Genomic DNA, 127,139 nt, shown 5'->3' on the forward strand with positions numbered 1-127,139 from the left:
AGGTGTATCCAACGAGCAGAAAATATGCTTTCTGCACAAAACCATTTGGCACAGTCAGAAAAATGTACCAAGTTTTAGCACTGCCCCACAAAATCTCAATAAATTTCAAAAAACGAAATCCATGTAGGCCACATTCTGTGATTAAAATTCAATAAATTAGAAATCCGTTAACAAAATCCAATGTGAAAATTTTTAAACTTCCTTTTAAATAATTCATGTTAAAAATAGAGTGATCATGCTTTCTGGTTCACCCAAAACAGTCCTAGCTTACACTTACTGTCTGGACATAATATGTATATTTCACTGTGAAAGTATCCCAATTTGGATGGTGAATCATATAATAATTGCAGTTTATGAATTATCCTTAACTGAATTTGGAATCTATTTAGAAAGCAATAACAAAAAGAAATGACAAAATACCTTGAGGGGTATAGCTCAGGGTTCTTAGAAGAAATTTAAGAAAGATTAAAAGTACACTAAGTATATAACTCCAGGATGAAAAACAAATAAAAGCAAAGAAAGCAGAAAGATGGAAGGTGTGAAAGCAAGAGTTAATGAAATGAAAAACAAATCAAACAGTAGATTTGATCAGTAAAAAAAAAAAATTGATTCTTAGGAAAAAGTCAATCAGTGAAGAGATACACAAAAAATAGGCATTTCACAAGAAAAGAGAAATAATTACAGTATGGATTTTTAAAAATATAGATGAAATAGATTTTTCCAGAAAAAAATCTGAATTTCTAAAACCGATTTGAGAAGGGGGAAAACATCAGAATAGCTGAATATTTTTTTTAGAAAACTAGATGAGTATTTGTAGGAGAAATTAAAAACGTGGCCCAGTGTTTTCTGGGCTGGATAAAGCACAGTCTGGAATCAGGATTGCCAGGAGAAATATCAATAACCTCAAATGTGCAGATGACACCACCCTTAGGACAGAAGGTGAAGAATAACTAAAGAGCCTCTTGATTAAAGTGAAAGAGGAGAGTGAAAAAGTTGGCTTAAAGCTCAACATTCAGAAAAGTAAGATCATGGCATCTGGTCCCATCACTTCATGGCAAATAGATGGGGAAACAGTGGAAACAGTGGCTGACTTTATTTTGGGGGCTTCAAAATCACTGCAGATGGTGACTGCAGCCATGAAATTAAAAGACGCTTACTCCTTGGAAGGAAAGTTATGACCAACCTAGACAGCACATTGAAAAGCAGAGACGTTACTTTGCCAACAAAGGTCCGTCTAGTCAAAGCTATGGTTTTTTCAATAGTCTTGTATGCATGTGAGAGTTGGACCATAAAGAAAGCTGAGCCCCAAAGAACTGATGCCTTTAAACTGTGGTGTTGGAGAAGACTCCTGTGAGTCCCTTGGACTGCAAGGAGATCCAACCAGTCCATCCTAAAGGAAATCAGTCCTGAATGTTCATTGGAAGGACTGATACTGAAGCTGAAACTCCAATACTTTGGCCACCTGGTGCAAAGAACTGACTCATTTGAAAAGATCCTGATGCTGGGAAAGACTGAAGACGGGAGGAGAAGGGGACGACAGAGGATGAGACGGTTGGATGACATTACTGACTCCACGGACATGAGTTTGAGTAAACTGCGGGAGTTGTTGATGGACAGGGAGGCCTGGCGTACTGCAGTCCATGGGGTCACAAAGAGTTGGACACAACCGAGCAACTGAACTGAACTGAATGTCTTCTTCTAAAAAAGATATCTACCCAGGTGATTTCATGAGTGAGTTCTAACAAATTTTCAGGGAGCCAACAGTTGCCGTATAATCCAAAAGTTTCCAGGGCATGGGAAAAAGGCAATTTCATTACCCCTTCTAGGAAGCTAGAATAACTATGACCTCAGAGCCAGACATTGCTGCTTTCACACAAAAGATGACTATAAGCCAGATAAAAAATCCACATTAAATACTAGAAAATTAAGACCAGCAGTGCATTAAAAGTAATATTACAGTTCTGGAAATGGATGGTGGTGATAGGTCTACAACATGGTGACGTACTTAATGCCTCCGAATTATACACTTAAAAATTGTTACATTTCCTGTATATCTTACCAAAATTTAACAAAATAGGATTACAAGTGTTGGAGACAATTCTCTATAGAGCTGTCATTTCTGCATGTCTTTTTTCACTGAGTCACAGACAGCTTTTGTTCTGAACAGTCTTTCCAAGGATGCTTGTATAGGTTGAATGGTAGAAACGGTGTCACCCCAGAGCACAGGGCAGCTTTGTTCTCCATCCAATATGAGGAAGACTGGGCTGCCTGGGGACTCAGTGGTAAAGAATCTGTCTGCCCATGCAGGAGACATGTTTGATCCTCAGATCAGGAAGATCCCCTGGAGAAGGGAATGGCAACCCACTCCAGTATTCTTGTCTGGGAAATCCTACGGACAGAGGAGCCAGGTGGAAACAGTCCATGGGGTTGCAAAAGACTGAGCAACTAAACAACTATGTAAGGAAGATAACATCTTCTTCCAGGACAAAGGTTGACAGGTTTGCTTGAAGCCCCCTAATAGAAGAGGTTTCCTAAATTCCCACTTCTCCGCTGGGATATATTGTCCACTGCATGTGCAATAGCCATCTAGGTCTGCCTGCATGCTTCCTGGGGGTTTTGGGAACACGACGGTTTGGTATAAACCTCATGCTGCTTTCTGTGCACGAATAAAGACCTTTGTTCCTGACCCAGGAGTCTCATGCCGTCTGCTGACACTCAGAGAACTTGTGATAGGCCACGTAGCAGGCTGTGAGCAAGACAGTCTCTGACCACTCACAGTTCTCCAGTTTGGGCAACAGATGGAAGGGAGCTGGGATTTCCCCGGGGACCCATTGGAAGAATCCGCCATCCAATGCAGGGGATGCGGGTTTGTTGGGGAACACAGATCCCACATGCTGGCAGTGCAGCCAAAAGAGAAAAAATTTTAAAAAAAGGAGAGCTGACAGACTTGGCTCTCTGAAGAGACAGGGTGAAGTCAGGGGACAGGAGAGATGGTGCAGGAACTGATGAAGGGGAATGCTCTCACCCAAGTGTTGGGTGAGTGAGTGAGTGAAAGTCGCTCAGTCGTGTCCAGCTCCTTGTGACCCCATGGACTGTACAGGCTTTGGAATTCTCTAGGCTACAATGCTGGAGTGGGTAGCCTTTCCCTTCTCCAGGGGATCTTCCCAACCCGGGGATCGAACCCAGGTCTCCTGCACTGCAGGTGGATTCTTTACCAGCTGAGCCACAAGGGAAGCCCCAAGTGCTGGGTGAAGGGGAGGAAATAGGAGTCCTGGATTGCCCTACCTCTTAATACTTAGAAGCTGCACAATGATTAGTGGGATTGAAACAAGATGTGGGACGGTATTCTCATCCTCAGTTGGGACAAGAAAGAGATGTCTTTGTGACAATGGGTCGGCAAGCCCTGGGGCCCAGTCCAAAGCCAGTACATTGTAGCTGCTGGAATAGATGCTGTTGGTGGTAAGAACACAGAGCTTTGGTTCAGCCACATGAAGTCAGAAGTCAGGGCAAAGCTTCACCTACTGGGGATGTCGACGGAAAAAAAAAGTACAGCCTAAAAATTGGGAATTATGTTTTATTTGATGGACAAAACTGAGGGCTTACACCCAGAAGACAGACTCTTAACTTGTAGGGATTGCTCCACAGAGGTAAGAGAAGTGCCACGATATATAAGTTTTTGCAACAAAAAGCAGGTAGTTGGAACATCAAAAGGTTCCTATTCATTAAGGAAAACCTGACGGAAGTGAATGAGTTGAGTGCTTTTCTGTGTATGGAGAGATGCAGGAGACTGGGCTCACTGGAATTATTCCTCTGACGTACATCTCAGCTCTCTAGGGCCAGCATCGTGCTTTTGTCCATGCTGAATCCCCTGAGGATGCTCCATCCGGGGCGACTGCAGTGGCGGATGGCTCGATGGCCATGACATCCTTTGCTTACTGTCACGTGGCACGTGACACTCCTCGTCTACAGGGAGGAGCTGCTCTCTCCCTCTGTGCCCTCTGACCCCCCTGCCCCCACCCTGCCCTTTTTCCTGACCTCAGGGAGGTCCTGATACTCTAAGAAACCAAATTATTGCGTCACGGTCTCATGGTCCCCAAGAAGGACTGAAGGCCATACACACTCTGCACAAATATACCCGGGAACTTCAGGGAGTGAAGGGACTCACATTTCTCTAGCTTCTTTGAATATAGGCACCCAAGTCACCATCCCATCTGGTCCAGTGATGCTCAGGTTTAACTGATGGGATTTGGGCCGGGATCTCAATGGGGAAGAGAAGCTAATTTGACCTTATGGGTGGAACTAATTCAGTGTGCTGCTGTTGCTTGTACATCTGAATGACTAGTAGGAACTGAGATGCTCTATGCTTATACTGCCAACCTATAAGTGTCAAGGGCTTCCCTGGTGGCTCAGATGGTAAAGAATCTGCCTGCAATGCGGGACACCTGGGTTCTATCCCTGGGTTGGGAAGATCTCCTGGAGAAGGGAATGGCTACCCACTCCAGTATTCTGGCCTGGAGAATCCCATGGACAGAGGAGCCTGGCAGGCTATAGCCCAAGGGGTCTCAAAGAGTTGGACATGACTGAGTGACTAACACTTTCACTTGTAAGGGTCCTTGGAGATTATCCCAATCATAAAAGTGCAGAAAATAAAGACATGCTTATGATATGAGTTCCCTATCATCTGTCACAAGTGGGTGAACCAGGATTTAGCATGGGTGCCTTTACCCTCTGATTTCAAAGTTTTCACAAGTCAGAAGCCTCTGTTTTAAGGTCCCTGACTATCATACACACCAGTAGGTGGCTGATAAATTCAGAGGCTTGCTGTCTAAGTGAAGTTTCTTGGACTTAAATGCGCAGATTCACAACCCTCTATTTCTCTGGCCCCCCAGGAAAAAGTGCTGTGTGTCTGCTCTACTTCCCCACTCCCTGCAGCCAAAAAGGAGATTTCGCTTCTTGGACTGTGGGGGAACTAGAGACAGTATGTGCTTCACTTGGGCATTCTATTTGGCCCTTTATATCAACTAACCCACAAATCAGCATTTTTTGAGTGAGGCCCAAACCAATAACAATGAATGCTCTCTTTGTCCCCTACAAAGAGGCTACATTGCAGCCTGGCAACAAAAATCATATGGTCTGCCTGCATCAAGAAACTGCAGTGGCTGGCAATCTGGCCTGCTGCTGTGCCTGTCACCCCTGTCCACGTGCTGTGAAAACAGGAAAACTCGCCCGCTCCTGAAGCAGTTATTTTGCTATGCCTAATGGCGTTGATGGCAGCTCCCAGGCATGAACTCTGCCTTGTACACGTATGAACACACAGACGAGCACAAGCCTTTAAAACTGAGATTGATACAAATTCATATGCTTCTCCTGACAGGTGAGCGGCCTTGGGTTATGCCATGTACAACTCTCAAGTCTACCACAACCCAGGGACAGAGGCCACGGTTCTCAACCAAACAAATGTGATCCAAATCAAGGTTGATAACAATCCCCAGATGGGAGTGGCTTGTGGTCTTTGGGCTGTTTGTATGTAGCGAAGAGAGAGCCATGGCCTCTCCACTGGGGATGAGGGTTGGTTTTTTGCTCCTCTATTGCTCCAGTGGCAATGACACAAGAGATTAGCCAGTCAAAATTGCATGATTCATAATGGATAACAGAATGACTTTAGACTACATCCTCCGGGTCTTAAGTAACACCCTCTGCTCCCTATAATAGTTAACAGTTAGTTCTGTCTGGGATCCTGGGAGGCATGATTGAGGTCAGTACTGCTGGTTAGCCTCTTTCTTCTGCTTTTGGAATCTTCTTGATATTAGCCTTAATTAATGCTGAGGCACATTGAGCAGGTTTGGTCCCAGGGTATGTTGGGCAGTTTAAGCAGGTGGTCAATGGAGTGGCATACTCAAGTTTGGCCAAGAATATATAGGGTCAAGGGATAGAATACCCTGGGAGAGGAAATTTGCCATGGACCCGTGTGTCCCTCTGCATTCTTATTGAGGGTGGCCTTGATTAATCTTGACCCAGGCCATTTCTCAGCACTGTGTTTACAGCAACCTTGGGGGCTGAAGTGATGTATCTTTCTAAAGAACAAAGAACAGGCTTACCAATTGCTTGCTATAAAAGAGACGGGATAACTAAGTTCAGCGTGTTCCTAAGTGTTCCTTGGTATCCTGCTCCTATAAAAGAGAGAGGTTAAGTTCAGTGTTCCCAAATTGCCTGTTTAGCATTCATCTGAGCCCCTCCATGTTTACCTCATGTGACTTGGGCAAGTAAGGAGAAACTGTGGAAACATGATGCTTTTGCTGCTTGCTGCCATGAGTAATGAGGGCCTTTGTTTCTATCCAAGAGCCTCCTATTTTATTTCTGTGTCTCAGTTCAGTTCAGTCACTCAGTCGGGTCCGACTCTTTGCGACCCCATGGACTGCAGCACGCGAGGCCTCCCTGTCCATCACCAAGTCCCAGAGTTTGCTCAAACCCATGTCTATCGAGTCAGTGATGCCATCCAAACATATCATCCTCTGTTGTCCCCTTCTCCTCCTGCCCCCAATCCCTCCCAGCATCAGGGTCTTTTCAAGTGAGTCAGCTCTTCCCATGAGGTGGCCAAAGTATTGGAGTTTCAGCTTCAACATCAGTCCTTACAATGAACACCCAGGACTGATCTCCTTTAGGATGGACTGGTTGGATCTCCTTGAGGTCCAAAGGACTCTCAAGAGTCTTCTCCAACACCACACTCCAAAAGCATCAATTCTTCAGTGCTCAACTTTCTTTATAGCCCAACTCTCATATCCATACATGACTATTGGAAACACCATAGCCTTGACTAGACGGACCTTTGTTGACAAAGTAATGTCTCTGCTTTTTAATATGCTATCTAGGTTGGTCATAACTTTCCTTCCAAAGAGTAAGCATCTTTTAATTTCATGGCTGCAATCACCATCTTCAGTGATTTTGGGAGCCCCCAAAAATAAAGTCTGTCATTGTTTCCACTGTTTCCCCAATTATTTGCCATGAAGTGATGGGACCGGATGCCATGATCTTAGTTTTCTGAATGTTGAGCTTTAAGCCAACTTTTTTTTTTTTTTATTTTTATTATTATTATTTTTTTTTTCCAGTGGGTTTTGTCATACATTGATATGAATCAGCCATGGATTTACATGTATTCCCAATCCCGATCCCCCCTCCCACCTCCCTCTCCACCCGATTCCTCTGGGTCTTCCCAGTGCACCAGGCCGGAGCACTTGTCTCGTGCATCCCACCTGGGCTGGTGATCTGTTTCACCATAGATAGTATACATGCTGTTCTTTTGAAATATCCCACCCTCACATTCTCCCACAAAGTTCAAAAGTCTGTTCTGTATTTCTGTGTCTCTTTTTCTGTTCTGCATATAGGGTTATCGTTATCACCTTTCTAAATTCCATATACATGTGTCAGTATGCTGTAATGTTCTTTATCTTTGTGGCTTACTTCACTCTGTATAATGGGCTCCAGCTTCATCCATCTCATTAGGACTGGTTCAAATGAATTCTTTTTAATGGCTGAGTAATATTCCATGGTGTATATGTACCACAGCTTCCTTATCCATTCATCTGCTGATGGGCATCTAGGTTGCTTCCATGTCCTGGCTATTATAAACAGTGCTGCAATGAACATTGGGGTGCACGTGTCTCTTTCAGATCTGGTTTCCTCAGTGTGTATGCCCAGAAGTGGGATTGCTGGGTCATATGGCAGTTCTATGTCCAGTTTTTTAAGAAATCTCCACACTGTTTTCCATAGCGGCTGTACTAGTTTGCATTCCCACCAACAGTGTAAGAGGGTTCCCTTTTCTCCACACCCTCTCCAGCATTTATTGCTTGTAGACTTTTGGATAGCAGCCATCCTGACTGGCGTGTAATGGTACCTCATTGTGGTTTTGATTTGCATTTCTCTAATAATGAGTGATGTTGAGCATCTTTTCATGTGTTTGTTAGCCATCTGTATGTCTTCTTTGGAGAAATGTCTGTTTAGTTCTTTGGCCCATTTTTTGATTGGGTCATTTATTTTTCTGGAATTGAGCTTCAGGAGTTGCTTGTATATTTTTGAGATTAATCCTTTGTCTGTTTCTTCATTTGCTATTATTTTCTCCCAATCTGAGGGCTGTCTTTTCACCTTACTTATAGTTTCCTTTGTAGTGCAAAAGCTTTTAAGTTTCATTAGGTCCCATTTGTTTAGTTTTGCTTTTATTTCCAATATTCTGGGAGGTGGGTCATAGAGGATCTTGCTTTGATTTATGTCGGAGAGTGTTTTGCCTATGTTCTCCTCTAGGAGTTTTATAGTTTCTGGTCTTACATTTAGATCTTTAATCCATTTTGAGTTTATTTTTGTGTATGGTGTTAGAAAGTGTTCTAGTTTCATTCTTTTACAAGTGGTTGACCAGTTTTCCCAGCACCACTTTTTAAAGAGGTTGTCTTTTTTCCATTGTATATCCTTGCCTCCTTTGTCAAAGATAAGGTGTCCATAGGTTCGTGGATTTATCTCTGGGCTTTCTATTCTGTTCCATTGATCTATATTTCTGTCTTTGTGCCAGTACCATACTGTCTTGATGACTGTGGCTTTGTAGTAGAGTCTGAAGTCAGGCAGGTTGATTCCTCCAGTTCCATTCTTCTTTCTCAAGATTACTTTGGCTATTCGAGGTTTTTTGTATTTCCATACAAATTGTGAAATTCTTTGGTCTAGTTCTGTGAAAAATACCGTTGGTAGCTTGATAGGGATTGCATTGAATCTATAGACTGCTTTGGGTAGAATAGCCATTTTGACAATATTAATTCTTCCAATCCATGAACACGGTATGTTTCTCCATCTGTTTGTGTCCTCTTTGATTTCTTTCATCAGTGTTTTATAGTTTTCTATGTATAGGTCCTTTGTTTCTTTAGGTAGATATACTCCTAAGTATTTTATTCTTTTTGTTGCAATGGTGAATGGTATTGTTTCCTTAATTTCTCTGTCTGTTTTTAATACCCCACTCACAACTATGGATAGATCAACTAAACAGAAAATTAACAAGGAAACACAAACCTTAAATGACACAATGGACCAGCTAGACCTAATTGATATCTATAGGACATTTCACCCCAAAACAATCAACTTCACCTTTTTCTCAAGTGCACACGGAACATTCTCCAGAATAGATCACATCCTGGGCCATAAATCTGGTCTTGGAAAATTCAAAAAAATTGAAATCATTCCAGTCATCTTTTCTGACCACAGTGCAGTAAGATTAGATCTCAATTACAGGGAAAAAATTGTTAAAACTTCAAACATATGGAGGCTAAATAACACGCTTCTGAATAACCAACAAATCATAGAAGAAATCAAAAAAGAAATCAAAATATGTATAGAAATGAATGAAAATGAAAACACAACAACCCAAAACCTATGGGACACTGTAAAAGCAGTGCTAAGGGGAAGGTTCATAGCATTACAGGCTTACATCAAGAAACAGGAAAAAAACCAATTAAATAACCTAACTCTACACCTAAAGCAATTAGAGAAGGAAGAAATGAAGAACCCCAGAGTTAGCAGAAGGAAAGAAATCTTAAAAATCAGGGCAGAAATAAATGCAAAAGAAACTAAAGAGACCATAGCAAAAATCAACAAAGCTAAAAGCTGGTTTTTTGAAAAAATAAACAAAATTGACAAACCATTAGCAAGACTCATTAAGAAACAAAGAGAGAAAAACCAAATTAACAAAATTAGAAATGAAAATGGAGAGATCACAACAGACAACACTGAAATACAAAGGATCATAAGAGACTACTACCAGCAGCTCTATGCCAATAAAATGGACAACTTGGATGAAATGGACAAATTCTTAGAAAAGTATAACTTTCCAAAACTGAACCAGGAAGAAATAGAAGATCTTAACAGACCCATCACAAGCAAGGAAATCGAAACTGTCATCAAAAATCTTCCAGCAAACAAAAGCCCAGGACCAGATGGCTTCACAGCTGAATTCTACCAAAAATTTAGAGAAGAGCTAACACCTATCTTACTCAAACTCTTCCAGAAAATTGCAGAAGAAGGTAAGCTTCCAAACTCATTCTATGAGGCCACCATCACCCTAATTCCAAAACCAGACAAAGATGCCACAAAAAAAGAAAACTACAGGCCAATATCACTGATGAACATAGATGCAAAAATCCTTAACAAAATTCTAGCAAACAGAATCCAACAACATATTAAAAAAATCATACACCATGACCAAGTGGGCTTTATCCCAGGAATGCAAGGATTCTTTAATATCCGCAAATCAATCAATGTAATACACCACATTAACAAATTGAAAGATAAAAACCATATGATTATCTCAATAGATGCAGAGAAAGCCTTTGACAAAATTCAACACTCATTTATGATTAAAACTCTCCAAAAAGCAGGAATAGAAGGAACATACCTCAACATAATAAAAGCTATATATGACAAACCCACAGCAAGCATCACCCTCAATGGTGAAAAATTGAAGGCATTTCCCCTGAAATCAGGAACAAGACAAGGGTGCCCACTCTCACCACTACTATTCAACATAGTGTTGGAAGTGCTGGCCACAGCAATCAGAGCAGAAAAAGAAGTAAAAGGAATCCAGATAGGAAAAGAAGAAGTAAAACTCTCACTGTTTGCAGATGACATGATCCTCTACATAGAAAACCCTAAAGATTCTACCAGAAAATTACTAGAGCTAATCAATGAATATAGTAAAGTTGCAGGATATAAAATTAACACACAGAAATCCCTTGCATTCCTATATACTAACAATAAGCCAACTTTTTCACTCTCCTCTTTCACTTTCATCAAGAGGCTCTTTAGTTCTTCTTCACTTTCTGCCTTGGGTGGTGTCATCTGCATATCTGAGGTTATTGATATTTCTCCTGGCAACCTTGATTCCAGCTTGTGCTTCATCCAGCCCAGCATTTCTCATAATGTACTCTGCATATAAATTAAATAAGCAGGTGAAAATATACAGCCTTGACGTACTCCTTTTCCTATTTGGAACCAGTCTGTTGTTCCATGTCCAGTTCTAACTGTTGTTTCCTGACCTGCATACAGGTTTCTCAAGAGACAGGTCAGGTGGTCTGGTATTCTCATCTCTTGAAGAATTTTCCACAGCTTATTGTGATTCACACAGTCAATGGCTTTGGTATAGTCAATAAAGCAAAAATAGATGATTTCCTGGACTCTCTTGCTTTTTTGATGATCCAGTGGATGTTGGCAATTTGATCTCTGGTTCCTCTGCCCTTTCTAAAACCAGCTTGAACATCAAGAAGTTCACGGTTCACATATCGTTGAACCCTGGCTTGGAGAATTTTGAGCATTCCTTTGCTAGCGTGTGAGATGAGTGCAAATGTGCGGTAGTTTGAGCATTCTTTGGCAATTTCTGCATCTAGGAAACACTAATAGGTTAATTTATTAGCTTGCAACTGAGGCTTCCCTGATGGCTCAGATGATAAAGAATCTGCCTGCAACGCAGGAGACCTGGGTTTGTTCCCTGGGTTGGGAAGATCCCCTAGAGAAAGGAATGGCTACCCACTCCAGCATTCTTGCTTGGAAACTCCATGAACAGAGGAGTCTGACAGGCTACAGTTCATCGGGTCACAAAGAGTTGGACATGACTGATGACTCACACACACACATGCACACACACATTCACTTGAAACTAAGGTAGAATAAAATACCAACCTTTACATAGTATTTGACTGTCCATCAATATCTTTAACACATGTTGTTCTCATTGAGTTCTATATTCTTGTACCAAATTTCAGCATTTTAAATTTTCTTGAGTTAAATGCTTGCTTATTTGAGAACAGTTTTATTTTGTGATTAACATAATTAAAATAACAGGTTTTCCTCTAATTACTCATACTTTGGGATTGGAATGAAAACTGACCTTTTCCAGTCCTGTGGCCACTGCTGAGTTTTCCAAATTTGCTGGCATATTGAGTGCAGCACTTTCACAGCATCATCTTTCAGGATTTGAAATAGCTCAACTGGAATTCCATCACCTCCAATAGCTTTGTTCATAGTGATGCTTCCTAAGGCCCACTTGACTTCACATTCCAGGATGTCTGGCTCTAGGTGAGTGATCACACCATCATGATTATCTGGGTCATGAAGATCTTTTTTGTACAGTTCTTCTGTGTATTCTTGCCACATCTTCTTAATATCTTCTGCTTCTGTTAGGTCCATACCATTTTTGTCCTTTATCAAACCCATCTTTGCATGAAATGTTCCCTTGGTATCTCTAATTTTCTTGAAGAGGTCTCTGGTCTTTCCCATTCTGTTGTTTTCCTCTATTGCTTTGCGTTGATCACTGAGGAAGGCTTTCTTATCTCTCCTTGCTATTCTTTGGAACTGTGCATTCAAATGGGAATATCTTTCCTTTTCTCCTTTGCTTTTCAGTTCTCTTCTTTTCACAGCTATTTGTAAGGCCTTCTCAGACAGCCACTTTGCTTTTTTGCATTTCTTTTTCTTGGGGATGGTCTTGATTCCTGTCTCCTGTACAACGTCATGAACCTCCATCCATAGTTAATCAGGCACTCTATCAGATCTAGTCCCTTAAATCTATTTCTCACTTCTACTGTATAATCATAGGGATTTGATTTAGGTCATACCTGAATCGTCTATTGGTTTTCCCCACTTTCTTACATTTCAGTCTGAATTTGGCAATAAGGAGTTCATGATCTGAGACACAGTGAGCTCCCAGTCTTGTTTTTGCTGACTGTATAGAGCTTCTCCATTTTTGGCTGCAAAGAATATAATCAATCTGATTTCGGTGTCGACCATCTGGTGATGTCCATGTGGAGTCTTCTCTTGTGTTGTTGGAAGAGGGTGTTTGCTATGACCAGTGTGTTCTCTTGGCAGAATTCTATTAGCCTTTGCCCTGCTTCATTCCGTACTCCAAGGCCAAATTTGCCTGTTACTCTAGGTGTTTCTTGACTTCCTACTTTTGCATTCCAATCCCCTATAATGAAAATGACATCTTTTTTGGGTGTTAGTTCTAGAAGGTCTTGTAGGTCTTCATAGAACTGCTCACCTTCAGCTTCTTCAGCATCACTGGTCGGGGCACAGACTTGGATTACCATGATATTGAATGGTTTACCTTGGAAATGAACAGAGATCATTCTGTCGTTTTTGAGACTGTATCCAAGTACTGCATTTCGGACTCTTTTGTTGACTAAGATGGCTACTCCATTTCTTCTAAGGGATTCCTGCCCACAGTAGTAGATATAATGGTCATCTGAGTTAAATTCACCCATTCCAGTCCATTTTAGTTCTCTGATTCCTAGAATGTTGATGTTCACTCTTGTTATCTCCTGTTTGACCACTTCCAATTTGCCTTGATTCATGGACCTAACATTCCAGGTTCCTATGCTGCTGCTGTTGCTAAGTCACTTCAGTCGTGTTCGACTCCATGTGATCCCACAGACGGCAGCCCACCAGGCTCCGCCATCCCTGGGATTCTCCAGGCAAGAATACTGGAGTGGGGTGCCATTGCCTTCTCCGCCAGGTTCCTATACTTTACACTGGTAAAGTAATGCTTAAAATTCTCCAAGCCAGGCTTCAGCAATTCATGAACCATGAACTTCCAGATGTTAAAGCTGGGTTTAGAAAAGGCAGAGGAACCAGAGATCAAATTGCCAACATCTGCTGGATCATCGAGAAAGCAAGAGAGTTCCAGAAAAACATCTATTTCTGCTTTATTGACTATGCCAAAGCCTTTGACTGTGTGGATCACAATAAACTATGGAAAATCCTGAAAGAGATGGGAATACCAGACCACTTAACCTGCCTCTTGAGAAACCTGTATGCAGGTCAGGAAGCAACAGTTAGAACTGGACATGGAACAACAGACTGGTTCCAAATAGGAAAAGGAGTACGTCAAGGCTGTATATTGTCACGCTGCTTATTTAACTTATATGCAGAGTACATCATGAGAAACGCTGGGCTGCACAAGCTGGAGTCAAGATTGCCCGGAGAAACATCAATAACCTCAGATATGCAGATGACACCACCCTTATGGCAGAAAGTGAAGAAGAACCAAAGAGCCTCTTGATGAAAGTGAAAGAGGAGAGTGAAGAAGTTGGCTTAAAGCTCAACATTCAGAAAACTAAGATCATGGCATCCAGTTCCATCACTTCATGGCAAATAGATGGGGAAACAGTGGAAACAGTGGCTGACTTCATTTTTCTAGGCTCCAAAATCACTGCAGATGGTGATTGCAGCCATGAAATTAAAAGATGCTTACTCTTTGGAAGGCAAGTTATGACCAACCTAGACAGCGTATTAAAAAGCAGAGACATTACTTTGCCAACAAAGGTCTGCCTAGTCAAGGCTATAGTTTTTCCAGTGGTCATGTATGGATATGAGAGTTGGACTATAAAGAAAGCTGAGCACCAAAGAACTGATGTTTTTGAACTGTGGTGTTGGAGAAGACTCTTGATAGTCCCTTGGACAGAAAGAAGATCCAACCAGTCCATCCTAAAGGAGATCAGTCCTGGGTGTTCATTGGAAGGACTGATGTTGAAGCTGAAACTCCAATACTTTGGCCACCTCATGGGAAGAGCTGACTCATTTGAAAAGACCCTAATGCTGGGAAAGATTGAGGGTTGGAGGAGAAGGGGACGACAGAGGATGAGATGTTTGGATGGCATCACCGACTCGATAGACATGGGTTTGAGCGAACTCTGGGAGTTGGTGATGGACAGGGAGGTCTGGCGTGCCTCGGTTCACGGGTTCGCAAAGAGTCGGACACGGCTGAGCGACTGAACTGAACTGAACTGAACTCATACTTTAGCTGTGTCCCACATTTTTTAGTGGTTTATTACATGATTATCAGTCTAAATTATTTTAGCACAGGCAAGACTTGCCCATGGATACTTAAATTATAGTGAGAATAAAAGAATAAAATGAGAATAAAAGGCATATATGGTGGTTGTGGGAATTAAATGATTTAATATATGTAAAACTCTCTTAAGAAAGTGTCTGGTAAAACTAAAGTTCTTTGTAAGTATGTATTGTCAATCATTTTGATAGTTGCTTTTTAAAATTTATTTTTATTGAAGGATAATTGCTTTACAGAATTTTGTTGTTTTCTGTCAAACCTCAACATGATTCAGCCATAGGTATACATATATTCCCTCCCTTGAGAACCTCCCTCCCATCTCCCTCCCCATCCCACCCCTCTAGGTTGATACAGGGCCCCTGTTTGAGTTTCCCGAGCCAGACAGCAAATTCCCGCTGGCTGTCTATTTTACATATGGTCATGTAAGTTTCCATATTACTCCTTCCATACTTCTTACCCTCTCCTCCCCTCTCCCCATGTCCTTAAGCCTATTCTCTATGTCTGTTTCTCCACTGCTGCCCTGTAAATAAGTTCTTCAGTACCTGTTTCTAGATTTTGAATATATGTGTTAGAACATGATATTTATCTTTCTCTTTCTGACTCATTTCACTATGTAATAGGTTCTAGCTTCATCCACCTCATCAGAACTGACTCAAATGCTTTCCTTTTTATGGCTGAGTAATATTCCATTGTGTATATGTCCCACAGCTTTATCCATTCATCTGTTGATGGACATCTAGGTTGCTTCCATGTTCTAGCTATTATAAACACTGCTGTAATGAACAATTGGATACATGTGGTTTTTTCAGTTTTGGTTTCCTCAGAGTATATGCCTAGGCGTGGGATTACTGGGTCATATGGTGATTTTATTCCTAGTTTTTTAAAGGAATCTCCATACCGTCTTCCATAGTGGCTGTATCAATTTACATTCCCACCAACAGTGCAAGGGCATTCCGTTTTCTACACATCCTCTCCAGCATTAATTGTTTGTAGGCTTTTTGATGATAGCCATTCTGACCTGTGTGAGGTGATATCTCATTGTGGTTTTGATTTGCATTTCTCTAATAATGAGCGATGTTGAGCATCTTTTCATGTGTTTGTTAGTCACCTGTATGTCTTCTTTGGAGAAATGTCTGTTTAGGTCTTTTTCCCACTTTTTGATTGGGTTGTTTGTTTTTCTGGCATTGAGTTGCATGAGTTGCTTGTATATTTTGGAAATTAATCCTTTGTCAATTGTTTCATTTGCTATTATTTTCTCCCACTTTGAAGACTGTCTTTTCACCTTGCATATAGTTTCCTTTGCTGTGAAGAAACTTTTAAGTTTAATCAGGTCTCACTTTACTTTTGTCTTTATTTCCGTTACTCTAGGAGATGGGTCATAGAGGATCTTTGATTTATCTCATTGAGTGTTCTGCCTATGTTTTCCTCTAAGAGTTTTATAGTTTCTGGTCTTACATTTAGGTCTTTAATCCATTTTATCTTTGTGTATGGTGTTAGGAAGCATTCTAATTTCATTCTTTTCCATGTAGCTATCCCGTTTTCCCAGCACCATTTGTTGAAGAGGCTGTCTTTGCCCCATTGTATATTCTTGACTTCTTTGTTAAAAATAAGATACCCATAGGTGCACAGGTTTATTTCTGGGCTTTCTATCTTGTTCCATTGGTCTGTATTTCTGTTTTTGTGGATAGTTGCTCTTAAGACACATATTTGTGTTATCCTTTCTCGCTGATTTCTGAAATATTGAGATTTGCATTTTCTCCTACCAAGTATTTTGCCTCTTATGTTCCTTTCTTCTCTTTCTCTCTTATCCAGAACATTGGTGTTGTACACATTCTAAAATTTTTAGCCTTCATTTTTATATATTTTCTTTTCTTGTCCCTCTTCCTTTTATTAGTAAAATAAGACTTTACCAAGTTATGATTATCTTTAATTCTCACATCTCTTGCAGCATATTCTGTGTGTACTTTTCTAATTCATTACTTCCTCCAAAAGTTTTCCAATGTTGATCTTCACTCAACAAACCTTCTGAGACTTTATATGACTAAGAACATCTTTATTACACCTTCAGATTTGAATGGTAGCAGTTAGCTAGCCATAAAAGGTTCAAAAAAAAATAATAGGTTCACAATTCATTTCTTTATATATTCTAAAAATACTATGTTGCTTGTTTCCAGGGTAGTTATTGAGAAGTTTGATGTTATCTCAGCCTGTTTGAATTGCTAAAATAATTTACCAATAATTTATCATTGGTAAACAATAGAAATTTCTCAAGAAGTCCAACATAAGGGTGCCAGCATGGTTAGATTCTGGTGAGAGCTCTTTTCTGGTTATAGATTACTGACTGACATATTGTATCCTCATGTGGCATGGAGGCAAGAGAGCTTTTCGGAGTTCCTTTTACAAGGGCACTAATCCCATTCGTGAAGGCCCTATCCTCATGACCTAATTACCTCCCAAAGGTCCCCCCCCCCCCCCCACTCTCATCCCATTAAGGAATAGGGTTTCCACATAGGAATCCCAGGGGATATGTTCAGTTCCCAACAGATGTAAATCTGATCTTAATCCTTTTTAGGTGACTTGTGGTTTTCTCTGAAACTTTCAAAATTCTTCTGTCTTCAGTACTGTATCTAAATGTGGGTTTTCCCTTCTCTACTTGGCTTTCTCTGAGCTCTTTGAAGACCTCAAACTGTGTCCCTAATTTGGGGACGTTTATTTCCATTATTTCTTAGGGGTTCAAAATAATGTAAAATAATTTAACTATTTTCTACATTTCTATCTACTATTTTTCATTTATAAGGCTCATTATTACCTGTATGTTGGCACTCCTGTACATACCCTCCATAATGGTCTTTTTACATTTTTTATCTCTTTTTCTGATACCTTCTGGAAGAATCCTCAATCTTACCTTCAAGTGCACTATTTTAAAGCTTTATTTATGCCCAATCCTTCCTCAAAGAAAAATAGTAGTATCAGATAACAAAATGTAACAAAAAAGCACTAATGGAAATATTAGGTATGAGAAAGTTCATAGTGAAATAAAGAACACATGGGGATTGTTGGTGCCTTGACAAGAATGGTTTGACTGGAGCAATGGGAATAAAGTGATTAGAATAGGTCAAGAAGGAAAAGTGGGATGGAATTATTACAGAAGACTCTTTTCAAGGAATTTTTGCTATAAAGAGTACAAAAAATGGAATGGTAGGGTTCCCAAGGGATTTAAAATGATAGATTAAAAATGAGAGGTATGTATACAAGTGGGAACAAGCCAATAGAGCAAAAATGACTAGGAATGTGGGCTTTATTGCAGGAGTCTTTCGAGTAGTAGAAGGAATGAACACTGGTCACGACTAGATGGAATAGCTGGAGGATTGAGATGGTTCATGGACATAACACGAGAGAAGGAAGTTATATGGACACAGTGAAAAAAGAAACAAGCTGAGAGTGAGATGGAAGGAGGATAGAAGGTCTGAGCAAAGAGGAGAAGGTGTGAAATACTTGTTGGGGAAAAAAAGGTGCGAATTGGTCAGGAAAATGTTTTAAGTATTCTTACAGGGTGTTGTGGGCCCTTGATTTTCAGGGCCATATTTCAAGTGAAAAGAGTCAGCATCATTGTTTTTTTCTCCAGGCATTTTCGGCAACTTAGGTACAGGTGCAGAGTAGTTGAAGTAATTTCATATACACAAGATTTGAGTTTTCAGTTCACAGGGACAAGGGAATTGAGAATATATGCAAGGAAAATAATGCCTATGCTATATAAAGAGGAAAGTGAGCGATGGACTTGTGGATGAGGGATAGGTGACAGAATCAACTGTCACAAGATTCTGTTAAGTGTCAAAGAATTGTCAGGATAGACATAATAAACAGAGTTACCTAGGAAGAGGAGGAAGTTGGATGCTAATAGTTAACAAGAGTTATGGAGGTAATGACAAGATCTAGAGCTGTTTTCAAACTATGGGTTGAGTCCCATTAATGAGTCATGAAGTCAATATGGTGGGTCAGTTTCTCAATTAACATTTTTAAATCCTGGCCACACATGAGAGTCATCTAGAGAAACTAAAGCTTAAAAAAGGAGCTCAACACCTCACTCACAGAGATTCTGACTTACTTGGGCTGATGCAAGATTCAGAAATTAGTTTTTTATTAGAAAATTTCAGGTAACTCCAATATGCAAGCCTGGTTAATAACCACTGTTCCAAGAAGATATTGACATAAAGACCGAGGGTAGAAGTAATGGAGTTAAGACCATAAGCCAGGAAGTAAAATTTTCTAAGATGAAAAAAGAGAGGGGTATGAGATCAGATGTCTGACAGGTTGTAATTAGGTGAGGTAGCAGGTGGCATATTCAATGATAATTAATGTAGTCAATAAACAGTATATACAAGAGAAAACTGTATACATACACACAAAGCATGTTAACCATTTTGTAGATGGATTTTAAACAGAAACTTTGACTTCATTTCTTATATTTTGAACTAAGTGGAAAGAAATGTAACTCAGCTAAAAAAAAAGGGCCTGCAAATCTGAGTTCAGAAATTTCTCCAAATCCCAACATGATAAAATTTGATTTGAATAAATAAATTGTACTTAACTTTAGAATTAGGAATATTGCTATCATTATAAAAAATTATTTGTAAGAAAGAGAAAATAAATTGACGGGAAAGTTTATTGGAAAATCTATGTCAATCTCCATAATTTAAAAATTTTTAAGACAAATTAAAAACATCTATAAAATACATTCAGTATTTTAAGATAAAACTACTTAAAAAACTGTAATATCATGGTTACGAAAATAACAATTATGACAAGCTATACATTTTTAATTATAGAAAACATTAAAAATAAAATAGTCAATAAAATATGTCTTGCTGTTGTTTTGGGGAAAATGGGGACAAATATTTAAATATTATTTACATATATTTATTTAAAAATTTTTCATATGACATTGTAAATAGTCCCATTTCTATTGTAGTTTGGTGTAATACATGAATTCACACAGAGGAGATGGAATATATAAAACTACATAGATGGCAGAAAAGCCACATCACTCTCCAACACATATTGAATTATTGCAAAGGGCATAATCCAAACATATAAGGAATATTAATTTCATAAAAAGAGCACTGCTCACCCCTAGGTACACACAAACATTTACAAACTTCACTTTATTAAACCAGAGGAAGAAATAAAATGTATCATAAATAATTGGTCTTCCATTTTTTTGTTAGTTTTTAAGTTCTTTTTTAATCATAATGAAATCTATTAAGAACAGGATTTTCTTCAAATGTGTATGGTTCAAACACGATTCGCTTTTGTATGACAATCTCTTTTTTACTTATGTTCTTATATTAGTACCTGTATATATATAAATTCTTAAAGTTACAACTTTGAAATTGATTGTAAAAAGTTGCTTTCTATTTAATATGCCACAATAGGTCAGTGTTTACATGCTATTCTGGAAGACTGATAATTACAACACACAGATTTAGAAGCAGAAAACTGAGGATTATTGAATGTATATTGGAATCTTAACAAAATGTTTTACTGTATTTACCCCATATCCTTTCGCACTCAAAGTTTTAGATTAGTACAGTGAGGAATTTTATTTACTGAAAAATATCCCAAATTTCTGTTCTATTGTTATATAAAATTCTAAATATAGCATTTAGTTTAATTTTGATAGCATTTGTATTACATGAAGAGTCCATCTGATAGCCAAAATAGTATAATATGTATGTAATATATGAATGTATCTTTGCCATCATAGTTCTTCTAGTTGGTAATAGCAAATTATATATGATAACCATTATTTTATCAAGACCTCTGCTATTATAAGAATAGACCTGAATATAATTCCCTCAATGACAGACAGCAAATTGGCAAACAATTAATATTATATTTAGAAGAAAAAAGTTAAAAATGACAGCCTAGCATCAAAGCAGGCTTTGTGAATTCATCCTTTGTGAATGCATTAAAAATATGGTTATAAACACAGACACAGAAACCAAATACACTTTAAAAACAAGTACTGTAAGAATATTTACACACACATATTATGGCTCACAAAGAAAAAGATTATTAAAACATAATGTGAACAATAAATTAATTCACAGTATAAACACACTTTGAGGAGTAATTTAAGTCAGGAATAATAAAAATACAGATATAACATCAGTTAGCACTATGAATATATATTCTGTTCTGTCATACATATAAAAATTTACACATAGTACAGCTCTTTTAAACCAAATTTTTTACAAAAATATTCAGTGATTTAAATAAAAGTTGACAGAGGTAGGATCTGTGTCAATGTTCATGATTTTCAGGAACAAGTAATTCAAATATTTCATTACTGTTTGTCCTTTCCAACTCACGGAAAGCCATCATTCTGAAAAAGAGGGGAGAGGAAAGATGGGGTAAGAAAAAAATGATAAAATTAGTACACTCATGAAAAACTGAAATTCAGTAATGTTTTAACTGAAATTACAGTCTCTAATAAAAACTTGCCCACAATCAAGTTATATTTAATAGTTAAGAAGTACTGTTCTCTATTTTAAAAGATATTCTTCTTAAATTACGAAAGCATGTCAGAGTATGAGTACTGAAAGAATGATCCGCAGATCACAGAGAATGATAATTGAGAAAAATCACTCAAAACAAGAGCTAATATGATGTCTAGGTTTAAAATTACAAACAAGTACTGTAAATTATGTTGTCTGAGTCTTAAAATAGCATGTTTTAGGGAGAGTCAAATATTTTTACAATTATCTTAGAATTTCCCCCCAGAACAAAACAAAAAACTGATAAAAACTTATTGTGAAGATAATTTCTATTAGAATTATATACGTATGTCTATGCATGTGTGCATATTTATTACAAATCAAATATAAGAGAGAAGTATATACAAAAATGCTAATTGCTTATTTTCTCTGAGTTATAGTATTAAACATGTATATCTGGGTTCACAGCAGCATTTTCACAACAGCTAGAAGGCAGAAGCAGCCCAAGTGATGAGCAGATAAACAAAGTGTGTTATATATGTAGAATGGAATACTATTCAGCCTCAAAAAGGAAGGGAATTCTAAAACATACTCCCAACTTGGATTAAATTTGAAAACACTATAATAAATGAAATAAGTCAGTCACAAAAAGAAAAATACATAAGGTACAAACAGTAGTCACATTCAGAGACAGAAACTGTAACAGTGGTTGCCAAAGGCTAGGGGAAGGGAAGACTGGGAAGTCATTTAATGAGTACAGTTTCACTTGGGAAAGATAAAAAAAGTTCTGGAGATTGATGGTGGAGTCGATTTTTGCACAAGAGTGTCAATGTACTAACTGCCAGAGAAATGTATACTTAAAAATGGTCAAAATGATAAATTTGATCTTATGTACATTTTCTTCAATAAAAAAATGTAAAAAAAAAGTGATTTTGGTTTTCTTTATACTTTTATATTTTCTCAGTGAGCATTTTTTTAGACATAATAATCAAAACAGTAAAAGCAAAACTGGATTATATAATTAAGGAAATTATAAACATGGCTTAATATGAATATTTCTATTCATTTATGTGTATTATGGGGAAACCCCTTAAAATTAGCTTTGGTGACAACATTAGAAAATATGAATGAAAATGTGTTAGCAATTAACAACATCACTAGGATACTTTGGGAATTTGTTAATGGTTGCAGATGTTTTCTGAACTACATCTACTAAAACAAAAAATGGAAAAAGTTTGGCAGGTATTCAAAAAGTTAAACATAGAATTACCTTATGACCCAGCAAATCCAGGTACTCCCAAAGATATGAAAACAGACTAAAACACTCTTGGTACACAAATGCTCACAGTAGCATTATTCAGAATAGCTAAGAGGTAAAAACAACCTATGTGTCCATCAACTGATGAATGGAAAACAAAATGTAGAATAAACACAAATGAATATTATTTAGGGATGAAAGGAATGAAGTTCTGATACAGGCTACAACACAGATGAACCTTGAAGACATTACCCTAAATGAAATAAGACCGATGCAAAAGATAAATACTGTATAAATTCACTTAGATGAAAATATGGAATAGGCTAATTTTTAGATATAGAAAGTAGATTAATCCGGGGCAGGGGAAGTGAAAACGGGATTGGAGAGTTACTGCTTAATCAATAAAGAGTTTCTATTTGGGGTGATAAAAATTTTTTTTTTATCTGATGATTGTATAACATTGTGAATTTACTGCCACTGAGTTGCACACTTTACAAAATAGTTAAGAAGGCGAAGTTCATGTTATTTATATTTTATCATAAGCTAAAAAAAGTTTTCTAATTCATCCCAGCTTTAGAGATTGCTGGTATCCACTATGTTCTAGATCAGTGGTTCTAAGTCTAGTGTGGAGACCCCTGGAGTGAAGCCTCTTTTCTTAAAACTAGGGAATTACTTGCTTTTTCACTCTTATAATCTCATGAGTGTACAGATAAGTTTTCCAGAGGCTACATGATGTGGAAGGCCAGTTAGTAAGAATTATTTCAGATCTCTGGGCCCCAGGGTCTCTGTCACAATACTCAATTCTGCCACTCCGGAACAGCAATCTTAGACAATATGCAAACAATTGGGTATGGCTCTGGTCCAATAAAGCTTAATTTACAAGAATAGCCAGTGGGGTGGATTTGGCCCCTAGGCCCTAGTTTACCAACCCTTGATATAAAATGCAGCTGTGACTCAAGCACAAAAAAATGTTTGTGACACAACTGCCAAGAGGCTTTATAATAAAAAGCTGAAGCTCCATCTAATCACATTCCAATTAATGCAGCGGCTTAGAAGTTTTAAGGACACAGTGATTGCAGCCAGCACTGGGAAGTGGTCCTCAAAATGAAAGAAGAAAACAAACACATGTTTTAATCAAATAAATAAACGCAGAAGCACAGTAATCTGAAGTCATTTAAACGAAGGCCTCACAAATACTGATAAATCTGGGGTATCAGTATACTAAAGAATAGAACATAACTAATGTTGTCATGAGGATCCTGAGTCACTAAGGAAACAATTATTTTCTATATATTTCTACTGAAAGAGGCCAAAAAATAAATAACTTTTAAAAGGACTGAGGATTGACTTTACTATTTCTTCAAGGTAAGACTTGACTACCTACCTTTCACCTACCTTTCAAACTCTGGATCTGACCCCTTCATTCCCATGTCCAATGTATGAGCACATCACCTTGACTCTTCCTCAAATATACTCCAGCTCTTTACAATCACTCTGGAAAACTGACTTGCCAAAACTACTCAAGCTTGAACGTATGTGTGTCCAGTGTGACCTAACAATTTCATGCCTAAGAGTATATCCCAAAGAAATGTATGGTATCTGTTCACCAACATAAGGTACTAGAATGCTCATCATGTTTCTATCTATAATAGCCCAAACTGAAAATGATCAAATGCTCATCAAAAACAGAACGAGTAAATGGACTGTGGTAAGTTCGCATAATAGAATATTATACAACAAGACTGAACCATCTACAAGTACACAGCAGTATAAATGAATCTCACAAAAGTACTGTTGAGGAAAAAAAGTCAGAAATATACTTCATTTATAAAATGTCCAGAACAGAGAAAAGGCATTTATGCTTTGAATAACCAAAACAGTTACTTTCAGAGCAGGAATCACAACCAGAAGTGAAGTGCAAGTTGCTCAGTCATGTCCGACTCTTTGTGACCCCATGGATAGTCCATGAAATTCTCCAGGCCACAATACTGGAGTGGGTAGCCATTCCCTTCCCCAGGGGATCTTCCCAACCCAGGGATCGAACCCAGGTCTCCTGCACTGCAAGCATGGGTTGTTTACTGTCTGAGCCAATTATGACCAGAAGGAAGCCCAAAAGAGAGGTTATATTTTGTTTCTTGATCTGAGTGCAGGTTGCATAGGTGTGTACAATCTGTAAAAATTCACTCAGCTGTAGATACTATGACACAGCACTTTTCTGTATGTATTTCTGTATGTATATTATAATTTACTTAAAAAAATCTGTCCTAGCTTTCAATATTAAATAATATTTTCTGTCTTTGTCTATACTTTCACTATCTGTTATTTGTACCTTGAGTCTGGGACTTTATCAAATATTACTCTGTGAGATTTCATATTGTCCTTTAATTTTTAGATTAAAGTATAATATACATACAATAAGATGCATGGATTATAAATGTTCAGTTCAATGAGACTTTATAATGGTATACACCCATGTTATACAACATTCCATTACTTCCAAAAGTTCTCGACTACCTTTCTAGGCAATCTCTTCCCCACCGACTCAGAAAACAACTCTTGCAGTTTTTATAACCAGAGATTATTAGTAGTTTTGCTAGTACTTGGTGCTATATAGGTACCTTTCTGATAATCAGTTTATATGTTCAGGAGAATGCAAAGGAGACCTCATAGTAGAACTAAGGGGTGGCGTGCGAAGACCATGCCGACGCATCTCTTGAATTGCTCGTTCTCTGTCAGTAAAGACAAAACAAGAGATTATAACAAAAAGTGGTATACAAATAAAAGGCTCTGTTACTGCTATAGGTTATGTAATTTCTATTCAATTAATCTGTATTTCTACTAAATTTAAATCATATGTCTTTATATAATTTTTAAGTTGTGGATAAAAGATTTCAATTAAAGGAATATGTACTTTAAGAGACTGTTCAAAGCTCCTCTGAATACAGAGACTGCTCCTAGTTCTTTCACTTCTTGCACATAAATCTAGTACTCTCCCTTCTTCCTGTATCAAAATGCCCAAATGTTAGAAGTAAAATCATGTTTTCTTTTATGCTTTCCTTCCCCATGTCTGGGTCTGTCCCACAAAGCATAGTGACTATGTTGCCACCTCTACTGTGGGCTGTTCAGAGTGCCTGGATTAGACTTTCTGACTTGAACTTTTCAAGATCTAGGATTTCTACCTAGATAGGTGCTTCATAAACTTTTTTTCCCTATAATCCCCTAAAATTTATTTTTAGATGTCCCCTTAGATGTCCTACCCTCTGTCAAATTTTAATACACAGATACACTGTTAATGTACTGTGGCCCTTCAGAGGGCCACAAATCATTGTAACACCTAAGGTTTTCTTGCCATTCCCTCTTCCTCCAAGAATCCATATTGTCCCCTGTGGTAATGATATTGCCTCTTTAAGAACGCATGGTCTAGCTGGATGGTAAAGAGAAGGAAAGACACAGATTCATGGGTAGATGTTTCCTTGGGGACCATGGGTAAGAAAAAGGAGAGGAATTTAGGGGGTCTCTAACCCAAGGAAATACAGAGCTTGGTTTAGGACCCTTGAATTGAAGAGAATTTCAACTGTCATTAACAAATGAAAATCATCATATACATTCAGTTTAGCACGCTCAGAAATGCCATCTTCTAAAGTACAAGAAAATAACATTGCTTTCAAAGATGCAATCTTAGGCTTCATCTCTCTTTGAAATCATAAATATTCATTTCCTAGCAAATGTCATCTATAATCTAAATTGCATATGACTTAAAAATTTTTGATGTAAATAGGTAAGAGTAAGATTAGAGAACCCAGAAAGCTGACCTAAATAAGCAATCTGACCACTATTTGAGAATGAAATCCATGTCTATGGTATTAATATGGTAGAAAAGAATAATGGAAGAAAAGTTAACTTGACAAATTGATTCACAAATTAGATTTGGATTTTAACTGTTAAACCAGGTCTCATTTCTATTTGTAACACTTGGAGATTAAATTTTTCAACATAATAAAGCTAATGAACTGAAATATAAGTGAGTGTGAAAATTACTACCCTGTAAAAATTAAGAACACAGGATTTACAGTTAGATTTTAGTCTTGGCTCTGCTATTTACTATTTGTGTGACATTAGTTTCTAATAATAATATAGGCACAATACTAGATAGTTAATAGGATACATACATAGTATATGGTATATATTTGTTAACGGCCCTTATGATCATCACTTATATGATAATTTGTATTTAGAATTTCCTGTTGGCTCATAAAGTTTTGGCTCTTGTAGAATCCTTACTACTTTGTTGATTCCCTAACTATATCCTTTGAAATAATGTCCTGATTTTGCCTTGAGGAACGCTATAGCAAATATTTATTTATACAATACTTGCTACTCTGCTGTTTTATTATGGGGATATTATCTTATACAACATGTATTGCCATTTTAGAAAAAATTACCAAAGGAATTTATCTTCCATGTTAATGCCAAGAAAAGTTTGCTATTTATAAGCCATATAAAAGGCTTTTTGGAGTAGAATAGGGAATAAATAAAAACACTGTCCGATGTTAAAAATATTTTCTTACCGTTCATATCTTTCAGTTGAAATCTGCCTTTTCAGAACATCAAGATCTGTTTGTAATTGTGCCATTTTAGCCCGGAGCATGGTGTTTTCCCGGCCTTGACTATTTCTTAAAAATAAATTTTAAAAAATCAAGTAAGTAAGTAATAGATACTCTGTTTAGAGTCAAGTACTATGGAATTTTGTTTCTGTTATTAATAAAAACAAATGGAGGTGACATATAAGGATAAAAAGAGACTTTTCAACAATAACTTCATAATCGTCAGGATTTCCATCACGAAGTTTTCTTTTCATCTCATTTATAAACAAACATTTACTGAGCTTCTAATATGGGCTAGGCACTCCAGCAACGCTGGAGATGCAAATTTGAGAAGACATGAATTGCAACACTGAAATGTAAAGTATTTTTATTGGCTCTTTCTTGACTCCTACCTCGGGAAGAGTACTATTTCTGACTCCTTTTAAAAGTTAATTATTGGGACTTCTCTGGTGCAGTGGCTACGAATCCGCCTGCCAATGCAGTAGACATGGGTTCAATCCCTGGCCCAGGAAGATCCCACACGTCACGGAGCAACGAAGCCTGTGTGCCGCAACCACTGAGCCGACGCTCTAGCGCCCACGTGCTACAACTAATGCAGCCCGCGCACCGCGAGCCTGCGCTCTCAGAGACCACTGCAGTAAGCCCCGGCACCGCAAGAGGCGCAGTCCCCGCTGGCCACAACTAGAGAAAGCCTGCACAAAGGACTGAAGACTCAGCACAGCCAAAAATAAGCAAATAAATAAAGTTAATTAATTATTCTACTTGTACTATCTATCCTGGGTTTCACTCCCTCTTCCAAAAATATGTCCAAACTTCTCCATACTAAAAGCCACCATCATCAATCTCCTAAAAAGTAATCCATGTACTTATGAGGGTCAAATTTCACGCTTTTCAAAGTTCTTTTCCTAATCCACAGCATGAAACACAGCCAACTCTCCCCATTCTGAAATGCTCTCCCTTTCTCTGATTTTCCTCTTTGTTCCTCAACTGTAGACATTTTTCTAAAGGTCACTCATTCCCTTTCATGGGTACCATTTCTGTAGTGAACATACACAAATTACAACTCCAAACATGATGTTTCTTCTGAATTTCCAACAGGAGCTGCTACATAAGCAAAATATTTTGGTTTGTTACCACTGTTCCAACTCCCATCCTCCTCTCCCCAAAAATTGAAAAACAAATTTTTCTTGTTCCTCCAGTATTTTTCTATCATTTTCTTTATGTTACAAGTCTACAAAAAACTATTCGTATTAAAAAATTATTTGTGACAGACTATTTCCCTCACATAAGCTGATTTATGACACTTACAGTTTGCTTTCTGAAAGGGTCAGCTTCTCTTTAAGTAGCTGAATTTCTGTATCCTTCTCATGGGAAGTTAAATGGGAATGAAATTCTTTATCTCTATTTGTCGCCAACAATGATTCAAGGTTTTTAATTGTATGTCTCTCACTCGACAGTTGTTTTTTTAACAGCTCTGACTCTGATTTTATATTTTCTAATTCCATTGCAACCTACAAGAACAAAGTAAGATACAATTTTAGAGTTACTCTGAAATATTATCTGGAGAGCTATACACACAGCAGTTGCTTTATTCTGGGTACTGATGAAAGATTCTAAAATACTTATTAAGTATAATAAAAACATCTTATTTTCACAATAATCTTTGTTATTTTTAGTTAGGATTTATTTTGACCATAAGACCTATCCCAACCCTCAAATAATTTTCTATGCATTATTTTGTCAAGAAAGGGTAATTAACATAAAACTCTAAAATATGACCACTTTATCAGCCAGGAGGGCCTTCTGGTTTATTAAATATATATATTCTGATTACACAGCCAAACCAGCTTTGAAGTTTCTCTGTTTCTGAAAATAAAGTTACTACTAAATGAGTGAAAACTAGAAACACTCATGTTTAAGAATACACATAGGGTTGTTTAAAGTAGTGCTTCAGTTTAGGAATGCAAATTTCCAGCTTACTCAACTTTGAAATTAGAGTAAAATTTTTATCAGGAAAAATATTCCACTTAGGGAGGAAAAAGCTGCTCAATTCTTCACATAAGTCTTAAACAGAGAAAATACACTGGGATATGTTCCTATTCTATAATTAGAAGACTCATGTTCTAAGTACCCATCTGCTTCAAAATAGCACCTAACTTCATTATCATATTTGCCAAAGAAATCTTGGCAATGAATCTAATAGTCAAATCTAGTTGTCAAACTCCTGTAGTCAGAAGTCACTGCTCAAGGGGAACAAATATATTGGGTAGTGAATTGTAAAGTAAAACAATTAGAGTAGGGCTAAATAAAATAGTATGCTACAAGACAATCTTCTTAAGTTCTCACCCTCTCAAATTCAAGATTTTTGGAATTCAATTGTTGGGTCATAATATCTTTGCCTGAATCAAGCTTAATACAAAGTTCTCTAAGAGATGACAAATCATTTAACACTGCTGCTTTCTCATCTTCTTGGTGTCTCAGCTCTTCTTCTAATCTAGAGATAGCTTTTGCCATTGATGAGATCTGAGATTCATAAGCATGATGTGCATTCATGTGCTGAAAATAGAAAAGAAGTACAAAATTAAAGTAACCCAATAATTTTAAAGGTTTGAATCTATATAGCTACAATGTCACTTTATAAAACTATAAGAGCCAATTTTTGCAATTTAAAAAACTTTGCAATTGTAAAATACACTCAGAAAGTTCTCTGCTATTTAAAGATGGCCTATATAAAGCTTAAAAAATAAATTATGCATAATCATTAATCACGGTAACTATCTCATTTATATCTAGAAGATGCAAAGATGAAAATTATTGTTTTAGGATTGTGAACATAGGGATCTCTGAAGTTAAATTTTTCCTTTATAAACTCTCTTTGTTAAAACAATGATGGAAGTAAAGAGGAGAGTCAAAGAGTTGGCTTAAAACTCAACATTCAGAAAACTAAGATCTTGGCATCTGGTCCCATCACTTCATAGCAAATAGATAGGGAAACAATAGCAACTGTGACAGACTTTATTTTTTTTAGCTGCAAATTCACTGCAGATGGTGATTGCAGCCATGAAATTAAAAGACGCTTGCTCCTTGGAAGAAAAGTTATGACCAACCTAGACAGCATGTTAAAAAGCAGAGACATTACTTTGCTAACAAAGGTCCATCTAGTCAAAGCTATGGTTTTTTCAGTAGTCATATATGGATGTGAGAGTTGGACTATAAAGAAAGCTGAGCACCAAAGAATTGATGCTTTTGAACTGTGCTGTTGGAGAAGACTCTTGAGTCCCTTGGACAGCAAGGAGATCCAACCAGTCCATCCTGAAGGAAATCAGTCCTGAATATTCATTGGAAGGACTGATGTTGAAGCTGAAACTCCAATACTTTGGCCACCTGATGCGAAGAACTGACTCATTTGAAAAGACCCTGATTCTGGGAAAGATTGAAGGTGGGAGGAGAAGGGGATGACAGAGGATGAGATGGTTGGATGGCATCACCGACTCAATGGACATGAGTTTGAGTAAACTCCAGGAGCTGGTGATCGACATGGAGGCCTGGCATGCTGCAGTCCATGGGGTCGCAAAGAGTCGGACACAACTGAGTGACTGAGCTGAAATGATCAATAACATATATACTTATCACTCCTCAATTGCCTTGAGTTAAATTTTGAGTTTCAAAAATGGAATGTGCTTTAAAATTACATACCTAAAGTCATAATTAAATTTAAACTAATAATAGTATACAATTTTATGAGTTTAATCACTGAAATATGAGCAAAATTTGAAATAAGACCCTTTTTCCTAGAATGATCCATATTTAAAATGGAGTAATAAATAAATTAGTAATTATTATAATAAATGAGTAATAAAATAAATGAGTAATAAAAATAAATATAAAGCTCTACCTCTAGAATTTAGGAAGAATTCCACATTTGAAAATTAAATTATTACACAAGATTTACTGAAATCATCAACATTAAAAATCTAATGCAGTGATGTGAAGATTTAATATATTTTGATAGTTGCAGAAAAATATTTGGATTTTCCAAATATTAATGAATTAGTCAAATTTCCCCAAATATACATAAGGCAATTTCATATACCACATAAGATAGGAACAATGACAAAGAACAAAAGAGCTAAAGAATAACTTCTGAGAATTAGGAAGTTGAGAAACACTGCTTTAGTTACATACTCATAAGAGAAAAGCATAGAAATAGTGTATTAGATTCCTAGGACTGTTGTAACAAACTGCTGCAAATTACTGGATGGCTTAAAACAACAGAAATTTATTCCCACACAATTTTGGAGGTTACAAGTCTGAAATGCAGCTGTTGGCAGAATTGGCTTCTGGAGGTTCTGAGGAACCATCTATTCCAAGCCCTTCTCCAAACTCCTATGACTGCTGGCAATCCTTGGTGTTTCTTGCCTTGCAGACACACCACTCCGATCTCTGCCTTCATCTTCAAATAGCACTCTCCCTCTCGTATTCTGTGTCCAGAGTTCTCTTGTCTCATGAGAATACCAGTCATTGGGTTATGGCCTGCCCTAGTCCAGTATGGCCTCATCTCAAATTGACTACACCTGCAAAGGCCCTATTTCCAAAAATGTCACATTCACAGCTACTGGTGGTTAGGATTTTAATATATTTTGAGGGGACATAATTCTAGCAATTCTCTGGCTTGTCCAAATTCACAAGTCCTGCCCATGTGCAAAATACATTCATTCTATACCAACATTTCTAGCATCAACTCTTAAGTCCAAAATCTTATCTAAATCAGAACAGGTAAGATTCTGGGAATGGTCCATCCTGGGGCAAAATTCCTCTCCCTCCATGATCTGTGATCCTAGAAAACAAACTGCTGCTGCTGCTGCTGAGTCACTTCAGTCGTGTCCGACTCTGTGCGACCCCATAGATGGCAGCCCACCAGGCTCCGCTGTCCCTGGGATTCTCCAGGCAAGAACACTGGAGTGGGCTGCCATTTCCTTCTCCAATAGAAAACAACCTCCCTCCCTCTAAAATAAAATGGTGGAGTAGAAATAAAATAGTCTCATTCAGAAAGGGAGAAAACAGAAGGAATTGAAGGAGTAAGTAGGTCCAGAATAAGTCTGCACCCAAGCAGGGCAAATTTCATTAGATTTGAAAGTCTAAAATGAATGATCTCTAGCTTGATGCTCTGTCCTTTGGGCCTGCGAGGGCAGCCACACCTCTTGGCCACATGGCAGTGGTGCTGCCTTACAGAGTCAAGCAGGAAGCAGTCCAGTCCCCTGGGCCTACGCCCTCTGGGCCGGTGGCAATGCAACAGCCCCACCAGCTTTTGAGCAGCCCTGCTGGTCTCCCAGTCACTCTCAGAGATATTCTTCCCTTTTCCTGAAGGAGAACATAGGTTCGTAACTCAGTTCAGTTCAGTTCACTTCAGCTGCTCAGTCGTGTCCAACTCTTTGCGACCCCATGGACTGCAGCACACCAGGCCTTCATGTCCATCATCAACTCCAAGAGTTCACCCAAACTCATGTCCATTGAGCCAGTGATGCCATTCAACCATCTCATCCTCCGTCGACCCCTTCTCCTCCCGCCTTCAATCTTTCCCAAGATCAGGGTCTTTTCAAATGAGTTAGCTCTTTGCATCAGGAGGTCAAAGTATTGGAGTTTCAGCTTCAACATCAGTCCTTACAACGAACACTCAGGACTGATCTCCTTTAGGATGGACTGGTTGGATCTCCTTGCAGCCCAAGGGACTCTCAAGAGTCTTCTCCAACACCACACTCCAAAAGCATCAATTCTTTGACGCTCAGCTTTCTTTAGAGTCCAACTCTCACATCCATACATGACCACTGGAAAAACCATAGCCTTGACAAGACAGACCTTTGTTGGCAAATGTCTCTGCTTTTAAATATGCTGTCTAGGTTGGTTATAACTTTCCTTCCAAGGAGTAAGCGTCTTTTAATTTCCTGGCTGCAGTCACCATCTGTAGTGATTTTGGAGCCCAGAAAAATAAAGTCAGCCACTGTTTCCATTGTTTTCCCATCTACTTGCCATGAAGTGATGGGACCAGATGCCATGATCTTAGTTTTCTGATTGTTGAGTTTTAAGCCAACTTTTTGACTCTCCTCTTTCACTTTCATCAAGAGGCTCTTGGTTCTTCTACCCTTCCAGCCATAAGGGTGGTGCCCTCTTCATATCCGAGGTTATTGATAGTCCTCCCAGCAATCTTGATTCCAGCTTGTGCTTCCTCCAGCCCAGCGTTTCTCATGACATATTCTGCATATAAGTTAAATAAGCACAGTGACAATATATAGCTTTGAAATACTCCTTTTCCTATTTGGAACCAGTCTGTTGTTCCATGTCCAGTTCTAGCTGCTGCTTCCTGACCTGCATACAGGTTTCTCAAGAGGCAGGTCAGGTGGTCTGGTATTCCCATCTCTTGAAGAATTTTTCACAGTTTATTGTGATCCACACAGTCAAAGGCTTTGGCATAGTCAATAAAGCAGAAATACATGTTTTTCTGGAACTCTCTTGCTTTTTCAATGATCCAGCAGATGTTGGCAATTTGATCTCTGGTTCCTCTGCCTTTTCGAAAACCAGCTTGAACATCTGGAAGTTCATGGTTCATGTATTGTTGAAGCCTCGCTTGGAGCATGTAAGATGAGTACAATTGTGCACTAGTTTGAGCATTCTTTGGCATTGCCTTTCTTTGGGAATGGAATGAAAACTGACCTTTTCCAGTCCTGTGGCCACTGCTGAGTTTTCCAAATTTGCTAGCACACTGAGTGCAGCACTTTCATAGCATCATCTTTTAGGATTTGAAATAGCTCAACTGAAATTCCATCACCTCCACTAGCTTTGTTTATAGTGATACTTCGTAAGGCCCACTTGACTTCACATTCCAGGATGTCTGGCTTTAGGTGAGTGATCACACTATGTGATTATCTGGGTCGTGAAGATCTTTTTTGTATAGTTCTTCTGTGTATTCTTGCCACCTCTTCTTAATATCTTCTGCTTCGGTTAGGTCCATACCATTTCTGTTCTTTATTGAGCCCATCTTTGCGTGAAATGTTCCCTTGGTATCTCTAATTTTTTTGAAGAGATCTCTAGTCTTTCTATGGTTTTCCTCTATTTCTTTGCACCGATTGCTGAGGAAGGTTTCTTATCTCTCCTGGCTATTCTTTGGAACTCTACTGACCTGTTTTCTCCTTGTAAGATCCAAGAAGTTCAGCGTTCCTTTTAATCATCCTATTTCTGTCCCTTTCAGCCCAAGCTGGCAGTGTTTCTGCCGAGGTGACTGGATGGATCTGTGCGTCACTCACCTAATTGCTTCACCAAGAGGTTGTCTAGCCACAGTCTCGGCCCTGCCTCCAGAACACCCTATCTGTACAGGCTAGAACTTTTCCAAATCATTGAGTCCTGGCTCCTCTCTTGCTTAGCAATTCCTTCCTCAATTTGTCTCTTTCCTTCACATCTTACTATAAACAGCAGGAAAAATCAGGCTGTACCTTTCATACTTCGCTTGGAAATTTCCTCAACTAAATATCCAAGTTCATCACTTTTAAGTTCTACTTTCCTAAGAGCAGACAGTACTTCAGCCAAGTCCTCTGCCATTTTCTAAGAATCTCCTTTCCTCCAGCATCCAAAAATGTTCCTCAACTGCATCTGAGACCGCAGTGGAAGAAACATTCTTATTTCTGGACAATTTCCATTCATAATGATTTATATATTTTGTAAATAATAGAAGTTATATCTATAGCTTTCCTGTTTTTTCTGAGTCCTCACCTTTAATGTCTACCTTTCTACAAACAATCTTTTCAAGGTAATCAAGGCTTTTCTATCAGGCACTCAAAACCCGTCCAGAATGTGTCCGTTACCCAATTCCAAAGGCCCTTCTCAGGTTTGTTAGAGCAGCACCCCACCTCCTGGCACCACAGTCTGTGTTTGTTCCCTAACGCTGCCATGACAATTACCACAGACTAGCTAGCTTAAACACAGAAACGCATGCCCTCACAGTTCCGGGGTCTCATGTCTGAAATCTAGGTGTCAGCAGGATGGGTTCCTTCTAGAGGTTCTGTGGGAGACTCTCTCCAGCTACGGTGACTGCTGGCAGTCTGTGGGTCCCTTGCGTTGGCAGACACTTCATTCAATCTCTGCCTCTGTCTGTATGTGGCATTCTCCCCTGAGCCTTCTGTGTCTGAGTCGCCCTTATTCTATAAGGACACCAGTTACCAGACGAGGGTCCACCCTACCCAGCAGGACCTCATTGTAACTTGATTATATCTGCACAGACACCATTTCCAAACACAAGTCACATTCACAGGTTCTCAGAGCTAGGACCTAAATATATTTGGTGTTTGGGGGGGTGGGGGGTGCATAATTCTACAGACTACAAGTAATCAATACTTTCTTCTAAAAAATGAAGACCAACTACAATACTCCACCAACAAAATGAAAGGAGGACCAACAACCATCAGTTCTACATCAATCTAACTTACTAAGGATTCCTATGTTTTAACTCAACTCAAAATTTTACTAAGAGATTTTTATTAGGCTCTCTTTACAGGAAAAGTTGGTGTAAATCCACATGCAAAAGAATAAAATTGGAACCTTATCTTATTTCATATATAAAAATTAACTCAAAATGGACCAAAGACCTCAACATAAGAGCTGAAACTATAAAACTCATAGGAGAAAAAAAAGGAAAAAGCTTTGTGATGTTGGATTTAGCAATGATTTCTTAGATATGACACCAAAAATACAGGCAAAAAGAAACAAATAAATTGGACTTCATCAAAATTTAAAACTTCTCTGCATTAAGGATAAGATTGAGTGACAATGTAAGCCATGATATGGAAGAAAATATTCACAAGTCATATATCTAATAAAGGAGAAATATTTAGAATATAAAAACAACTCTTAAAACTCAACAATAACAAAGAACAACTTAATTTAAAAAAAATAAACAAAGGATTTAAATAGACATTTCTTCAAAAAAATATACAAATGGCCAATTAGCACAAAAAGTATGCTCAACGTCATTAATCATTAAGAAAATACAAGTCAAAACCAAAATGAAATACTACTTCACTCCCATTGGGAAGGCTATTATTAAAAACAAACAAACCACACACAGACACACAGAGAGAAAATAACAAGCATTGGTAGAGATGTGGAGAAACCAGAATCCTAACATTGCAGGTAGAGATGTAAAATGGTACAGACCCTGTGAAAACCTGTATGGTGGTTACACAAAAAATCAAACACAAAATCATAATATGACCTAGTAATTCCATGTGCAGGTGTATCTTAAAGAACAGGAACCAAAGACCTGAATAGATATTGTATGCCCATGTTCATAGCAGCATTATTCTCAATAGCCAAAGATGGAAATAAACCAAATGTTCATTGACAAATGAATGGATAAACAAAATGTGGTATATACAAAAAATGGGATATTATTCAGCCTTAAAAGTAAATGAAATTCTGACATATGCTACAACATGGGTGAACCTTGAGATTTAAGTGAACCTTAGCGCTAAATGAAATAGGCAAAGTCACAGGAAAGTAGAATGGTGGTTGTCAGTGGCTGGGGGAAGTGAGTGGGAAGTCAGTATTCAATGGGTACAGAGTTTTAGGTGGAGAAGAGGAACACTTTCTGAAGAAGGACGGTGGTACCCTTAAAATGGTAGATTTGATGTTATGTGTATTTTACTGCAGTAGAAAAGTGACGGAGCTCTCCTAAGCAAATTATAGGAGAAGGCAATGACACCCCACTTCAGTACTCTAAGAATTAATGACAAAAGATTACCATTCAATTTGATTTTATCAACGTTTAAACTTCATTTTGATAAAGTGCCTTTGAATGTTTTCTGTTTTACTAAATTATGTCTGCACAAGAAAAGTGAACACATTACCTCCTGGATTTCCTTTTCCAGCAGCTCCACTCTCTCTCGAAGGTGTCTCCTCTCTGTGTCTATGGAAAGAAGTTCCAGTCGAACTGAGCTGCTTTCTCCCTCAGCTTGATGGGCTTTGACTTCCCAGTCTTCAGCGCGGTTATGAAGCATCTGAAATCTATCTAACAAATCTTGATTTTCTTTTTCCTGGTTTAATCACAGTTAAATTGTTTCTAAATTAGTAATGGTCACTCACTGAAAACCCACATAATAAACATAAACATACAACACATTGGGATTTTGCTTTAATTTAGGAAGCATAAGCTATCTGTGCAGATACTATACTAAATAGGACATGTAAGAAAATACACAAGGACAACAGGCAAGATCTCCACTTTCATATGTTAATATGTAATAGAGGAGACAGAACAAAGAAACATGAAAACGTTAAAACAAAGTCAGTCTTAACTTTACCCTAAGCAATGTTCCCTCACCTTGGCAGCCATTAAGCTCTCCCATCGTGATACTTCGGTTATGTAATTATGAACTCTGCTCTTCATTTCTTCTTTTTCTTGCACCGCTGATTCTAATTCCAATGAAATTTGCTACAAATCACAAAATTGAAGACAGGTATAAAATGAATGTAGCACCTAATGAGTTCTACTTATGTTTAAGCAGCTCTTTCTGAATTCGGGGACTGAGAGAGAGTAGGAAAAAAGGAAAACTGTTCTTAAGTATTATTTTCACATGTGCTTTTGACTGATCTTGACTGTTTAACCAATTATTACCATATATCTCCCACAGTATAACTGACCACATATCTGGTACTTAAACTAAGGGCTAACTATGCTCAAGGGATTAATATTTTTAAAAATTTATATATCAGCAATGTGCTCTATAATGAGTAATTTTAAAAATGTAAAATATTTAAAATAAGAAAATCACTGGTTTTCTTGGTATGATCCTTTAAAAACTAGTACAAACAAAGCCAATATCTTTCAGTATTTGCCATTCTAAAATATTCATTAATTAGCTTATAGGTAGGTAATCTCTAAGCCACTGGAAGTAAGTACAAATAATTAAAATCTATCATGGGCCTTTAAAACACAGCAACCTTGCCTTGGGAGTGATACTGAGGTCCTCGTGCAGCAGACTGACAACGGTTTCTGCCAGAGAGAACACCATGCCCCCAGCTTCAGGATTCCTCGCAACAAAGCCTACAATGGTGTTCTGATGGTTTATTACTGCTACAATATACAGCAGTATTCAAAGCCACATTTTAAAATACCTTTATAAACAATATTCTCCCTAAAGAGTTATTTCTTTCATTGCTCATATTTATATAATTAAAATTTAGAAGACAATAGTATTTAGAGCTTTAAAATTTAGCAAACATTGAATATATTGTAAGACTGTGCATTATGAAACTGTCAAAGTTTATGCACTGTGCTCACACCTGGTTTTCTCTTGCCATTGTAGCCAGATCATCCTGTAATCTTCTGTTTTCCTTAAAAGACATTTCTTTAGATCTTCCTACTTCATCAAGTTCTTTGTGAGCCGCATCAAGCTGGCGCCGGAGGCTGCTTATCTCACGGTCCCGATTAATCAATGTTTCCTTTAGATGGCTGTTACATGAGTGGGGTAGCAATAACAAAGAAAGCTTTTTGGAAAATTTAGTTCATTTAAAAGGAAACTATTTTACTCTGAATTAAATATACTAAGAATGCAAGAAATTACAACTATGCAACCTATGGATTGGGATAAAATATTTGCAAATGATACAACTGACATGGGCATAATTTCCAAAACCTACAAACAGCTCATATAACTCAATAACAACCAAAAAAAAATCAAGTAACCCAATCAAAACATGGGCAGAAAACCTAAATAGACATTTCTCCAAAGAAGTACAGCTGACCAACAGGCACACTAAAAGAGGCTCAACATTACTAATTATTAGAGAAATGCAAATCAAAACTAAAACGAGGTACCACCTCACACCAGTCAGAATCGGCCGTCATTAAAAAGTCTACAAATAATAAAAGTGGAGAGTGTGTGGAGAAAAGAGAATTCTCTCACACCGTTGTTGGGAATCTAAAGCGGTGCAACCACTATTGAAAATAGCATGGAGGTTCCTCAAAAAAACTTATCGTATGATCCAGCAATCTTACTCCTAGGCATATACCCAGACAAAACTATAATTTGAAAAGATACATGCACCTCTATGTTCAAAGCAGCACTGTTTACAATAGCCAAGACATGGGAGCAACCTAACTCTCCACAGACAGGTGAACAGACAAAAACATGTGGGGTGTGTATATATATATATACACACACACAATAGAATATTACTCAGCAATTTAAAAAATGAAATAATGCCATTTGCAGCAACATGGATGGACCCGGAGATTATGATACTAAGGGAAATAAGTCAGAAATAGACAGACAAATATCATGTGATATCACCTCCATGTGGAATCTAAAGTATGACACCAATGAACATATTTATGAAACAGAAGCAGACTTATAGGCATGGAGAACAGACTGGTAGTTGCTGAGTGGGAGGAGGTAGGAAGGGAAGGACTGGGAATTTGGGAGTAACAGTCACAGACGAATGTATAGAGAATGGATAAACAGCAAGATCCTACTGTGTAACACAGGGAACTATATTCAATATCCTACAGTAAACCATAATGGAAAAGAATATGATAAAGAACATACATATAGAACTGAATCACTTTCCTGTACAGCAGAAATTAACGCAAAACACTGTAAATCAACTATACTTCAATAAAACAGAAAAAGAAATGACAAATACTGCATTAAGACACTGATTAATTAGGTGACGAAGACATTTTAGATCTCCACCAATCATTATGTGAAAATAAAGTCTTAAAATATATTTATCATTATAAAATTAAAGTAAAAACAGAAGATTTTCAAGTGTTGGTAGAACATAAATGATTCAATTGGTAAATATTTATTTAATGTTTTAAGTCCCTCCTATTATATAATATGTTGCTGTGGCTGCGGAGTCATGTCTGACTCTCTGTGACCCTATGGACTATAGTCTGCCAGGCTCCTCTGTCCATGAGATTCTCCAGGCAAGAATACTAGAGTGGGATGCCATTCCCTTCTCCAGGGCATCTTCCCGACCCATGGATTGAACATGTGTCTCCTGCACTGCAGGCAGATTCTTTACCATTGAGCCACCACAGAGGCCCATATAATACATAAGGGTATATAAAAGAAATACAATCAGTGCCATTTTTCTTGAAGTAGAGAGACTAGATACAAAATGTAAAATCTTGCAACAGTATTTAAAAAGGTTTAGATGTGGAATAAATTCAGTACTAGCTGCTGAGGTAATCTAAGTTTTGATGATTAGGGCCTGCACAGTTTAACTGCAATAGAAATAAGGAGTAAGCAGGTATGTAAAGGAATAATTAATATGACATAATTGTTTAGACGTCGATGACAGAGGGAGAAAGTTAGAGGATAACAATTTCCATGTAAGAGATTGAGAAAATGATAACTGCCACTGACAAAAATAGGAAAAGTGAAAATAGAAATTTTCCTACTGCCAGACTTCTATCCAAATAGATAATGCTGCATTCACTGAAAATTTCTTAAAAAGCTGGATGCCATTCCATCAATTACTTACTTCAGAGAAGATTCATACTCTGAGACTGTTATCTTCATCTGAGTAATAGTTTTTTCCTATAGAAATTATAAAAATATATCAGATCCTAGACCATTCATGTAGAAGTATCTCCAGTTGATATCTAAAATTTATCACATTTATATAGTTTAAATTCAATCATATAACATGTTATAAAAGAAGCCTCTATGTAAAGATATTTCTATGTACCAATTTTATTTCACATATTGGCATATTTCTACCGACTCTAAGAATCTGAATTGTTCCTTGAGTTTGCTGTAATCATATATGATAAAATTGTATTCTAGAAATAGAATTTTTAAAAATTCAAATTATTGGGATAAAATGAAATTTAAACATATTAGAAAGATGGCTCTGGGTCTTGGGAACTCGCACATGGTTCTTATGAAATAAGAACTATATATCTTGTAAAGCAATTATCCTTCAATTTAAAAAAACTGCATTTATGAAACAGAATAAAATAAGATTTTCTGTTCAGATGGCAGATAATATGACTTAATAGTCACATACTTTACTAGCTAGGTTTTCATGTAAGTTTGCAATCTTTTCTGTCTTCTCATCCACAGTCTCCTGAAGGATATCTTTTTCTTTATCAATAACACCAATGGTCTTTTTCATCACATGAGCCTCTTCATTCTGCGAAGTCATCCTGAGGTGTAGTTTACCTATAAATGAAAAGAAATGTTTCTTAGACAAAGTAAATTAGGATCAGCAAAAACAAAATTTAAGAACACTTACCTAATTTTTCCTCCAGTATTTTAACCTGTGCTTGGGCTGATTCAAGTTCACTTCTTTTCATGTTAAGTCGGTGCTGATAATCCTCAAGTGACCGCTGTAGTTGCTCATTTACTAGCCTGAAGAGTCAGCAGACAAAAACAAACGGGATTCTTTATCTCTGGTGGAAATAACTTTTAAAAAATGAAAGATCTTAAAAAATAATTTGCTTATTTTAAAAGCTTCTTTAATTTCTTATTTTAAAGCTCTTTCAATATAATCAATGGCATTATATTATATATATTTGTCTTTTCTTCAAAATATTCCATCTTCCTAAAAAATAATACAGTATAAAAATAAAATTAATTGTATGTATTTTTCTAGAGGCTTCCTTGTAGTTTTAAAGCTTTTCTCAGTTTTCTATCATCAACTCTCTTTCTCTTAAAAGCTATTTCCAATAGTCAAGGCAAAGTCCTGTTTTTATAGAATGGCCTCATCCTTCAAGATTCTGACCATCCTGACCAGTGAGCTTTTAATTCTGCTTTCTATTCTGAATATTCCAAATACCAGACCATCTTACCTGTCTTCTGAGAAATCTGTAAGCAGGTTAAGAAGCAACAGTTAGAACCGGACATGGAACAAGAGGCTGGTTCAAAATTGGGAAAGGAGTACATCAAGACTGTATATTGTCACCCTACTTATTTAACTTAAAGGAAGAGCACCATCATGAGAAATGCTGAGCTAGATGACTCACAAGCTGGAATCAAGATTGCCAGAAGAAATATCAACAACTTCAGATATGCAGATGATACCATCCTAATGGCAGAAAGTGAAGAGGAACTAAAGAGACCCTTCATAAAGGTGAAAGAGGAGAGTGAAAAAGCTGGCTTAAAACTCAACATTCAAAAAAGAAGATCATGGCATTCAGTCCCATAAGTTCATGGCAAACAGATGAGGAAACAATGGAAACAGTGAAAGACTTTCTTTTCTTGGGCTCCAAAATCACTGCAGACGGTGACTGCAGCCATGAAATTAAAAGACACTTGATCCTTGGAAGAAAAGCTATGACAAAGCTAGACAGTGTATTAAAAAGCAGAGACATCACTTTGCTGACAAAGGCCTGTAGAGTCAAAGCTATGGTTTTTCCAGTGGTCATGTACAGATGTGAGAGTTGGACCATAAAGAGGGCTGAGTGCCAGGAATTGATGCTTTTGAACTGTGGTGTTGGAGAAGACTCTTGAGAGTCCTTTGGACAGCAAGGAGAACCAACCAGTCAGTTCTAAAAGAAAACAACCCTGAATATTCATTGGAATGACTGATGTTGAAGCTGAAGCTCCAATACTTTGGCCACCTGATGTGAAGAGCTGACTGACTAGAAAAGACCCTGATGCTGGGATAGACTGGGGGCAGGAGGAGAAGGGGATGACAGAGAATGAGATGGTTGGATGGTATCACCAAATCAATGGACATGAGTTTGAGTAAAGGACAGGGAAGCCTGGCGTGATGCAGTCCATGGGTCTGGAAAGAGTTGGACACAACTGAGCAACAACAACTTCTGAATACAGACATGAACCAGAATAAGAGAGGCCATTCCATTTAGGCTGCTTTCCATCTTAGGATGTACATAGTGCCTTGCAAGGGAACAAGAGGGGCAGAAAGAAGTTTGCACCTTGGTTCTTCCGAAATAGTATTCCTTAATTAAACAAACACAGCAAGCTCTTGGTCTTATTACATTGTTTGTTCTGATTTTGTGTAACAAGTGTTTCCTAAATCTGGCCACTGTTCTCCAAGTTCACTGCCACTGTTTGACTCCTGGTCCACTGTCTCCAGTGTTCTCCATCAGTCTCTTAAGGCTCCGAATCCACCTTCCCTATTTTTGCCATAGTTCACGTCCTAACAGGAATGTTACTCATGTCACCCCTTGGTTAAAAATTTCTGTTTATTCTCCATGTTTAAACAGTAAAATCCATTCACTCTTAGTTATCACACTTATGTTCTTTATAACCTGAGTCCAACCGGTAGATACAGTCTACCTGGGCCATACTGACCTCCTTACCATTTTTGAGACACATCACCTTTTAGACTCTGTAATAAATATTCTGATTTTAGATTTCTTTGAAAGAAGAATGAGACTAACAATGACACAGGTAGCAAAAATTTTAGCAATTCTACATTTCGGAGTACAAATACTGTGCTGACCAAAATGGTTAGGGTTTTTCATAAGACATCACAAGAAAACCCCAGGGAACTTTTTGGCCAACCCAATAATATGAAGTACAGGCATATCTTGGAGATATTGTAGATTTGGCTCCAGACCACTCCAGTAAACAGAATATGGCAATAAAGTGAGTCACGTGGATTTCTGGTTTCTCAGGGCATATAAAAGTTATGTTTAAGACTCACAAACATAGAAAATGAAACTATAGCTACCAAAGGAAAAGAGGGAGGGGTAAACTAGGAGTTTGGGATTAGCAGGTAAAAACTAGTATATTTAAAATAGGTAAACAACAAGGGCCTACAAACTAGTATGTAAAAATAGATAAACAACAAGGTCCTATAGAACAGAGAACTATATTCAATATCTTATAATAAACCATAACAGAAAGGAATATGAAACATATATGTGTGTATATATAAATATATATATATTAAATCACTTTATTGTATACTGAATCACTTTGCTGTATACCAGAAAATAACACAGCATTGTAAATCAACTATACTTCAGTAGAAAATAAAATTAAAATTCAAAGCCATTAAAAAATAAGTAAATAAAAACAAAAGCTGTGTTTAGATTATACTGTAGTCTGTTAAGTGTGCAATAGCATTACATCTGAAAAAACAATGCACATACCTTAATTAAAAAAAACTTTACTTCTAAAAAATAATAACCATGGTCTGGGCCTTCAGTGAACTGCTATAACAGTCAAAGCTCACTGAAGACAGATCATCATAACAAATATAATGAGTTGGAAATATTGAAAGAATTACCAAAACGTGACACAGAAACCCAAAGTGAGCTAATGCTGTTGGAAATACGTCACCAATACACTGGCTTGAGACAGGACTACTAAAAACCTTCAATTTGTAAAAAACACAGCATCAGTAAAGAGCAATAAATTGAAGCACAGTAAGACAAAGTATGCCTGTATCTGTTAGGGAGATGTTTGAAAGAGGCAGATGCAAAAATTTGCCTGCAACCATATCAATCTATGAGTCTTTAAACGTACAGGTGCTCAAAACCTACCCAGATTCACACAGTAAATAAAAACCTCCCGAGGTCAGCCCCTCAGTCCATACTGTACAAAGCCTCCCACAGTTATTCTGTCATAAGGGCAGCTTTGAGAACTTCTGCTTTTCAAAGACTTAGCCCCAAACACCACTGCTATGAACCATAAATAGCCACAAGCTCATTCTCAGAAGTGAAATAAAACTTCAGTAAACTTACCTAAGGGAGTTCATCTCTGTTTTCTGATGAGATGAGTCACCAGCCACATGGCTAAGTTTTTGAGCTTGGAATTTTGCTTTTTTCTCTAAAGACTCCATTGTTTCTTTCATTATAAATATTTTAGACTTTAATTCACATTTTTCGTTTTCAAGCTATAATTTTAAAAATTAATAGGGATATGTCTCAGATTCTTTTCCTTAAGCACTCTTTAATAATATTTCTGGAAGAAAACTAAGGAAATAAATTAGACTTATTTAAAAATACATTAAAAGTCATGTGTACACTTTAGGTTCTAGATGTAAGAGCAGGTAAACACATTTATCTCTCCTCTTCAATATCACTGAAACCAAAGAAAAAAGGAAAGGCAAAAAAGGAAGGAAAGAGTATGTCCACAACAGCAATGAAGCAGGAAGGGAAAACACCAGCAGGAAAAAATTTCTAAAAAAAGTAGACAGTTCTGAATTGAAGAAAAATCAGGACAGAAAATACTATCACTAAAACACAAAATGGACAAGACTTGTATAAAGAAAGTGAACATTTTCCTAAAGAGCACAAAACACAGTCTGACTTAATGTAGACACACCGTGTTTCTCAAGGGGAACACAGTATTGGAGATGAATTAAAATTTCCTAACATAATTGAAAATCCCATGAAATTTCAGTAAGAGTCCTAACAAAATCTTTTTAAACTAGATAAGTGACTTAGATTTCATTTTAAAATTTATTTAGGAGAAAAGAAAGTTAAGAAAAAAACAGTAAAAACTGGGGGGGTTGTTAAGAATGCAGCTAGACTTGCTTTATGAGATATCAAAATAAATTTAAAAGCTACTGTAATTAAAACAGTATGAATTTCACATGTGGACAAGCAAACATATCCCTGATGTAAATTTTAAAAAGGTAGCATTTTAAGAAAGTGCGAAAAGAATAAACTCTTTATAAACTAGAGTTGGGACAGCCACTCACTGGACACAAAAAATAAGCTAGATTTCTACTTCATTTTATATACAAAAATAAATTCTAGATGTAATAATGATCTATCTATAAAACTCAAAACCAAGAAATACTAGTGATAAATTTAAGTCTTCCAGTTAAGATGGCAGACTGACCACATACATTTTTATCTCCTCTTCCTCTAGAAACAGTGCTAAAATGACAGTAAAGGTTAAATATTATACTCTTAAGGACAAAGAGAACAAGAAAGAAAACAAGGGTGAACAGGTGACTTCAGTAACTTGTAGGAATATTCACTGCAGCACTGTTTACAATAGCCAAGACATGGAAGCAACCTACATTCCTACTGATAGAGGAATAAAGAAGATGTGGTACACATATACAATGGAGTATTACTCAGCCACTAAAAAGAATGAACGAATGCCATTTGCAACAACATGGATGGACCGAGAGAGTGTCATACTAAGTCAGTCAGACAGAGGAGAAATATCGTATGATTTCTCTTATATGTGGAATCTAAAAAGAAATGATACAAATGAATTTACTTACAAAACACAAAGAGACTTTCAGACTAAGAAAATAAACTTATGGTTGCCAGGGTGAAGGGACAGTTAGAGAGTTTGGGAAGGTCATGTACATGTTGCTATATTCAAAATGGCTAACCAACAAGGACCTATTGTATAGACATGCAACTCTCCTCAGTGCTCTGTGCCAGCCTGGACGGGAGGGGGATTTGGGAGAGAATGGATATGTGTATACATACGACTGAGTCCTTTCCTGTTCACTGGAACTACTACAACACTGTTAATCAGGTATACCCCAACACAAAACAAAAAGTTTAAAGTCTGAAGAAAAAAAAAAAACCTGTGAAAGACAAAGAGTAGATACAGAATAGTGGCTCAGAGTGGGGAAAAAAAGACAATCTAAAGCAGTTTCTGAACTTAGGAACTGATGATGTTGACACTAAATAATTCTGTTGCGGGGGGCTGTCCTGTGCATTGTAGGCTGTTTAGCAGTTATCTCTGCCCTCTGCTTACTAGATTCAAGTACTTTTCCCCCTTAATTGTGACAGACAAAATCCTCCAGGTATTGCCAAATATCTCTTAGGAGGCAGAAGTGACCCCAGTTGGTATCACTGACCTACAATGACCACGGTCAGGAACACCAATGAGCGGCCAGCCGACTGCACTGAAGCTGAGCACATGAGGCCATGCAGTGGTGGGGGGAGTGTCCACTACACGGGCATTCCAGGTACGCAGTGTGACGCTCTCTAGGCCCATCCATGTTGCTGCACATGGCACTGTTCATTCTTGTTAACATTTCATTGTACGTGTGTGCCACATCTTCTTTATTCCTCTATCAGTTATCTCTTTCTACAAAGTCCTCTTGGAAATCAAAAATACATAAAAAGTCAATAGAAGGGCTAAAAGATAAAGTTGGGTCAATCTCCCAGAAAGTGAGAAAAAAGTCAAAGAGAAAATAAAGAAGAAGGGGTAAGAACATCAGATCTTTTTAGGAAGTCTAAAACCAACTAATAATAGTTTCAGAGAGAGAAAATAGAATAGCAGAGTAAATTACCAAAGAAATGAAAACAGGAGATAAAGAGAGAAAACCCTAAAACTTTTCAGAAATAAAAACATGTCATGTACAAAGGACTCGGTAACAGAACACCATCAGACATCTCAAAGAAAGCTGAAAGACAAATGAAGGACAGTACTCAAAATTTTTAGTGAAAACAATTCTCCAATTGAGACTGGCATATGCCTAAGCCAGATCATAAATCTGAAAGTTGAATAAAGACATTTTCAAACAAATAGACTAGCAACAAAATTTCCTCCCATGTATTCTCTTTCAGGAAACTGCTGGAGAAGGTACTGTGCCAGAAGAAGGAACAAACCAAGAGAGAAGAAAACATGAGGTTCAGCGTAGGAGGGGCAGACAGGGAAAGTCTTATGAGGACAGCTATGGAGAGACATAGTCCGTAAGGACGCAGGAAGACGGAAAGATCAAGAAGGAAGGTCTTTAGGGGGGAAAGGACCAGAACTGATAGGTTTGAAAACAAAAAATACTGAAAGGCATGTGGCAGAAATAAAGTCCAGTGATAAAAATCAGCAATGAAAAACAGAAAAGTAACAAAACACAAAACGAAACAAAACAAAAGCCATGAATAACTCTAGGAAAGTGGTCTACAAGAAAAAAGGCAAGAGTAATATTGTTCCACTTGGCTGAGTCATAAACCATGCTAAGTCTTAGCAATATAAACAGTAACTATCAAAGAGTAAAACATCTAATTAAACTATGTTAACGTAATGGGGGAAGAAAAGGGGAGTGCTAAGCGATCAACTACCATCCTGGAGACTCACTAAATAATCTTAAATTCATAAACAGCACAAACAGGGAGGTAAACACCAGGAAAAGAAGTTAAACCGCTGTGGATGGTAATCTGTGGGATAGGGAAGTGAGAAGGGAAAAAAAATTGCACTAAAAATTCCAGATTCTTATATTACAAACAAAAGTACATGCAAGGTATGAAGATGAAAAACAGGAATCACCTGGCTTAAAAAACACTACCTGAACATCTGACACTACTGTGAGCAGTCTCCGGTCACACCCCTTCATCCCTGCCCACAGAAACAGCTATCCTGGGTCTCGAGTTTCTCATTTCTTGCTTGCCTTAGCACACCACATCTGTATGAATCTCCAAACAACATACAGTTTATGTGACCATGTTTTGAAACTCTACATAAAAAGAATCATACGGCATGTTTTCTTTCTTCTTCTTTTGAGGAATAATTTATTTCTGGCTCTACTGGGTCTTTGTTGCTGTGTGGGCTTTTCTCTAGCTGTGGAGAGTGGGGGCTGCTCTCCAGTTGGGGTGCTTGGGCTTCTCATTGCAGTGGCTTCTCTTGCTGCAGGGCATGGGCTCCAGGGCACGTCGGGCTTTAGTAGCTGCAGCACACGGGCTCAGCAATCGTCGTTCTGGGCTCTGGAGCACAGGCTCAAACACTTGCGGCACACAGGTTTAGCTGCTCCGCGGCACTGCGATCTTCCCAGATTAGGAATCAAACCTGGATCTCCTGCAATGGCCGGCAGGTTCTTTACCCCTGAGCCACCAAGGAAGCCCCTGCACGCTCTCTTCAATGTATCTGCATGATTCATGCGCGCTGATGTCTGTGCCTACTGCTGTTCATTTTTGCTGCTCTGTAACACTCCACTGTATGACTTACCACTCTTTATCTATGTTCCTCACAACTGACACCTAGATTGTTTTCTATTTTCTGTCAGTGAGCAAACATTTTAGGTTTTGTGAGCCTTACGGTCCATTGCCACTACTGTACTATAACACAAAAACAGCTGTAGACAACGTATTAACAAATGAGCATCGCTGTGTTCCAATAAAAACTTTATTGCAAAAACAGTCTGGAGGCCAGATTTAGTCTGGGGGCCATAGTTTATTGACTTTGATTCAGGGTTCAATGGATTTGTTGACTAATAAGAGTAATCTACTGGCCAACCTAGAACAATGCCAAATTCTTCTTCAAAGAGGTACCAGTTGGCACTCCCAGAAGCTTCACATACTAATAAAACTAGCTATAACTTGTTAATTTATGATGACTTGAAAGATGTGAAATGGTTTTGCTTTGGTTTTAGCTGGCATTTCCTCTATTTTCGAGGTAGAACATCTTTTTATATTTATTAACCATTCATAATTTCTTCTACCGTGAAGTGTCAGTTCACAACTTCTGTCGCTTTTTTTAGATTAAACGTACAGCAAGTTGTTCTCTTAATTCGTGGCTGTCTTTTCAACTTAGAGCTATTTGATGAAGCTACTCCTGTCAATGTGGTCCTATTTATCTATGTTTTCTTTAAAGGAATAAACTTGTTGTGTCTTGTTTAGGAGCATACACTCTGGAATGAGACACCTGCTAGCTGTGTGATCTTCGGCAAGCCTCCCCTCTGCCTCACTTTCCTCATCTGTGAAATAGGGATAATATTAGCACTTACTGCTTGTAGTTGTTGTGAGAATTAAAATTATATGTATATGAATATATATAAAATGTTGAGAAAATTACCTGACACACAGTAAATGCTATATAAATGACTGCTATTGTTATTTTGCTAAGGTAAAAAAGATTTTCTCTTGTATTTTCTTTTAAAATTTGGAGTTATTTCTTGAACACAAGGATGCAAGTAACCCTGAACTGATTTTTGGGTCTGGCATATATTTTAGGTAGGATCCAATTCCTTTTTTAAATACATATATATGAACAGTCAATTGTCCCAGAAACAAGTGAAGTGAAGTGAAAGTGGCTCAGATGTGTCCGCCTCTTTCCAGGTCCATGGAATCTTCCAGGCCAGAATACTGGACTGGGTAGCCATTCCCTTCTCCAAGGGATCTTCTGAACCCAGGGATCGAACCCAGGTCTCCCACATTGCAGGTGGATTCTTTACCAGCTGAGCCACCACGGAAGCCCATCCCAGAAACAGTGTTACTGAATAACTCTCTCTTATCCTGCTGATCTGAGTCCTCTATATATCAAATTTCTATAATTTGTGGGTTTGCTTTCTACTGGTTTTATCACTCTTAATCCCTGAGCACTACCACCCTATTTTAAATACTAACTCTAAAGCCTTCATATCTGGTAGGACAAATTCCACAGTGTATTCTTCTTTAAAATTTCTTTGACTCCTGACTCTCTGCTTCCATGTAAATTTTTAAATCTATTGTCAATTTTCACACACACACACACACACACATCATGTTCTTGGGATTTCAGATGAAACTACATCAACTCTACAGATGAATCTGGGGAGGATTTACATTTTTTTTACAAACATGATATCTGTCACCTTTTTAATAAACCTGATACATCACTCCATAAGATCTTAATGTCTTAATAAGGTTATAAAATATTTTCTATTAGGATCCTTCAAAATTATACACAGGCATCTTGTATTATTTCTTGCTATAAAAATGGTATGAATTTTCTTTCCATCTATATTGCATGGGATTTGTCATGCTACTGTAATTCACTGTGCATTCTGAATTGGAGGATTTCTGTGTTTCCCATAATACCTAGAAAAGTATCAGTTATTATGCCATGAAATAGAGCCTCTCCCATATTCTATTATAATCTCCTAGAATTCTGACTAAATAAGTGTTGGAACACTTTCACTTTATTCTCTAAGGCTTTAAACTTATTTTATATTGTCTATCTCCTACTCTCTTTTCAATGACTTCTAGTACTTCAGATATATTTTCCAGTTTATTAAGTCATGCTTTTGGATTCTGGGCAGGCTAGAGTGATAGGGACCGTTAATAACTAAAAATTTAGGCAAAATACATGGAACAATGGTCTTCAAGACACCGGGCATCAAGCAGTGATGTACAGTGGCCCCTAAGAGACATGAGATAAATGAGACGAGCCCGATCACTGCTCCAGCTTGTCGCTGGAAGAACTTCTAGGTGTGACACAGGAAAAGGAATCCAGCTGGACTCGGTGGTCCCCTGAACTCAGACTACGGGCCTGAGAGTCAAGGGAGGCCAGAGCAGTTAGAATTTGTAGGGCAGATACTAGAGGGGTAAGAGCACAGGGTGAGAGCTCCAGAGATCTACAAAGGGTGCCCCTGAGTCTCAGCTGAGCAGAAGCTCAGCCCACAAAAAGCTACCCAAAGCCAGGGAAAGAACCATCAAAGCATTAGAGGGAACTACTGAGGGCTCATGCCAAGTCAGGAAGAGTTTCTTTCCCATCAGTCATTTGAAAACCTCGTAATTCATGGGGCAACAGGCAGCGAGTATACCCAAAAAAATGTGGTCTCAGCAGTAAAACAAAACTAGTCCAAAACTAAATGCTCCTCTAGTCCCACTTAAAAGCAAAACCAAAAAGGATCAAGCTACTCCCATCTGACCTAACCATATCCTAGAACAAACTTCAAGAGTGTTTCTAGGAATATAAGCCCTCCAGCAACCAAAAAAATAAAACAGACAATGTCTGACATCGAATCTAAAATTATGGGGAATGCAAAGCAGGAAAATACAACCTAAGTGGAAGAGGAGAAAAAAATCAACTGGCCCAAGGTCGACTGAAACAGATGACAGAATTAGTAGATGAATAAAAACAGTGAAGACATGGAGAAGGAAATTAGCCAAAAGAAAACACAGTGAGAAAAAAAAAAAGACTATCAAAACACTTAGCAATTTGTTAAAAACCCTATCTTTAGTGAGAGCAAAAAGGAATGAAAAGGAATTTCACTTTTACTCTAAGGCTATATTACATGATTTTTTGTTTAAAAAAACAAAAGAGCAAACAACTATCATAGCTAACACTTAATGAAAGCTTATGATATAGCAGTGAATATTCTAGGTTCTTGATGTGTATGAATTCATTTAATTTTCACAAAAACTCTAAGAAATAAGTTTGAGTACCATTTCTATCTTACAAACAAAGAAATTTACAGATAAAAAGTTTAAGAAATTTGCCTACAGAAAACAGATGACAGATGTATTGATATGAACCCATGTAGTCAATCTTCAGAGTACACACTCCTAGTCAGTCACCAATACACAGCTTCTCTAAAATATTATTTTGTAATTTTAAAAACATACAGTACATTAAAATATAATTGAAATAGTCATTCACACAACAAAATATACCCCAAATCCAGTTTGATAAATTACCTGGTGATTAACACACGTCAAATGCTCAATAGTTTTTTCTAATTCTGATTTTCCAAAAATACTCATTTCCTGGAGATGCTGTAAGAGAATTTTATAGACGATGTTCACTCATATCAGATAATAAAACAAAATTTTCAAAAATAAGCAATGCAATTCTACAGTAATATTTTGTCTTTTTATAACATAGAAAGGCTTTAGAAAGAAAATCACTAGAAATTTTACAAAAATGCTGCTTTCGGTTGAAAACAAAAACAAGAGTTCTTCATCTTTTACATTCTACCTCCATGTGTGACTGTGACAGAAGACACAGACTGATACGGGTTCATTTATAAAAATGTACACATACAGAAAAAGCCTTTGACAAAATTCAGCATCCATTTATGATTAAAACTCTCCAGAAAGTAGGAATAGAAGGAACATACCTCAACATAATAAAAGCTATATATGACAAACCCACAGCAAGCATTACCCTCAATGGTGAAAAATTGAAAGCATTTCCCCTGAAATCAGGAACAAGACAAGGGTGCCCACTCTCACCACTACTATTCAACATAGTTTTGGAAGTGTTGGCCACAGCAACCAGAGCAGAAAAAGAAGTAAAAGGAATCCAGATAGGAAAAGAAGAAGTGAAACTCTTGCTGTTTGCAGATGACATGATCCTCTACATAGAAAACCCTAAAGACTCTACCAGAAAATTACTAGAGCTAATCAACGAATATAGTAAAGTTGCAGGATATAAAATTAACACACAGAAATCCCTTGCATTCCTATACACTAACAATGAGAAAACAGAAAGAGAAATTAAGGAAACAATACCATTCACCATTGCAACAAAAAGAATAAAATACTTAGGAGTATATCTACCTAAAGAAACAAAGGACCTATACATAGAAAACTATAAAACACTGATGAAAGAAATCAAAGAGGACACAAATAAATGGAGAAATACACCGTGTTCATGGATTGGAAGACTCAATATTGTGAAAATGAGTATACTACCCAAAGCAATCTATAGATTCAATGCAATCCCTATCAAGCTACCAATGGTATTTTTCACAGAACTAGAACAAATAATTTCACAATTTGAATGGAAATTCAAAAAACCTCGAATAGCCAAAGCAATCTTGAGAAAGAAGAATGGAACTGGAGGAATCAACCTGCCTGACTTCAGGCTCTACTACAAAGTCACAGTCATCAAGACAGTATGGTACTGGCACAAAGACAGAAATACAGATCAATGGAAAAGAATAGAAAGCCCAGAGATAAATCCACGAATCTATGGACACCTTATCTTCAACAAAGGAGGCAAGGATATACAATGGAAAAAAGACAACCTCTTTAACAAGTGGTGCTGGGAAAACTGGTCAACCACTTGTAAAAGAATGAAACTAGAACACTTTCTAACACCATACACAAAAATAAACTCAAAATGGATTAAAGATCTAAATGTAAGACCAGAAACTATAAAACTCCTAGAGGAGAGCATAGGCAAAACACTCTCTGACATGAATCACAGCAGGATCCTCTATGACCCACCTCCCAGAATATTGGAAATAAAAGCAAAAATAAACAAATGGGACCTAATTAAACTTAAAAGCTTTTGCACAACAAAGGAAATTATACGCAAGGTGAAAAGACAGCCCTCAGATTGGGAGAAAATAATAGCAAACGAAGAAACAGACAAAGGATTAATCTCAAAAATATACAAGCAACTCCTGAAGCTCAATTCCAGAAAAATAAATGACCTAATCAAAAAATGGGCTAAAGAACTAAACAGACATTTCTCCAAAGAAGACATACAGATGGCTAACAAACACATGAAAAGATGCTCAACATCACTCATTGTCAGAGAAATGCAAATCAAAACCTCAATGAGATACCACTACACGCCAGTCAGGATGGCTGCTATCCAAAAGTCTACAAGCAATAAATGCTGGAGAGGGTGTGGAGAAAAGGGAACCCTTTTGCACTGTTGGTGGGAATGCAAACTAGTACAGCCGCAATGGAAAACAGTGTGGAGATTTCTTAAAAAACTGGAAATAGAACTGCCATATGACCCAGCAATCCCACTGCTGGGCATACACACCGAGGAAACCAGATCTGAAAGAGACACGTGCACCCCAGTGTTCATCACAGCACTGTTTATAATAGCCAGGACATGGAAGCAACCTAGATGCCCATCAGCAGACGAATGGATAGGAAGCTGTGGTACATATACACCATGGAATATTACTCAGCCATTAAAAAGAATTCATCTGAATCAGTTCTAATGAGATGGATGAAACTGGAGCCCATTATACAGAGTGAAGTAAGCCAGAAAGATAAAGACCATTACAGTATACTAACACATATATATGGAATTTAGAAAGATGGTAATGATAACCCTATATGCAAAACAGAGAGAGAGACACAGATGTACAGAACAGACTTTTGGACTCTGTGGGAGAAGGCGAGGGTGGGAAGTTTCAAGAGAACAGCATCGAAACATGTATATTATCAAGGGTAAAACAGATCACCAGCCCAGGTTGGATGCATGAGACAAGTGCTCGGGCCTGGTGCACTGGGAAGACCCAGAGGGATCAGGTAGAGAGGGAGGTGGGAGGGGGGATCGGGATGGGGAATACATGTAAACCCATGGCTAATTCATGTCAATGTATGACAAAAACCACTATAATATTGTAAAGTAATTAGCCTCCAACTAATAAAAATAAATGAAAAAAAAATTTACACAGATCAATCCATTAGCGCAACCATAAAGGAAAAACCCAGCAGATTAAGTAAGCCCAGAAGTATGCCCTCATGAGAGGAGACGTAGGAGGAACAACAGACGGGCTCAGGAAGACACAGAAAACAGAATACTACAGGGTGATGCAAGAGTTCAAAGTTTCAAGAGTGAGCTGGTCAGTAATATAAACACAAGTGTTGTTATTTTTGGTTATATTAACTTATCTGACTCTTGTTACTGCTAAGTCCAGGAAAAATGATATATTGGTGCTCTGTGAGAATTTTTCATGCCAATTCTTACTTCCATCCATGTTGTTCATTAAAAATGGGCTTCCCTGGTGGCTCAAATGGTAAAGAATCTATCTGCCTACAATGCAAGAGAACCAGATCTCTGGATCGGGAAGAACCCGGGGAAGGAAATGACAATCCAATCCAGTATCTTTGCCAGGAGAATTACATGGACAGAGGAGCCTGGCGGGTTCCAGTCCATGGGATCACAAAGAGTTGGACACGGCTGATACTTTCACTACTATTCATTAAAAATAAGTTAAGACGTCTGATGTTTCGATTATATATTTCATTGAAGAAGTCACTCTACTGTAGCCTTTTATTTACTAAATCATTCGGCCAGTACTGAGTATATATCATATACCAAGCATCAAGTAAACTGTGAGGAATACAGTAAAACAGATAAAGTCACTGATGTCACAGACAGTATAGTCTAGTAAAGATAAACCTTAAACAAGATATTAAAATAAAATTCATGAATATTTTGCTAGGAAAAGGAACTTGAATGCAACATATTGGAAGGCAATCAGGGATCCAGAGTCCACTTCCTGTGTAAGGAAATGACGTTTAACCTGGCTCTAAAGGATGAATAGAAATCAGCCAGGTGAGGAGACTGAAAGGGATAAAGGAGTTTTCAATAGCCTATGTTAAAGACAGGGGCATGAGAAAGTCCATTAAGCCTGGAGTTGAGAAAATGAGGGGTGGGGAGTGGGGAGGGCTAAGCCTGACCATGATGTAGCAAGGGCCAGTCACGGAAGTCCCTGAGAATAGTCAATGGATTTTAAAACAGGAAGTGAAGTAAGCAGATTTACATCTTTGAACAATGACTCTGACTTCAGTGTAAAATACAGATTTGAGAGGCCACTGATACACTAGTGCAGTTGAGAGAATGGCCAGAATAGGATGGTAGCAGGGGAATAGAAACAAGCAAAGTGATGCAAGAGAAACCATTGTGAGCTCAGGAGCCAGAGTCTTTGTGACTTCATTAGCTGGGTAATCTTGGGCAAATCATTATTACTATTTTTTATTAAGGTATAGTTAATTCACAATATAAAATAGGTCTTAGGTATACAACATAATAGTTCACAGTTTTTAAAGATTTACTCCATTTATGATTATAAAATACCAGCTATCTTTGCTGTGCTGTACAATATATTCTTGTAGCTTGTTTATTTTATACAAACTCATTAGTACCTTAAAAAAAATTTTTTTTTAATGTTTTATTTGGCCACATCACAGCATATAGAATCCTAGATCCCAGACCAGGGATCGAATCCACACCCGCTGTTTTGAAAGTGCAGTCTTAGCCAGGCCAACCAGGGAAATCGAATTCCCTACCCCATCTTGCCCCTCCCCCCAACCCTCTCCCCACCAGCAACCACTAGTTTGTTCTCTGTATCTGTTAGTCTGGGTCTTTCAGACTAGCTTGTTTCATTTTTTAGATTCCACATGTAAGTGATAACATACAGTATTTGTTTCATTCACTAGCTTGTTTCATTTTTCTGATTGCACATGTAAGTGATAACATACAGTATTTGTTTTCCCCTGACTTATCTCACTAAGCATAAGGCCTTCCAAGTCCACCCGTGTTGTTGCAAACGGCAAAATTTAATTCTTTTTTATGGTCAAGTGGTACTCCATTGAATATACATACTACAGCTTCCTTATTCATTCACTGATGGACACTTCAGTTGCTTTTATATCTTGGGAACTATAAATAACGCTGCTATGAACACATATCTTTCAAACGACTTTTTATTTTCTTCAGGCATATACCCAGGAGTAGTATTGCTGGATCATATATTATTATAGATCTACTTTTAGGTTTTTGAGGAATCTTCAAACTGTTTTTCACAGTAGCTACATGAATTTACAATACCAATAGTGTACAAGCATTCCCTTTTCTCTACATCCTTGTCAACATTTGCTATTTGTGGTCTTTTTGACAACAGCCACTCCGACCAATATAAAGTGATACCTCATTGTGGTTTTGAGTTTCATTTCTCTGATGATTAGCGATGTTGAGCATCTTTTCATGTGTCTGTTGGTTCAGCAAATTATTTAAACTCACTGTAACCCAGATACCACATCTGTAGGCATTGCCAACTGAAAAGGCAACTGTGAAGATTTATTGACAAAGCCCTTGTAAAACGCACTAAGAACAGAGTTTCCCACATGGAAAGGGCATAACACGTGTTAACTATTATTAGAGGTAGCATCAGTAGGACTTTGTGATTAAATGAGAGATAGGAGTTTTCAGGGAGAGAGGACTCAGTGATGATGCCTGGGTTCAGAAACTGGCTGGGCAGTGAAATAACAGGAAACTAGTAGAGGAGACTTAATGAATGAGTGGATTAGGTGAGTTTTTACGTAATAAACCTGTTGTAAACTCATAAATCCTGCCTCCTGTAATCCAGAAAGAGTCTGGTAATATGAATGTCACTTTTTCTGAGTTTTTGGTACTACTGTACTTTTTTAACCTACTTTTACATTCCTTAGTCATTTCAATAGATATGGAAAAGGATAAATCAGAAGCCTGTACTAAAAGTTGCCATATTACACAGAAGTTTTCCATTTGGTAACAGTGACACTTATTTTTATTAAAAAAGCACTTTGTGGAAGGCAATTTTCCAGAAGATCCAAATTAAAAGTACTCTGTTGGGGCAAAACTTTAACTGAAAATCTATGACATAAAGACCACCTTTATAATACTTAAAAGTTCTTATTCTTAACTTTAGGTACTAATTTCTAAACATTAATTCAATAATATTTATTGGAAGTAAACTATGGACTCCATAATAGTAACAATAATAGTTGACATTGAGTACTTTTAATGTACTGAGCACTGTTAAGTGCTTTATGTATGTTAACATTTTGGAGAGATTATAAAATAAAATACTGCCCAGAGATATGACACCAAAAGCACAAACAAAAGAAAAAAATAAATTGGAATTCACCAAAAGTTTAAAATATCTGTGCTTCAAATAACAATACTAAAAAAATGAGAAGACAAGCCACAGAATGAGGGAGGGAAAATATCTACAAATGATATATCTGACAAGGGGCTTGTATTGAAAATATATAAAAGTATTCTTACAACTAAGTAAGATAATCCAATTTTAAAAAATGAGCAATGGATCTGAATAGACATTTCTCTAAAGAAGATATACAAGTGGCTAAATAAACATATGAAAATAAACACTTTAGTCATCGGGGAAATGCAAATCAAAATTAAAAAGGATACTGTTTCTACCAGCATGATGATAACAAAAAAGACAGATAGTAACAAATATTGGTAAGGATGCAGGGAAATTAGAACTCTAACCCCTGCTAGTGGGACTAAAAATGGCACAGACACTGTAGAAAAACAGCTTGGCAGTTGCTCAAATGATTAAAGTTGACTCTAGGTATACATCCAAGGCAAAAGAAAACATACCCACACAAAGAGTTGTATACAAATGTTCACAGCACCATTATTTATAACAGCCGAAGAGCAGAAACCACTCCAATGATAAAGAAAATGTCGCCTATCCATACAATGGAATGTTACCCCATAATGTAAAGTAATAAAGTACTGATACATATGACCTAGTAGATGGATCTTGAAAACATTATGCTAAGTTAGAGAAGCCAGACAAAAACAAAAAAAACACATACTGAATGGTTCAATTTATATGAAATGTCCAGAGTAGGTAAATCTAGAAATAGAATGTAGTGGTTGTCTAGGCCTGAGGAGGATGGGAGATGTTAAGAGTGACTGCTAACTGGTACAAGAGTTTCTTTTTGACATAATGAACATGCTCTAAAAGTGATTGTGGGGATGGTTGAACAAGTCTGTGGATATACTAAAAACTAATGAATTATACACTTTAAATGGGTAAATTATATGGTATGTGAATATCTCAGTGAAGCTTTTTTTTAAGGAAAAAAAAATTCTTCCTCCATATGAGGGACTGCCTATTGAGATCAGAATTGGTTCTTTTCTATAAAGAAAGAGATGATAAATGTTTTAGGCTTTGTGGACCACACAGTTTTTACTGCAATTACTCAGCTCTGCCACTGCAGCACATAAGTAAATGAGCATTCCCACTAGTATTATCAACAAGGAAATCTGAATTTCACAATTTTCATATGTCATGAAATGTTCTTCTTTCGATTTTTTTCAATGATTTTAACATGTAAAAACCATTCTTAGCAAGTTGGCCATATAAAAAGTGTTCTGGATTTGGCTCATGGGCCATGGTTTGCCAACTCCTGATCTAGATCCAAAATAGTCATATCACAGGAAAACATAAAAAAGACCTCCCTTTTTCTCAATAAATTACCTTTTAAAAGTAAGTCAATCTAATTACTTACTTTTAACTTGTCTTTTAAAGCTTCCTTTTCTGCCATAATCCTTCTTAAGTCAGATAACGCAAGGTCCTTCTCCTTTTCTATGAGACTGACAGTATTATGGGAGACTGTAGTTTGGGTAGAGTCTTGTCTGAGTGTGGATAATTCTTCCTGAGCCTTAAAGTAGGAAAAGATATAAATTAAAACACACTGGATATGCTCCCATTTAAAAAAAGGAGAACTAAACATATGCTACTTTTGTTCTCTTCCCAAATGCCACCAAAATGAGAGTAAAAGGATTCAAGTAATAATAGTAATAATTAAAACAAAAAGACAAGAAGATGGAGAGAAGTGCCAACCACAAAATTTTGAAAGACAAATAGCAGATGGACAACTACTAATTAAGTAAGCAGACCCAAGAAAGCTGAAATCTAAGCCAACTGCAGGAAAAGCCCAGAAAGTAGATCAATATGTACTGCAGAATCCCCCAAAAACTCCAAAAGTAAGAAAAGCTCCTTCAACTTGGCCTTTTAACTCATATATCTTTCTCTTCCTCTCAAAATAGCAATAGGATTTCATGGGAGATTGATATGAGAACAAATTTTGGTGATAAACACGATGCTTTGCTCAGACTCACTTTGCCTTCTGACAGCTGAGGCTTGTAACTGGTCCAACCTAGTGAATTTCCCCTCTCTATCCCTCAAAGCTAAGTCCTTAATATTCAATGTATCCAATTAGTTAGTGCTACCCACTGGAAGATACACATAGTCCAACATGATTGAATCCCAAGCAAACACTTGACTCAGAGTCAGGCTAAGACCCATTCAGTAGTTTGAGAAATAGGGAATTATCCCAAAGTGACCTGACCCATAGATAGGCTAGAAAAGAGGAAAAATAAATATGAAAAAACAATAGAAATCTCTGCTTTGGGCACAGGATGATAGTAGAAACTACTAACTATGAAGGAATATCCCTAAAATCCATATACTACAGTAATATAAAGGATATATATTGGTTCCATTATAGCTAACTGGTGTTACATAATCAATATCTTACTTCATTATATAAGACACTTAGTTTATCTCTTTCTGCTGTCAATAATTTAACATTGGACTGTATATCCACCATGTGCTTTTCAAATCTTTCTAGCATACGCTGAAGTTCGTCTCTTTCTCTTGTGACGAGATGGATATCTGAGTCGCAATCACCCTGAAACATAATTCAAGACAGAAGTTATCATTTCAAGACAATATTATTTCAAGATAATTCAAGACAGAATTACCACCACATGGTTGGCACAAGGATGCTGATGATGAGACTGACTGAAAGATGCTAACAGACAAAAAGAACACAACTTCCTTTAATGTAATTAAGGAACACAATTATTAATCTATAAGGAGAGCAGGAGAGAGAATGCTGGCAATACTGGGGCAAATTTCCAGGCCTTCGAGTTCCCAGCAAGAGACCCAGCTGCCACTGATCCTACTTGATTAGACCCCATCAGATGCTTCAAGTGTCCCTCTCCCCCAGTTGTTTATACTGCTGTTGTAACTCAAGTATATCCCCAGACCGGAAGCATGCAGTATCTGGGAACATGCAAGGCATGCAAATTTGGAGGTATATCCCAGACCTACTCAATCAGAAACTATGGGGGCAGGGCCCAGTAACTGGTTTATCAAGCCCTCCAAGTGATTCTGATTCATTTGGAGCTGGGAATCACTAGTTCATAGCCCTCTCCACAGGAGGAATCAAGCGGGTATGTGAATACCTGCTAACCTGCTCACCCAGCACAAGTAACTTAACAGCCTAGCACATTCCTCAGTGTTTTCTGAGACTAAATCCAAGATCAGTTTCCCAGGCATACCAGCCCCCAACTGTCCCAGCACCAAACCTATGTGAGCTCTATTTTTTCTGCAATCAGATAAATATAAATATTTCTACCAGACGGTGTACATTAGGATATTCACTGAATAAGCAAGTACTTCCAACATTCCTAAAACAAAATTATACCTATTATTTCAGTACAACTTAAAAAAAAAAACCATTAACTTCATAGTTATTGTAGAAAATAAATATGGTAAATGTACACTTCGGGTCTATGGCATATTAATGTTCAAGTACTATATGCAGAAGCTCCAGATAGTGACAATCTGGTATTTTGCTACATTGGAAAGCATCCTGATCTATGTTATTCAATATCTACTATGCACATACCATGTCCAAAGTACACTTGGTAAATGGTAAATATCCATGAAGTATCCTTCACCTGCCACTTGGAAATAAGTTATCCTCTTGGTTAAGCAAGAAAAGTCAAGGGAAAATGAATGAGATTAGCTATCTGGACACTTTGAAGGACAAAATGTATCTGTATTACAGGATAAAAGCAATTAGGGTGAGGACTTAATTAACATTTAAATAACGATAAAAGAAAACCTATGACCTTAACCATATTTAAATAAAAATATTTTTACAGAAAGGAGGTGGTATGCCTAGATTTTAGAAAAGGAGAGCTCAATGAATAAGGATTTGACAGTCTGTTTTCATTATTATCTAGGTCTCAGCTTAAACATCACTCTCTGTAAGGAGTCCTTCCAGATTCTCCAATCTAATTTAGATCTCCCTCTATATACTCTCATAGCATTCTGAATATTTCCTGTATTCTTTCCTCATTAATACTTACTATAAATGAGATTATAAAGTAATTTTCACAACTGGGTGTTTAATGTGTCTTTATCACTAAAACCAGAGATCAAATTGCCAACATCCACTGGGTCATAGGAAGAGCAAGAGAATTAAAAAAAAAAAAAAAAGAATCTGCTTCACTGACTGTGCTAAAGCCTTTGATTGTATGGATCATATGGATCACAACAAACTGTGGAAAATTCTTAAAGAGATGGGAGTACCAGAGCACCTTACCTGTCTACTGAGAAACCTGTATGCAGGTCAGGAAGCAATAGTTAGAACTGGACATGGAACAACGGATTGGTTCAAAATTGGGAAAGGAGTACATCAAGTTTGTGTATTGTCACCCTGCTTATTTAACTTATATGCTGAGTACATCATGCAAAATACCAGGATGGATGACTCACAAGCTGGAATCAAGACTGCCAGGAGAAATATCAACAACCTCAGATATGCAGATGTTACCATCCTAATAGCAGAAAGTGAAGAGGAACTAAAGAGCCTCTTTATGACGGTGAAAGAGGAAAGGGAAAAAGCTGGCTTAAAACTCAACATTCAATAAACTAAGATCATGGCATCTGGTCCCATCACTTTATGGCAAATAGATGCAGAGAAAGTGGAAAGAGTGACAGATTTTATTTTCTTGGGCTCCAAAATCACTGTGGATGGTGATTGCAGCCATGAAATTAAAAGATGTTTGCTCCTTGGAAGAAAAGCTATGACAAACCTAGACACAGTACTACAAAGAGAGATATCACTTCGCTGACAAAGGTCTGTATAGTCGAAGCTACAGTTTTCCAGTAGTCATGTATATATGTGACAGTTGGACCAAAAAGAGGGCTGAGAACCCAGGAATTGATGTTTTCAAATTGTGATGCTGGAGAAGACTCGAGAATCCCTTGGACAGCAAGGAGATCCAACCACTCAATTCTAAAGGAAATCAACCCTGAATAATCATTGGAAGGACTGATGCTGAAGCTGAAGCTCCAATACTTTGGCCACCTGGTGTGAAAAGCAAACTCACTGGAAAAGACCCTGATGCTGGGAAAGACAGAAGGCAGGAGGAGAAGGGGACGACAGAAGATGAGATGGCTGGATGGCATCACTGACTCAACAGACATGAGTTTGAGAAAGCTCAAGAAGATGGTGAAGGACAGGGAAGCCTGGTGTCCATGGGGCCGCAGAGAGTCAGATGTGACTTACAGACTGAACCACCACCACCACTAAAATGCAAAAGCCCTCAGAGACACAGGAGGTCCTTCTCACCACACCTTCAGTACTTAGCATGTAATTCAGTAAAATGAATGAATTCCCCACTTCGCTAAATGTGTCTTGTATGTATGTATGTATGTGTGTTAATAATTCCCTTTTATCACTCCATTTCTCCTAAACACACATGCACACATATACAAACTCATGTACACATACCCACAATGCTAGACTGAGGATAGGAAACAGGTCTTCTTTATCTTGTATCCTGGATGCCACATTCATAGCATGCTCTCAGTACATGTCTACTGAATTAAACCTAACTTTCTATCTACACCTGATGTGCTTGGGAGAAGGAAACGGCAACCCACTCCAGTATTCCTGCCTGGAGAATCCCAGGGACGGAGAAGCCTGGTGGGCTGCTGTCTATGGGGTCGCACAGAGTTGGACACGACTGAAGTGACTTAGCAGCAGCAGCAGATGTGCTTTAAACCAGCAAATAATAAAGAAATAAAACATTTACTAGGAATTAGATGTTATGTTGGACCCTTATATAATTATGTCATGTAATCTTCATAAGAGGTTGTAGATACATTCTTCACTTTGCAAATGAGGAAGCCAGGGCTCTATGAGTTAGATAACTTGTCTAAGGTCATAAAGCCAGTGTCTGGAGTTGAAGCTTCTAATAAGGTTTCCAACTCCAAAGCATTTCCCATTACACTATACCCAAAACTCACATTTGGAAATCTGTTAAGTACAATGTCAAAGAGACCAGTGCTGTCCCTACACAGACAACAGAGAACGATAACCCTATATGCAAAACAGAAAAAGAGATACGGGTGTACAGAACAGACTTTGGGACTCTGTGGGAGAAGGCGAGGGTGGGATGTTCTGAAAGAACAGCACTGAAACAAGTATCCTATCAAGGGTGAAACAGATCACACCAGCCCAGGTTGGATGCATAAGACAAGTGCTCAGGGCTGGTGCAATGGGAAGACCCAGAGGGATGGGATGGAGAGGGAGGTGGGAGGGGGGATCAGGATACGGAACACATGTAAATCCATGATTGATTCATGTCAATGTATGGCAAAAACCACTACAATAATGTAAAGTAATTAGCCTCCAACTAATAAAAATAAATGAAAAAAATTACCGATACAAAAAAATGTCAATATTTTTTCTGAGTTGCAGCAATCCCAGGAAACTCTGCCCAACAATTTGCTATAAAAAGCAGGGGTTGAAAACACAGCCTGTACCAAATCGAGCTTGAGAGAGATCTATGCTGTCTGCCAACAACTGTTTCTAAACAAGTTTAAAACACCCAGTTTTAGCCTGGAATTTACTCCTTAGTTCACAGCACTCACAACTGTCTTACACTCCACCCATTTCACTCATGTACATCACCCATTATTCCCTACCACGCCTGAAATTTACTACTGGGACTCTAAAATGCTACCAAGGTCCCAACTTTCTAAACTTTACAAAATGAATCATGTCAGGTATCATTAGAACATTTCAAGAAATTAAATAAGATGAAGGGGGGAAGGCCCCTCCTAATTTTACCAGTACCTTACCCGTATCTCAACTTGCCTTTCAACCATGAATTCACACCAAGCAAACAAATCCAATATTTAAAAGTACTGAGACACTTACACACTCAGTTCTACTTAATAAGTTGATTAAACTAATCAACATTTTTGAAAAAGACTGTCCCACACAATGAAGGTGATCAATTCAGTGATTTCTTTTTCTTGATTCCTAAGTATATACAGAGCTTCAAAAACAACTCAGGACACATAAATTAACTTAACTGTATATTCCCACCAATTCATTGGGCTCTTATCAGATAACAAAGCACAGTGGTTAAACTAACACTCTAAATCAAATTCAGCCACAAGCCAATGAGGTTAAAAAACAGTCTAATCAGAAAATGTCTCAAAACCATCTGGCAGTAGGTAGAAGATCTTCAACAAAAAGTTGACAGAGTTGGTAAATGCAGCCAAGTCTAAAATCAAATGTCCTGAGTTTTAATGACTGTACTTCCAACTTCTCTAATTTTATTCAGTATGTAGATAATGTGAGGGTCATAGAAGCCTCCAGGAATCCTCTAACTCCAACGTTTAAAAGAAAGAAGAATCTGGGCACTGTAAAAGCAGTGCTAGGGGAAGGTTCATAGCAATACAGGCTTACCTCAAGAAACAAGAAAAAAGTCAAATAAATAACCTAACTCTACACCTAAAGCAACTAGAGAAGGAAGAAATGAAGAACCCCAGGTTTAGCAGAAGGAAAGAAATCTTAAAAATTAGGGCAGAAATAAATGCAAAAGAAAATAGAGACCATAGCAAAAGTCAACAAAGCTAAAAGCTGGTTTTTTGAAAAAATAAACAAAATTGACAAACCGTTAGCCAGACTCATCAAGAAACAAAGGAAGAAGAACCAAATCAACAAAATTAGAAATGAAAATGGAGAGATCACAACAGACAACACTGAAATACAAAGGATCATAAGAGACTACTACCAGCAGCTCAATGCCAATAAAATGGACAACTTGGAAGAAACGGACAAATTCTTAGAAAAGTATAACTTTCCAAAACTGAACCAGGAAGAAATAGAAGATCTTAACAGACCCATCACAAGCACAGAAATCGAAACTGTAATCAGAAATCTCCCAGCAAACAAAAGCCCAGGACCAGATGGCTTCACAGCTGAATTCTACCAAAAATGTACAGAAGAGCTAACACCTATCTTATTCAAAGTCTTCCAGAAAATTGCAGAAGAAGGCAAACTTCCAAACTCATTCTATGAGGCCACCATCACCCTAATTCCAAAACCAGACAAAGATGTCACAAAAAAAGAAAACTACAGGCCAATATCACTGATGAACATAGATGCAAAAATCCTTAACAAAATTCTAGCAAACAGAATCCAACAGCATATTAAAAAGATCATACATCATGACCAAGTGGGCTTTATCCCAGGAATGCAAGTATTCTTTAACATCTGCAAATCAATCAATGTAATACACCACATTAACAAATTGAAAGATAAAAACCACATGATTATCTCAATAGATGCAGAAAAAGCCTTTGACAAAATTCAACATCCATTTATGATAAAAATTCTCCAAAAAGCAGGAATAGAAGGAACATACCTCAACATAATAATAAAAGCTACATATGACAAACCCACAGCAAACATTATCCTCAATGGTGAAAATTGAAAGCATTTCCCTTAAAGTCAGGAACACGACAAGGGTGCCCACTCTCACCATTACTATTCAATATAGTTTTGGAAGTGTTGGCCACAGCAATCAGAGCAGAAAAAGAAATAAAAGCAATCCAGAGAGGAAAAGAAGAAGTAAAACTCTCACTGTTTGCAGATGACATGATCCTCTACATAGAAAACCCTAAAGACTCTACCAGAAAATTATTAGAGCTAATCAATAAATGAGAGCTAATCAAATAAATAATCAATCAATAACCCTAAAGACTCTACCAGAAAATTATTAGAGCTAATCAATAAAGACTCTACCAGAAAATTATTAGAGCTAATCAATAAATGTTGCAGGATATAAAATTAACACACAGAAATCCCTTGCATTCCTATACACTACCAATGAGAAAACAGAAAGAGAAATTAAGGAAACAATACCACTCACCATTGCAACAAAAGGAATAAAATACTTAGGAGTATATCTGCCTAAAGAAACGAAAGACCTATATATAGAAAACTATAAAACACTAATGAAAGAAATCAAAGAGGACACAAATAAATGGAGAAATACACCGTGTTCATGGATTGGAAGACTCAATATTGTGAAAATGAGTATACTACCCAAAGCAATCTATAGATTCAATGCAATCCCTATCAAGCTACCAATGGTATTTTTCACAGAACTAGAACAAATAATTTCACAATTTGAATGGAAATTCAAAAAACCTCGAATAGCCAAAGCAATCTTGAGAAAGAAGAATGGAACTGGAGGAATCAACCTGCCTGACTTCAGGCTCTACTACAAAGTCACAGTCATCAAGACAGTATGGTACTGGCACAAAGACAGAAATACAGATCAATGGAAAAGAATAGAAAGCCCAGAGATAAATCCACGAATCTATGGACACCTTATCTTCGACAAAGGAGGCAAGGATATACAATGGAAAAAAGACAACCTCTTTAACAAGTGGTGCTGGGAAAACTGGTCAACCACTTGTAAAAGAATGAAACTAGAACACTTTCTAACACCATACACAAAAATAAACTCAAAATGGTTTAAAGATCTAAATGTAAGACCAGAAACTATAAAACTCCTAGAGGAGAACTAGGCAAAACACTCTCTGATATAAATCACAGCAAGATCCTTTATGACCCACCTCCCAGAATATTGGAAATAAAAGCAAAACTAAACAAATGGGACCTAATGAAACTTAAAAGCTTTTGCACTACAAAGGAAACTATAAGCAAAGTGAAAAGACACACTTCAGAATGGGAGAAAATAATAGCAAATGAAGAAACAGACAAAGGATTAATCTCAAAAATACACAAGCAACTCCTGAAGCTCAATTCCAGAAAAATAAATGACCCAATCAAAAAATGGGCCAAAGATCTAAACAGACATTTCTCCAAAGAAGACATACAGATGGCTAACAAACACATGAAAAGATGCTCAACATCACTCATTATCAGAGAAATGCAAATCAAAACTTCAATGAGGTACACACCAGTCAGAATGGCTGCTATCCAAAAGGGGTACATGCCAGTCAGAATGGCTGCTATCCAAAAGTCTACAAGCAATAAATGCTGGAGAGGGTGTGGAGAAAAGGGAACCCTTTTGCACTGTTGGTGGGAATGCAAACTAGTACAGCCGCTATGGAGAACAATGTGGAGATTCCTTAAAAAACTGGAAATAGAACTGCCATATGACCCAGCAATCCCACTCCTGGGCATACACACCAAGGAAACCAGATCTGAAAGAGACACGTGCACCCCAATGTTCATCGCAGCACTGTTTATAACAGCCAGGACATGGAAGCAACCTAGATGCCCATCAGCAGATGAATGGATAAGAAAGCTATGGTACATATATACAATGGAATATTACTCAGTCATTAAAAAGAATACATGTGAATCAGTTCTAATGAGATGGATGAAACTGGAGCCCATTATACAGAGTGAAGTAAGCCAGAAAGATACAGACCAATACAGTATACTAATGCATATATATGGAATTTACAAAGATGGTAACGATATGCAGGACAGAAAAAGAGACACCGATATATAGAACAGACTTTTGGACTCTAAGGGAGAAGGCGAGGGTGGGATGATCTGAGAGAACAGCATTGAAACATGTATATTATTAAGTGTGAAACAGATTGCAAGCCAAGGTTGGATGCATGAGACAAGTGCTCAGGGCTGGTATACTGGGATGACCCAGAGGGACGGGATGGGGAGGGAGGTGGGCGGGGGGATCAGGATGGGGAACACATGTAAATCCATGGCTGATTCATGTCAATGTATGGCAAAAACCACTACAATACTGTAAAGTAATTAGCCTCCAACTAATAAAAATAAATGAAAATAGAAAGAAAGAAAAATCTAAAGAACCCAAATGATAGTCATAAAATTTTGAAAATAATTAAGACCTAAAATGAGGACATGTTTTTATTCATCATCGTTAACCTTATACATCTTTAGACCATCAAGTTGCAAACGTGATTGTAGTGGACAAAGGGGATGATCTGTCCAGTGCTCACTGCCATTTTTTACCCCTTCCTGTTGCACAGTTATCATAGAAGATGCCTGGTCTGTACAATGTGGCCTGCCTTTCTGACTGGTCCAAGGATGGGAATGGCCTGAAGCCACGTAGCCTGCCATGGAGACAAAGCCATTCTACTTAAAGAGATAAAATGCAGATGATACCAAAAGTAAAGATTAGAAAGAGAGGAAGTGTCCAGCAACATGAGTTCCTGGATCCAGTTTCTGGAAGCTCAGATGCCCCTGCACTCTTCCCAGATATATAATGAGCTATTCAATCTCCCTTAATTTCCAGCAATCAGTACCTTACACGTTGTTCTTAAGTAGTTTTCCTAATTAACGCAGTGCTCCTAAAGTCACAGACTACAAAAAGGTCACAGAAGACTACAAAAATGAAAATTAAGAAAGACTTCTTAAAAATAAGTATGAATAACATTACATTATTACAATAATAAACCAAAAGTTTGCTCATAAAGCTCTTTTTTGCCTTATCAAACACTCTCACAAAGAGATATTACCTTTTCTAGTGTTTTAAATACTGGAATTTTTTCACATGTAGAATGACTTCTAGAGCAAGATCTTCGCTGTATTATATGTTGGAGCTTTTCTAGTTCTTTCTTATAAAAATCTCGTTCATCTTCTATACCTTTCAGAAACGTATCTAAACGAGAAGGTGACTTGTCTCGTCGTTTTATTCCGTGTTCTAGTCTCATCCTCTCAATTTCCACAGTAAGTTCTCTTTCTGCAAATTAAAGCAATAAAATCTTAAAACAATGTTGCATATAAAATGTATAATCAGCCAAATAAACTATAACAATAATTTTTACAATGAAAGCTACTAAAAATCATTAGCTGTTTTGCATATCACCTACAACTGCCAAATATCAAAGAGGTAAATGCTGAAAGGAAAAGATTAAAAAAAAAAATATTAAAAGTTTAAATAAAATCCAATAAGTCAAGTCCTGCTTTTGTCATATACAAGTCTGGGTACTATACAGTACTACACAGTGAACAATAAATTATCACATGGTACTTACTCTCTGATGACCTGAAAATGCACTAAAAGAAAATTTACCTGTTAAAACTGGTTATAATATGCATGACTTTAACATGAAGCTTAAATTTAACATAGCATACACAGAACAACTAGTCTTTCCTCACACAAGCACAATTACTAACTTTTACCATAGAAATGACATTTTCAGGAGTCAAAAGTAGCCTGTGCATGCATGCACACTAAGTCGCTTCAGTCGTGTCTGACTCTAGGCGACCCCATGGACTGTATGTAGCCCACCAGGCTCCTCTGTCCACAGGATTCTCCAGGCAAGAATCCTGGAGTGGGTAGCCATGCCCTCCTCCAGGGGATCTTACCAACCCAGGGATGGAACCCCCATCATTCATGTCTCCTGCACTGGCAGGCAGGTACTTCACCTCTAGGACCACCTGGGAAGCCAAAAGTTGCCTAATATTGGCAATTTTGTATAGTTCAATCTAATTTAACTGATGTTCTTTACAATTCAAAAGCATGAAGTGATTTTCAAGACATATTCCAATTCACTTACCATCTTCTTTCATTCATTTGACAGATAATTATTGAGCATTTACTGTAGGTCCAGCATGAGCTAAGAATACAGTATGAAAAACATGTCCAAAGTCAAATAATTATTCTAATTGTAGCAGGACAAGAGTCACGAAAGAACAGTATGCAATACAATCCAGAGGATGAACAGCAGAATTCATTCTAAGGGGTGACCAGAGAGGTTAATAAAGCAAGAGAGCTGAAGGAATGGGCAAATGCCTTAAACGGTCAAATAAACTGATGAATGAAAAGCGTTCACTGTATTTAGCACAATGGAGGTGACTGGTGACCTTAACGAGAGCAGTTGTATTGGTGAAGTAGAGGACAGAAGCAAACTGGAGTGGACTGAGGTGCTAAATGAAGAAGGAAATGGCAACCCACCCCAGTATTCTTGCCTGGAGAATTCCGTGGACAGAGGAGCCTGGTGGGCTGCCGTCTATGGGGTCACACAGAGTCAGACACGACTGAAGCAACTTAGCAGCAGCAGCAGCAGCAGCAGCAGAGGTGCTAAAGGACAGAAGGTGATCAAGCAGAAAAGCAGGGATGAATGACTTTTCAAGATGTAAAAGCTATAATGAGGAGGAAAGAGTAGCTGGATAGGGATGGGCCACAGTTTCTGCTTTAGAATGGGAAAAGGGAAAAGCATGTTTGAATACCATTGGGGAAAAAACAGTACAAAGGCTACCGTTATCAAAAAGAGATAATATGTAGCATTTTAGAGTGAGAGAGAATGGGACCTAGAGAACAGATGGAGGCAGTGGCCCATCACAAAAGCCAAATGGCCCCACTCTAACAGGGAAGATAAGGATGGACAGGTTCAAGATCTGGGGACAGGAAACGTGGGATGCCTCCCTGATGGCTTCTATTCTTTTAGGAAAACTGGAGGTAAGATCATCTACTCAGAATGGGTTTACTGAGAATGAAAAACACTTGAACATGTTCCCGCAGAATGGGAGATCAAGCAGTAAGGAATATAGAGTAAGATCTCCATACCTCACTGAAGGGGGCGCTGTGGTTCGGGGCCATGTAACTTCCAGTGCTATTGCTACTGTCTGGGGCACACGCTTGCTCCTAGGAAGAAAAGTTATGACCAACCTAGACAGCGTATTAAAAAGCAGAGACATTACTTTGCCAACAAAGGTCCACTTAGTCAAAGCTATGGCTTTTCCAGTAGTTATGTATGGGTGTGAGAGTTGGACTAAAAAGAAAGCTGAGTGCCGAAGAATTGATGCTTTTGAACTGTGGTGTTGGAGAAGACTCTTGAGAGTCCCTTGGACTGCAAGGAGATCCAACCAGTCCATCCTAAAGGCGATCAGTCCTGAATATTCATTGGAAGGACTGATGCTGAAGCTGAAACTCCTACTTTGGCCACTTGATGCAAAGAACTGACTAATTGGAAAAGACCCTGATGCTGGGAAAGACTGAAGGCAGGAGAAGAAGGGGACGACAGAGGATGAGATGGCTGGATGGCACCACTGACTCAATGGACATGAGTTTGAGTAAACTCTGGGAGGTGGAGTGGACAGGGAAGCCTGGCGTGCTGCAGTCCATGGGGTCGCAAAGAGTAGGCTACAACTGAGTGACTGAACTGAACTCAACTGGGGCACAGGCAAGCAGCGCTTAGCTGCTCTCATGTAAATGTTTTAGCTGATCTACGGCTGGATTTTGGGTAGGAGGATGCATTCAAAACACAAAGAAACAAGAGAGTTTCAGGTATCTGAAAGATTATGCTAAAATGGCAAGATAGAGATAGCATGAAAGGAAGTAAAATTGCAAACTTTCATATGTAGGCCTAAGCATTTAACAATATATGAACTCATTTAATCCTCCTAACAACCTTTTGGGTTAGGTGCCATCTTAACCACAGAGATAGGGAAGCTGAAGCAACATTAAGGAACATGCTCAAGTCAAACAGCTGGTTAAGCAGACAAGGGGTCAGATAGATTATCCCCATGGACGCTGAGGAGCCTAGGGTACAGCATCTTCTTAAAATAGCACACTGGCTTTCCTTCACTTCCTCAGACACATGGAGTTTGATGGCACCAGGATTCTGCACTTGCCATCCCCTCTGCCTGGAAGATTGCCCCAGACTGTCATATGGCTTGGTGTCCAGCACTAAGCCCTTTGATCAGATGATCTCTAGCATACCCTCCCATTTTATTTAATACCCTTACCATCTGAAATTAATTCCTTCACTTATGTGCTACCAGTTTGTCTCCCTAACTAGATTAAAGCCTCCACAAGAGCAGTCGGCCTGTGTATCTTGTTTATCTTTATACATCCCAGCACTACAGGCTCATAAACATTTGTCAAATGAATGAATGAATGAATGCTTACATGTTCCTTAAACCAATTCATTTAGGATAAGGTACCTGGAAGAAAGTTAGCCTATTTCAAGTATGTAAGTGTGTGTGTGTGTGTGTACCTGAAGGTGATAAAACTGCATTTACTTAAAAAGATTCTGTACTTCAATTTCCCACTATTTCATAATGGTCTTCCTCATAGTCTTAATTCTATTATCCTGTGTCTCAAAGAAATATAAATTTTCATTGGAAAATATTCAACTGGGGTTCCCTGTACCAACTAGTCAGAATTTAAAAGGTTCCTGTAAGGTCCTTGAGGGAGAGAGATTTTCTACTATATCTCAGTGCCTAGTCTGGTTTCTGATACACCGCAAACACTCAACAAATATTTATTGAATCAATGAATGAAAAAGAAACATCATCTACTACTCAAAACATTAAGAGGAAATCACACTTCTTAAGTTATTAACATTTTATATTTTACCTGTAACTGCAAAACTTTCAATTTTTTTGTTAAGTCTTTGCTTTTCTTGTTCAAGCTGATGAACAACAGTTTCCAGGTCTGATTTTATAAGGAGTTCATCATTCAGCCTCTCCTTTTCTTTATGACATAAGCTTAATTCCTGAAAATTTTAACACTAAAATTAAGATTTCTAGAAACTTTACAAAACATGAAAGCACACTTATTTAAGAGTAATTCACATACACACACTTTTAGTCAGTCGAATATATACCATTTCAATTAAAGTTAATTCTCAATTGAGGCTAAAAGCATCATAAAACCCAAACTCAACAGTGCTCCCTTCTAAAGTAATAGAATTATTGGATTTTATTTTCTTTTAATTTGTTTAGCATATTGTCTTTCAAAAAAGTGAATATGACTTGCTCAATAAAAAATTTTAAAGCGTTTTTATGTTTAAAGAAAAGCAAAAGTAAAGACAGTGCTCTGAGACCACAGGTATACATAAGCACAGACGGTGCTCTGAGACCACCACCGGTATATGTAAGTGAAGACAGTGCTCTGAGACCACCACGGGTATACGTTAAGTGCAGATGGTGCTCTGAGACCACCACAGGTATACGTAAGCGCAGACGGTGCTCTGAGACCACCACCGGTATATGTACATGAAGACGGTGCTCTGAGACCACTACGGGTATACGTAAGCGAAGACGGTGCTCTGAGACCACCACAGGTATACGTAAGCGAGAACGGTGCTCTGAGACCACCACGGGTATACGTAAGCGCAGACGGTGCTCTGAGACCACCACAGGTATACGTAAGCGAGGACGGTGCTCTGAGACCACCACGGGTGTACGTAAGCGAAGACGGTGCTCTGAGACCACCACCGGTACACGTAAGTGAAGACGGTGCTCTGAGACCACCACGGGTATACGTAAGCGAAGATGGTGCTGAGACCACCACGGGTATACGTAAATGCAGACAGTGCTCTGAGACCACCACGGGTATACGTAAGTGCAGACGGTGCTCTGAGACCACCACGGGTATACGTAAGTGCCGACGGTGCTCTGAGACCACCACGAGTATACATAAGTACGGGGTTATTCTCAGTTTCACCTACACAGTGGGGGTAAGACCAGCACCTGGACACCGAGGAGTCATCTATGAATGATTCATCTACAGATCCATCTATGGATGATTCTATGAGTGTGAAACACTCTGTACAGTGTCTAAGACATGGCAAGTACTTAATAAATGTTAGCTAATAATACTGTTAGCATTTATCTTAAAAATACATAACATGTAATACCAATGGAAAAAATAAGAAAGGTCAGAAAGTAACTACATCTTGCTGTCAGGCAACAATATTGAAACTTGGTCACAGTTCTGAGACAATATTATAAATCACATACAACTGCAAACAGTGTGCATTACAAACAGCAGTGAACAAACAGCAAAATTCCCTGTCCTCACGGAGCTTACCCTATAGTGAAAACATCATCAAAACATCTACTTTACGTTTCTTGACTTCATGGGACAATTTTACGTGTCTATGAAACTCAAAAGTGGACAACATCTAGCAGGTTTAGCTAATTATTCAGTGTTCCGCTGAACTGACTACCTGATAAAGTAGTTGGATAAAAGAGTCATTGTGATACGCTGTTCATAATGAACATAACAGAGTGAAAAACCAGTTAAGTATCTGAACACCTACTATGAGCCAGTGTATCACAAAAGGCTTCACTTTTTAATTTGCCTCATGACTGCCACAGAGTATTACTACTAGACTGTAAAAAGAGTGTAGTAATGAGAAAACTTGGAAGGTAGTATTAGTCTTTGTTTCCAACATTAATGGAGACTCATCCAATTTAGCAGGCTATTAAAAAAGTCTCAATAATCTATCAGGTGACTACCTAGGAATTTCTACCTGTACACAAAACATTCTTTCTGCCGGTTCTAGGCAATAAGATTATATCTAGGTTAGGCTACACCCAGGTTTATGCTGGGATGATTACTAGTTGTCTCATTTGAAGACCACCAGAATGAACAATATGACTAGTAAGACGGTTTGTACTTCCAAGCAAAATAATTAAAAGAAAACTGAGTTCTTTTTAATAAAGGTCAACAATTTTATCAAGTAATTATCAGTTTTTACTTTTAATATTAGTAAAATGACGAGTCATGAAGTCATTTAAGTAATATAAAATTCCTAACAGGCTTTCCAAATTTGAGTGTAACTTGCTACCTATGTTATATGAGATTAAAGAAGTATACAAATATACATACTGACTGAAATAAGTCAGAGAAAGACAAATATCATATGGTATCGCTTATTTATGGAATCTAAACAATGGGTACAAATGAATTTATCTACAAAACAGATATACAGTTATAGATGCAGTAAACAAACCGACGGTTAGCCGGGGGTGAGCAGGGAGAGGCATAAAGTGGAGACTAGGCGTGACATGTACATACTGCTATATGTAAAATAGGAAATTAATAAGGACCCCCTGTATATACACACTGCTATATGTAAAATAGGAAATTAATAAGGACCCCCTGTATAGCTCAAGGAACTTTACTGAATACTCTGTAATGGCCTCTATACATAAAAGAATCTGTAAAAAAGAGTGAATATATGTATATTATAACTCACTCACTTTGCTGTGTATCTAAAACTAACACAACATTGTAAATCAACTCTATTACAATAAACTTTTTTTAATTTCTAGAAATATAAATAATATAAATATAAAATATAAAAATAAATTAAAATAATATAAAAAACCAAATATATAATACAATGGGATATTACTGGCCATAAAAAAGAAGTAATGATACATGCTACAATATGCATGAATATTGAAAACAATGGGTTAAGTGTAAATCACACATAAAAGGTCTACATATTGTATAATTTCATTTACATAGAATATCTAGAATAGGCAAATTATAGACTACAGAGACAGAAAGCAGATTAGCTGCTGTCAGAGGTTGAGCAGAGGAAAATGAGGACTGACTGCTAATGGGTACGAGGTTTCTTTTTGGAGTGATTAAAATGTTCTGGAATTAGTAGTGATGGCTGTACTACTTTGTATCTAAACCAAAACCGCTGTACACTTAAAACAGTAAATATGATAGATAAATTATATTTAGCAAAAAAATGTAAAATAAAACATAAAATTTTTAATGAAAATTCTAGCAATTCAATACAAAACCTACTCACCAGTTGAAGTTTTCCCATTGTTTCTTCAAGATTCCGCATTTCAGAAAGGTTTTTTTTAATCTCTTTCTAGGAATAAAAAGCTTATTAGGTACATACCTAAAAGTCAAGAATACTTAACGCTAGGTGACAGTGAAGATGAGGCCAAGTCATTTTTGAGTAATTCATGTTCCCTGCCATCAGTGAGAGCCAAAGCTTCAGCCAGCTCTAGGCCTCAGTTTCCATGAAGAGGACACAAAGTTTAGCTTTCTCTTTAATTTCTGGTATCCTGAATGCTTATAGGGACCTATTTGTAACATGTGCAACAAGAGAGCCACTTGAAAATCTTCTGTCTGTGTACTTGTAGGACCTTTCTTGAGCCTTGATGTTTAGGATTCCTCTTATGGCCCTGTCATTTCCTGGCTTTCCGACCCTATTTGCTCTTCCAGCACCCACTACTATCAACCTGGGCTTGTGCTCAGCGCTCAGCTGTGTCCAGCTCTTGGCTACCCCAGGGACTGCAGCCCGCCATGCTCCTCTGTCCATGGAATTCTCCAGGCAAGAATACTGAAGAGGGTTGCCATGCCCTCATCCAGGAGACGATCAACCTGGACCCTCTTAATGGCAACTGAGAGTGCTGAATGCCAAGGTTAAAGTATTATGACCTAACAGGAATCTTTTACTCAGCCAAGTTGTCATTCTCAACTACTGCCCATGTGACATGTGAAACTGTTCAGTATGTTGTGCACACATGAGAGAACATGCAAAGAAAGTAGAAAAGGAGAGCAATGAGATACAGAAATACTGCAAAGAAACCAAAGTCACAAAAGCAAAATTAAAACTGCACTAATCGAGACTTCCCTGGTGGCCCAATGGCTAAGACTCCATGCTCCCAACACAGGGGGCCCAGGTTTGATCCCTGGTCAGGGAACTTGATCCCACGTACCAACTAAGACTGGTAAAATAAACAATTTTTTAAAATTGCACTAATTATGTTTTCTTCATTTTCAAGGTTGTTTTGGCTATTCTGGGTCCCTTGAGATCCATATGAATTTTTGGATTTTTTCCTATTTTTGTAAAAAAAATATCCCTGGGATTTGGAGAGGGATCACACTCAATCTGCAGATTATTTTGGGTAGTGGGGACATTCAAACAATAAAGTCTTCCAATCCATGAACATAGGATATCTTTCCATTTATTTTTGTCTCTAAATTCTTTCAGCAGTGTTTTATAGTTTTCAGTATATAAGTCTTTTGCCTCCATGATTAAGTTTATCCCTAAGATCTTTATTCTTTTTGATGCTATTGTAAACAGGATTATTTTCTTAATTTTCTTTTTGGATTTTAATATAGAAATGCACCCAGATTCCTATGCAATGATTTTGTATCCTGCAAGTTTGCTGAATTTATTAGTTGTTTTTTTTTTCATTGGCATCTTTAGGGTTTTCTGCACATGATATCATCTCATCTGGAAACAAAATTTTACTTCTTTATTTCCAATTTGAATGCCTTTTACTTCTTTTTCTCGCCTAATTCCTCTGGCCAAGACTTCTAGTACTATGTTGAACAGAAGTAGAGAGAATGGACATCCTAGTCTTGTTTCTCATCTTAGAGGAAAAGGTTTCAGTCTTTCACCACTGGGTATGATGTTAGCTGTGGGCTTTTCATATATGGCCTTTATTATGTTGACGTCGTTTCTTTCTATTCTACTAATTAATGGCGATGACACTGTATAAGATTAATTCATTTTAGTTTGATGTAAAGTAGTGACCTTAAAACTATTAATAGGTTATACTCATACTTGGGATAATATAAAGATTATCCAAGTATTATGCAAAACTATCATATACGTACAGTTTTACAGAATCAATATCTGGATTCTTAATTTGCAAATATCTTTCTTAAAAATTATCTACCTGAAAACCTGTGGTCTAGGTATCATGTGAATTCTTCTTTCCCACCTACCCTCCCACAATTGCCTTTTGCCCACTTTTCAAAAGAAAGGCAAGCTTCTAATTTCATACTATAATATCTCTACATATAAAAAACTTCTGAAGTACCAGACAACACCTGAAATGTTGGGGCTGGTCAAAGCCTTTTATTAAGATGCTATTTTCTCCCATTATATCTTACTAAAAGTTGTATTTTCAGTACAATTTTACTTCTTTATCTGATAAGTACCAACATTTGTGCTACATCTGTCACTTTGATCCATTGACTACTAATAATTATAATGATAACACTTTTTACAGGAAAATGCTAACATTCTGAACCTTACAGTCACAGGACATTTTTAAATTAAAAAAATTTCAATTCATGTATGTTTTTAATTGCACAGACATTTGATAGTTATCATAAAAAGATATTCAAGCATAAAATATGTTACAATAAGATACAATTTTGTGGGGATTTCAAGAAGGGTCATTTGGATTCTACTGGCTATATTTATAAGAACAATATGACAATTTTAAGAGCTCAATGTTTACAACTGATTAGAAATTACATCCTTTGCATCTATTTAAAGATGAAAAATGTTAGCTACCAACTTAAAAATGTGCAAGGACATACATAATTTCAAAAAATACCTTTAAAGGGTTCATGAGCACATAATGACCTAGAGGACAAACTTCAGAAGCCTGCTCATAATGCAGAGAAAGGACAGATGAAAATCTTGAGTGAAAAGAGGAAGGAATCTGGAGAATTGCCATAAGAATAGATGTGCTTCAGAAAGACATGCGAACAACTGGAGAAAGTGCAAACATGTAGAGCATGTAAATAACACTTTAAAAAAGCTTGAATTACAAAACAAACCAAAAGACCTGGATGGGATATCAAAAGAACTCAAGTTCACGGCACTCTAGGGGAATTAACGAGCGCCCCCACAGACGTACCTTTGCTTCCTCAAGTTCTTTGTCGGCAGTCTTGAGCACTTCTTCTTTATGTCTTTCCAACTGCTGTGCTAACTGGTCTATTTCAGTTAATTCCTGGCAGAGTTTTTCATTTTTGTTACTTAAATTAACAACTTCAGATGTTACTGTCTCCTTGGTTTCCATAAGCTCTTGTATATGCTTTTCCAGGTCTTTATTAGCTTGCTGAAGAAAGTCAACCTATATGGAATTTGTAATTCATAAGTCAATAAATTGGAAAATTATCAAATACTGAACTTTCAAAATACTTCAAAATACTGTGTTTTTTAAAATACTGAAACTTAAAACTCCAGCTATTTTACATTTTCAAATTTATATTGTTTTGATTTGTAAAACTGCTGATGAGTGGTTTTGTAAAAATATATATATGTCTTCAGTTTTCAAGCATGGAAGGAAAGGATAAGTAAAAAATTTGTGTGAACCTTTTCCCAATATAGAGCTCTAAATATACGACAAGATTACCACTATGATGATATCAGTCTGGAGTGCGGTACCATACAGTAGCCACTGGAGTGCGGTACGGTAGCCACTAGCATCTGCACATGGCTGCTAAGCACTTAAAATGTGGCTAGTCCAGAGGTGTACTATAAATACAAAGAGGAGTCCAAAGACTCAGTACAAAAAAATAGTACAATATGCCAATGATATTTGACAACACTGACTACATGTTGAAATGATAACATTTTGGATATATTTAAGTAGATACATTATTAAAATTAATTTCACTTGTTTTGTTTCTACTCTTTTTAATCAGACTACTAGGAAATTTTAAATGACATATGTGGCTCATACCCTATTTCTACTGAACAGCACTGCTCAAGAGCTATGCTAGTATTTGGGACTTAATCTACTCTGGCTGCAGTCCAGGCAGCAGTGATATCTAAATTTCTAAAGATCCTATGGAAACAACCTGATGTCCTTGACAGATGAATGGATAAAGATGATGTTGTGTGTGTGTGTATGTGTGTGTGTGTGTGTGTGTGTGTGTGTGTGTGTGTGCGCGCGCGCGCACAACAGAGTATTATTCAGCCATAAAAAGAAGGGAATAAAGTCACTTACAGACACATGGGCAGATCTAGAGATTATCATATTAAATGAAGTCAGAAAGAAGACAAATACCAGGTGATATCACTTATGTGTAGAATAAGAAAAATACAAATGAACTTACTTACAAAACAGAAACAGACTCGAAGACACAGAAAACAAATTTATGGGTACCAAAGGGGAGAGGGGATTGGGGAGGGATAAATTAGGAGTTTGGGATCAGCAGATACAAACTCTTGTATATAAAATAAACAAGGTCCTACCATATAGCACAGAGAACTATATTCAATAACATGTAATAAAACATAATGGAAGGACTTCCCTAGTGGTCCAGTAGTTAGGAATCCAGCTGCCAAAACAGGGGACATTAGCTCAACCCCTCATCCAGAAACTAGGATCCCACAGGCCACGGGGCAACTAAGCCTGAAAAATGCAACTCCAGAGCCCGCCCGCTGCAACTGCTAAAGACTGGGCCCTGGAGCTCAAGCTTGGCAAGAAGAGAAGCCGCCTCCGCAAGACGCCGGTGCGCTGCCTAGAGTCGCCCCGGCCTTCGGAACCAAAGCCCACATGCAGCACAGGAGACCCAGTGCAGTTAAAAACAAAGAGACACAATGGAAAAGAATATGAAAAATAACACAGATACAATACGGATAACTGAGTCACTTGCTGCATGCCAGAGAGTAACACACAGTGACTCAGCTGTGCTTTAGTTAAAAAAAAATTTCTAAAGGTCATTTGTCATGTTTCACGAAGTCTCTTGTTCTTTCACTCTTAGGTCAAATGCATGGCAAGGCAAACCACTATGTAGTTAAATAAAAACTGTATGTTTACTTTTTATATTTATTTTTAAAAATAACATTTGTAATATTATAAAAGAAATAAAAATTTTGAAAATGGAGAAAATCATAAAGAAGACTATCTCACCACACAAAGATAAACCTTTATTAGTGTATTTTGGTGTAGTTTCTTCTAGTGTTTTCTCTCTCTGAATGTATATGCACAATTTTTAAAGCAAATTGAGGATTACTTTTTACCTATAGTTTATTCTCTTCTTTTAAACACGTAATACTGTGGTATATCAATTCCTACACCTCATTAAACATAAAAACAGGATTTTTCAACAGCTGTACCCAATTTTGGATACTCTGACTCTATGAAATTTTTTCTGCTGTAGATAATACCCAAATAAAAAACCCTTCCACCTTTACAAACCCAAAGACTGTTAAAAACACTTACAACTTTATACGCTCAGTGAAATAATCATAAAAGTCGTTACCTGAATATTTAAATGAGCAATAAGCTTTTCATTGGCTTTATTTCTAGTCTCCAGAGAAAGGATATCAGAGGAGCGACCCCCATCCAATGCAATCGACAGTCGTTCTATCTCTCGTTCTCTAAGTTCAATCTGAAAACATAAAGTTGTGCTATCATTTTTAAAGATATGGTTTTGAACTGAAATGGTTAACACTGCACAAATGTTTATTTGAATATACTTCCATTTTTCTTTTCTCCCACATGTTACTGACACATAAATGGTATTATGAGATCCATTTACGCAGAGCAAAAATATACACAGAAAATCTCAACCTAAGAATTGTCAACACAGGTTTCATAAGTATTTTTATTGAAGAGATTCTTTCTAGTTTTACATTTTGTTTTTTCCCTCCTCTAAGATTAGGCAATGTTTATACAAAAAGAAACTAAGTCCTGGAACTGAGTTTGAACTACTTCAGTGCCTGGTGAAATAAATGGGAGATAAACAAACGAATATAAAACAAAAAGGAAAGTGATTTGCTACTGAAACTCATTATTAAAAAGGATATAAGGCCGGAATGAATTTGCTTTACTATCTATTACGCAGAAAAAAACAGACATACAGTCAAAAACATCACTACCAACCATGAATTCACATGCAAGAATCTAGAAAAACACACACACTTTCAAACTTTGGTTTTCTTTTAAAAAAAAAATTGAAAACAAAAACCAAGTATTCAATTTAACAAACAATTATTGAGCATAGTTCTAAATATACAAAGATGAATAAAACATGATCCCTTACTTTCAGGAACACACAGCTTTACAGGAAAAGCAATAAAGTAAACCAATAACTACTTTAATATGTTGTTCAATGATACAATAATAGAAATAGATATATAGTACCAAAGTAGTCAAGGGAACAAATAAGTCCAAAAAAGTTATAAAATATGCTAGGCAGAGAAGAAAGGAGGGATATTCCAGGCAGTGACAAAGAAGCACAGGCAACATGCTATGTTTAAATGAGCAGAAGTGACTCAGTGTGACTGAATTACAACACGCAAGGGGAATTAATAGTTGGAGATGAGGCCAAAGAATTAGGCAGGAACTAATTATGATAAGCTCTGTATACTTCACTAGGGAGAAATATTACTCAGGACTAAAGGGTGAATGTGATAAGAATAGGACCAGAAGCAAGGAGACCTAATGTAGGAACATATGAAAAATGATTAGAGCCTAAGAAACAGTGGGACAGGACAGAACAGAATACGTAAGTTTAAGAACTGATAGAACTTGGCAAGTGGTATGTGACAGGCAGAGAATGAGACATATAAAGACTACAGAACGCTGGCTTAGCTTCCAACCAAAGTTGAGAATATAGGAAGAGAAACAAATGTCAGACAGAAGCTGGAAAGTTCAGCACTAGGCATATGTGAACACACAGCATTCATCCAAATGGAAATGCCAGTGTCAAGCTGGGCATATCAGAATGGAACTCAGCAGAGAAGTGTCAGCCTGAGAGACTGGGGAGTCATCAATATTCAGGTAATAAACTAAGAGAGTAGATGAGACTATCTGAGAAAACATGGAGAGGAGAAGTCAAAGAATCTTGGGGATTGGTGATATTTTAGGGAGCAGGCAGACAAAAGAGCAAAGACGATATTATAAGAGGCTAAAAAAAAAAGGCAAGAAAAGGAAAACAAAAAGAAAATGAAGCCACAGAAGAGTTTCAAAGAGAAATGATCATTAATGTCAAATACTGCAAAGTGCGTCAGGAAAATGAAGACTTAAAAGTATCCTTCTGGACCCAGCAACTAATGTCAATGGTAACAGTGACTAGACCAACTTATGCAGTGGGGGACAGAGGCCAACAGAAGGTTAAGAAGTGAACAGGAAGTGAAGAAGTAGAGAAAGAAGAATAAGACACCCTTTAGACTGGCTCAGACAGTAAAGCATCTGTCTACAATGCAGGAGACCCGGGTTCGATCCCTCGGTTGGGAAGATCCCCTGGAGAAGGAAATGGCAGCCCACTCCAGTATTCTTGCCTGGAAAACCCCAAGGACCACGGAGCCTGGTGGGCTACCGTCCACGGGGTCGCAAAGAGTCGGACATGACTGAGCGACTTCACTTTCACTTTCAGAGAAGTATGCATGAAGGAGAAGGCCTTAGTTAGCAAGAGGGGAAAGGTAATTAAAAGATTTTTTAAGGGGTATTAGTGATGATGATAAAAGCATCTCCTCACAGTACTGAAAAAATGTATAGCCATTAAAATGGCCATATAAGTTTGTTAAAGAATAACTGATTAAAGCAATATCCTAAGGAGAAGAGAGGGAATGGGGCCAAGCACACAAAACAGGAAGAATACCATCCTACCCATTAAGTCTTAAGGAGAACCTGTGAATATTGCTCATTTGAAAGGCAGAGATAGGAAAATGAAAAAGAAGCCGATGTGCTGAGAAGGAGGGTGTTACAGGCCATGGAAAAAGCTTGAAGAGAGCTGTAAAATCTGGAATACATGCTGAGAAGAGAACAAACTCCCACCAAAAAAAAAAAAAACTGATAGAGCAGACTCAATCAAGACTGATAACCACATGAAATTGGTGATTTCAATCAGAATGGTCAGGCTATTTTCTTCAAACGCCTCAGCCACCTCATGAAGACAATAAAGACTGGTCAGTTTATGTTCATAAAGTACTTAGGAAAAAAATGTGATGAAAGAATGACTGAATATAAATTGAAAAATATCAATTAATATTCATCTCATATGCATATTTGATATGTTCAACATCTCTCCATAAAGTAAGTTTTTTGGATGACATTACTACAATTCCTTTTAACTCCATTTATCCAAGTGATCGTCAAAGTACTTTATAAACTTAACACTTATACCAATACATAGGTTACATCTATACTGGTATGTGCAGATTTCTTCACTCCAAAAAAACATAGTTATGTGCAGAATATGAAAAACATGTTACCTGATTTAAACTTCAGTAAGCATATTAAGAAAGAAAGCCTATAATTACCCAAATCAGAATTTAGCCAAGACACAAAAAGAAAGTATTAGAGAACAAAGGTTGTTCAAAGTTTTCATGTAACCCCGAATCTACTTATTCCCTTGCTTCTTTAGAAAACCATCTTATGGGGTACTGGTGCTTATAGAGAAAGTTTTCATGTAACCCTGAATCTGTTCACTCCCTTGCTTCTTTACAGAGCACCAGTGCGTACAGAGAAAACATTCAACAAGCGTGGCCACTCGGAAGAGTAACTTTCAAAGACATACTTAAAATGATAAAATCTACAGAAAGGGTAAAACAAGTTTTTAAAAATACTATTATAAAGCATAATACACTTCAATAAAATACCTCTTGAGATGGAAACAGTTAATACGGTTATAATATTTGGGGAGATAGACGATTCACCTTAAAAAAAAAACAAACTACTATTCACCTCAATGCATAGTGTAGGGAATGGACTGAAGGCTCTGAAGCCATCTAAGCCAATCCATCTATTAATTCTATTAATGAATTTACTAAAAAGAAAAGCTGTATTAAAAACTCAGATATCAGAAATATTAAACATAACCCAATTCTATTTACAGTCACAGCGCACTCACCTCAATCCCAACTAGATAAATAAAAAATCCTACCTGCTTGTTATAATCTCTCAGTCCACTTTCCATCATTGCTAACTTCTCTTGTAACTGGCAGACTTCCTGTTGAAGTTCTTGAATTCTGAAACACATTTATAAGTAATGTCAATATATTTTTGATAAGAAATACAAAATTACAAAAGTGAAATTAGATGCCTTCTTTTAAAAACCCTCAACTTTTTGTTTCTCAGTGAGGTAGGAGGTGCTGGGCCAAAGGGTTCCCAGGCCACAGCACAGAGTACATCATCTTAGAGATTTAATTTTATAAGAACAGATACAAAACTGAGTGGTAAATAATCTGAAACTCAGAATCATTATGTCTCCTACTGCATTTTGATCCTTAAGACAAATTCTTCTGGGTACTGTTGCCAATTCTTAGGTTCAGGGAACTAAGCATCAAGTCTAAAACTCACAATACTATTAAGTGAAACAAGGGACTAAATGTTTTCTGACCCCACATGACCCTGTATTTTCTAACGAACTATCTTGCAATCTTAGAGAGAAGAAAAATACTGAGAAATACCAATTTTCCAGGTAACTACAGCTAAAAAAAAACCTACTCTTTCCTGGAACTTGTTAATTCCAAGAGAATCAAGATTTGTCTAAATCATCTGAATTGTATGAATGCCTAAATGTACTGTACTACATCAAACTTTGCCAAGCATTAACAAAACAGGACATAATCACTTTCATACTGGAAAAATAAAGCCTGAAGCCAGGTTTAATTTTAAGAGAGATTTTCCATAGGATAGGCAGAATACGGCTGAACACTGCTTGTACCTGCTGTTAGTATTACTAGAACCAACACCACCCACTAGTCTAGGAGGAGGAGAGCAGTATGTATGCAACCGCACTCATATATGCATGAGTGACTCTAAATACAGTGCATGTGCAAATAAAACAAATAAGATAATCAAGAGACTAACGCTATCTATGATGGCTTGATAGAAAAGAAGAATGTTAAGGCAAAGAAAGAGACAGAAAATGATACACATGTTGTTGTCCAGTCACTAAGTTGTGTCCAACTCTTTGCGACCCCATGGACTGCAGCATCCCAGGCCTTGCTGTTCCTCACCATCTCCCAGAATTTGCCCAAGTTCATGTCCATTGAATCGAATACATACGGAGCCGTCTAAAACTCGGTAAATAATATATTAACATATTGTCTAAGTCCTAATTTATAAGTACCAGAAAAACAAAACACAAAATATTTCATGGGTAAAGTCAAGTAAGTGTATAAATACAGGTACATAACATTGTGTGAGAATAACTGAGCTAAAGACCCTAGTAAGTCCCCCAACCAATGTCTTTTTTTTTTTTTTTAATTGCTATAGAGGTTAATAATAAAGTAGAAAACGCTCTCATATTGTCTACATTATCTACAAGTAAAAAGCCAGCTGCACCAGCCATTCCCACTAGTGTATTCTGCACTTAAACTGCTTCTGCAGCCGAGACCCGAGAGGCTGTCACTAGCGCTCTCCTACTCGTCTGCACCTTCTAACATGTTCTTAATGGCATTTTGTGTATTTCCCCTTGTCTCACCTTCTTACCGGGTTGTAAGTTTCTCAAAATTGCATCTTTACACCCTTTTCCAAAGAGTTAATTGAAATTATAATTAAAATAGAATTTACATCGGATTCCAAGTTAAGGAAACACCAACATACAGAGTTAGAGAGTCATGAAGCAAGACTTTCACAGCCAGTTACAAGTCTACTCATGCTACTGGCATTTGAGAAAAATCTGAACTAACGCAGAGTCTGTAGAAGATTTACTTGGGTGATAAAGCTGAATGTCAAAGCAACTCTACTCAAATAGGCTCTAGGTGGCACTAAATTGTTTTAAAGCAAATATGGACAGAAACCTCAGATATATGATTTACTTGAAATCAAATTTCAAAACAAGTGAAAACCTTCAATATTCAGAATATATTCAGAAAGCATTTACTGAATGCTTGTGCAAAGTTCTATGCTACACACCAGAGATAGGCTAGTTAAGAAGACAAAACCCTACTATCAAGAAACTTAGGGCTAACCAAGTGATGAGGTAACTAGCGCCAACAGAGGATTCTTTAATGCACCTGTCATCAGCCACGTGCAGGAGGTCTGCGATGTAAGGGTCATCCGGCTGAGGAACCGGATATGAAGTGATTTCAGAGGGAGGGACTGGTTCATCAATCTGCATGCGCTGGCGCCTGAAAGCAATATTTCTTTTCTTGCCACCTAAAAAAAAAGCAAATGTGTATTTCAAAAACTGAAAACAAAACACTGTCTTAGAATTAAATACTTCAGAAGATTAGCCTTTTGGTTATAAAGTATGTCTCTGGCTCTTATTACATAAGAGCCAGGTCAAATGTTTTCTCCCTTACATATAAATACCTACCTGATCTTTAACTGAACAACTCATTTTTGCAAACCTCAACAAGACATGGTTAGAAAGCAACCTTTATTTTCTTCATGCTTGGTATATATGCCCAGATTTAATCTGTCCCTTCATGAGATGGGGACCAAACTGTGGCAAGACTAAAAGTTGAGTGTGCCTTGTGGTACATAACAGAGCTCAAGAAGTCATCACCAGCAGAAAACTGTCAAATGAGAAGCTGAAGGCAATGATAACTAAAATAAACATGTTTATTAAGCAAGGCCAAAAGAGCAGATAACTGAAACTTTAAGAATCAAAATCAGTATATAGCAGAATATGTATCCTGAATTAATGGGGAATTTTCTTAATTATCCTTAAAACCAGCAGGAGTAATTTCTTTTGATGGCTAGATATATCCCATATTGGTCCAAACCACAAGGATAATTCACCTTTTCCAGTACCTGGCCAAGATTAGACACGTACTTGAAAAACTAACTGACCCTCACAAAGAACAAACACAACCCACAACTCTGTCTTCCTCAGAATCCTAACAAGTTTTCTATACTCCTAACCTCTTGTTTTGAGGATGAAGAAACCAGGTCAAGAGTATTTAGGTGACCTGCTTGTAGTTACACACCTGAACACACAAACCACTTTCCTCTTCCCTCATCTCCTGGTTTTCCTCCTCGGCTGCTCCTTCTCAGTTTCTCTCAGAGACCCTCTTCTTCCATCTGTGCCTTAAAAGACAATTTCCTAGGGTCTGTCTTTGGTTCTCCTCTCTTTCCAATCTACATAATCTCACTAGTAACTCCTACCACATTCAAAGCTTCAGTTCTCAGGATATTCCAATGATTTCCAAATGTGACTCTTCATCTAGGACCACATTTCTGAGGACAGATCTACATATTCCACTGCATACTAGGAGTTTCAATGTGAATGTCCCATGGATATAACATACTCAACAAACCCTTTGTAGACCGTGGACTTCTGTTCTGTTTTCCATATTCCCTATCTTAAGAAATAGTACCAGGACATCCTTGGTGGTCTTGTGGTTAAGACTAGGGGCGTAGGTTTGATCCCTGGTTAAGGAACTAACATCCCACATGCCCCATGGTGCAGCCAAAAAAAAAAAAAAGAAAGAAATAGTATTAATATCCTCACTCATCCACTCATTCACTTCAAACAGAAACTTGGAAATTCCTCTACACCCCAAGTTTACTAAATTTATCCATCACTAAATTTTAGAGATTACATCTCTAAATCACCCTTGATTTAGGCCCACTCTTTTCTCAGAAAATCTAATTATCCTCCTTTTTTAGTTTTCTTAATCTTTTAGTTACTTCTGAGATCTTCCCCCACATTTCCGCATCTTTTCTGCCTTTGGCTCATGGTCCTTGCTTGCCCAGCTTATTTTCTGCCATTTCGAGTCCCACGGATTCCTCCCTGATCCTGGCCGCCCAGTCTGCAATTCTTCCATTCTCAGAGTCTCCTCTTCAGTCAGCTACAGGCACAGAGTAACATGATTAAGCCTGGACTGTGTTACCAGATAGAACTGAGCCAGCTTCCAGATCTTCAACTCTCTTCTGAGGCAACCTTCATTCTGACCAAATTACTACCGGTCCTCACCATGTTCTTTAATCCCTCAGTCTCTACCAAGTCTCATAATTCAGCACCTGCCTTCACCTCATTTACTTCCATGACCTTAATCTCATGGTTCAGACACCTCCATGATCTGGTTACTACTACTGGAGATTCTTCCATCAACTTTGAGCCTGGACAACCACTAATGCTGCATATGCCCCATCATTTCTTTTTTCTTCTCTGATAAGTACTGAGCATAAGGCTAAGAAGACTAAAATAAACTAAGAAACAACAAAGTATATCATTTTCAAAGTCTTTAGAGTAGGAATTATTTTTATAATAATGATGATAATAATAATAGAAAAAAGAATTCAAATTAATAATAAAGGAAATAAAACCCTAGGCACTGAGGATAGACTACTTATACCTAAGAAGTTTACTGTTATATAAGTTTCTAAGCACATGTATAGAATACAAGCTGGGTCTTCAGAAATCAATTTTAAAGGTTTTGTGACTATCCAAATACTTTTCAAATACTAAAGTCTAAAGCATGAATACCCAAAGTCCCATTGCAGTCAACAGTTTGAACATCTTTACAAGATTAGATGTATATAATTTGTTTTGAGAGGGAACAGATTCACCTGGAGTTTGAACTACAGCTTGCAAGTTCTTTTCTTGAAGCTGTTGAATTTTTTCGTTCTTAGCTTTGCTTTCTTTCTCCATAAGTTTGAGTTTATGAACATATTGATTGTTTAGAAATTTCAGATCAGCTGTTTCACGTGCGCACTTTTTCAACGTGGTTTTCAACTCTTAAAAGGAAAAAGATTTAAAGAGCATTTTTATACATCAAGAAGTTCTTCCATTTCATAAAACAAAAAAATCACAATAATTTGAAAGGCTCCACCTGATTCTTACATGCTTTGTTAGAAGGTTGTAACTTTTCTACCACGATTAACAAAACTGCAAATAAGTCACTAAGCACAAAAAGGAATTATATTTTTCTTCTGTGATGAGACTAATATGAGCTTTTGATCCAGTAAATTGGATATGAAGCTAAGGGATTATCAATTCATGCCAAGTATTAGCCAGGGCTTTCTACTAAATACAAGAAGATTTTATAATAAGTTAGCCACATAATTTACCCTTTGCCTAGTACCTCTGAAATCATTCTATCTTCCAGATCAAAAACAGGATATAAAAGAATCAGAACAATAGACATACAACTTTTTCTCAGAAACACAGAAGTTGTTACAAGAAAATTTTTCTTCAGTACCAGCATTTAATATTTTCTACAGCAACTTTTGGGCTTCCCAGGTGCCACAGTTGGTAAAGAATCTGCCTGCCAATGCAGGAGACACAAGAGACGCGGGTTCAATCCCTGGGTTGGGAAGATCCCCTGGTGAAGTAAAAGGCAACCCACTCCAGTATTCTTGCCTGGAAAATTCCATGGACAGAGCAGATTGGTGGGTTACAGTTCACAGGTTCACAAAGAGTCAAACACAACTGAGCGCACACCACCACCATTACAGCAATTTTAATTCTAAAAATTTAATCCACATTCACTAAAGATGAATATAGTTGTGGAATGCAAATTTATGTTTCTTTTGGAAACTCTTCAACACACCCTACAATATTTCAGGAACTATCAGTAGGAAGACTATCACATTTTCTAATCAATAGTTTCAAAGGTAGAGTAGGACTTCCCATATATAAAATGAAAAGGGCAAAAATTTCAAAAGTCACAAAAATTTACCTTTAATATGTTGACCTGATTGTTCTCTCAGTTTCATTAATTCCAGGTATAATTCATTATTTTCTTTACTCAACCTTGCATTTTCAAGTTTATAAGGTTCCAATACAAAATCAAAATTGGCACTCTCTTTTTCAGCTTTCACAGCAGATAATTTTGATTTCCGAAGACTTTCTGTTGTATGAACTAGATCACTAACATTAAAGAACGGAAAATGCAAATAGAAGGAAACATTCTATTAACTTTTAATAACTAAAAACAGACTTCTAAAAGGACTTAAATGTTAATACTAACATGCTATCAAATCAAAAATCAAACATACAAAAACAAACACTAGAGGTCTTTCAAGGTACTAGGAAGGTCTCAAAACTTTCCTGTTGTAATTAAGTTATAAAACATATACACATAGGCAGAACCATCTTTAAACTTGGTCTCACTCACCCCCCCATGTCTAATTAGTCACCTGATCCTGTGGAATCTGTGAACCTTACTTGGTCATTTAACATTTACTGAATGCCTGCTACATGCTGAGTGTCAGGGATGCAACAAACACGGATCAGTTACCTATCTCTAAGAACACAGATGAACAGAATATTCACTACATCAACATTTACTGGGCAGGGAACATGGTAAGGAACCCACTGACATGGAGCTTATATCATTTGTCGAAAGTTACAGCACTCTGCGATAAACTCAATAAATATTTCAGTGCCGACCTTGCGTTCAGCCTGTCCTAGGTATGGCGGTGAAACAGTCAGTCTCTAGTTTCTTGGAAGTCTGCATTCTAATGGGAAGGTAAAACAAATTTCCAATAATAACAACAGCTAAGGTAACGTGCAGTATATGTGACAGAGAGCTGCAGGCCATATAGCTAACTGAGCATAAAGACAAAGCAGGAAGGAGAGGAGAAAGAGACTTTACAGGCAGATAGAACAGCATATGGAGAGACCAAGGGCGAGAGTGAAATGTGTTCAGAAGCTTCAGGAGGTTGGTGCAGGGAAGATGAAGGGAGTGTAAAATCACTGGGGAAAATGTGTGTCAGTTTCTTGGAAAGTTAAACATACTCCCACCCTATAATTCTGAATTGCTGACCTAGAACTAGATCATGAAGGATTCTGGAGGCCATACTAGAGACCACAAAGTATCTTTCATCCACCCTCTTCTTTTCATCATTATCACTTACAGTCCTACTGCAAAAACTTCCTAGACCATTTCTCTGCTGTAGTTAGTCTCAAATCACAGTAATAGGATTTATGTGGAAAAGAATAAAAATCACAAAGAATCTTCCAGTTAAATTAACATGTTAACAGCTAAAGTCATGATCAACCACCTTAGAGAAGCATCATAAATGCGTAGCAATTAGAGATCAGTGACTAACATAATATCATGTCAACTGCATTTCAATAAAATAAAAACCAGTGAATAGAGCAGCTACAGAACTCCTAACCAGATCAGAAAATCACATTAAAAACTGTACTTTTACTCACAGACAAAACCCTCAGAAACATTTACTCTAAACAGTATAGAGTGCACGGTGACCCTGGAGTTTTGCGACGTGGAGAAGAGAGAAGCTTCAGGCGATTTAAGGACTTTAAAAGTCTACCCATTTTTGTACTAAAGCACGAAGCTCAACAAGAAAACTAGATAAATGGGATTCAGGGTCACACAAGTTTGCAGCAGTGTTTCCATCTTTACCTGAAAAGTTTTTCCACCAAAGGTAAACAGTCCACTGTCAAAGTCTGGCGGTATCCCAACTGATCCAATCTTTTCCTAATATTAAGATACTTTCTTTCTGCAGCTGTAGTCATCTTGTGTTCCAAACTAGGTTTATTCACTTCCAAAAATTAAAATCCTATAAGAAAAGAGTGAAACATCGTTCTATTATCAGTTATTATTATTGTTTAATGTTTTAAAAAAAGATTCTTTTAATATGAAGCAATTATTTTTTTGTTTCTTTTCAGGCAGACAGCTCTCTAGAATATTTAGATTGATTTAAATCCAATGCTAATGATATCCATGTTGCTGCATTAAAATAAATATCCCCTCATAAACTTAATACACAGAAGTTAAAACAATAAAACCTCTAGATAAAAGAAAGAAGAATATTTTTCCAAGCCTGAGACAGGCAGAGAATACTTAGAGAAGCCTCTTTTAAGTTTTTCTTTTAAATATAAAAGAGAAACTTGATAAATTGGATTTCTTCAAATTAAAAATGTCTGCTCATCAAAATATATCCTTTTATTTGACAAAACAAAAAACTTAAAAGAGTAGGAGAAACATATTCATAATATCTAACGAAGGATTTGTATATAAAATACAGAAAGAACCCTTACAATTCAATAATAAATATAACCCAATAAGAAATGCAAGGCTAAGATTTGCAAAAGATATCTGAATGAGAACAATCATATGAAAAGATGCTTAACACCACATCAGAGAAATACAAATTAAAACCACAATGAAATATAATTTTGTCCATACTAGAATGGCTAAAATTAAAGGTACAATACTAAATGTCTTCAAGGACTTGGAGTAACAGGAATTTTCACATTGTTACAGGAGTGTGAAATCACTGTGGAAAAAGTCTGTGGGAGGGAGGCTCAAGAGGGACAGGACATATAAGTCCTCATAACTGATTAACGCTGTTGTATAGCAAAAGCCAACACAAATTGTAAAGCAATTATCCCCCAATTAAAAATAAATTAAAAAGTGTGGCAGTTTCTTATAAAGTTAAACATACTTCTAGCCTATGACTGTGTAATTCTACTCCAAGGTATTTATTCAAGAAAATGAAAATAAACATCTATAAAGAGACTCTACAAGAATATTTGAAGCATCTTTATTCATAATAGCTTCAAACTGTAAACAAACTATACAGAAGAAGGATAAGGACACTATACTTAAACAATGTAATATTACTCAAGAATAAAACAGAACTGGTACGTGTCAACAGTATGGATGAATTAAAAAACATCTGAGCAATAGAAGCCATGATTATATGAAGTTCAAAACAGGCAAAATTAAACTATGTACATAGAAATTAAAACAGCTGTCACCTAGAGTGATGGGGGTAGTTGGAGCCTGACTGGAAGGGCGAGAGGGAGTTCTCTTAGGTAATGAAAATATTGTGGTAATGGGGACAGACATCACACCAATGTATACATTTATCAAAGCTTTTCAAATAGCATATGTAAAGTTTACTTAGATTAAAAAAGAAAGACCCCAACATGTAAGTATCTCTGAACATCTTTTTATCCTTGTCTTTTTAAATATCTATGAATATATCATCTATCAAACTGCCCTAAAATGGAGTTATCCAAAGATCACTTCTTTAAAAAAACATGCTCTCTTTTCTAACCTTTGCCAGGTAAATGTGGTCCTGGTACTCATATTTCTAAATCAAACAAAAACTTTGTTTTACATCTGTATTGCTTTTCACAATTTATATAAAACATGCATGGATATGAATATATGCAAAATTTGATCCTCACAACCATTATGAGGGAAAAAGGGTCAAGGACACCCTCCACATTCAAAGATGAGGAAAGGCTGCCTAGAGACAATAACTTTTTCTAAATCACAAGGTCACCAAGTAGGTGGGCAGTCAGGTCTCCTGAGTCCTGACCCAGCGCTCAGGTTTCTGCATTATGCCGCCTCAACTTGCTAGATGACTCCTAAGTGAGTACTGCTCCTTGATAACTCCTTCCTACAAATCTCTCCTTCTCCACATTCTTGTTAGCCTTTTCTCTGAATGACGTCCCCATTCTATGCTAGGCTCTTTCCAGGTTCCTTCCACAAGAGGGACCTGACTGATGCAGGTGTTCTAGAAAAAGTCCTGAAGAAGTCAGACGTGCACCTGTCAGAACAAGAACCAGCAGGGCCTCACAATTCAAACATGCCTCCTTTTTGTCTGGTATCAACTTTGGCTACCCAGAAAGAATACATCCTCACATCCTTCTGAGAGACAATATGAGTATTAAAAAAGAAAAATCATCAACACATACGACAGATGAAAAAGATTAAAATCCTCTCAGGAAGGACAAAAACACATGTATTAGGCTTTCCCCACCCATGCATGGGCTGCTGTCCTTCACCACCAACACAACGCGCCCGTCTACATCATCCAAACACTGCGGCCATACTGAAAGTTTTCCAGCAGAACAACATAAAAGGTAAGGTTTGGAGGTCCTCCACGCATACGTGTTTGGAACTACCCACTTCCTTAACTCTAGGGAGCTCACGTCTGAAAGCCAGTGCATCTTATTTTTACAAAAGTATCCTGTGCATCTCTGTGTGTGCGTGCATATATATACATCTATATATAATCTCCTGTGTATATAATATACATGCACAAGGGCTAGAAAAACAAAACACCCCAAACCATCATTAACTAGGTTATCTCGCGAATCCTCCCTCACTGAACTAAAAACAGTAGAGAGTGGAAGAGGGGATGTTTACTAAGGTGCCGGACAAAGGTTAATAAATGACTCGTCCTAGGCTTTGGGGCACTTTTGTTTTACAAAGAGCCTGTATGATTCTTATACGAAAGGGTATTTTAACTTTTAAATCAACCCATCAGTCGATAGGAGGCGGATCTGCTGGAACCGCACAGACGCGCGGCAAGCGGGGCCGGAGGACCCGGGAGCCCTGGCAACCCCAGGCCGACCTCCGGGCCGCAGTCCCGCTGTCGGGAGCTGAAGGGAAGGGGGTGTCCGCGGCGAGGCGACAGGGGCTCCGCGCCCCGCCCGCCCGGGGCCCGCTTCCTCCCGAGGCCGCGCGGCCTCCCTCCCGGCAGCGCCTGGGCCCGGCCCGCGGGGACGGCCCGGGAGGCGGAGGCGCCGCCCTGCCCAGCCCTCCCGCCCCGCGCCGCGCTCACCCGCAGCCCCGGCCGCCGCTCCCTCCGCCTGCGGTCGCATCTCCCCTCGCGCCTCGCCTCCCTCGCTGGCTCCTTCCGCCCAGACACCGGCTCCGGCGCTACGACAGTTTGAAAATGGCGCGGAGAGACGATCAGGGCCGGCGCGGAGGCGGTGCCGCGGTTGCCTCGGTAACGGGAGCGGCCGACGTTTCGCCGCGCGCAGCGGGGACGCGCCGGACTGGGATGGCGGCGCTGGGCCCCGGTGCCCGGAAACGCAACGGCCCGCACGGCGCGAGGCCGCGGCGCCCCCTGGCGGCCGGCGAACCCCTAACCTCAGCGGCTGCCGGCGATGGGACTCCTCCAAGTCGATCGCGTGCCTTGCTTGACCTTCTCGGCGCGGGGTCAAAATCCTGCCCAGCCCTGGTCCCTGCCGCGGATTAGCCTTCACCCGTTAGGGGGACGCCTTCGCCTGATCACCAACGACAGGCACAGTTGCAACTTTCCGTGTCAGCCACCTAACACAATTAACTGTTGCTCCCACACCCATGTCCAGATGTGTAGACCCTTAGATTATACTCAACCCGCTGTGATGATATAACATCATGATGTTTTGATCCCGTGAGTTATAACTCATCCCGTCAAAACGTAATTATTTGTTTGTATGTCTCTCCCTGCCGTCCCCAGTTGTGAATTCCTGAAGTCAGAGATTATTTTACTCACTTATGTTTCTCTGGCACTAACCGCAATAAACATTTGTGAATGGAATTAAATTCAAATCAACTCGGTTTAGAGAGCTTGTTCATAAACAGAAAACACATGGTCAAATTGTAGAATTCTATTTCTCGCGTGAAAACTTCTAGATGATCAGAGACGAGCTCATTTCCTCCTTTCTGATTACTGCTCTGGCAAGTAGGACTTTCATTCTGAAAATGTATTGTCTTTGCATATTACCTAACTGCTTTGTGGGTGTGAATACTTTGTACCCATTCGTGTATTGTTTTAGCCGTTTCTGTTGTGTCTTGTCTGCCTTCCAGCATGCTTTAAAAGTTGTTTTGTGGCATTTCTAAGAGGAAGTGAGTTAGGCTCTGTAGATGGCTTTTGTTGTCTTGAAGATGTACCTTTAAATACATTTTTTTTCCTGAACAACAAATATTTTTTTAAAATCACAGCAAAATGACTATGCAGTGGCCATCCAGTCCAGATAACTCTTTGTCCCACATGCATAGCAGTTAGAAAATGTAAGAACCAAAGCCAAAGAAATTTTATAAGTTAAGTGGGATACTGAAGTTATAGGCCAGTTTTGCTCCAGGTAATATGGAAGACCAGAGCAAGTTCACTGTTGGACTGAGATCAGGGTCCCTGGTGCACACCCAAAGTTGTTGCTGCTTGCCACCCAGGTCCTAGGCTTTAGGGGAGCAGCAGGACTAGGGAAGCAGAAGGAAGTAGAAACTGAGCTTGCTGTGGGCTCTCCCCAAATCACCAGGGGACGGGAGCCCTCAATTGGGGGTCGATCCTGGTAGGCCTACCCTCAAAATTGATAATTAGGAGGAGGTAGAGCTAGATCGGACCCGAATTGCAGGCAGATTCTTGACCATCTGAGCCACCAGGGAAGCCCATGAATACTGGAGTGGGTAGCCTATCCCTTCTCTGGGGGAACTTCCTGACCCAGGAATCCAGAGGGGGTCAGTCTCCTGCATTGCAGGTGGACTCTTTACCAGCTGAGCTACCAGGGAAGCCCCAGAGAAGAAGAACCTTTCACTGAAAATGAGCTTGCAAACCAAAAACAATCAAGAAATCTGATGCTAACAAAGCCAACAAAATAAAACATCAAAACATGAATTCTTGGGTTTCCCTGGTAGCTCAGTGGTAAAGAATCTGTCTGCCAGGGCAAGAGACGTGGTTCAATCCCCGATCCAGGAAGATTCCACATACCCCAGAGCAGCTAAGCCCATGTGTGACAACTGCTGAGCCTGTGCTCGGGAGCCTGGGAGATGCAACCACGGAGCCCGTGTGCCCTGGCTGTTGAAGCCTGCGTGTCCTCGAGCCCGTGCTCCCCAGCAGGAGAAGCCACCTCCGTGAGAAGCGCAAACAGCAGCTAGAGAGCAGCCCTCACTCGCTGCAACTAGAGAAAAGTCTGCACAGCAGCCAAGACCCAGCACAGCCAACAATAAATAAATAAATAAAAATTCAAAAACCCATGAATTCTCTCTAGATGAAAGAGGCTGATGAAGCTTTAAAAATGCATATATGTAAGGTGATCTGGATCAAAGTTCTTCAACGTTGGCATTTTGGACATTTTGGGCTGAATAATTCTTTGTTTCAGAGGGCCTGTCCTAGGCGCTGTAGAAATGTTGAGTAGGATTCCTGGCTTCAGGCCACGAGATGCCAGTACCACCCACCAAGTTGTGACAATCAAAGATCTCTCCAGATACTGCCGACTGTCCCCTGGGAGGCAAAACCACTCCCAGTTGAGAGCCACTGGTTTAGATAGACGGAAGAAGTAACTTCCATTAGAAAGAACAAGAATTGTTAAATGAAACAAGAACAGATGCATATGAGAGGGAAGCAGTCAGAAAATCTGGAAATTAAAATTATAGTCATCAAAAACTTTACATTATTAAGTGGAATGAAATGTAGATTATAGTTAAAAGAATCAGAGAATTTACCTAGAACCCATTTCTTTGCAGACAAATATATTTAGAACACAATTAAGAAATACAAATACTAGCTTGAGAGACTCTAAAGAGGCACAGAAGGGAATAGCAGCTATGGCAGACAGACCTTCCCACCAAAGATGTCCACACCCAAATTTCTGGTACCTATGAATATGTTATATTATTTGGCAAGAGGGAATTTACAGATGTAATTAAGGTTGTTAAAAGCCTAAAAATAGGCAGATTGTCCTAAATTTTTCAGGTGGGCCCAATGTATTTGCACAAACCCTTAAAAGCAAACAGGTGTGAACAGGACTTGATAGCTGTTGGTGGTCTGAGGATGGTGGGTGCATGCATGTGATGAGTGCGGGGATCCCAGGAGAGCTGAAGGAGGCTAACAGCCCGCAGGGACCCGTGAACCTCAGCCCCAGGAACGGGGACCTGAGTGCCTGCCGACAACTGGAATGGACGAGGAAGCAGATTTCTTCCTCTATTTTCTTACCTCCAGGTAAAAACTCAGACTGCTGACACCTTGATTTTGACAGCAGAGCCCACTTGGACTTCCGACCTACAGAACTATGAGATAATAAATTTGCATTGTCTTAAGCTGCTATGTTTATGTGACTTGTTACTGTAGGAAGAGAAAAAACAACTCAGCAGAGAAGCAAGATTTGAAGAGATAATAGCTAAGAATCTTCCAGAACTGAATCAAGGTACACATCTTCAGATGAAAAATTTGCATCATTCTAGTTAAAGATGGAAGATTAAACGTATCAGCTTTAACCTCTCTCCCTTCCTCCCTCCCTCATTGCTTCCTTCTCTCTATCCCTCCCTCCTCCATCCTTCTAGAATGATGATAAAGGAATTTTAAAGATACTTTTTAAAAGGCTTTAGAACAAACAGAACAGCCGTGGAGACGAGATCAATGAAGTTTCGGGGCTGGCAAGCAGATGGGCAGCAGGAAACTGACTTCTCAGCCTTGAAAATTTTGAATCCCAACCAGCAGTGGGGAAAGTGAAGAAGCCACCTAACTATTCTGCAGAAATCTCAAAGGCCCAGGGTCTGGTGGCACCAGGTACCCTGCTGGAGCTAACAGCAGCATAGCTGTTTTTGGTAGAATGCTTCCAGCTGTCTTGCTCCCTAGACCGTCCGGAGCTGCTTTTGTGTGGTTTCACCTCCTCCTGGAGTAGACGCTTTGCCTCCTGACCTTTGTTACTTCATTACCGGTCTGCCAGCAGGACGGATCAGTTGCAGGCTAAGCAAACTCTGTGGGTAAAACAAACAGGCGTTATTCATACTGGACATCGGCAAGTTATTTACTGACTGCTGTGAGCCTCTCCAAGTAGTAAGGAGAAAGATGGCTGAGAAAACTTCTAGACACGGGATACACACGCTTGGTGTGTATGGCTCTTGCTGGCTTGGTGTGTGGGGTGTGGAAGATAGGGATTTCCTAGACGCTGGGCTTTGACACTGATTCTATTAAGTCCATTTTGTCCCTTCCATACTTTTACTCACTGTATTAGCTTCCTTGGCTGCCGTTATGTGCATGCGAGCATGCTAAGTCACTTCAGTCGTGTCTGACTTTTTGCAGTTCTATGGATTGTAGCTCACCAGGCTCCTCTGCCCGTGAGATTCTCCAGACAAGAATACTGGATGAGTTGCTATGCTCTCCTCCAGGGGATCTTCCCTACCCAGGGATCGAACCCACGTCTCCTGTGTCTCCTGCATCGGCAGGCGGGTTCTTTACCATCAGCACCACCTGGGAAGCCCATGGCTGCCCTTATACATGATCACAAACTAGGTGGCTTACCACAACAGAAATGCAGCCTCTCAGGGGTCTGGAGAGCAGATGTCTGATCAGATCAGCATGTTGTCAGGGCTGTGTGTGCTCCCTCTAGAGGTTCTGGAGGGGAGTCCTTCCCTCCCTCGTCCGGTTCATGGTGGCCGTTGGCATTCTCTAGCTTCCTCAGTTTGTGACAACCTCACTCGCATTTCTGCCTCCACCTTTTCTTCTCTGTATCTTCCAATCTCCCACGTGTCTTTTTTTTTTTTTTTTAAGAAGATTTAAAAATTTTTTAAAGTCTTTATTGAATTTTTTTAAGAAGATTTAAAAATTTTTTAAAGTCTTTATTGAATTTGTTACAATATTGTTTCTGTTTTCTGTTTTGGTTTTTTGGCCCTGAGGCATATGGGATCTTAGTTCCCCAGCCAGGGCTCAAACCTGCACTCCTTGCGTTGAAAGGCTCAGTTTTAACCACTGGACCATCAGGGAAATCCTCTGTTAGTTAGTTTAGTTGCTCAGTCATATCTGACTCTTTGCGACCCCATGAACTGCAGCTTGCCAGGCTTCCCTGTCCATCACCAACTCCCATGAGCTTGCTCAAACTCATGTCCATCAAGTTGGTGATGCCATCCAACCATCTCATCCTCTGCCATCCCCTTCTCCTCATGCCTTCAGTCTTTCCCAGCATCAGGGTCTTTTCTAATGAGTCAGTTCTTCACATCAGGTGACCGAAGTTTCAGCTTTGGAGTTTCAGCTTCATCATCAGTCCTTCCAATGAATATTCAGGACTGATTTCCTTTAGGATGGACTGGTTGGATCTCCTTGCAGTCCAAGGGACTCTCAATAGTCTCCAACACCACAATTCAAAAGCATCAATTCTTCGGCATCAATTCTTTATGGTCCAACTCTCACATCCATACATGACTACTGGAAAAACCATAGCTTTGACTAGGGAGAACTTCGTCAGCAAAGTAATGTCTGTCCTTTTTAATATGCTGTCTAGGTTGGTCATAGCTTTTCTTCCAAGGAGAAAGCATCTTTTAATTTCATGGCTGCAGTCACCATGGGCAGTGATTTTGGAGCCCAGAAAAATAAAATCTGTCGCTGTTTCCATTGTTTCCCCATGTATTTGTCATGAAGTGATGGGACCGGATGCCATGATCTTAGTTTTTTGAATGTTGAGTTTTAAACCAGTTTTTTCACCTTTTGCTTTCAATCAAGAGGCTCTTTAGTTCTTCTTTGCTTTCTGCCATAAGGGTGGTATTTATAAACACACTTATCACTGGATTTAGGACCCACCCAGATAATCCAGGTAATCTCTTCACCTCAAGGTCTTTAACTTAATTACATCTACTAAGATCCTTTTTCCAAATAAGGTAACATTTACTTGTTCTGGGGATTAGGATGTGGACATATCTCTTGGCGGGGGGTGGGGGGGGGTGGGGGTGGGGTGGGGTGGGGGGGGTGGGGGGGGTGGGGGGGGGTGGGGGGGGGTGGGGGAGGGGGCAGCCATTCACGCCACCACATTCCCCTAGTTTTTGACATTTTTATTTAGTCTGGGTAAGCAGGAAGACAAAAGACTGTGTCATATAGCCTATAGAGCCTTACACTTGTGTTAAGGTTTTTCATTTTTTGTATCCTTTTTTCCCATCTTCACTCCCTCTTTGTTTCACTGAAAAGCTGAGAGCTTTCCACCTTTGCTTATTTGTTTAGTTATGGCTGAAGTGAGAGAGGGATGGAGGAGGCAGTCTAGGTAAAAGTGAAAGAATTCAATGAAGTATAAAAGCATTTTCCTACCATCCCTGTAGAGCAAACTAGAGCAGCCCAGCAAAATACGAAATAGCCTCTCATCCAAAGTGAAATAATAAAGCCAGCCTCTAGGGAAAATATCACATATTATCAAATATGTATTTTTAAACACTAGATCATATTCTGAGTGACTTCATGCTGAGTTCCCAAGAGGTTAAAGGAAATTGCATATGACTGAGTGAACAGCAGAATCTCATCTTCCATCTCAGTCTCCCCTGGGTAGCATAATGTATTGTAAAATAGTGGGCAAAACTGCCCAGATTATTCAAATTGTGTTTTTCCTTTCTTCTTATTTTTATAGTTCTTTGCTGAGAGCATTTCAATGAATTTAAATGAGTGCTTTGTGATAGAACTCTATGTAGTGTTATGGGTTGAATTAGGCTCTCCCCGAAATTCATATGTTGAAGTCCAAGCCCCTCAGAGTGTGATCTTATTCGGAAATAGAGTCATTGCAGGGGTCACTGATTAAGATGAAGCCACATTGGTATAGGATGGACCCCTAATTCAGTATTCCTGGTGTACTGATGAAAAAAAATACACTATGTGAAGAGAAACAGACACATGCAGAGAAAAGACAATATGAAGGCACAAGAAGCAGGCTTTCCTGGTGGTTCAGGGGTGAAGACTCCACCTGCCAATGCAGGAAACACTGGAGGCGTGGGCTTGATCCCTGGGTCAGGGAGATCCCCAGGAGAAGAGCATGGCCACCCGCCCCAGTATGCTTGCCTGGGAAACCCCATGGACAGAGGAGCCTGGTGGGCTGCAGTCCATGGGCTTACAAAGGGTGGGACACAATGAGTGACCGAGCACCACCACACCTGAATCACTAACGCCCATTTAACTGGGGTCAGGATTGTCACGCAAAGGCAGAAAATGCGAATTAGCTATTAGGTTACTGGGCTGAAGAAGAGTTCACAGTTCAGATTCAGGGTAAAATAGACAAGAGTATCTGGAATTCAGATCCCCACCAGAATCAATGCTGGGTACGTCGTCCCTCCAGCCACACTAGCTTAAACAATCTTGAGCCGGTGCTCCCATCTGAGAAACCACTTCTCAAAAGAGTAGGGAACATCTGGGAATTAGAAATGACTGTCTGTGCTTGATTGCTTCTTTAAATCCAGTATGCAGGTTAACGCTGTGGGTCCTCCTTGCCTTGGACTTCCTGTGGAAAATATGTTCTTCACTCTCAAGAGAAACTTAGATGAGGCCTGTCGTTTCAACACATTCTTAGTATATGTCTCCTGTATTTCTGGCTCCCATGACCAACCAAGTTTTTAGAGACTTCAGACATCCTAAAGATGTACACTTCTGTTTGGATTGGCGTCTGCCTCTTCTACTATAGTAGCCTTATCTATAGCCTTGCTTGCTTTAGAAAATACTTGAATAAGAAACACTGCTTGGAGAAGGAAATGGCAACCCACTCCAGTACTCTTGCCTGGAAAATCCCGTGGACGGAGGAGCCAATCCATGGGGTCGCAAAGAGTCAGACATGACTGAGCTACTAAAAAAAAAGAAAGAAACACTGCTGCTGAAGCAGCTTATTAAAATAAGAAAAAAAGAAAGAAAAGTAACTTCCACAAGTCAGGAATTCATCTTTAAAGCACTTTCAAATGAATAGATAGTCTTTCTATTTTTGCTGTTTGGGTTACCAGCTTTTGGGGACTCTCAGAATTTACTGTCCCAGTTCAAACATTTCCATTAGAAAGCAGGCTGCTAGCTCTGGCGGCTTCTCCCCAAAGTCCATAGTTTAGCTAGTGCAGAATGAATGTCTGCTTTGAATCAAAGCAGCTTGTGTCAGGGGCTCATTGTGTTGGCAGCGAACCGCAGAAAGAAAATCTTTTTCCATTCTCCCCATCTCTGATGCTTCATGGGGTATCAAGAGCCTTGGCTGTTTGCATTCCCTTTTAGAGAAAAGGTCCACTGCCTTTCTCTATCTGGTTTGGAACTTCCCCTTCCTGGCACATTTCTGGACTGCATGTATATGCGTAACTACCTACTAATCTGTGAAACCTAATCACTTACCCACTGTGACATCTGGGAGAGGCTAGCGTTTGTTTTAAAGAAGCATTGTTTTGAAGTAAGTCAGAAAGAGAAAGACAAATACCCTAGGATGTCACGTATATGAGAACTCTAAACTATGATCCAAATGAATCTGTCTGTGAAACAGAAGTAGAGTCAAGAACATAGAGAATAGACTGGGGGTCTCCAAGGAGGAAGTGGGTGAGAGAGGGGAGAAGTAGGAGTTTGGGATTAGAAGATGAGGACTGGTAAATATAGAATGAATGGACAATAGAGTCCTACTGTATAGCACAGGGAACTGTATTCAATATCCTGTGATAAACCATAATGGAAAAGAACATGAGAAAGAATGTATGTGTGTGACTGAGTTACTTTGCTGTACAACAGTGATTAACACATTGTGGTTCAACGATACTTTGATAATAAATGAAGTATAAAAAAGAAGCATTGATGATGCAGTGATTAAGACTCTGTCCTTCTAATGCAGAGGGTAAAGGTTGGATTCCTGGGCAGGGAATTAATGATCCCATACGCTGCACAGTGAGGCCAAAAAATTGAAAAACCCAAAATTTAAGGGACTTCCCTGGTGGTCCATTGGCTAAGACTTTGCACTCCCAATGCATGGGGCCCGGGCTCAATTCCTGGTCAGAGAACTAGATTCTACATGTGGCTTCATGCTGAAACTAAGGGTTCACATGATGCATGCTGCAATGAAGACGTGGCACGGCCAAATAAAGAAATTTTTTTTTTTTTTTTAAAAGAAGCATTGTTTCTTTAAGAGGGTAATTTCTATCTGGATTTTGAAGGGAGTGTGATTATACGCCCCCATCCCTTACCTCTCACTTTTTATTTATTTATTTTTCCTCTCACTTTTTAATAAAAGATAAAATCAGATGTTGAAGCTGTTGGGTCATGGTTCTTCAGAATGCTTCTACCCTGGGGGCATTTCTGGTTCTAGTTCCGGCTTCTCCATCTAGTATTGGAGTTCCTTGAAGCAGTCTCTCTCACAGACACTTCCTAGTGAAGACTCTGAGGATGACTGACACATTCTTGGTTTTTCAAATAATCATTCATGTTACTTCCCCAACTCTGGAGTTTAAATTCCTCCCCCTGGGCTGGTTCTGGAGATGGATCTCTTCTGAAACAGCTTGGATTTAGCAGTCTGTTGAGGCTCAATTCAGACAGTCTGGGCTGCAGCCCTGCCAAACTACTCCGTATGAATGCCCCGTGGAAAATGTTACCAAGTGGAAACACAGTTCCTGGGGGATTTAAACTTTCATCCTGACTCAGCCGTGAAAAAGAATGCAATCATGCCCTTTTCAGCAACATGGATGGACCTAGAGATTATCATACTAAGTGGAGTAAGTCAGAGACAAACACTCCCTAATATCACTTACATGCAGGATCTAAAAATAGTAAAAATGAATTTATTTACAAAACAGGAACAGACTCATAGACATAGAAAGGAAACTTCTGGTTACCAAAGAGGAAAGGTGGGAGAGGGGGGATAAGTTGGGAGCATAGTGTTAGGGGAAGCACACTGATTGAAACCGCCCACCCTGGCCAGGCACCATAGTAACCATTTGCATGAGTTGTTTTATGGCAGGAGATCCTGATAAGGATACGGAACTAATAGGCCACCACCAGCCGGAAGAGTTCGGGAAAGATCGAGAGGAGACACTACCTGTCCGTCCACTTCCCAGAATCCCTCTTGCTAGCATCCATCTTGGCTGAGCGATGCGTGCGCCACCAGGAAAGACTCTGAATTAGAATGATTGGCCAAAGACTACCCGGAAACGAATCCCATCACCATAAAACCCAAGACTGAGAGCCACGCGGCAGAGCAGTTCTCCTGGGTTCCCTTACCCTCCTGCTCTCCACCCGGGTGCCCTTTCCCAATAAAATCTCTTGCTTTGTCAGCATGTGTCTCCTCGGACAATTCATTTCCGAGTGTTAGACAAGAGCCCAGTTTCGGGCCCTGGAAGGGGTCCCCTTCCTGCAACAATAGGATTGGTAGATGCTAACTACCATATATAAAATAAACAGCAGGGTTTATTGTGTAGCACAGGGAACTATATTCAATATCTTGTAACAAACTACAGTGCAAAGGAATTAGGGAAATGTGGATTCATATATATATAAAAACAGATAACTTTGGTGTACACCTGAAGCTAACAAAATATTGTAAAGCAACTATATTTCCATTAAAACAAAACAAAGCAAAAGCTCTCACCCTGCCACCTTTCTGAGTGGGAGGCTGGCAGAGAGGTGCTGTAATGCTGGATAGTCATTTGGCCAGAATGAAATTTCCAAAGAGAGTGCTTGCCAGTGCTTAAAACCAAAATCCCTGGACACTGCAAAATTAGAGAATCTGGTGAATTTAGCACAGAATATCCATTCTTGCTCCAGTGTACCCCCAAATACTCTCTATCTTAATGTTAAAACAAAACAAAGCAAAGCAAAAACTCGAAGCCCAGACCAAAAGTGATTTTCATGTGGAATCAGGAGAGTGGTGGGATGCTGTAGAGAATAAGGGCCTAGCTGTGCGGTGAGCCGCCTGTGACCAGGTCACTCAGGACTCGGGCTCAGGGCCCTTTACCTGAAGGTGGAGCCCATCTCTTCCCACCTGGGTGAGGCCGTCCTCTGCTCCCCTTGGGATCAACCATGAGGATGTCCTACAGAATCTAGAGGACATACATGTTCAGGTGTCCATTATAAGCATCTTTTCACTATTACACATATTTTAAACACCCTTCCTGTCTTAGTGCCACGAGTGGCCCAGCTCCATCCATTCTGAATGGAAAAGCAGAGACTGCCAGTACTTTTCTTAGGCTTCCCTTCCTCTCCGTCCATATGGAATTCCTCCTGCCCTTCCTGTCCATTTCACTGTTGTGGATGGATTTCAGAGCTTGAATTTTATCCAATATACAGTGGAGAATTATTCAACATGTTTTAAACTGAAAATTGCAAGATGAAGTCAGTCTAGGGAAAGTGAATCTGAGTAGTAGAAAAATCGAAGGGTGAATGGTGCAGAGAACAATACTATGGAGGACAAGAGGTTATTTTAACGATGATGAGATTAAGGCCTGAGGGAAAAGTGAGAAATACTACAAAGAAAGAGCGAGCAGGGCACAGTGAGGGGTCAGCCTCTCAAAGAGAAGTAGTGGAAGGAATCCAGGCAAATGTTAAGGTTTTGAGTTTCAGAGCCTGAAGAATGTGCTGTTGTGCAGCCCCCTGGGTGCAGAGTCAGGAGGCCACCTTGAAATGTGATGGGGGGCTTCCTTGGTGGTCTAGTGGTTAAGACTCTGCCTTGCAATGCAAGGGACAGTTTAGATTCCCTGGTCTCGGAAGATCCCAAATGTTGTGGGGCAACAAACAAGGCCGGTGCACCACAACCTCTGAGCCCGTGAGCTGCAACAGCAGAAGCCACTGCAATGAGAAGCTGCAATGAGGAGTAGCCCTGACTCGCCTCAACTAGAGAAAGTCCTCATGCAGCAAAGACCTACCACAGCCAAAAAAAAAATAAACAAAATAAAATCAATCTTTTAGAAAAAGAAAAAGAAATGTGTTGGGGCAGGAAAGGGGTAACAGGTGGATGGTAAGTGTGGTCTGGGAGGTAAGAGGCTCAATGTATTGCAAAAAATGTCCTGGCATGGCACAATAAGGAAGATGCTTGATCTTTGTCCTCAGTCCTGGAACAGGACATCTAAAATTCTTAGAACTTCTTGAGTGACAGGGTAACAAGAGCAACTTTGTCCGAATGAGATGACTCCAGCAGGACCCTCCATAGCTGCAGGATGGGGCTGGCCACCAGAACGGCCAAGACTTGATTAGACGCTTGGAATTTTCAGCCCCACCCCCAGTCTCTAAAAATGAGAGAGGGGCTGGAGAGTGACTTAACCACCAAGAGCCAACGACTTAAGCAATCATGCCTGTCTGCTGGAAATCTGTAACAACCCAACACTTCGGGAATCAGAAGGCCTCTAGCTTGGTGAACACATCAGGAACAGGAAGGGTGGAGTTCCTGGAGAGGCCTTGGGCTCTCCCTGCCCCTTCCCTCCTTCCTTGCCCTCTTTCCCATTTTGGCTGTTCCTGAAGTGTATCCTTGCTAATGAACTGGTATAGTAAGGAATGTGTCTTCCTGAGTTCTGTTCTAATAAATCATCTCACCTGAGGGGGTTATGGGAACCCCCAATTTATAACTAGTCAGTAAGAGGTATGTGGGCCCCAAAACTTGTGACAGGCATCTGAAGTAGGACTGTCCTGTAGGACTGAGACCTTAACCTGTGGAGTCTGTACTAACTCCAAGTAGTTAATGTCAAAATTGACATTGAATTTTGGACCAGTTGGTGTCCAGAGAGTTGGAGATGTGGTTTTGGAAAAGATACCATGTATTTGGATGTTAGGAGGAGAAAAAAAACCCAAAAAACAAAGTTGCATTTGGTGTTTAAAATGTTGTGAGTAAAGATAACTCACCAGGAAAGAGTTGGCTGTATGCAGGTAACATTAAGGAGAAATCTAGCAGTAAACTGAGGCTTCTCTTTCAGGTTTCTGCTCTATATGTTTGAAACATGTTCTTTATATCTGGATGTTGCTGACTCTAATGTTGTCACGGATTATTCTGTTTCCCCTTTTAGACTGTGGGCTCCTGACAGTATACAGAAGACTAACGGGTTCTTCTTTGCGTCCGTAACTCAGGCAGAGTGTCTGGCACTTAATGAGAGATCAGGAAGTATGAATTGAATTGAACAGAACTGAATGGAACTGGGTGAACCTGGCCTCGATACAAGTCCAGCATTTAGCACGGCTGCCTCCTTTCAGGGACTGGCCCGAAGATGGGACTAAAAAATATCAGCATTACTGCCAACTAATTCAGGTCCTTTTGTTTAAGCAGCAGGGACTTAATTTTCCTGTTGCCACAAGTGTAGGTTTGGCTGGCAATCTGATCATTTACTGGCAGTTAAGGATAATGGTACTTAACAAGAAATGTCAATAACCTCAGATATGCACATGATACCACCCTTATGGCAAAAAGCGAAGAGGAACTAAAGAGCCTCTTGATGAAAGTGAAAGAGGAGAGTGAAAAAGCTGGCTTAAAACTCAGCATTCAAAAAATGAAGATTATGGCATCCAGTCCCATCACTTCATGGCACAGAGATGGGAAAACAATGGAAACAGTGAGAGACTTTAATTTTCTGGTCTCCAAAATCACTGCACACGCACTGCAGCCATAAAATTAAAAGACGCTTGCTCCTTGGAAGAAAAGTTATGGCCAAACTAGACAGCATATTAAAAAGCAGAGATATTACTTTGCTGACAAAGGTCCATATAGTCAAAGCTATGGTTTTTCCAGTAGACATGTATGAATGTGAGTGTTGGACCACAAAGAAAGCTGAGTGCCGAAGAATTTATGCTTTTGAACTGTGGTGTTGGAGAAGACTCTTGAGAGTTCCTTGGACTGCAAGGAGATTAAACCAGTCAATCCTAAAGGAAATCAGTCCTGAATATTCATTGGAAGAACTAATGCTGAAGCTCCAATACTTTGGCCACCTGATGCAAAGAACTGACTCATTAGAAAAGACCCTGATGCTGGGAAAGACTGAAGACAGGAGGAGAAGTGGGCAACAGAGGGTGAGATGGTTGGATGGCATCACTGACTTGATGGATATGAGTTTGAGTAAACTCCAGGAGTTGGTGATGGACAGGGAGGCCTTGGGTTCTGCAGTCCATGGGATCACAAAGAGTCCACACGACTGAGCGACTGAACTGAACTGAAGGATGATGGTTACAATAGTTCCAGTCTGTCTGGAGACTTGCAGTGAGCCTCTGTAGTGATTTAGCTACAAAATGTTAAGAAAAGCTATTCTTTAGCAGCAGAGACCCTGGGAAAATTACTGTCAAGAAGGGTGAGCCCCTTTTAAAAGCATGATGCCAAAGCATCTTGATGATGGAATACTTTATTTTATGTATCTATAAAGACATCAGAATGCTCATTTCATAATGTTAATGCGATTCATACGCCCGACCTCGGCTGTCAGTGGTCGGATTTTGTGTACTATCGGGCCGAAAGGGTGACGGCACCGCTAGGATGAAGCTCGTGAGATTTTTGATGAAATTGAGTCACGAAACTGTAACCATTGAATTAAAGAATGGAACACAGGTCCATGGAACAATCACAGCTGTACATGTCAGTATGAATATGCATCTTAAAGCAGTGAAAATGACCCTGAAGAACAGAGAGCCGGTACAGCTGGAGACACTGAGTATCCGAGGAAATAACATCCGGTATTTCATTCTGCCGGACAGCTTACCTCTGGACACCCTGCTCGTGGATGTGGAACCGAAGGTGAAGTCTAAGAAAAGGGAAGCTGTTGCAGGAAGAGGCCGAGGCCGAGGAAGAGGACGTGGCCGAGGCCGAGGCAGAGGAAGAGGGGGTCCTAGGCGATAGTGTCTCTCAAGACTACTATTTCAAAGTAGAGGGGAAGGAAGACTAATCCATGACAGAGGAAGACTATGTGGCTGTGGCAGAGGAGTTGGAGGTCCTAAGCGATAATGTACCTGGAGCTTTTTTGTACAGGCTTTGTTTGTTTGTAGCAGTTTTTAATAAACATAGATGTAACAACAACAAAAAAATAATGTTAATGCAAGGAGCTACTTCTTTTAATCCCCTTTTGTAGATATGCATCAAGCAACAAAGGTTTACTCTATAGCATAGGGAACTATAGTCAATATCTTGTAATAACCTATGATGGAAAATAATTTAAAAAATAATAAATATGTATTTGTATAACTGAATCACCTTGCTGTGAACCTGAAACATTGTAAGTCAACTACAATAAAAAAATTCATATATTTAAAAATTCCCTTTTGGAGTCAGTAAGAGTAAAGATAAAGGTGGGGGCTCTGCATGAATAAAAAGATTGATAAACATTATATATTTTGAAAATATTCTACATGCTCTAACTTTCAAAAGAATCTTCAATAGTACTATGGCCAAAAGACAAAGGATAAGCTGGGGAATATGTTACAACTATTTCCATAAATCTAATATATAAAAAACTCCTATAAATTAATAGTAAAATGACTAACATGATAGACTATATCAGGAAAACAATTTTTAAATGCGAAAGGTATGAAAATTCAATTGCTCAAGTGGTTCTTTAATCATGTGACAAGAGAGACTCACTAAAAGTAAGAGATATAAATTAAACCAATAGACACATGAAGGATGAGTAGGTAGCTAAATGAAAGATGGAGTAAGACAAGTGAAGAGGCTAATAAACTAGTAATAACCATTGGGTATTGAGTGCTTGCTAGGTTCTGTTCTAAGTGCTATGCATGCTTTACAGGTATTATTTAATTTAATCACCACAATAACCCAATAAAATAGGAAGTATTGATATCCACCTTTTACAGACAAGATTAAATAATTTACTAGAAATCACAATGTAAGTGATAAAGTCTTGACTTCAACTCCAGAAGTTAAAACAACTCTGAATTCAGCAGACTATCAAGGAAGAGAGCTCTATAAGATAATGGCTAGAAAGAGAATATTCAGATGATGATCAGTTAAACTTGGTGGATATATAGAATTGTCAGGGTCCTAAAATCTCAAACAGACCAACTTTCTAAATCAAACGCAAATTTCTTCTGCAAATCCTTCAACAGATGGCCATCGCAGCTGCCACCTCCAATGACAAGAGGACTCACGACTTTTCAAAGCAGCTCATTGTGTTGCTGAAATCTCTGTTAGAAAAAGTCTTCTTTATATGATGCTAAAATATGCCTCTTCTTGTATGTGAGCAGTCAAAAGAAAGTGAATCTCCCGTTATCTGTGGGATGACCTACCAGCGTACTCAGATTCTTCCACCTTTGCTCATATGATATGGTTTCCAAGTCCATCACTTCTCCAGCTATCTCCTTTAGATTAGAAATACTCTAGTTTCTCAGTTTTCTTATTGAAATGTACCCAGAAATGTTTGAATCAGATTAGGACTGAGGCCAGGGATATATCTGTCTCCTTTGCTATATCTGCACAGTACTTTCAACCTATTCCAATGTGTCCTAGTATCACTGAGTCACATTCTCCAGTGAAGAACCATGTATGAGCCTCTTTCTACAGCTGATCAGTTTTTAATATCTATATTTACTTATATTATCCTGAATGCAAATATGGGGTTTCTGGAGCAGAGATCAGTTTTTATTACATCAATTGCTCTCTTTGCCCAGGGTAAGCTGAATGGAGTCAGATGCTCCCCTGTATGTTCCCAACTCTGTACTGCAGGAGAGTACAGAGTCTATCCCAATAAGAATCTCAGAATTTATCTATGAGAGGAAGAGCTCCCTTCTTCATCTCACGAGAAAGGGGGGGGAAAGCTCTTCTGCCTAATTAACACTAATTTTCCTTGGGAAGATAAGGGAAAGGTCCAGTGCTCTTACCTTCTGGAATATAAATAGATGTCTCTGGGGGAAGGAAGACAAGTGAAGCCTCTCTGGTCTACAGGTCCTGACTCCAGATTTTTCCCCCATTTGAAATGTAAACACATACCTCCAGGGAGGTAAATCTTTCCAGAGTCGTCTCACTATTTATTCTGTCATAGTCATAATTTAACTTCCAATGCTTGTTAAGCCCAGGTTCTGGTAAAACTTGCTTGGAAAGTCCTAACTGTGCAGAAACGTGAAATACTCACTTGCTGACTTGGACTCTAAATCTGTCTCTCTTTCTCTCTGTCTCTTTGTCGCTCTGTCACCTCTCATGGCTTCCAGGGATTCAGCCTGAGTACCAATCAATATGGGCTTCCCCGGAGACTCAGAAAGTAAAGAATCTGCCTTCAGTGCAGGGGACCAGGGTTTGACCCCTGGGTTAGGAAGATTTCCTGGAGAATGGAACGGCAACCCACTCTAGGATTCTTGCCTGGGAAATTCCATGGACAGGGGAGACTGGCGGGCTATTAGTTTGTGGGGTCACAAAGAGTCAAACATGACTGAGTGACTAACACTTTCACTTTTCACCAGTCAACATGCATTTGACTAAGGGTCAGAATGCCTGACTAAGAAGCGGTTAGGTAATAAAAGCATTTCGTGGTCTTGCTTGACAAAATGAAGTGAAGTGAAGTGAAGTGAAGTTGCTCAGTCATGTCCGACTCTTTGCGACCCCATGGACTGTAGCCTACAAGGCTCCTCTGTCTATGGAATTCTCCAGGCAAGAATACTGGAGTAAGTTGCCATTTCCTTCTCCAGGGGATCTTCCAGACCTAGGGATTGAACCCGGGTCTCCCGCATTGCAGACAGACGCTTTACCGTCTGAGCCAGCAGGGAAGCCCACTTAACAAAATACGTACAGTATTTTGTACAGTAGCGAGTATAGTTTAATACAGTAGCCAGCCCTGGTTTGGTTTGCAGTTCAGTGGAGCCATCAAGGACCTGACAATTGTCATGCTTCCATTCTTTCTTCTCAGTAGGTGACTTTCATCCTGGGACCTTTTGCCCCATGGTCACAAGATAGCTGCCACAAGTCTAAGAAACAGGTCTGCATGTATCAGCTCCCAAAACCAGAAGTGAGGGCCGGCAACAGGGATTTCATGACAAGGTTTTTTCCTCATAGGCCTCTTTCTCATCAAAGAGAAATGTCTCCCAGCAGCAACTGGTGGAGTTTCCTTTATGGGCCAGAACCGGGTTCTAGGCCCAACCCTACAGCAGTCTCCGGCAAAGAAACATGAATCGGTTATGACATGGTCTCACACCAAGCTAGGGTTCTATTAACAAGTGTTAGAAGTGATCCATGAAACTTTGGAGAACTCTCTCCATCTCAAATCAAGAGAGCAAAGACATAAATTTGTGCCCCCTGAACAAAGGAGAGAACCCTCAGTTAAGGGTTCCCTCTCAGACTTTGTGGAACCTTTTCTACACAAGGGCTTCCCTGGTGGCTCAGACAGTAAAGCGTCTGCCTGCAGTGCGGGAGACCAGGGTTCGATCCCTGGGTCAGGAAGATCCCTTGGAGAAGGAAATGGCAACCCAATCCAGTACTCTTGCCTGGAGAACCCCATGGACAGAGGAGCCTTGTAGGCTACAGTCCATGGGGTCGCAAAGAGTCGGGCACGACTGAGCGACTTCACTTCACTTCACTTCCACACAAGATGTGAGATCTTGGTTCCTGTACCAGATCCTGTGGATTGGGTCTCTTGGCATCCACTCCAGGCTCCTGACGTGTCCGAGAGGCTGGAAAGCTGAGGGTTGTGTTTCCAGGACTGCCTTCAGCCGTGGTCGCGCCGTCATGCAGTTACGTGAGACGCGCCTTAGGAAGCGGATGAAGGAGGAAGAGCGTGGGGTGGAGGCACCCACTTGGCTGGACGGGCGGTGGGGGGGGTGCGGCTCCAGGTACTGCTGGTGGCCCTGCCGTCCAGTCGCTCAGGCATGTCTGACTGTGCGACCCCGTGGACTGCAGCTCACCCGGCTTCCCTGTCCTTCACCACCTCCTGGAGTCTGCTCAAACTCATGTCCTTTGTGTCGGTGATGTCATCCCACAATCTCATCCTCTGTCGTCCCCTTCCCCTGCCTTCAAACTTTCCCAGCATCAGGGTCTTTTCCAATGAATCTTCATATCAGGTGGCCAAAGTATTGGAGCTTCAGCTTCAGCATCAGTCCTTCCAAAGAATATTCAGGATTGATTTCCATTAGGATTGCCTGACCGTGAAGAAGGTGTGATCTTGGGAGTGGGAGCTGTTTATAGAAGCTTTTTCCTAGAGCCTGTTCTTCCAACCTTTGCATAAAATTTCGTAAGTGTCTTCCAACCTGGTTTTAAGTCCATTTCCATTGAAATGAGATCTAGAGGGCTTTCCCTGGCCTGCAACTAAACCCTAACAGAAAAAGGTCCTGTCTCGGAAGGTCTGCAGGAAGACTAGGAGTCTTGTGCTGAGGGAAGCTGGGGCTGCTGCCAGTCCAGGGCCAGAGGAAGGTGTAAGAGACCAATGAGATGCATTGACTCCTGGCAGGCGAGCTGCAGGTGACGGACACTCAGGAAGGGAGGAGTGTCTCCAATGAAGAGTCAGGTTTAAACACCTGAGCGCAGACGCTGGGGCCCAGAAATGCTGGTCAGGTAAGAACGTCCCAGCCTCTTCCCTCCTCTCCCTCCTTAGCAGTTTGGGAAGAGGAGGAGTTGAAGTGGGCCTGGAAAAAGAGAAAGCAAGGGTCACTTCTCCTTCTTTCTCTGCCCACGTTGAGCCCACGCTGGAAAGAGTGAGAACACTGACTTCTGAGCCATGTTTCGGGCTCTGCTTATGACAGGGAACGGCCAGAGGCATTTCAGTGACTGCCCAAGGACTTATTCCACTTCACAGACACCAAAAAAGCCACGAGTTCTGCCTCAGTTATTATCCAGGGGCAAGAAGAAGAACTGGATGTGAGGAAATAACACATATTTTGAGCCCTTTGGAGCAAACTATATACTTCTTATCTAAATCTCTGATATAAATAAGCATGGTGACTTCTTTTGGCTTTTTTTCCCTCAAAGTCAGGAAAAATCATGTTAAGAGGAAGTTTCTCATTCACAGAGAACCTGCCTTACCTCACTCTTCGTAACTCACCAAAATTGGGTGATACTGAACAGAACCTTCAGGAATATCCTCTACAGAGATTTATTTAGGGTCTCAAAGAAGCATTACTGTTGTTGTTCAGTTGCTAAGTCCTGTCCAACTCTTTGCGGCCCCATGGACTGCAGCATGCCAGGCTTTCCTGTCCTTCACTGTCTCTTGGAGTTTACTCAAACTCGTGGCTTCCCTGGTAGCTCAGATGATAAAGAATCCACTTGCAATGCAGGAGACTGCAGTTCAATTCTTGGGTTGGGAAGATCCTCTGGAGAGGGATAGGGTACCCACTCCAGTAATCTTGGGCTTCCCTGGTGGCTCAGATGGAAAAGAATCCACCTGCAATGCTGGAGATCTGGGTTTGATCCCTGGGTTGGGAAGATCCCCAGGAGAGGGGAATGGCTACCCACTCCAGTATTCTGACCTGGAGAACCCCATGGGGTTCTCTATATATAGTCCATGGGGTCGCAAAGAGTCAAACACCACTGAGCAACTTTCACATTCACGTCCATTGAGTTAATGATGTCATCCAACCATCTCATCCTCTTCGCCCCCTTCTCCTCTGTCCCCTTCTCCTTTTCCTCCTGTCCTCATTCTTTCCCAGCATCAAGGTCTTTTCCAATGAGTTGGTTCTTTCGCATTAAGTGGCCAAAATATTGGAGTTTCAGCTTCAGCATTGGTCTTTCCAATGAATATTCAGGGTCGATTTCCTTTAAGATTGACTGATTGAATCTCTTTGCTGTCCAAGGGACTCTCAAGAGTCTTCTTTAGCACCACAGTTTGAAAGCATCAATTCTTCAGTGCTCAGATTTCTTTTGATGTATAAAAATGTTCAAGGGAAAAAATGTTCAAGGAGAGTCTTAGAAATCAATGGAAGCCAAACCAGTGATATTTTAAGGAATACCCTTAAGTCTCCAGTTAATGAAATGCCCAGTCAAAATCAACCATGCTCTCTCTCTCAGCCCCTCAGCACATATGCATTGATTTCACTGGGAGGACCAAGTCCTGGGGGGCTACTCTGTGGGTCTGATCTGATACATTAATTATTTCTGTGCACAGAGCTCCCATAGGGAGCTGAATCATAATTGATTTTTAGACTTACTTAGCAGGACTGCGAATTTAACTCACATCACACCTCAGAAGTTTGGAGCAAGTGTGGTCCCTTGTTAACTAGTCCAGCCTTCTTCCCCCATCCCTACCTGCTGGTAAGAAGTAAAAACAAATAACTAAATCTAACCAAGTAATTGAAATACATTTCATGAGGGATGTTAGAATGTTCTGGAAGGTAAGAGCACAATCTGTCAGATTTCTCACCCTCGGGCTCTGCGATGGGAACAGGATGCGTGCATGTGGGGGTGGAAGGCTGCCTGACCTCGTAGCTGAGGGAAGACTGTGCTCCACGGGAGCCTCTTCTAGGCCTGCCTGGCTGTTCCTGGTGTTTCTGGCACTGCAGCTGACGCCTGTGTCTGGTGTGATGTCTGGGTCTCTTTCTGTTCCTAGTTGGCCCTCTCTGACTCTCTCTGCCTCCTCAGGGCTTCTCCCAAAACAACCTGTTCCTCTGACTTCTGGCTGTGACTCCCACCTCATCCCAGCCCGTCCTACAGGCCCTCACCCACCTCACTGGCACTGGGGATCCCCACCGGATTCTCAGAGTCTCGGTCACTGGACCCAGTGAAGAGAGTATAGCCGATTCTAAAGTTAAACCTTATGACCTCCCTCTGTCTGGTCATGCTGGACCCTCTAGGGTTGATATGAAGCAGCCTAGAATGAGGCCTCTTCTGAGACTCAAATGGGGAGTGGAGATAAGAACTTCCTTCCACCTTAGATGTCTTCCCCAATTTCATATCATGTGCCCGGGCTGTGTCTGGCAGCTCTGTTCCTCTGTTGCTCTTTCCTTGCCACAGTCCTGGGGCTGAAGAGTAATGCCTTTCCTCTCTGTTCTTTTGAAACACACCTCACTTCCACTCCAGGTGAGAAATGACTGAGCCACGTCATCTAGGCTTAGTATCGAATGAATAGAGGATGAAGGTAGATAAAAGAACTTAGAAAATCCCCTCCCAATATAATAGCCTGGCTTTTAAACTATTGTTTAGCGGCACAATCTTATTTTGAAGGTTGTGCACGCATGCTAAGTTGTTTCAGTTGTGTCTGACTCTTTGGGACCCTGTGCTCCTCTGTCCGTGGGATTCTCCAGGCAAGAATATTGGAGTGGGTTGCCATTTCCTTCTCCAGGGGATCTTCCCGATGCAGGGATCGAACAGGCATCTCTTATGTCTCCTGCACTGGCTGGTGGGTTCTTTATCACTAGTGCCACCTGGGACTCCCCTTAAGGTCAGAAACTGAGTGTTAATTATGTCTTTCTCTTTGCATTACATGTAAATTGCTTACAGCAGTGCCTGGTGCCCGGTAAGCAATCAATATTCTCATTCTGTAATAGATCTTTTAGTATCCTGAGACTGGTTGATGTCTTTGGCCAACACATAGAAGAATATGTGCTAAGAAAAGCAAAAGAGAAAAATTATGTTGATAATGTCTAAGATATTAACCTTATTAACATTTCATTTTACCATATTTCAAAATTATCAACTAGTATATGCTTGTAGAGGAATTCAAAATATATAGGAGATTACAAATAGAAAAGTCCCAATAAAAATTTTAAAATTTCATTTGTTCTGTTCTGCTATTTTACATTTTTCTCTAAAAACAATGACTGTAAGCATTTTGGCTGGGTATTTTTACTTGCCCATCTCTACCATTACACAATAAGTTTTTGATCTTGTCTTTGTAGCCCCACAGGTCATTAGCGTTTGATGAATGAATAAATGATTGAATAATGAATTACCAGATAATATAAGTAAATGAAATATCTTTAAAGTGTATTGTTATGTAAACTTGTTAGGATGCTACTTTAGTTACTTTTGGACTTTCTTCATAGGATTACATGTGATTCAAATATAACAGCGATTTAATTATGAAGCTTTGTTTACAGTTTTCTTTTAAATGCTTACCATGATGCTTCAGGAACCTTCTACTGAGTAATAGAATGAGAAGTTTGGATGATGACAAGGCAATTCATTAAGGCTTTTGTGTTTTTATGTGACTATCTGATCTCGTAGCAGTAATGCCCAGAATTTTCATGGCTTATTTTACTTTCGATATGTTATAAAGCATAGTCAATACATACTCTGCTATCTAGGGTGCTCAAGTAAAATGAACTGTGCTGATTGATCATTTGGATTTGTCAATGTTTTAAAAAGTAGTAATATAATTCTAAATTAAAAAAGACATAACTTTGGCAGTCTGATTAAAATGAAGGAAGAGACAAACCAACCTAGTGAATAGATTACTGGTGTTATGAGTAAGAAACAGGACCCAGTTCATATCTAGTTTTCAGGTTCAGTGAATGAGGTTCTTTCCCAGGTCATTCAGCAGAATTTGTTGAAGATGTCTAAGATATTAACCTTATTAACATTTCTTAGAAGGCTGGTTGAGGCTTGAAGCCTTCTTCTCTGCTTTGCCTCACAGGATTTTGAAAGGCTAAGGAAACAACATTAGCAAGTTTCTAAGGACTTTGCGGGTAATGGCTTCACGGACAAAGGCCTTGAGAGACTTCCTCTGTCCTGGGAAAACGCAGGTGCGCCTGCCTGGTGGGTGACTGGGTCGGGGTGAGGAATGGACCCCTGTAAGGTGTTGTCATCTTTTGGCCCAAGGATGTTGCTCCATTTCATCCACTCACCCTGGAGAGCAGAGTCTGGTTGCTCAACCATTGCTCAGAAATGCGTCGTTGATTCATTTCTTCTTAAAATTGAATGCTTATTAGCACCGTGCTAAACATTTTACAAACATCATCTGATTTAATCCTTACAATGAACCTATGAGAGAAGCGCTACTCTTTCCCTTTTACAAATTAGGATCCTGAGGCCCAGAACTAACTTACCTGGACAAGATCAGACAGCCCGAGAGAGGCAGGGTGTGAGGCCTGTGCTAACTTCAGAGTCTGAACTCTTAGCTCAGGTTACACTGTTAACTGATCTTCACGGGTGCTGCCCAATGGGTGGGTGGCAGTAACTCAGTGATGCATGTCTCAATTCCTTGACTTTATCAGACTACAGATACACCTAACTCCTCTGAGCTATTACAAAACTGTCTGTATCATTCATTTGGCAAATACCATTTATTGTCTTATATAGTTTATTTGATTCTGTGTATAAACATATTTTAGTTTGCATTAATTGGGGATCTTCGGTTGCAAGCTACAGAAACTAACTTCAACTAACTTAAGGGCTCCCTACTACTCCCCGACTGCAATATGGGAAGAATATTGGGTGATTCACAAAATCAAAAGAAAAGAGAACCACTTGATCTTGGGAAGATCACAAACAAGGGCAACTTTGGAGATCTTTATAGAAGACATTTATGGGTGTTCTCTTTTGGTGTGAAACAGGGATGATTTAACTCTAAGTACCTTCATTCAAGCAGTGTCGCCTGCCCAAGATTCACACTCCTGGCAGAGATGGAGAGTCTGATTGGCCCAGTTAGACCAATCATCTGCCTAATCTTTGCAGAGCATGGGGACTGTGATGGATAATCTTACAGGATCCAAATGATCCTACTGTGATATGGGAAGAGACACAATCCATGTCTAGATTATTGTGATTAATTTTATATCCCCTGATGCAATATTATAATTTTTCAGGCAGAAAAGACAATCTATGGTACAAAGACAAGGCTAAGAGGCAGGAAATTATTAAGACAAAAGACCCAGAGAATAAGCAGAGAAATCACAATTCTTAGAATGATGATGCCCTAGGAAGAGGCACATAATTTCAGCCTCCATCAGTAAAAGTTAAAGTATTCATCTATTATACTCTTTTAGCTGTTCCTCTGCTCTCTTCTACTTACAGAACTGTTCCGTGTGATAAATTTTATGGTTTGAGCAATCTTACAGCAGATTATTCCTCCTGAATAAACAAATATGGAAATGAATTTTTATAAACACAAGTTAGATGTAGTTCATTTCATTTGTAGCTGTAGCTAAATAAACTTGGCTTTAAAAAAGCTAAGTAAAATTATAATAAGTGAATTTTAATACAAACCACTTCAAGATTTTTTTTTTTTTCAAATTTAAATTTAGGTTGGGCCTACAAACTGCCTTAGGAAAGCAGGTGGTGTTTTGGATTAAATTTTGTATTACTCCACTACTTAGAAATCCTTTTAGAAAGTTCTCTTTCCCTAAGTGCTACAGTATTGACTGGCCAACCTGACCTCAAAGTAGTTGCAGAGGATCAATGTTGGCTTAGCTACAGCTTGGCAAAGACTGGGAGGTAAGATAAGAACTGTTGGTCCAGAAAAACAACCCACGATAAAGGGTTCTTTTAAACTATAGCAAATGCATATATTCTAACAAAACAATACAAAACAATACAAAATTTCTTCCAAACAACTCTCAGATCTTTCTGCACATATTTTAAAATCATCTGCAAAACCATAAGGATCATGGTTGTGTAATGAAAATTAAATAGAAACCTCTAAAGATTAATAGTAAAATATGGATAATCATTAAAGAAATTACATTCAATACCCTAAATTTTAAAACAATTGCACCTACTCTGTTTATATACATATTTTTTGACATGCTTGCATGTTTTAATACACATATATCATTCCATGTTTTACCTTTTTCTTTGATGGCTCTGGTAATCCTACTTCATGATCACAGCAACCATGGCTCTCATCTCCTATCACAACATACCAAGAAGGAAGAAGATATAGAGGCTAAAGACCCTGTATGTCTTATGAACTTTCTTTTTTTTTCAGGATGGACAATCTCTTTCGAGATCTCTTAGCAGACTTCCTCCTAGATCTCACTGACTAGAGCTGGGTTTACACAAATATGTACTCCTCAATCAAATATAGGCAAAGGAGAGCTGGATTCTCATGGCCTGCTGAGACCAGGCCAAGCATGCTGCCCATTACGGTTTGGGAGGCTTGTAAGAACCTGGGCCCCATCTTCAGAGATTCATATTTATTTGACTAGAGCAGGGTGCAGATATCAGGATTTTTAAACATTTCCACAACTTTAATATGCAGCAGGTCAGGATCCAAGAGTCTATGCCAGCTTTGGTTTCTCACTTTTGTCTGGCCTGTTCCTACTCTGTAAAAAGCAGAGCTCTGTTAGCAGGAGGAGCAGGCAGACCCCACAGCTCACAGTGTCTACCAGAGGAGCTGACAGTAGATCAGGTAAACGGCCTCCCTAAGAGAGCATATCTGAAATCTACAGAAGACATTGTTCATTTAGGCCCTTCATGAATTTAATTCATCAATCTTTATAGAATGTATACCACTGTGAAGACCCTGTATATGTATAAGGTAAAAACTGGGAGTAGAGTATACTTTATCTTGTAAGTCCAATTTCCTTGTAACAACCTTCACTCAGCGCCTAGAATGAGATCCACATCTAGTTACATTAGGTGCTAGGTTCAAGCAGAGAACAGAGATTCTGCCCTAATGCAACTTACTTTCAAGAATACAGTTGTGCTCTAAACATTGAAGAGAATTGTAAAGAAATACATGCAATGGTTTCCTCCTTCCATGAGTTAACAATTCAAAGCTGCCTGTTCACTTTCTACTGTTTAAACTCAATATTTAAGTATGTACATGTTCTAGACAGATACTGTTACACAAAATAATCCTAGTCATAAAGGCTGCAGGCTTAGATATAGGGGAGATATACTAAAGAAGTAGAAAGACAAACATATTTCATATTATAGTTAAGTGCAATGAAGGAAAAGAATAGGCTCTTATGAGAGAGTTACAGGGCAACATAATTGAAATGAAAGGAGATCCAGAAAGGCTAACTGTTTAAAGTGAGATGGAGACAAATTTAAATTCAGATTAAAGCACATTCCTTCATTTTCTTAATTTCTTTTCCACTACCTTCTCCTCTAGCTGACTATGATGGAACTTCTAGAAAGACTCACCATCTTGCAAGTGAAATTGATCGAGATGTTATCTCAGAGAAGCTGCTTTCTCAAGATTTTTTGGGCAAGACTGTGCTCATAGACTCATGTTTGTCTTGCTTGCTATATTCTCCATTGTTTCTTATCATCTGATTTCCCTTTTTTTCATATATTCCTCTCCCCCTTTTCATCCGCCCCACTGTCTTTTGTCTTCCTCTTTTCAAAATATGAATTACTCCTAAATGCACTTAGCACTCGGAGAAGGCAATGGCATCCCACTCCAGTACTCTTGCCTGGAAAATCCCATGGACGGAGGAGGCTGGTAGGCTACAGCCCATGGGGTTGCAAAGAGATGGACACAACTCAGCACCTATGCATACCAGCATACCATATCATGGTGCTGCCAAACATTAAAAGCTGAGAACTCTTAAAGCCACAAGCAAACATGTGAGCTGTCTTCCAAAAGACAAAACAACAACAAAACCCCAAAATTATATTAATTTGTTCAGAGGTATGAATGATGTAGCCTACACCATTGTAATTGACTATGCCAAAGCCTTTGACTGTGTGGATCACAATAAACTGTGGAAAATTCTGAAAGAGATGGGAATACCAGACACCTGACCTGCCTCTTGAGAAATCTGTATGCAGATCAGGAAGCAACAGTTAGAACTGGACATGGAACAACAGACTGGTTCCAAATAGGAAAAGGAGTATGTCAAGGCTGTATATTGTCACCCTGCTTATTTAACTTATATGCAGAGTACATCATGAGAAATGCTGGGCTGGATGAAGCACAAGCTGGAATCAAGATTGCTGGGAGAAATATCAACAGCCTCAGATATGCAGATGACACCACCCTTGTGGCAGAAAGCAGGGAGGAACTAAAGAGCCTCTTGATATAGAAACGAATGAAAATGAAAACACAACAACCCAAAACCTATGGGACACTGTAAAAGCAGTGCTAAGGGGAAGGTTCATAGCAATACAAGTTTACCTCAAGAAACAAGAAAAAAGTCAAATAAATAAATTAACTCTACACCTAAAGCAACCAGAGAAGGAAGAAATGAAGAACCCCAGGGTTAGTAGAAGGAAAGAAATCTTAAAAATTAGGGCAGAAATAAATGCAAAAGAAAATAAAGAGACCATAGCAAAAATCAACAAAGCTAAAAGCTGGTTTTTTGAAAAGGTAAACAAAATTGACAAACCGTTAGCCAGATGCATCAAGAAACAAAGGAAGAAGAACCAAATCAACAAAATTAGAAATAAAAATGGAGAAATCACAACAGACAACACTGAAATACAAAGGCTCATAAGAGACTACTACCAGCAGCTATATGCCAATAAAATGGACAACTTGGAAGAAATGGACAAATTCTTAGAAAAGTATAACTTTCCAAAACCGAACCAGGAAGAAACAGAATATCTTAACAGACCCATCACAAGCACAGAAATCAAAACTGTAATCAGAAATCTCCCAGCAAACAAAAGCCCAGGACCAGATGGCTTCACAGCTGAATTCTACCAAAAATCTAGAGAAGAGCTAACACCTATATTACTCAAACTCTTCCAGAAAATTGCAGAAGAAGATAAACTTCCAAACTTATTCTATGAGGCCACCATCACCCTAATTCCAAAACCAGACAAAGATGTCACAAAAAAAGAAAACTACAGGCCAATATCACTGATGAACATAGATGCAAAAATCCTTAACAAAATTCTAGCAAACAGAATCCAACAGCATGTTAAAAAGATCATACATCATGACCAAGTGGGCTTTATCCCAGGAATGCAAGGATTCTTTAATATCCGCAAATCAATGTAATACACCACATTAACAAATTGAAAGATAAAAACCATATGATTATCTCAATAGATGCAGAGAAAGCCTTTGACAAAATTTAACATCCATTTATGATAAAAAAAAACTCTCCAAAAAGCAGGAATAGAAGGAACCTACCCCAACATAATAAAAACTATATATGACAAACCCACAGCAAACATTATCCTCAATGTTGAAAAATTGAAAGCATTTCCCCTAAAGTCAGGAACACGACAAGGGTGCCCACTCTCACCACTACTATTCAACATAGTTTTGGAAGTTTGGGCCACAGCAATCAGAGCAGAAAAAGAAATAAAAGGAATCCAGATAGGAAAAGAAGAAGCAAAACTCTCACTGTTTGCAGATGACATGATCCTCTACATAGAAAACCCTAAAGCCTCTACCAGAAAATTACTAATCAATGAATATAGTAAAGTTGGAGGATATAAAATTAACACACAGAAATCCCTTGCATTCCTATACACTACCAATGAGAAAACAGAAAGAGAAATTAAGGAAACAATACCATTCCCATTGCAACAAAAAGAATAAAATACTTAGGAGTATATCTACCTAAAGAAACAAAAGACCTATACATAGAAAACTATAAAACACTGATGAAAGAAATCAAAGAGGACACAAACAGATGGAGAAATACACCGTGTTCAGGGATTGGAAGAATCAATATTGTGAAAATGAGTATATTACCCAAAGCAATCTATAGATTCAATGCAATCCCTATCAAGCTACCAATGGTATTTTTCACAGAGCTAGAACAAATAATTTCACAATTTGTAGGAAAAACAAAAAACCTCAAATAGCCGAAGCAATCTTGAGAAAGAAGAATGGAACTGGAGGAATCAACCTGCTTGAGTTCAGGCTCTACCACAAAGCCAGAGTCATCAAGAAGTATGGCACTGGCACAAAGACAGAAATATAGATCAATGGAACAAAATAGAAAGCCCAGAGATAAATCCACATACCTATGGACACCTTATCTTCGACAAAGAGGGCAAGAATATACAATGGAAAAAAGACAACCTCTTTAACAAGTGGTGCTGGGAAAACTGGTCAACCACTTGTAAAAGAATGAAACTAGAACACTTTCTAACACCATACACAAAAATAAACTCAAAATGGATTAAAGATCTAAATGTAAGACCAGAAACTATAAAACTCCTAGAGGAGAGCATAGGCAAAACACTCTCCGACATAAATCACAGCAAGATCCTCTATGACCCACCTCCCAGAATATTGGAAATAAAAGCAAAAATAAACAAATGGGACCTAATGAAACTTAAAAGTTTTGCACAACAAAGGAAACTATGAGCAAGGTGAAAAGACAGCCTTAAGAATGGGAGAAAATAATAGCAAATGAAGAAACAGACAAAGGATTAATCTCAAAAATATACAAGCAACTCCTGAAGCTCAATTCCAGAAAAATAAATGACCCAATCAAAAAATGGGCTAAAGAACTAAACAGACATTTCTCCAAAGAAGACATACAGATGGCTAACAAACACATGAAAAGATGCTCAGCATCACTCATTATCAGAGAAATGCAAATCAAAACCACAATGAGGTACCATTACACGCCAGTCAAATGGCTGCTATCCAAAAGTCTACAAGCAATAAATGCTGGAGAGGGTGTGGAGAAAAGGGAACCCTCTTACACTGTTGGTGGGAATGCAAACTAGTACAGGCACTATGGAGAACAGTGTGGAGATTCCTTAAAAAACTGGAAATAGAACTGCCATATGACCCAGCAATCCCACTTCTGGGCATACACACCGAGGAAACCAGATCTGAAAGAGACATGTGCACCCCAGTGTTCATCACAGCACTGTTTATAATAGCCAGGACATGGAAGCAACCTAGATGCCCATCAGCAGACGAATGGATAAGGAAGCTGTGGTACATATACACCATGGAATATTACTCAGCCATTAAAAAGAATACATTTGAATCAGTTCTAATGAGATGGATGAAAC

At 38.8% G+C, this 127,139-nt stretch overlaps 2 protein-coding genes across 5 annotated transcripts; one reads left to right on the forward strand and one right to left on the reverse strand.

Moving 5' to 3' along the window:
* Positions 1–20,460: 20,460 nt before the first annotated feature.
* CEP135 (centrosomal protein 135) lies at positions 20,461–96,772 on the reverse strand. Of its 4 annotated transcripts, XM_061145908.1 has the most exons (26): positions 96,542–96,772; positions 93,361–93,517; positions 91,669–91,859; positions 90,557–90,724; positions 88,054–88,195; positions 85,974–86,058; positions 82,347–82,475; positions 79,991–80,206; positions 77,125–77,190; positions 73,923–74,061; positions 70,075–70,298; positions 60,971–61,123; positions 59,939–60,091; positions 52,571–52,648; positions 44,942–45,093; positions 41,518–41,633; positions 41,290–41,444; positions 40,762–40,817; positions 38,554–38,722; positions 37,592–37,702; positions 37,119–37,304; positions 29,572–29,781; positions 28,534–28,736; positions 27,190–27,294; positions 25,240–25,350; positions 20,461–21,251 (listed from the first exon to the last, which is right to left on the reverse strand). In XM_061145908.1, the coding sequence occupies exons 2-25, from the start codon at positions 93,471–93,473 to the stop codon at positions 25,251–25,253; spliced, it is 3,420 nt and encodes a 1,139-aa protein (XP_061001891.1). In that variant the 5' UTR covers positions 93,474–93,517; positions 96,542–96,772; the 3' UTR covers positions 20,461–21,251; positions 25,240–25,250. The 4 variants fall into 4 exon arrangements, with proteins under 4 accessions (XP_061001891.1, XP_061001892.1, XP_061001893.1 ...); XM_061145909.1 differs by lacking the exon at positions 52,571–52,648; XM_061145910.1 differs by lacking the exons at positions 59,939–60,091; positions 60,971–61,123.
* A 14,027-nt stretch (positions 96,773–110,799) lies between these two features.
* LOC133058561 (small nuclear ribonucleoprotein Sm D1-like) lies at positions 110,800–111,409 on the forward strand. The gene has a single exon (XM_061145274.1). The coding sequence runs from the start codon at positions 110,874–110,876 to the stop codon at positions 111,231–111,233; it is 360 nt and encodes a 119-aa protein (XP_061001257.1). The 5' UTR covers positions 110,800–110,873; the 3' UTR covers positions 111,234–111,409.
* Positions 111,410–127,139: the final 15,730 nt, after the last annotated feature.

The sequence above is a fragment of the Dama dama genome, chromosome 6 (genome assembly GCF_033118175.1).
Source record: "Dama dama isolate Ldn47 chromosome 6, ASM3311817v1, whole genome shotgun sequence".
In the NCBI taxonomy this organism is placed as follows: Eukaryota; Metazoa; Chordata; class Mammalia; order Artiodactyla; family Cervidae; genus Dama; species Dama dama.

What these genes read in the sequence shown, in the direction of transcription:
- CEP135 (XM_061145908.1), bottom strand. Translation starts at nt 93,473, where the DNA reads ATGACTACAGCTGCAGAAAGAAAGTATCTTAATATTAGGAAAAGATTG. An exon ending in AGCTGTAGTTCAAACTCCAG is followed by an intron (nt 88,196 to 90,556) that starts GTGAATCTGTTC and finishes CTTTTTTTTTAG; the next exon opens with GTGGCAAGAAAAGAAATATT. An exon ending in TGAAAGTTTTGCAGTTACAG is followed by an intron (nt 70,299 to 73,922) that starts GTAAAATATAAA and finishes TTTAATTTGCAG; the next exon opens with AAAGAGAACTTACTGTGGAA.
- LOC133058561 (XM_061145274.1), top strand. Translation starts at nt 110,874, where the DNA reads ATGAAGCTCGTGAGATTTTTGATGAAATTGAGTCACGAAACTGTAACC.